Source organism: Poecilia reticulata, linkage group LG7, assembly GCF_000633615.1.
Source record: "Poecilia reticulata strain Guanapo linkage group LG7, Guppy_female_1.0+MT, whole genome shotgun sequence".
Lineage (NCBI taxonomy): Eukaryota > Metazoa > Chordata > Actinopteri > Cyprinodontiformes > Poeciliidae > Poecilia > Poecilia reticulata.
Genome location: NC_024337.1, coordinates 12,770,365 through 12,900,576, shown reverse-complemented (window position 1 = coordinate 12,900,576; position 130,212 = coordinate 12,770,365). Strand labels below are relative to the sequence as shown.

The 130,212-nt window shown below is 40.5% G+C and overlaps 3 protein-coding genes across 18 annotated transcripts; 2 read left to right on the top strand and 1 right to left on the bottom strand.

The window, feature by feature from the left end:
• The first annotated feature begins 29,960 nt into the window (after window positions 1-29,960).
• On the top strand, window positions 29,961-43,582 carry tcea2 (transcription elongation factor A (SII), 2). 5 transcript variants are annotated; one of them, XR_001776785.1, is made up of 11 exons: window positions 29,961-30,043; window positions 30,894-30,956; window positions 32,060-32,165; window positions 32,402-32,498; window positions 32,647-32,783; window positions 32,971-33,027; window positions 33,950-34,104; window positions 34,184-34,330; window positions 34,407-34,478; window positions 40,945-41,080; window positions 42,749-43,582. XR_001776785.1 is itself a non-coding variant. In XM_017305692.1 (11 exons), exons 1-10 carry the CDS (start codon window positions 29,975-29,977, stop codon window positions 41,020-41,022), a joined length of 981 nt encoding a protein of 326 aa, XP_017161181.1. In that variant the 5' UTR covers window positions 29,961-29,974; the 3' UTR covers window positions 41,023-41,055; window positions 43,192-43,582. The 5 variants fall into 5 exon arrangements, 4 of the variants coding, with proteins under 4 accessions (XP_017161181.1, XP_017161180.1, XP_008412893.1 ...); XM_017305692.1 differs by having other exon boundaries at window positions 40,945-41,055; window positions 43,192-43,582; XM_017305691.1 differs by having other exon boundaries at window positions 40,945-43,582.
• Window positions 43,583-60,629: 17,047 nt separating this feature from the next.
• On the top strand, window positions 60,630-62,366 carry LOC103467919 (tripartite motif-containing protein 16-like). The gene has a single exon (XM_008414673.2). The coding sequence runs from the start codon at window positions 60,654-60,656 to the stop codon at window positions 62,292-62,294; it is 1,641 nt and encodes a 546-aa protein (XP_008412895.1). The 5' UTR covers window positions 60,630-60,653; the 3' UTR covers window positions 62,295-62,366.
• A 12,619-nt stretch (window positions 62,367-74,985) lies between these two features.
• svila (supervillin a) lies at window positions 74,986-121,679 on the bottom strand. 12 transcript variants are annotated; one of them, XM_008414675.2, is made up of 42 exons: window positions 121,246-121,679; window positions 114,812-114,875; window positions 113,506-113,588; window positions 112,809-112,872; window positions 112,557-112,699; window positions 111,767-112,484; window positions 109,353-109,436; window positions 106,886-107,743; window positions 106,296-106,463; window positions 105,672-105,706; window positions 103,314-103,378; window positions 102,251-102,387; window positions 101,250-101,333; window positions 100,665-100,953; window positions 99,393-99,461; window positions 97,459-97,924; window positions 95,700-95,862; window positions 94,265-94,397; window positions 90,938-91,015; window positions 90,115-90,171; window positions 88,998-89,163; window positions 88,804-88,884; window positions 88,031-88,117; window positions 87,140-87,317; window positions 86,879-87,051; window positions 85,635-85,790; window positions 84,172-84,308; window positions 83,908-84,055; window positions 83,277-83,419; window positions 82,979-83,154; window positions 82,240-82,390; window positions 81,866-82,145; window positions 81,019-81,173; window positions 80,781-80,886; window positions 80,433-80,640; window positions 80,178-80,311; window positions 77,934-78,089; window positions 77,638-77,781; window positions 77,092-77,213; window positions 76,863-77,018; window positions 76,491-76,511; window positions 74,986-75,805 (listed from the first exon to the last, which is right to left on the bottom strand). In XM_008414675.2, exons 1-42 carry the CDS (start codon window positions 121,301-121,303, stop codon window positions 75,719-75,721), a joined length of 6,981 nt encoding a protein of 2,326 aa, XP_008412897.1. In that variant the 5' UTR covers window positions 121,304-121,679; the 3' UTR covers window positions 74,986-75,718. The 12 variants fall into 12 exon arrangements, with proteins under 12 accessions (XP_008412897.1, XP_008412896.1, XP_008412899.1 ...); XM_008414674.2 differs by having other exon boundaries at window positions 83,277-83,422; window positions 121,246-121,677; XM_008414677.2 differs by lacking the exon at window positions 90,115-90,171 and having other exon boundaries at window positions 83,277-83,422; window positions 121,246-121,676.
• Window positions 121,680-130,212: the final 8,533 nt, after the last annotated feature.

The window sequence follows — 130,212 nt, the reverse complement described above, 5'->3', positions numbered from 1 at the left end:
GAACATGGAGACTCCATGCAGAAAGACCGGGGCCGGGAATCGAACCCAGAACCTTCTTGCTGCAAGGCAACAGCTCTACCAACTGCGCCACTGTGTGAGCCATTAAATTTAAATAAAACATCCACAACATGTAAATAGAACATGTAGGTGAGCTGTTTATTTAGTGTGTTCATGTGTGTCAAATGCTCTTTTTTAAGTTTTTAGAAGAGTGTAAATAAGTTTGCATCTTCCAGACAAGGCCGTGTGCTGCTGATTGTTTCGTCTACATCATCGCCGCTTTTGGGGTTACAGCCAATCACTGGCAAGGAAAATAAATGTTGCTCCTGGATTGGCTCCTTTGCCATTTGCTTTCTGGTTTGTGAAGAAGCATCGTGGGGCATTTCAGTTTCCCAAGCTGCATTTTCATTCAAATATTGCAGTTATCTACTATAAAAAAATCTGTAAATATGCCATTTTTTTGCAAGTAATTTGGAGTCCATGAATAGTGTATGTGGGTATAGTGTATGTGCAACCACCCATACAGAACATGCTATCACAACACTGATGTCTACACCTCACATTATTTTACTTTTTCATTGTTAAAGGGGCAGTATTATGTATTTTCCAGCCACATGGTGTCATTTTGTAGCACAGAAAAGTAACTATGTTCYCTTTAGATGTGATAAAAATGCTACCTGAACCCTGAGAAGTAGCTCCTATAATGTGCAGTTACACCAGGTGTTTGCTAATTGCTGCTGGCTAGTCTGAAGGAGCCAGCAGATCAGAAACTGCAGCTTAGAGGAGGAACTAGGTCAATCCAGGAGTTTCACATTGATAAATGGTTGCCATGGAGATAAAAGGATCGTTCAGGATCATGAAGTTTACCATCAAGTCGAAGCTGCGCTGATCACAGTGTTGGCTAAACGCTAACTGACTGATTTCCTTTTCACTGAATGATCAAGCTAGCTGACACTTAACTAGGTCTTCTTTAAAATGAGATTTTTGATGAGCTGTTCTGATAAATAGTTTTGCAAATGTTCGTATTTTCTCTTTTAAAATACCAAAAAAAAAAAAAGACACTACTGGTTTGAAGCGCTGCAATTTATCATGTTTGGCCAATTATCTTTCACAAGCATAAAATGCAGTTTTCATATTGCGTTAATGTTTTACTGATTTGGTGTTTACTGATGTGTTTCTTCTCCCCGTTCTTCCCATAGCAACGTTTTAGATTGTCACAACAAAATCACAAAACAGCTCAAATCTGACATTTATGTCTGGTATTTTGGTAAATAAATGTCATCTTATGGCGACGTCTGCTTCTGGCTCCGTATCTGTGTAATTTATGAAGGCCTCCCCATCCACAGGCTGACTTCATGTCTGAGGCGGCGATTTAAAACACCCTAAAGAGAGGAAAGTCGAGAATTTTGTTGTTGCTTACAGTCTGTAATCAACGCTTCAGCTACGAACGCTTAAAACAAAGACATAAAATCTCCCAGATAGAAGCTTTTATGGTGAAAACTCTTGAGTTTGCATCCGGTTGCTCTCACAGCTGTCTGTCTGTCTGTCTGTCTGTCTGACTATACATAGCGCGTCGGTAGAGCTTATCATTTCTCATCCTGTAATTAATGCAGCGCAGCACCACAGAACAATATACGACCTTTCCCACCAAACACAACGCCTCTTTTCCTGAGCCCAGCTCTTGTTTTTGTGTCTCTTCTTTTCTGTCCTGTTGTCTTGTCTTTCTCATCATGGCCCCTGTCATTTTCAGCCTTTCTTTAACTCTCTCGGTCTCACGCTAGCATTCTCACAACACTGACGAAGAACTATGTGACTCTTTCATCTGTATGTCACTGGCCTGTTTGTTCTCAGAGTAAATCTTTGCTGGCTTTGCTATTAGCTTTATGTTCAGTTCTCAGGAACAGAAAGTAGAAAAAGAAACAGAAATACAGGAAGGTTTGGAGATAAAGGAATGACGCATTATGGAAAGTCATGTTTAAAAAAATCACATTAGTTACCTTTGGATGGGTAACAAATAAAAAAATTATTTATAAGTGTTAAAAATCTAATTGGATATTTTAGGTTAGTTATGCCCGATTAGATGGCAAGATTTTTAAATTATTGACCAATTTTTTTCAGAATTGAGACTCCACACACACACACCCACACACACACACGCACACACGCACGCACGCACACACACACGACGATAAAAAATCGCAGCTATATCAGGTTTGGTTTTAAAATGTTTTACCAAGTCTTTTTAGTCTTGCTTTTAGAGCAAATATCTTAGTTTGAAATAAGACACAACTAAATTAAAAGAAACTTTTCAGCAAAGATAATAGGAGCTTCAGCAAAAAACTGGCAGATTAATTTGCTTAAAGCATTTTTCCCACATTATAAGAGGAATAATCTGTCAGAGGAACAAATACTTTGCAATGTTGGAGCTTTTCTAAAAACAAATTTCTGAGTTTCTCCACTAGCAGACAATAAAACTTTTTTCTCTTCTTCTATAAAGCACAGGTCATATTTCTTAACAGTGGGACTTTACTGGGACTACTGGGATAGTTTGGCTTCACATGGAGTTGCAGCACTGCAGTAACCATTGGCTCAATCTTTGTTGTTTTGGTTAGTCTTTGATCAAACTGAACAATAATTTAATGTTTTAATTTTCTGGTTTCCATGTTGAAGCATTTTAGATTATTTTAGCCAAGCAGCCAATCATTTTCCGTGCAAGCAGGAACTTCTTTGGAGAAAAATTTACATCGGATCCCGATGAGTAATCCGCTGGTCTCCGGAGAAACGTCACAGTTTTAACAATTCCTGGTAGGAATTGTAGTTCCAGCTAAAACCAAGTCAGTTTGACCTTATATTTAGTCCCAAGTTGGGTGCTTTCTCGAGAATTTGCATGATCATTTTCCTTCATTTAATCCCAGGACAATGTGTGGAGACAGGAAGCCGAAGCAGAGATAAGAACACAGGAGAAAAATTCCCCCAGCGGATGCAGGAAGGATAGGTGCATACCAGAAAAACTGCAACATTCACCGTTTTCATCTGGTCTGCAACTTTTTCTTATCTCTCTCTCTCTTTCTGTGACTTCCTGTTAGTCCACCACAGCAGATATAATATTAAAAGTCTTCACAAATGCATTTCTCAGGGTGTGATGCAAGTCGTGATAGCGTGGAGAGGAGCGCCTCTCACTGCGGCTCACTCAGCGCAGCGATCCTGAGTTTGACTCCTGGCCTGATCCACCTGCTGCATGTCAGCCTCATCCCCCCTGTTTTACAAATATCTGCTAAATAAATGCTACAAGAGTCCTGGAGAATGTTTAGGTTAAAAACCTACATAATAGGAAGAGTACAACATAAATACAAATTAAGAAAATGACTGCACTCGTTGGTTGTCTGGCTTCATCGACCTTTAACAAAGCTGTGTGTGGAGCTGATGGAGTGTTTAGTTGAGCACCTAAAGCTACTGTCCACTCAGGTTTTTGTTTGAAACCTCAACAGACATGCAGTGAATTGCAAATCTAATCATCGGGTTTGAACGTTTCCACATTGGGTGCGTTCACACTGCAGCCTGAAGTGACCCAATTCAGATTTTTTTAACGTAATGTGACCTGTATCTGATCTTTTCATGGCAGTGTGAACAGCACAGGTCGGATTCTTTTTAGAATGTGACCCATATCCGATACGTATCCGATTCAAATGCGACCATAACGTTCAGGCCGCATTCATCCGAACTGAACGTCACTGATTCTCAACAAATGTCACTATTCTGTGTCCTGATACGGGAAGAAAAACAACAACCATTACGGACTATAATGAGGATTAAGTTGTTAATTTGCTGCTCCGGTTGGACAACAACTTCAAATATATAAGCTAAGCTCCACCGTTAGCCTCCATGTTTACTTCCGCAAACACTGAGCTCTTCTTCTTCTTCTTCTTCTTTTTATGGCGGTTGGCAGAACACTGAGAACGCTGACGCTATGGCGCCCTCTACTGCGCATGCGGGACATTTTCAGGTTGTTTGCCCGTTTACACTGCAGAACACATACAGGTCGCATTTACTGGAAGTATGAACGGCCCCGGCGAAAAAGTCGGAATTGGGCCACTTCAGGCTGCAGTGTGTGCTTCGTTACAACCACAAAGCTTATAGTTGTTGTGATTTGAAGTGATAGCCCAACACACAGAGTCGAGTGTAAGGAAAGCGATACATCTTCATTTTCTCTGTTTATTCTCTTTTACAAATAGTAATCTGGAAAGCACCAGGTGCCATGAACGCCTCAGAGGTTAGCTGGAGGAAATGAGTGAACATGATGAGGTCTAAAGAGCACAGCTAACAGGTCAGGGAGGAGATGTTTTCAAACCTTAAGACAAAGCTGTCTTAAGGTTTGAAATTTATTTTTTAATGACTATACATTATGACATTAAACTCAGATTTACTGTTTTAACCACTATAGTGGAGTCACCTTTTTCACTGGAACATTCTCTACTTTATTTCTTCTACTAATATAAATTGAAAATGTTGATTTTGTCCAACCAGAAAATTCCACGTACTAACTTCTCTTTTGTACAACCTGTAACAAATATGAAAGCCATTTTCGGATATTAAAATACATACATATATCTTCCAAAAGATAAAAAGAAGCAGTTTGAGGTTTGGCACAAATCATGTATGGCAAACAGTAAACGTGGAAAAATAAAAACGGGCAGATTATAATGCTCATGTTTTTTGTGTAATCAATTAAATTTACTTAAGTAGCATCAATTGACAACACACGTCGTCACAAGGCACTTTACGATAAAATAGTCATTTCAGTTCAATCACTGCATTAAGTTTACTATTCAAACTAACCTTGTTCATGTTCCTGAACACACCTTCCCTGCCTTGAAACATGGTGCTGGCAGTGTCATGCTGTGGGGATGCATTCTGCAGCAGAGACAGAGAAGCTGCTCAGGAATGATGGGAAGATGAGTGGAGTTAAATATCTGTCAATCCTGGAAGAAAACCTGTCAGAGGAGAGCAAATGATTTCCAGCAGGACAGAAACTAAAAAAGTAAAATCTGAAATTTCATAGAAATATGTGGCAGAAATTTAAATTTACTTGAGATTCTCACCATCCAATCTGACTGAGTTTGAATTACTAACAAAAATGTCATTCTCTAGTACGTAAAGACGAAAATAAAACCTTCCAGTTTCATTCGAAAATCATTTTCTATTTCATTTTCCTACGAGACACTTTTTAAATTTTGTTTTACAAACTCTCTCACTTCTTTTGGGCTCATTACCAACAACGTTCTTCCTTGTTCCTGTCACAAGATCTGGCAACACGCAACATTTCTCACAGCAGAAAGAAAATCGATAATAATTTGCAACACTTATTAGTACACGGCTTACTTTAAAACAGAAAAAAAAATCAGGGAAATGCATAAAACATAGTGAATGCAGAAGAAGAGTCGCTGCATGAACAGGAGTGAGTGTTTGAATTTCCCAACCGTTCACGAAGGCATCAGATTCTCAGCACAAAAACTAAAATATCTCCTCTGACAGCGCTCTGAAATTATGACCATAATTCTGGTGTTCTTGGCCCCAAATACCTACATACCATACATGCAAATTACAGACTCGCATCACATTATGAGCATTCCTGCATTGCTCTTCATTAAGAGCCGGGTTATCTTTGACACGGAGAAATAAAAATGATTTCCAGCGACTGACGGAGATGAAACAAACTAGACAGCAGGGATACGTGATTCCAACATGATGCGTCGCTCCAGTGTCTGAACGCATTCCTTCTGTCTGGCATGTGGCAGTTTTACCCACTTTTAATTTTCAGAATGTGTGCCTTTACTACATTTTCATAGGAGGCAGCGTTGCATTGTTGTAAATGGCAAAATTATGAAAAAAAAATGCACAAAAAATAAAGCAAATGTTTCTACTGGCTGTAATATTCATTTCAGGAAAAACTGCAAGAGCCTGAAATATTTCCCTGTTTTCTGAATGTGAAAAGTTTCAGCTTTAGAGCGCCTGGGGAAAGCTGCCAGGTCAGAGCAGAGACCAGGCAAAACAATGCAAATCAGGCCCAAAAAGAACAAAAAAGAAAAGAAAATCACCATATGAAATGTGTTCATGGTTGTAAAACATCTTTGAAATGTGAGTCTCAGCCTCAAAACTCAGAAATATAACAGAAGATAAAAAAAAAACTAAACCATATTCCAAACGTAACATGTTCATTTGTATTTAAATCTGTACTTTTACTAGGCCGTTCTAACACATGAACATGATTTGATTGAAGGCTGTAAAAGAGACTTATTAGGACTTGCATTTGAATGTATCGAGTTTTGACTGCATGGCCTTTTTCCCTGTGGAAGGTGAACCTCCACCAGCTTTTAAACGGTTTTCCTCCAGAGCAAAATATCAAAATAAATGTGGTTATCCAAAGCAAAATGTGAAAAAGTGGGTTAGTATAAAGTCTTCACTTGTTAAACTTTTGAGAAATGACAAAATAATGTGAGAAACTGTTCTGAAGTCTTCCAGCTTCTGGGGCCATGAGTGCTGCACTGCTGCAGGTCTCTGCTGTCACACAACCAGCGAGTTCATGCAATATTTCACGTATTCGCTCTTTGTTCCAGAAATGAACTGGGAGCCTGTTTAGTCTGAACATTCGAACATTTCCACTTATCGCACTTTCCCACTTTTCTCCTTTTTTATTCCCACTCACAAAAACCGCGTAAACTCCCCGCATTTTTGAACTCGCGTGTATTTCCGCCGGCGATCGAATATCTTCTTCTAAGATGTGTTTGGGAACAAAAGAGAGTTTGAGAGCAAGACTGCAGCGCAGACGAGAAAGCAGAGTGCCAGGGAGAGGGGGCCCGCAGTGGAGCTCTGGATTGTTTGGCACAACCAGAGGAGTTGGGTGGGAGGTGACTTTTTTTTTTTTTTTCTTTGTGTGGTGTGAGTGAAATCTATTTTTTTCCTTTGTGGTTCGTGTAAAGAGTGTGTTTTTTTATTCTTTTGTGGCAAGTGTGTGGGAACCGCTGAATGAGATGGAGTGATTCCTGAAGTCAATGCTATCAGCCTCCGACACACTTAAACACTGGAGGGGGTTCGGCGGGGCAGGGGGGGGACGATAAGGACTGGGATGGGTAAGCAGCTTGGAATTTGATCTTGATACCAAAGCGAGTCGGTACGAAGGCGACGCAATCGGACAAACGTCCAGTTTCAACACGATAAGAGCAAAATCTGACCTTAGTTCAGACCTTTCATTAGGAGGTTAGGTCTGTGCAACTAGTCCCTCTTTATATTCGACTCTCTGTCACACACTCTGACGCATATAAAGACCAGGAGAGACATGTTTCAAATTATTTCTGAGGTTTTGTTTCCTGTCATCACCCGATTAAGTTTGTGAAAGAACACTGTGATTTGATTTTGAGTCCACAAACAGTTTTTTCCCCGCTGCTTTTGGCAGCATGTTAAGCTCATAAATGAATGATGGGTTAATTATTGTTTGTGATGTAAAAAAAAAAAAAAAATCAAATGTTTCTTGAGATCTGAGGATGTTGAGGCTATTATATAAAGAACACCGAGTAAACTTTTGGTGATTGTGAGAAAGTTAAATGCTCCGCCCGCAGTATGTGTCTATTGAAGACATCTGCATGTGGTTGTCACTAAATCTTCTCTTTTTTACTTTTCTCGCCTTTGAGGCTTTTCAGACTCATAGTTTTCAGATTTCGACAGTGTGGTGAAGCTTGTGTTCTTACTGCTTATGGTTGTCTGGACCAATAGCCATCAAATAATCACTGAGATCAGCAGAAAGRYWAAAGTTTAGGAGCCAGAATCAAAATCTGGGAAAATAAAATGTTTCAGATTTGCTGTAACTTTACTGAAATCARTTCTGGTTCTAAACTAAATCAGTATWTTTGATTTACCTGAGTTGTGTGAATATTTTTCAAGCAAACATTTTCATTAACATGAAAAGTTAATGGTGAGATTCGTGGGACAATAATATGATGTAATTATTTAAATTATGGATTAAAATAATCACTTTCTATCAGCGTCGCATTATTTAACAATACCCTACGGTGGCCGACAGGTGCAAATGCGCAACAACAGAGAAAACATGCAAACAAAAAAAGAGACGCAAACAAATAAAACGCAGCAAACAAAAAGCAAATGAAATGCAGCAAACAAAAAGTGCTGAAAACGGAAGTACTCCAGGCCACTAGAGGGAGTCGAACAAAAACATCAGTGTCCAAATTTAGGGTCTGCATCCTTTAAAACGGGTGTTCAGAAAAGCAGCAATGGCGGCAAAATTATTTGTGCTGTGTTACACTTAAAATTACACAAAATGATTTTTTTTACAAAGTTTTTAGGCGAGAATGTAGATAGATCTGAAATATCTGCTCAGTTCAACAGTAAATCACTTAATTACAATATTGCTCCGACRTTTTCGGGGATCTGCTCCCGCTGCATTAACAGCCAGCTCCAGCTGTCAGCGTCTCTTTTTTTTGTTTGCATGTTTTCTCTGTTGCTGCGCATTTGCACCTGTCGGCCACCGTACAATAGTGACATATTTGATGTACAAAACTGAAGACCCAAATCATTTTGGCATCAGCGCTTTGAATTTTATCTGATGTAAAAAAAAAACAAAAAAACAACAACACAATGTATATTATGGATCAAAGTGAGTCATAATTCCTSCATGTTTTCCTTTTTAATCACTTCAATCATTAAAAAGATTACGTTTTTAGTTGCAGTTGAAATATTTTTTTCTTTGTGAATAATAATAATTTGGTCRTCTTAACTGACCAAAAACATAAAAAGCTTAGTGTGATTTTAATTTATATWTTTCACAACGTACCTAAACATTTTGTTTCCATGGTAACCTGCTAGTAAAGACGGTAGAATGCTAAATGCTAAGTCTGCTCCTTCAATATAGCAAAAACTCCAGACAAACAAAAATCACAGGAGGAACAAGAGTTTTGTTCTAGTTTAAGCAGCTGTAAGCAAAACRATGAAAGTATTTCTTAGTAATTTTCATCAMAAGCCTTAAAAATGTATGTACCAAATAAAATTAAGCACAACACGACACAAAGAAAAGGTGTGATGCTSCTTAGCAGCATATCTGCATCTGTAACAGGAATCTGCTGTTGAAGAGTTAAAATGGAAAATGCAGTTATGATACCAACCTACCTAAAAGAAAATCTAATAAAGTTTGGGTTCAGTTGTTACGATTATTAGTTGTTCAAACTAAAAAAAAAAAAAAGCAATCCTTCAAACACCAGTGATGCTTGTCAAATAAAATCAGACCATTTGCTACCTTTAAAAACTCAATATTTCTAAACAACCAATATTTCTAACATTAAAGCAATAAAAATGGAATATCATCAAAATTAAAATAAGTGAAACATATCCGCTACACAAGTTAAGATTTCCTGAACTATATCAATCAGAATTTGCTTTAATTCTGATGGATAAAACTTATTTTTTAACTCTAAAATTCAAACGTTAAAAGGAGTCATCACAGTCTTCAGCAAGCTGGACTTTATTGTCAATAATTCTCAAAACACAATCAGCWTACAAACCCGGCTTGTTCCAAGTGACATGGCATGTCAGAAAGGTTTTTCCTTCATTCCTTCAAGTCACCAGTAACACAGCAGCCATAATTATTATGCAGAAGTTAAATGCTTAGAGACAAAGAGTAGCTTTTTTGCTGCATATATCGGACCATTGTGTTTTTTTGTTACCTCGTATTTCATTTTCTGTCATTCATTTGAAGGTTTTCCTCTTTAAACAAAACAACAAAACAAACTGCTGCTGTGATCTTGTTAGTGGCGTTTCTTGAAGAAACTGCATTAAAGATCAAGTTCCAGTCAAATTGCTCTTGATTAATATAACATGAGGCGATTCCTTTAACCCTTGTGTTTAGAAATGGGGTCCAACCGACCACACACACGAAAACGTGTATCATTTGCCTCAGTCCTCGCACGCACAAGGGTTAAGCTCAGTTGTGTATTTTATTTTGTTTCAGATACTTTTTCAACGTAGTTCCAGTTTTTCTTGCCAGTTTTTACAGAATCTGACGCTCAGACCTGAAACATGAACAAGAACCCAGTCACACAGCAAAGCCGCTAATTTAAAACTTAATTACCATCCACTCTTCCTCCATCCACTCAGAGCCCAGAAAATGATTTAGTTGTAAAGTGACGATTATAATGTTCATTCTAGTCGCTTGAGGTTGACCAGCGTCATTAATTAAAGCACGGCTGAGCATCTGTGATGATGAAATGAGTAGCAGCGCTCCACGGGACGCCTTTGTCTGCCAGGGAATAAAACAACACCTCCATCGCTTGTAATTTAAAATCCAGCTGATGTTTGAAGTCTCATGTTTGTCGGCTATTGTCTGGTTACACAGAACCGTCATGGCCGCCCCTTTAAAGCAACACCAAGCGCTTTAAACTGGGAGTCACTCACAGTTAGCCTGATGTATTTTTGTGAACTCGTAGCAAAATGTTTTGGAGTCACTTTTCTTCCCAGGAGGAACATCCATCCATCATAAACCAAACAACCAAAATTTTATTTTATAATTATACAACGAGGTCTAGATAACATGTAGCCAAATATTTGGGAAACCGAATAGATTTTTATGCGACTTGGCCTTTCATCTACATGTAAAACTGTTTAATATTACTAAAAATGATTATAGATAAGTGGAATAAGAAACCAGAAATTTAGAGGTAAGTGCGTCACAGTCTGCGTCAGATAATGCGTTGCTGATGTCACATATTGTCTGAATTGTTTCTTTATTTTTACAAACTGCTCCAATACGTTAAGTTGCAACAGAGCTTGGATCATCAGCTCAGTATGGAGGCACAGCGCCGTTCATGTTGCTTTGATATGATTCCCAGTCGACATCGTTTTGTTTTATTAGCTTTACACAACATGATGGTTAAAAGTAGTTCATCCTCCATGTCTGTCCACACAAGTGAGCCTCCTGACGCCACGTTTCATTCCTAACAGGAAGTCATGGTCGTTTTGAAGGATTGTGATTGGCTGACATAGGTTTTAGCTTTGCCCTACACTGCCCCCTATGGGTTTGGCATGTTCAAATCAACGCTCTGTGGTGTATTTCAGGGGATTCCTGTGGATGAACACGTTTCTTAAACCGATCCCATGTGTATGACGTTTTTTAAATGATGTGGCAGAAATATTTGTTTTTATAAAGACTCAACTACGTGTGTAGGAAGTCTTAGAAAAAAAGGTTTCAATGCAGAGGGGAAGGACTGCCCCCTCTACATGCTTTGGATGCATTGCTGCTCCCACATTTAAAATACTTCCATGGCAGGTCAGCACCTTTTACAAAGGCCTTGTCGTTAACTACTCATTTGATTCAGGTGTGTTGGATGTGAACATGTCACAATTAATAAAGCTAAAAACTGGACAGTCCTGTAAAATGAAGCCACAAAAGAGATTCAACCTTCAGCTGGACAACAAACTTAAACATTCAGCTGGAGACACAACAGAAACATTTAGGACAAAGATTATGATTGTGCTAAATTGGTCTAGTCAAAGTGCAGGCTTAAATCCAATTGAGTATAGTATATTTTCAGACAGTCTGACACGAAATCCACATTAAAGTCTACATAAATACCTTAGACTTTGAAGGGCTGAAACGATCAATTGGATTGATTGTGATGAATCTGTTATTGAAATAATCATCAATTAATTTAGTAGATCGATCTCGGAGATCGTTATCTCATTAAAAAACACATAGATTCTGACCTAACACCCGAATGGATAAAAGTACCGTTGGGCGTTTGGTATAAAATATCAAAACAAGTAAAAATTAAAGGAAACGCTCGTATTTTGAGATGGCCTGCCTATGATAGATGATAGAGATTTTCTCCAGTCAAGAATGGATAGAAGATTTATGCAGTGGGCACAAAAGGGCATAACAAGTTACTGGAAGATTACAAATAATAACGAATTAAAAAGTTTTATTCAACTTCAAAATAACTACACCCTGGAAAAATCTGACTTTTATAGGTACCTCCAACTGAGACACCACTACAATAAGAGTATAAAGCTTTTGGAGGAGGAAGAGACGGGTATACTTAAAATCCTATTGGAAGACCCCCTGAAAAAACAATATCCAAACTATACTCGTGTCTACGAATGGGAAGGAAAGGTGATACAACATATATCAAGGTAAAATGGGAAAAAGATGCTAAAATAAAAATAACTGATGATGCTTGGTTAAATATATGCAATTCTGCGATTCACACATCAAGTTCAGGCCTATGGAAGGAATTTACCTGGAAATGTATGGTACGTTTTTTTTATTACACCGAACATTAAAAGTAAACATTGTAACAATACTGAAAGGGCAAAATGTTGGAGGAACTATGGGAAAGAGTCTGAGGGACATTTTCATATCTTCTGGGAATGTACAAAGATTACACCCTTTTGGTTGGAGGTGATAGGAGAAATCAATGCTAAAGTGGACCTGAATTTGCGATATGATGTTGCTGTGGTGTTCCTGGGTGATCTACCCCAGAAACTGGGGAAGTCGGATAGATATCTGCTCTTGGTACTGTTAGCAGGAGCAAGGAAAGCGAATACCCGCAGGTGGTTGGGCCCGGAACCGCCAACGAACTCGGAATGGAGGGAAATAGTCGGGGAAATCCACACAATGGAGAGACTGACTTTCTCATTAAGACTTGCTACTCACAAATACAACAAATATTGGAAAAAACTGAAACCTCTATAACGACCGACAACAATTGTTAATAGATGTAATTACTGCTTTTTGTTGATTACATGACTGCATCTGTCAAATTGAATGCTCTGTGTTTTCTGTTAAAGAGGGATCTGAATGTTCCAAGCATGTATGTGTATTAAAAAACCTTAAAAATGATAAAAATAAAGTTAAAAAAAATTAAAAATCATTACCTGGAGTAAACCAACTCTTTAAATGGTCAACTGCTGAAAGAATAACATTCCCAGGAGAGTAAATAAGCCAAAAGTTTATAACATATATATATAAATAAGATTTAAAAAAAGAAAAACTTTGTAAGCTTGTTCTGCTCATGTGGCTGTTTTAGCTTCAATTTATTCAAATTCTTTAAAATAATCTTTTATTATACCTCTTGTATATCTTTGCCTTACAATTATAAATCAGTTAATCCAAACAATAATCACCGGTTCTGCACTGATGTGAAATCAAGATCTGAGTTTTTTATTTGTTTAGCTCAAGATTCATCCTTTGCTACAAATGATCAAGCTTACATTAAAGGGATGCTGTTGTTGATTTTTAGGAAATAAAAATGTTTATTTTCTGTTTTAAAAAAAGAATTAAGTTATTTGTGTATAAAACTGTATAAAAAAAGCTTAATTCAAAAATCTGCAGAATGTGAATTTATTTGTATTTGATTGTCAGAAAAAGAAAACGATAGATTAATCTTTAGCTAAAAAATAATTGTTAGTTGCAGCCCAAAAAGTCTTAAATAACTTCAGAGGATTTTAAATTGTTACACAGCAGGTGGTACTGCTACCAAGGAAAAGAGTTTCATGGAGGACAACTGACACAATCCCTAAAAACATCACAAAAAACACAAAACGCTTCTAATCTCTCTCTGTCTCTGTGTTCAGTTTTGAAGTTGGAAATGGGTGAAGCTTGTTGGATCATATCAGTCAACCATCTTAGACAATGTTAGCAGAAAACTGTCAACTTTAAATTCTGTATACTTTCCATAAAAGCAGATCTGCATGTCGTCAACCATCCGTCCCACAAAGCAGTTGGCGAGGCCATTTGTTAAAACAACACAAACCCATTCACCCAGTAAAGCCGCTAATTTAAAACCTAAGTGCTGTTTTACCACTTTCCAGTGGCTGCAGCTGTTTTGAGTGCGGTTCGGGGGAGAGAAAGTGATTTAGAGGTGAAATGGGATAATGATGATGTTCATTCTAGTAATTTCTAACGCAAAAAACATCCTAATTTAAATCAGGCCAGACAATCTGTGATTAAAGCGTGGCAGATGAGGCCAGCAGGCTTGGGGCAAATATAATTATAGGTGCTATTGCTGGCAGGATTTTGACACTGGTATCTGGTTTTCTGCTGTTGACTGAGAACATGTGACAGAAACTTTAACACAAGCTGCAGACATTTCTTCTCCTGTAAATTCTGTCTTTGCATGCAGGCAACAACATCAACCAACGCAAAAGAAGAAAGTCACATGTTGGAGCTAGAATAATTTCTCCAAAATATTCCCAAAGGCTAACCAGCAGTGGAAAACAGGAAGGAAGGAAAAACATTCTCAGTAACATGGAAATCTGCTGACTTGCACTTCATGATAATTATTGGGCACTAGTGGTGGGAGATTGGTGATCGACCAGTACTTGCATATGAAGCCGATATCATCCCCTGATCTTATCTTGCTCAGTAAAAGTCTAAAAATCAGTCACTGTCCTCTCAGGTCACGTCTGCAGGTTTGAGGTTAACAATAGTCAAATCCACTGTTGCCAACTCAGCGACTTTCTTACTATATTTAACCCGATGCAGTCGCTGCCTGCTGGGGGGCGTACAAGCATGTGATGCATTTATAAGGCTTCTGTAACAACACGGATGCATCCCGAGTTTTCATTTCGACTCTGTTGGACAGCACGGACTTCAAACTTTATAAAAGTGGTGTTTTTATATTGGTTTTGTGGTTATTTGCTTCAAAATAAAGCCAGAAATAAGATCGATCATTTCCGCCTTATTTTGTGGGGTCTAAATGTACCACATTTCAAAACAACCAATGAAAATGTGTTGACGGTCTGTTGCTAGGTAGAACGGAGACACGCGGAAAGAGACGAGGGAGGAATTGGATACGGCAAGAGACTAGGGCGCAGCGATGCTGTGGCTTTTACTAGGAGTGTTTTGATGGGTTTTTTAGACTGTAAATGTGTTAGTTAGAGTTCGTGGTGTGTGCAGGGTTAGTAGCAGTTTTGCTAGCGATCGCTACATGGCTTCATAGCGAGCGCTGACGCACAGAGAAGAGAGACTGGGACGGCCATTTAGACCTCACCTCCAAAGGGTTAATGACAAAAAGGTTGGTATTGGGTCAGGTAAAAGATCGGTAATGAGGGATCAGCCAGAAGACAGCAATCAGTGCACTGCTTGCTGGACAGAGTGATGTTCAATGTTCCATCTTTATTTTATGTAGTTATAGACTAAGCAAGAACAACATGACAAAATATAACTTAAGGTTTTAAAAGGCATGTTTTGCTTTTGTCTTCTGATGAAAGTGGCTCAGATTTTGTCACATAACAGGCACAAACCTCAATGTATATTACTAAGATTTTATAGATTAGCACATTTTCACTATAGTTGCAGTGAAAATGTAATTAAAAACTAATCACCGGGACATCTTTGATCAATTTTTAAATTTTAACAGTTTTGATCTGAACTCTGTTGGAAAGTGATTCCGCCTGCTGGTCTGTAACTGGTTTCCTTCCAGGTGTTTAGCTCCTTTCCTCGTCCTGCCGCTGCTGAAGAAATGCATTCCTACAGTGAGATACTTATTACTTCAATATTTACATTTCTTTTCAGCATTTAGCAAGAAAAAATAAACATGGTTTCCTATCTTATGAAATAAAATATAGAAAAGTCCTTGGTAGTAAAGTGACAAAATGTCAAAAAGGTGAATCCCTGCAGTTTGCAGCTGTTTGTTTCTTGAAAAATGGCCGATAATTTCCAGTCCTACTGACTGATTCAAAATCGTCTGAACTGATCCGGCCCTCAGCAGAGTGAGGCATTATGGGTACTCAGCCAAAGCAGATACATTTCTATGGATGTCCAGGAACCAAAAAACCCAAAGATCGAGTTGGTCCAGTGAAGTTTAGTGTTACATTTTATGAGCTTAATAAAGGCCTTTAGACTCAAGAAGACGTTTCATTACACAAAGACAAAATGTGAGAAGCAGAAGAAGAGAGTCTGGAGAAAAGTGCTGGTGCTTTCTGCCATCAATATGTAAGAGCACAGCTGGCTTGAATTGATGTGAATGGGAGTTTTGTCAATTGCTTTTTAGCTTCAGATTACAGTTTCAAACAGTTTTTTTTTATGTAACTCACCAACAAAAATCAGACAAATGTGTGACCCAGAGCAGATTTGTTTTTGTTCTTTTAAAAACTCAGATCGTTTAAATGCAGCATAAATCTGCTCAGATGGAGAAAATGCTTTTTATCACAGGACGAATAAAAAAAAATACTTTATGTATTTACTCAGCCTGTCGTTGTTTCAGATTATCCTCTGTGGTGTTTTTCAGGTTATTAATGAAGCTGAATTGAGTCAACATAGCAAATATTAAAAAGAAGAACTAGAGTGAATGCTGAGAAACCACTGCGCTCGGTGCTTTAAGCTAAGTTGCACAAATCAACTTTACAAACACGCCTTCCTGCCAAGTCTTTCCCTTGAATGACCTTGGCCTATTTATAGCTTCACCTAATCACACAGCCCGGAATAAAAGACTGTTTTGGTTTTGTTCTGAGACTCTGGCTCAGCAGAAAGACAAGAACAAGTTCAGCTGAATAACTTAAGTGGGCTGGATCTCAAGCAAATCTCTGAGGTGGCGTTGAAAAGCGTGAGGAAATCGTTCCTTTCAACCTATAAACATTACTGACAGCCGTACGGCTGTGTTAAAGTCTGAAATCATCACCGTTTTTAAAAGCTTCCACTGAGCCATAGTTTCTTCTGATCTCTTAAAGTGGAGTTGATCAGCAATCTCTCCGAGCTGCTTGAAGGTTTCGCAAAGTTTTTCCTTCTTTTTTTAAAAACCATTTTAACATTTTTGTGGGGGGAAATTAGGAAATGGCTGGTTAAGGTGTATTTTCAGAGTAAAATGTTAGACCAGGACAACACCAGCAGAACGGCCAACTGGGAAAGAAAGGTGCTCTTTTCCTAAAACTCCATCCATCCATCCATCCATTTTCTTGCACCCTTGTCCCTCAGTGGGGTCAGGAGGTGCTGGTGCCTCTCCCCAGTTTCGGGCGAGAGGCGGGGTCACCCTGGACAGGTCGCCAGTCTGTCTCAGGGCAACATATATATATATATATATATATGCAGTTTCTGCTTCACATATATATCCCTACATGCGGGCTGCACAGTTGCACAGTTGGTAGAGCTGTTGCCTTGCAGCAAGAAGGTTCTGGGTTCGATTCCCGGCCCCGGTCTTTCTGCATGGAGTCTCCATGTTCTCCCTGTGCATGGTGGGTTTTCTCCAGGTACTCCGGTTTCCTCCCACAGTCCAAAAACATGACTGTCAGGTTAATTGGCCTCTCCAAATTGCCCCTAGGTGTGAGTGTGTGTGTGCATGATTATTTGTCCTGTGTGTCTCTGTGTTGCCCTGTGACAGACTGGCGACCTGTCCAGGTGACCCCGCCTCTGGCCCAGAACGCTGGAGAGGCACCAGCACCTCCCAACCCCATTAAGGGACAAGAGTGTTAGAAAAAATATGGATGGATATCCCTACATATTCATAGTGCTAAAAATATGGGATACTGTTTGTAAACTACATAAAATTATACATACATTTAAAAAATTAACAGTAATAATTTGACAGAAAAAAGGGGATCATTTTATCAAAGTCATATTTTCACCATGTTACTCATTTATTTGAAAATGTCACAATAAATATTGAATCTGTAAGCTAAATTTATATCTCCAAACAAACTATTTAGCGCTGCGCTAGCTAAATATTTAGCTACAACCTAAATAGCTAGTTAGAAAGCTAAATATTTGGTTTGCAAATTACATATTTTTCCTCCCAAACATTTTTAGTAAGTAATTAATTATTTAGCTTTAAGAAATGAATGAATAATGTTGGTGCCATCCAGACCTTTTCTCTTCTCAGATGTTTATGTGTAAAAAAAACCCAATAGTGTATAATTTTCCTTCAAATTGATAATTATGCCCTAGTTTGTGTTGGCCTGAATCCAACTTAAATAAGTTGGTGGCAGTAAGCTGATGGAGTGTGTAATTATTTTATTCCTGCTGGTTGAAAGCATGTCCTGTTTTAAAGGGTGAAGGGTTTTATGTTTCCCTTTTCTACAGCAACAAAGTTTGATTTGGGTTCATGAGACATGAATGACTTTATACGTCTTTTTCAATACATACGTTTTGAATTTTTCCTCAAATACCCAACTTCAGAAAAAATAAGTCATGTAAATGAGAAGATCTTTCTTTCAGCACTGGGTGGGGTCACTTCTGTGTGTGTGTGTTATAAAGAAAAGATGTAAAATGTTCCTCAAGTTGATTTAAAGTAAGGTAAAAATGTATAGACAACTAAATAAATAAACACGACATACTTAAAAGATTTGCGGATTATAATTAGTCGTTTCAGTGCTATCCAAGCCTGATGGTGGAATGAAACTCATTGCAGCTGCTATAAAAACTCTCTTTTTTTACTGGCTGCTCTCTCTCTTTGTAGTTTGACCACAGCTTCTTTGTTGTGGTTACATTTCAGAAAAACGCACAGACACCCGGAGCAACAAAAACATGAAATTTAAGAATGACTGAGGASTGAAGATGCTGTTGGCACCATAACAACCAGTGAGTCACAAAATATTATTTTGTTTTAATAGAACGCAGAAATAAAAACAAGCTGCTCATATTAGCATTCACCTCATTTCTTTTCTACTAATTGGCCTGAAACTGAATATTTAAGATCCTCTGWCTGCCATGCTGAAGGATCTGTTTAAAATTCACATATAAATGGTCAAACTTAACAATTTATCCATCAAAAAAGTAGATGATGAATAAAATGTTTAATAAATTCTTAATAAAGAAGTTAWCACTGCATTGATTCTTGCAATACAAGAAGAAAAGTTGATGTGTATTTTGTTTCAGAGGAATGAAAGATCAGACAATAATCAATGTTTGAATCTCCTATAAGCTACTAATTGAAAACGACATGGGAATATGCAGCAGCTGTTAGTTTAAGCTGAGACGAAAGTAACAGAGCAACTGATTCAAAACGGACAAAAAAGGAAAACAGAGCGAGAGAAAGAGATCTTAACTGAGATCAGATGGAGAAAAAGGTTTACATACAGCGTGGAGGTGATAGATGGAGAGATAGCAGAGAGGACAGGAGGGTGAAGGAGGGAGAGAKAGAGAGAAAGAGAGAGAGACAGAGCACTATGGGGAACAAATTCAAACTCAGCGACTCGAGTTGAGTCGGCCACAGAAGTTGGGAAAGTATTCTGTGGTCACTGCAACTATTCAGAAAATGTTAGATGGAGGGAGGGGATCACTGACTGCTCTCCCAGTGTGTGTGTGTGTGTGTGTGTGTGTGTGTGTGTGTGTGTGTGTGTGTGTGTGTGTGTGTGTGTGTGAGAAAGGATGAGATGCAGAGAAAGAAGTATCTATCCATGTCTTTTACTTGCAGCCAATTATTTCCGTTAGATAAAATATTACATGTGTAGCTGCAGCACTGATCTGTTAAGACGACAACTTTCATTAGAGCAGGAAAATCTGTGCAGGACATCGTAACGGGTGATACGGCCTTTGGGGCGGCTTTATTTCAAATTTCCATTTCTGTGGGAGGATGTGTGAATATACATGGGTTGTAAAACATTCTTTATTTGGGTTTGATTCATAGCTGGAGCTTTTCTTGACGTTAGCATGTTTCCTCCTGTGCACACAGRTTTTCTACAGATGCTGCAGTTTCTGCTTCACAGTTTGATACGTGGTGATTGTAAATGTGAATGAAAGGAATGGGCTTCATTTCTGTTAATACTGACAATAAGTATAACAATGGCACCTAAGCAGCACTGTTAAAGGCTTAAAAAATACACTATTTGCAGACGGGACACTTTTTAGATTTGTGACGTCATGTCACAAATTTTTCCWGTTTCTTATATAGAACAAAAAAATCCCCCCGAAACAATAGAGCTTGAAATATAAACAGCTGGTTTTTGTTACCAACTCAGAGATTTTTAAAAAGCCCAAAATGTGAGCAGGAATAAATGAAAGTTGATGCATYTCTCAGGTCCTGATAAATTGATTCTTTGGTCGTCCCTGTCTGATGCTGCTGGCTATTGATGCCGATTCATTTTTACACCTGACACTTTGACGTTCGACCGATTGGGTTCAGGAAGATTTCAAGAAAAAAAATTGATTCCTTTCAAATGTTCTGAATATTATGAGAACATGTTCATTTTGAGTCCTCGGAGGCGACACGTTCTAAACGTGTCCCTGCTGTGAAGCGTTTGATTCAAATCATCTTATTTCTCCATGAAAACAATGAAYGATTCACCTGCTGTGGCCTGAACACTCACAACGTCCTGCTGGTCCGAACGGACCTGAACTGTGTGTGATCAAACGCTTCGATCGATCGGGATTCCTGCAGAGGCCAATGGTCACCAGGGTTTGGACTTTTGCTGGAAATGGGAGCAAATTCTCATTTGATTGAAGCAACTTAGATTTTTCAGCAATGGAAAGACTGCAAAATATTGTATCACTCATTTATGATGAGTCTTTGTGCACTGAACCAGACATGAGCAGAGGTAGAACCAGCTGATCCCGATGACTGAACCGTGGTCACCGCTTTGCTCTAACGACATTTCTCACCTTTCTCATCGTCTCACAGTCCAAAAAAGAGCCGATGATGCGTTCTGTCTGCAGAGGGAGGAGAAAAACACACACAATCACTAAAAAGCAGACTGTTTGTGGATGTGCAGCGTGGAGGAGCCTGTGGATGTGTGTGGTCAATAACAATGCCCACACACACACACACACACACACACACACACACACCGAGCCATGCCACATTCACTGCATCCCACCATTGTCCTGCTGCACTTAACTGATCCAAAATGTAAACACATGTTGACACACGTGTTAAACGTGCTCTGCGCACTTAAACACATCAGCTGATAGGAATCTATATATTGTGTGTGCGCGAGTGTGTGTGTGTGAAATAGAGGGCAGTTTCTGGGAATTGTGCTGCTGCCACAGTGGGGAGATGCTGAGAGCAGCAGGAGGGTGGAGTGTGTGTGCTTGTGGGTGTGCTCATTGTTTTCTCTTGTTAAAGATCAGCGCTCTTTTTCAGCACTCAGAAGCACACACACACACACACACACACACACACACACACACACACGCACACACACACACACACACGTATACACCCAACCTGACCTATATCCAACTTTATGTTAACACAGCCACAGTAATGAGAGCAGGCGTGCTGACAGACGGACAAAGCGTGTCACTGTGTTAAGACTCTGATAGAAAATGGCAGAATTTCATTTACTTCACTAAACTTTCTTTGACCTGCAGATTGTTGTGACGCATGATCACATTTATCAGAGTTTCTGTATGCATCTGCATAAGCTGAAGTTCAGCATTAAAATTCGTTCTCCAGGTATATTTCCACCTGTCTGTTTGTTTCTATCTGGAAACAAATAGACATTGCAACAGTAAATACCATATTTGCTCTCCAGACCTCTGATCTGTAAATGTGAAAGAAGACATTACTTTTTATTAGGTGTTCTATGTGAAACTGTGTCAAACATCTTGTTGGAATAGGGAAAAATGCAGAAGATGGTTATAATAATCAGTGACAAAGTCTGCAGAGTAATAAATGCATTTGGTTTGGAAATCCCAGCACCACACTTACAAATGTGACTAAAAATCTGGGCCAACATCCTATCAATCATAAACATGGAAGCACTTATTTAGTTGATTCTGAAGCTGCATTTTGGATGCTTTCCTCCGTTAGGTCCATTTACACAAGACCAAGACGGCATCTCTGCAGACCCTGGAGGGTCTCTGCAGGGTGCCAGAGGGGTCTGTTGGGATGCATCATGAACCCGGTGCACTCTGTGCTGCATGTGATGGAAAGGGACGGCTCATGCAGAATCAAAACTTCAGCGCTGAGATCAGCGGGGTTCATTACGGTGGTTATAGCATAAAGGAGCCTGGAAGCAGGGTGTCCTATCCGGTTGGTTACCAGAAAACGCTACAGCTTCATTGCACCCGCTGACAGTGGACAATAAATTCATCAAAGAGCATTAGTTTATATCATTGGCTGCCTAAATGGGTACGAAATGTTCACCTAGCAACTGATGTATAATTGGGATATAGCATCCTGTGCAAACACAAACCCCCAAATCAAACGAGTGACCAGGAAAAACGCAGCGTTGCTTTCAAGATTAACAATTGTTTTCTCTTATCATAAATGTAAACCATAAACATGTGGACCACTCAGTTAGGTTGGATTGGGGAGCAAAATTGCAACATTTGATATATTTTCAGCTGCTGCGGTTCCCTTTCTCACTGCCGTCAAACCAATGAATCCTCTAAACAACCTGTTCCCCTCCGTGCCTGTGGGGGCGCTGCACCAAGAACTAATGGAGGAAATGACACAAAAACCTCTGAGGAAGACACTGAGCACAACTTCCTTCTTCACAAAATGTAAACAAACATGTAGTGGCATCAGATTCTAGCAGTTGTAGCATTTCTCTTTTGTCTTTTGTAAAAGACCATGAGCCATTTCTCCAGCTAGCACTAGGCTAGCACTTTGTTTTGGTTGTATTTACCCACAATGCCTTGTGCTGTAGTAAACTTCCTGTTTCTGGAGTGCTCTCCGGTTCGCTTCTTGTTCACATATCCTTAGTATTAAATGTTAAAAGGTAGGAAGTATTAAAGATGGATGACAGTTCAGTCCTCAGGCCCTCAACCTGCCAACATGTTTTAGAAAGACTCTGTAAGGTGAGTTTTCAATTTAGCTAGAACAACTTTAGCTAACAGCTAAAAGGCCTAAACAACTAAAGATCAACAACTGTAAAAATTAGTGACCATCCATCTTCTTTACACCTTTGTCCCTCAGTGGGGTCGGGAGGGTTGCTGGTTCCTCTCCAGCTAACTTTCCGGGCGAGAGGCAGGGTCACCCTGGACAGGTCGCCAGTCTGTCGCAGGGCAACACAGAGACACACAACCATGCATACACACACTCACACCTAGGGGCAATTTGGAAAGGCCAATTAACCTGACAGTCATGTTTTTGGACTGTGGGAGGAAACCGGAGTACCTGGAGAAAACCCACCATGCACAGGGAGAACATGGAGACTCCATGCAGAAAGACCGGGGCTGGGAATCGAACCCAGAACCTTCTTGCTGCAAGGCAACAGCTCTACCAACTGCACCACTGTGCAGCCCAAAATTAGTGACACTTGGTTTTATTTTTTGTGACTCAAAGAAAATCAAGACATCAACAAAGCTTTAATCCAAGTTTCCCATTTCAACAATTTGTCTTTGACTGCTCATTAACTCAGGTTTGTGTGGCATGCTTCAGAAAAACAAAACAAACCAAAGAAAGTAATGAGATGATGCACAGATGCTTCTAAACCCCCTCAAGACTCAATGAGAGGAAACTGGGGGACATGTGGGGGACACAAGGACAGGAAGACAAAGCAGGGAATGAAACGTTCCCGTTTTCACACCACTGAAAGAGCTGCTGCTATTCTTCTGTTTTTAATCCCTGAGGAGCAAAATCACACACACACACACACGCACACACACACACACACACACACACACACACACACACACACACACACACACACACACACACACACGCACACACACACACACACACACACACACCTTGGTGATAACACAAAACTTAGATGATGGTAAACAGGCAATTTCAAGGCTCTCATTTTAAATATGGTCTACAAAAATAAAAATAATATAAAACCTGTACGGCTGTTCCAAAGTCTGGCCCTGTATACAGAAAGTATCATTTCTGTAACGTAAGCTGCTTTTTCTGGCCCAAAGTTAAATTTTTGGTTTTGTGAGAACATTTTATTTGTCCAGGAAGATGAAACAAATTTACAAGATTACTCAAAACAACAATAAACATAAAATTAATGCCAGAGAAAAGGAAAATCTGTGTATTTATGAGAATGTGTGTGGACAGAGTATGAGTGAGAGGCAGGGGCGTGTGGAAGGGAAGTGTGTGGGAGTAGGGCTGCCAGTGCCTTCCCACACACACACACACACACACACGCACACACACACACACACACACACACACACATCCTAAAACGCTCATAAAACCCAGAAGCACTCAGTCGGAACTAACACACACCCACTGCCCAGCAGCAGACCATCGGACTCAGGCCTGCTGTGACCAGGCCAAGAGGAAATCTTACACACACACACACACACACACACACACACACACACACACACACACACACACACACACACACACACACACACACACCCTCAGGAAAACTCTGCTTTTATTCATTCTGAGAAATAATTTGAGAAATGAGGAAAACTGGATGTTGGATCTCTCAACAAAAACAATAGCAGAAATATTAGCAAAAAAAAACAAAACACACTTATGCAACAGATTGATTTTATGTAAGCAATAACCTGGAGTTATTTATATTTAAAATATTTATATTTTAATTAGAAATTCTTTCAAAAATGTAGTCCATGTAGTTACACTGGACCAAAACAAATCCTGCTGTGCAGGTGTCTTAGAGCAGCAGCGTTCACCTGCTGAGGCTCAGGAGTCTAAGATAAGATCCTGGATTTTGAGAATCTCAAATTATTTAAAAAATCCACAAACATCCTTTCATTTCTGCTGACAGCTCATCAAGGCTGGCCTTTTCTGAAGGAGATCTTTCATTATACGGATAAGATGCTGATTTGGAAGTGCTTATAAAGTCAAATAATATAAAGTGCTTTAGAGAAGTTATCAATATTTCCACATTATCAAGCAGATAATTATGATACAATTAATTACCCCCAGTTTTGCCCCTGCTTTATCTCCATCTCATGTCTGCAACCCATGCTGTGCAATTAACAGAATGCTAATCAAACGGGCAGATGTTGCTGCGCTAGCACTGCGCTAGCACTGCGCTAGCACTGCGCTAGCACTGCGCTAGCACTGCGCTAGCACTGCGCTAGCACTGCAACATCTGCCCGTTTGATTAGCATTCTGCTAATTAGGTGGATATACTCATTTCAGACGGACAATTTCTCAGCTTCTCCTGTAATGATGAGATGATTGTACAGCTGGGAAGTTAAGCTGCTGATTTTAATGTAGAAATACAGAAAAAAAACAATCATACATCCATTATAAACTCAAGTTTTTAAATGCTAACGGATACTGCTGCATGCTAACTTTAACAGGGCAGAAATCTCTTTGATCAGTTTGATAGGGTTACAGGCACCTCTGTATTATTTTCACATATTGAACCCAAACTAAAATATTTAATAATGAGACAATCTGTCATGCATATAAGTCCGGTGTCAGAGAGTTTTCATTCTTCAGATTTGTGTTTCCCCTTCTTTCATCTGTAAAAATACGCAGCTAATAAAGCTAAACTGTAGCACAATGATGCTATTGTCCACAGCCGCACAAAACAGTTTTGAAATATTGCTTTATTCACTGGGGCTTAACAGTTGGAAACACGTTTTCCTACCAAAGCAGAGATGGAGCTGGTTTGTTCAGATCATATTATGAAGCAAAAAAAGCCCTAGGTTAATTTTTTGTATGCCAACAATCTATCAAGATGCTTTTTTWAAAATTATTTTTGATTCTTTTAAGAGAAAAATAAAAAATGCTAGTTTTATATGCTCCTGGCAACTACTGTGTATAAAACTGATGCATTTATTTGTATTATTTTATGGATTTAATATTAAGGCAGAACACAATAAATGAATGTCAACTTAAAACCATTAATGTTCTCATATTTATTGCTGAGATTATCAAACAGCTGATGAATTGCAAATATTGAATTTCCATCTGGAAAACAAAAKAAACTTTGGTTAATTGTTCCAGATCCGTCCAACACCAGAATGTAAAACAGCTACACTCGTCTAAAAAGATAAAAAAAACACCCGGGTAAAAATGTAACATTGAAAACATACACTGGAAAAGAYGATCAGAATGAAAACATTACGTCACCAGCAGCTGCAAACCAAACATGAAATCCCCACAGAAACACAAATCATCCACAGTTTTTCACTTTTCAGATTTTCAGGCGGYTGCGACTGAGCATAGAAGCTCATATCTATAGACTCGAAATAAAAACCATKCGGCTCTAATAACATGCACTCTCACAGGTYAGTGAAACATCTGAAAAGGCAGGAAAAATAACACATGAAGCTGTACATCTATAACGCAGCATCAGCAGGAGTGAACACGGTGAAGATCAGCATCAAGAATCCTGCATGTGGAAGGCATGCAGGATTCTGCATGCCTATTAATAATGGTGGTTATTAATAAAAACATGAGGAGCGTACAGAAGAGTGTCTGTCTGGGAAAATGCCTCCATCTCCATCCATCATGTTTACAGAACTCTGCGTAGGCCATCGCTCATCAGAGAAGATTTTCAAGTTGGAAGAAAGTTCTAGGCATTATTAAAAACATTATTATGTCGTTATTGAAGCATTTTCTGCTGAATACAAACTGATCTTTGCAGATAGGACCGATGTATCTACCTACATTAGTCGCTTTGGTCTCCTGGTCTCCGTGTGGGAGATTCCTGGTACCCCAGATCCTGGTTGCAGTGGCGTTTGCGCTATGCATTGTGGGTAACTTCCGGAGAAGCATTTATTCTGTGAATGAGATCAATGCAGCCTCTCTTCTCTTGATGCATGGACTCATTCAGGTAACCTCTGACGCCAGGAAGTCCTTCTCTGCTTCAACTGATCCGCAGGGCCTCATCTGGAGCAGGAAGTGCCCACTTTCCTTCATCTCCAGCTTTTCATTTTGACCTTCACACGCCACCAGGAAGTGTCCTTTCTGCCCAAACCAGATCTGTAGAGCAACTGCAAGTTATGATGGGAGACAGGAAGAGCCCTCTCTGTTGGATGGATGGAGCCATTCTTATTTCCTTCAAAAATCCGGCCAACTATTGTGTTGAGGCGGTAATTCTTCCTCATTGTTGGTAAATGAGTCCGGCAGCCGCTGCATCCCTCGCTGAAATCCCAGCATCAGCCGAGCCGTTCTGCGGTGAAGTCACTGCGGCTGAGCTGAGGCCAGATGGTCTGCAGCGGCTTCAGCTGGATTTCCTACAACTTTTAGACGAGAATCGACCATCAGTGAGTAAAGATGTGTACAAAGACTATATYTGTGTCTCATTGGCGTTCATATTTTTCCTCTTAAAATATGTCTGCTTAGAAATAATGGAAAGGTATCGAGGCATCTTTTATTTCCCAACTTGTTTTCAGTCAGCAGAAAAAACATTCACCAAAAATAAACACAACAAATGCAATAAAATGATACTGCAYACTGTAAACCATTCATACGTTAATTACATAAGATTATTCTGAAAACCCCTCCGTACTTTCACTCTCTCTTCAATATTTCCAATAAAACTCTCACTTTACATTCTAATAAATTAATCACCATGACGGTCCTAAGAGTTTGTTGGATCAACTGAAGCTCAGTACGCTACCTTCAATAAAAACCATAGTACATGATTTATGCACCTGCTTTTAAAACTATTAACTTTTCACCTGTTTGTTGTACATTTGGTCAGTATGAATACAGTTTTACTTTTTAATGCTGAATCATATTCTATTGAAKAATATTTTAATGTCATTGAAAGTGAGAATTTGTTCCCAGTCAATTCACCTGGTTACATAAAGGTTCAATTTAAAAAAATAATAACTTAACTACTCAAGAAGAAAAATAAATCTATTTGTTCTGCACCTTTTTAAAGCAAATCTCTTTTTTATATCGATGCACCGATTGCAGTTTTCTGTCCGATCACTGATTTTTAAAAAGTTTGATCCAACGATTCCTGATGATGTCAGAAAAGTTGCTAAATATAGCAGCAATGACTGATGTTCCCACTGAAACACGGCTGTTTTGATAGGAATACAGTGAAAAATGAGTGAAATACAATCACAGAGGGAAAAAAGAGCAAATAATCGGCAGCAGAAAAGTGAAGAAAGGACGAGACAAGAAGGTACAAATTGGAGGATCAGATTCTGTGCTGCAAAGACATCAAGAATGAAAAAAAAATAAATAAAACGAGAGAGTTGACAGAAGATTTCAGGAAAACTGAGTAATAAAACAATGAAACTGGGTATGAAAGAAGTTTTCTGGAGCAAACAAACATTCGGGTGGAGTCTGACAGACGGTCAGTTGCTAATGTTACTGGACATCTTCAGCCTGAGGAGAGATCAGCTGCAATAATCAGCTGAAATCTGGATGAGGACAGAGGGAAAGTTACAAGCAGGCGGCGCTGTGCCTGGTTTAGATTAAATTAAATCTTTCATATTAACTAAATATGAAAGATTTCCATCCATTTCTGCTTCTCCCTGAAATCAGCATCTCTGCTATTTTACTTTGCTTTAACTTGTGTCCCATTTTAAGGTTTACTTTTAATCCATTAAACATGTCGAGATTCTGATTAGTTATTTAAACAAATGAATATGGATTTAACAAAGTAGTGAAGTAAAAACGAGAGCCAACCTTTCTATGGTCTCTATGACTTCTGTAAAAATAGGTTTTTGAAAAACTTCAATTGAACATAAAAATCTGTCGTGATGCTTTATTGTCCATTTAGTTAGAAACATTTTCTTGAAGCTCATTTTGTCAGTTATAGTTTAATTTCTTTTGAAACTGTTCAATCTGACATTTTGCGGAGACATAAGAGGAAAACGTATTAGAAAATAAAATAACTGAATACTGACATCTAGTGGAAGACGGGAGGAACACGCAAGTCCAAAAAACGGGCTTAGAAACAGCAGCATGCTCCAGATTTAATGGGATGTACTGATTTTTCAAGCAGAAATTTTTATATTTTTTCCTGTTTTAGACTTCACACAATAAATGTGTACATTTTTTTTTTTTTACTAAAATGAATGCTGTCATATTTGAAATTTAATGTTTGGAGTGAAAATTTAGAAAATAAACACAAGAGCATCTGCAGATTTAAAAATCTGTAGACTATAAAGTCATTTATCAAAGTATTTCTGCTTGATTGAAGCAAAATGTCACTTTATTTTATATGAGCAGTAAATTTACTGATTTCTTTAGGACAATCTGTGTAATCTAAAAGCTTCAAATTAAGTTTTTTCTCTTTTATGAAGCTCATATCTTCTTTTTCAAACATAGCTCAGTCTGCAGCGTCGGTTAAATTCCTCAGACGATCCCAGGACTTGGAGAGATAATCAGTTCTGTTCAGTATAGGCGACAACGCTCACCAATCAGAATCTGTTCCTTTGATTTGTGGCTGTGAGAACTGGCAGATACTCCTCATCCGGTACGGAGGGCAGAAGAAATGTTCTAAAAGATGGAGCACCTCTTTGTTGACACTTATTACAGGACAAGGAGGCAACAATGTTCAGCAGAGAGTCTCTACTGAGCTCCACACATTTTAGTTTTGGAAGAAAAGTTACAGCTGTGACAGAAAAACTGTTTACACGTTGAATATTCTGTAAACATCTCATAAAATAAGCCTAAAATGATTTACAATAACAACATTTGTGCATGTATTTATTACAGAAATATCACATTTCACCAAGATTTCACATTTTTTATGAATGGTATTTATTTTTGTCTGCATAGGACTTGAAAAAAAAGTTTTGAAACTATAGCTGCCAGATGAGTTTTTTTAGTTTTCATATGTTTTAATAAAAAGCCACATATGTTGAAATTTGTTTGCACAAAGAAACTTCCCAGTCACATAATGCTTTTTTGCGGAAACACCATTTTTATTTTACTCTTTTCATTGTGCCGATAGTCATCTTTAGAAAACTGGAGACGCTGAGTTTTGGTCTACCTGTACAAACTCCATTTCCCATCGTCCCTCGGTGTCACATCACAACAAACCAGAGAGAAAGAGAGACAGCAGCTGGGAGAGAAACCCGACAGGCTGCGTGGAAAGAAGGACAGAAAAAGAGAGAGGGAGGGATTTTTTCCCCTCTTCTTACATGGAGCAGAGCAGCTGAACTGACGAGGAAGAGTCCGCAGAAATGGCCAAAACGCAGGAGGTTGAGCGCATCGCCAAAAAGCTGGATAAAATGGTGCACAAGAAAAACACGGTAAGAGCACAAAGCAGTTGCTGCATCCGCGGAATGAGAGCAGCCATCAAGTGATGAGTCTACCTTCACCCGGAGAGGGACGGAAGATTCTGGAAACGGGGCCAGAGGCTCTTAACGCCGTTTATTCCTGGCCTGGCAGAGGAAATGTTAAAGTTTCTGATAAAACAAGCCGAGTTTTCTGCCTTTTTCAAAGTGGTTTGTTGGTTCTGAATCTCGGCAGCCATTGGTCAGAAAGTTGTCATTTAAATAAACACACGCACCTGGAATTAGTTACGTCATCACTTCAGTTGGTTTACGGTTTTATTTTTAATTACCCCGAATGAATGAATCAACTTGTGCGTGTGGTTATTGTRTAACTGCGTTGATAATATTGCTTAAAAAATTGTCATGATTGAAAAAAAAGCAACAAAACCACAAAGTACGTAATTAAAATGATCAAATTGCTTATTAATTGTTAAATTAACGTTCACTCCAYGTGTTAAAACATGCTTGGCCTGTAAAGTTGCTTCAAGCTAATGCTACCAGTTACATTACTGTTGCAGCTGCATTCAAACAGTGTCTCCATTCATTTGGCTCAGACACAGAAGAAAACAGAATCAGCTGCTAAACGAGTGCTAATATTTTACGTAATGTGCTCTTTTTAAAAACTACTGTAATATTTGATTGTTTTATTCACCAGCAAGAAAACCTCATGTGGGTAAATKAACCCGATATTGCTAAAACTACATAGAACAGTAGAAGTAGAAATAATAAAAAATTCTTTGGTATAAGCTGTGTTTGGATAGCAGCTGGTTATTAATCAGCTTGGTAAGTTGGTGAGATCTGAACCTGAAGCTTTCTTTCCTTGAAGGACGGCGCTCTTGATTTGCTGAGGGAACTGAAAAACATGAAGATGTCTCTGGAAACTCTGCAGGTCAGTCTGACCTTCATGTTTTCCTCCTCGTTCTGCGTCTTTCTGATGCATCACTAGCAGGCGCTGGCTGCAGGTTCCAGGAGGGCATTTCAGGATGTTTAGAGCTTCTTTGATCATCTTCCTGTCCGCTATCATGGTCAACAGACTAACCAGGGCAAGTTAGTAGTTTTTCGTAGCTACTGCCGTGTTTCCCCGAAAGTAAGACAGTGTCTTACTTTCTTTTTATCCCCAAAAGCCCCACTATGTCTTACTTTCGGGGTATGTCTTATATTGGAAAAACATTGGCGAATTGTTTGTTKTAACCATAAAATTAACATTTTTATGGTTACAAAATCACGGGTACAAGCGGCCGAAATGGGTTTCCTCCGCAGGGTGGCTGGGCTSTCCCTTAGAGATAGGGTGAGAAGCTCGGTCATCCAGGAGGGACTCAGAGTAGAGCCGCTGCTCCTCCACGTCGAGAGGAGCCAGTTGAGGCTCGGGCATCTGGTCAGGATGCCTCCTGGACGCCTCCCTGGTGAGGAGTTCTGGGCACGTCCCACCGGGAGGAGGGGAGACCCAGGACACGCTGGAGGGATTACGTCTCTCGGCTGGCCTGGGAACGCCTTGGGGTTCCTGGAGGAGCTGGAAGAAGTGGCTGGGGAGAGGGAAGTCTGGGCCTCCCTTCTGAAGSTGCTGCCCCCGCGACCCGACCTCGGATAAGCGGAAGAAAATGGATGGATGGTTACAAAAACAAAAACGGCGCGGTGACGTATGGAGAGGGGGACGGTGCGGACGTGGGCAGGAGGCGGCGCGCAGCTAGATGAGAGGGAGGCGGCAATACCCCCGTGTTTCCCCGAAAGTACATATGTCTTACTTTCGGGGTACGGCTTATATTAGCCGATTCCCCTGAAACCCCCGAAACGTCTTACAATCGGGGAAACACGGTAACTACTTAAAGACAATTKTTTTGCAGCACATAGCAATATGACCGATGATGACGTACCTGAAATTCTCGTGAAATAGCRTATATTCTCTGATGTCTTCTATTAAAAATGATTATGAAATGGTTATTTTGTTGGGTTTTTTTTGCTCATTTTTTGATTCTCTTGATCGTCTGAATTCAGTCAACCAGAGTCGGGATGTCGGTGAACGCGGTGAGGAAGCAGAGTTCAGATGAGGAAGTTCAGACTCTGGCCAAAACTCTCATCAAGTCCTGGAAGAAACTTCTGGGTGAGCGCCGCCTCTCTGAGGACTAGTCAGTGACTAACTAGTACACACATGAATGGTGATCCATGGTTGGTGTTCAATGCCTCATTTCTCAGACTCAATTTTTTTCTTTTCCTGATTCAAATAGTATAGCGAAAAGTTTTAGATTTGAATCTCCAAACTTCACTTGGAAAAAAAGTTGTTCTTTTGTGTGTGTGGGTGTGTGTGTGTGTGTGTGTGTGTGTGTTTTCTGTCTGCAGACGGTGAAGAAGGGAAGCCTGATGAGAAGAAGAAGAAGGAAGGCTCTCTTGTGAGGTCGTCGTCTACCTCCAAGGACTCTGGCTCCACTGAGAAGAGGTTCTGACYAGCATGTTGCTGCCTTTGGTTACAGTTATTCAGAGTTTCTGTCTGTGGTGATGAAACCAAATGAAAGATTTTATCTCATAGTTGTCTTGGTAGAGTCCTGAAAGTTGTCTCTGTTTCATCTCATCGTCTCATTTCATAGCAGTGAGAAGTCTGTGGAGACTCCGACCACGCCCACCGTCCCGCACCGGTTCACCTCTTTCCCCCCGACCCCCGTTACTACGGACAACGTGCGGACCAAGAGTCGAGAGCTGCTGGTGGCGGCTCTGCAGACTGGAGGTGAAAACATCTTTAATCTGTGTTAAACCTCGACTTTAATCTTTTGGTTACTTGCTACGCTGCTTAATTGTTTATCTGCTTTCTTCCYAAATTGGTTAATTGGTTTTACTTGGTCCCTCTCTAAAAATGTTTTTGTCAGTCCCTGATGAAATAATAATGATGACAAACCCCATGTTGTGTGTTTCAGATGACTTCAAGGCTGTTGGAGTTGACTGTGAACATCTGGCAGCACAAATTGAGGAACATATCCTTTATGTTTAATTCACATTATAGAACCAAAACTTTGAAGTTTTTCCCTTTTATTCAGTTATTTTCTAATTAAACACGAGCGTTTATATGAGCGCCACGCAGGATGGTGCAGTTCTGACTGAGCTGAACATTATAAATCTGACCCAAAATATAATAAAAGGTAGTTTTTTGTTATCAATCTGGACTTTGATTAGGCCACAGTAACATTTTGAATCTTTAGTTTTTTTACATTTACATATTTTTAGTTGAGATGGATCCAGTGCTGAACCAAGTGTGGTCCATCCTGTTTGGGAGAATAATTCAGTTCACAAGGAGCTGGTATGTCTGGAACGACCACCAGGGGGCAGAAGAGGAGCGCTCAGGAGTACAGAGGTTCCTGCTTTCCTGGAAAATCTTTTTATTAATCAAATCCTACATGTTGTGACTTTCTAATTGTGGAATAATGATATTTAACTCACTACCTGAGGCCTGTTGGGATGAGACTTGATGCTGAGAAGTTTCAGTTTCTTTCCTTATTGATATTCTATTGACACATTTAAACAGTCCAGATAGAAACTAAACAAAAATCCTTTGCCTTATAGAAGAGTTTTATTTTCTGCTGGTCAGTTAATCAGTGAGTCTGACTCTCAGAGTCTGGCTGCTGCTGACTCTTGTTATTTAAACCCTGAAACATTTCCGATTAATCTTATTGGTTCTCCCAGTAGTTGGTTCTCTGTTCCTGGTTTTATGCCAGTCATCGATTATATCTGGAGAGGATCAGCAGGGCTGACGCTTCCCTCCATTCAGGACTCGTACAGACATGGGCCAGGAAAAGCTAACATCTCAGCAGACCCCACACATTCTGGACACTGCAGACATTTAAACCATTCCTTCTCACCGTCGAAGTGTTTTAGTCCTTGACAGTTGGTCGTCCTCACGGATATTTCAGGAGTTCAAATCCACGGACATGAAGTACAAGACGCGGCTGCGGAGCCGCATCTCCAACCTGAAGGACCAGAAGAACCCGGAGCTGAGGCGCAACGTCCTGTGTGGGAGCATCGCACCTGAACGCATCGCCTCCATGACGGCGGAGGTGAGTCCSGCAGGCGCCGATGAGTTCAGTGTCGGCTGGTAACCGTGGGAGACGGCTGTTGTTGTGGGTGTGATTCCAGGAGATGGCGAGCGCAGAGCTGAAGCAGATCAGAGAGACTCTGACCAAAGAGTCCATCAGAGAACACCAGCTGTCCAAGGTCGGCGGAACCGAGACGGACATGTTCATCTGCAGCAAGTGTCACGGCAAGAACTGCACGTACACGCAGGTACGGAACCAGAGTCCGCCCTGGAGGAGCCCCAGGCTGCGCTGTGCTCTCATGCGTTGGTCCGGTTTGTTTCCAGGTCCAGACCCGCAGCGCCGACGAACCCATGACCACCTTCGTTCTGTGTAACGGCTGCGGCAACCGATGGAAGGTGAGGAGACGTTGGGTTTTCTCTTTCGCGTTGCGGGTYGCTCCAACATCCTCCGTCTGATGTTTTACCACAAGGTGGCAGCAGAGACTGAGCTCACGGTTCTTCCTCTTCACTCACCTTCATGTTTCTCTCTTTCATCTTTCTCTTCATGTCCTCTGTTCTTGTTTTTTTCCCAGACTTTTTCCATCGTTTCCCCCTCCGCCCCTCTTTCCTCCTCCTTCAGTTTCATCGACTCGCTCTTCTCCCTCCTGCTTGCGTCTCCGACCTCTTCACTTTCACCCTCCCCCTCAGTCTCTCCACCTTTCCCCTCCATATTAGTCCTTCCTTTCTTTTCCAGTCCTTCATCCCTCCCTTATTTAGCTGCTGGCTCTGGGTCGAGGTGAGCCGACTGATTTCACCAGTAGAAATGATCAAAAAGCAGATTTATAGGAATTGTGACAAATTGAAATCKACCTCCTACCAGTTGGATGTTAACGTTACAGTTGGACAGATGATCACGGTTTGTTTTTCTGCATCTCTTAAGAGGTTGAGACTGCAAAGTTTGAGTTTCACCTCTGAGTCTCAGAACTTCACAGAACTGGTTCATCTGAGTGAAAATGTTTGAATTAGTTCAGCGTGTTAAATCTGAGATGATCCCTCCTAACCTGCAGGTTATCATCGTTATTCTAGTTATTCCTGAATGTCCTTAGAGTTTMCTGCAAGAAAATCAACATTTTCTATTACAAAATAAAGCAAAAACATTAAGAAAATGTAATAACCACATTGACTTAGTGTGGTTATTAGAAAGATTTCTGTTTGGTGCCTGACATTTGCTACGTTACAACAAACTTCAGCACACGGTGAACCTCCAGTAAAATCTGCAAATACCTGAGACCAAATATAGTTAAAATAATATATAAATGTGTATAACCGTCTTAGCAGTTTCAAGAAAACTTTACATTTTCTTGGAAAAACTTCTTTAATTCGAGTTCCAAAAGTTTAAAAAAATTTGAGACTCAGAAATGTAGAAAAGTGCCTGAAATGGGAGCTGGTTGTGTTGGACCTGATGTCTTTAACTGCACCRACCTGTAGGTGGCGCTGCAAGCTGAACATTATCTACCTGTGACCCCAGCAGGCAAACTCTAATCACCGCGTTTTCTCTTTCTCTTCACAGTTCTGTTGAAGACGTGTGTGTGTGTGTGTGTGTGCGTGTGTGTGTGTGTGTGTATGCATGTGTGTATATAATTGAGTAACAAAACAAAGTCAGTAAATAATTAAATTTGAATTTGCAAAATATTTTTTATTTTGTAGTTTCTTTTTATAAATATAAGACTAACAGTTGTAATATACTAAGATGAAAATATGGAGAAGTTTCTGTTTGATTAGTTTTGTATGGAGCTTTAAGCACATTTACAGTGAGGCCTGGTGAAAGTGGTGATGATGATGATGATGATGATGATGATGATGATGATGATGATGATGATGCCTTTCTTTGCCTTGTTTTCCTGCCACGTATTTTTCGTCTCACACTTATATTAAAGTTGCTCTTGGATTAACATCCAGCCGCTGATCTATTTCCTTCATTTGTTCGTTTTTATTGAAGTGAACTGTTGGTCCATTTAACCGGTGGAATCCTCTTCCTGCTCCTTCCCATTTAGTCAGATGAATCGATTATTGAAATGATTGTCAACTATTTTATTGATCAAATAATTAACTGGAGTCAGACTCCAAAAAGGCCATGTGATAAAAGAACACAATGCAGAGCAATAATTAAGCCAAAACTGTACAAATGTATATACATTTTGCACTCAAGATAAAAAATACCTTGTTTGTAAATATGTTCAGAACTAAAGTGGCAGTTTTAGCCTCACCTGGTTCAATATATATATATATAAATCTCCTATTAAGCAACGTTTGCCTTAATTTTGGTTAATCCAAAATCTTCACAGGTTTTTTTTTTTAGCTTTGCTACAAACGATCAGGCTTTGACCAAAGTAATGCTGCTATTTCATTTTAGGACATAAAATGTTTTCTGACTTTTTAAAAAAATCTATTTTCATGCATTTCTAGTGTGAAATAAGCTCAACTCGTTAAATAATAAATCTTCAGAACATCCCGGGTTTTTTTTTTTTTTTTTGTCCAATTAAATGTCAGAATAATCAATTACTAAAATAATTGCAGCTCTAGTCAAAAGGGTAGGAAAATATATGCAATTCAGAGCAATACTAATATCGGATATTGATATTGGCCCAGATTTTTGTATCGTTRCATTTCTACTTCTTTTCCGACACGGAAACTTTTCAGACATGTTGAACCGAGGGAGCTGATGAGTGAGGAAGATAAAGATCKAATAAACTGCTTGAATTAAAAAACAAAAGGCTGCGAGGCTCCATGCAGGTGTCAGAATATTATCGGTCCTTCAGAGGACGATACCGACTGTAACTGTAAAAAAAAAAAAAAATATTCATGCGACAGTTGAAGTAAGTCACGTTTCCAGGAGAAAGCCCAGCGACGCCGGCCGTCCGTCCCTCTCGGTGACGGTGGCGAGCGTGTTGACAGAGGAGATGAGAAGTGGTGAGAAAGCCGAGCACAGAAAGCTGCTGCAGTGTTTGTTGTGGAAACGGCGCTCAGCTCTTCCCATACATGAGCATGGGAGCGAGGCGACGAGGCGCCTCCAGGCTCGGGGCTCTGATGCTCCGCTGGCCGCCGCCTGCCTGGATGGAAACGCGGTGGACGGCACAAACCAGCCCACAGAAACTGTTGGGCTGTTGAAGAGCGGCTCAAAATGAAGGTGACTTTTCCGACCACGTCAGCAGTCGAGTCGCAGCTGARTGATGCTAATCCTTGTTTCTGGTAATAACTGCTAATGCGTTTCCCCGCCCGCCTCTGCTGACCCTCCACTGGGTTCAGCAGGCACGGAAAACAAACGCTCTAAAACGTTTCCAGGCCTTCAACCCCAAACAGCCTCGGCTTCTACTTGGCTTATTACATTTATTTAGCATAAATGCTGCCTCATTACTACTGACTAAAGTTGGTAATGAGTTCTGGGGTGGAACATTTTATCAGGTATTGACTTGATCAAATCAAGCATTTTGTCAGTTCTCTCCCAAAATGAGGATCAAACTGGATTCCTTTCATTTAGCAAGGAAAACAGAAAAACCATTTTGAAGTTTTGAGTCGACGATCCTGTTCCTATAAATCAATCCGACCACTTTAGTCGTTTACTTGAAACAGTTCATGTTGAGTATTTTTAATATTTTTTTTACACGGTGTGTACGTTTGAGCTGAAGCTTTTGGTCCACATAAGAAAAAGTCCTGCTTTAGAGGCTGTAATAACAGGTTATTACCTGTTTATACAGTTAATCTTACTGTAAAGTGGCAGATGAATCTCAGTGAAGGTAGCTGTGATTTTTTTCTTTCTAAAAAGTGGAGCAGTTGAGAAAAAGCTTCACAGATTTGAAAGCGTAAAGCCTTGCATCCACTCATAATGAAACGACGGAACAGATCAGCCATTTGCATTAAAAAACCCACTAGAGGGCCAGCATTGCATCCATGTGTGTTTTTGACACCAACCGCTCTGGATTTCCTCCTCCGTAACTCGATGAACCTCATCTGTGACCGTCTGGATTCAGCTTTAAGCTCCAAATCAACTGACATCATTTCTTCTCCCGTCCAATCAGAATCCCATCGTCGTATAAAGTTTCCTCTTGTCCTTTTCATCCATCTTTCTGTCACGGATCACCAGCTGTCACTTTTTTTCCTCCATCCTCTCCACCCTGCTGCTCCCACACTTATCCGTTTGGATTCCGATTCTGTCCCATACCGATTTTTTGTGTCGCTAAATATAGTAACCTAGTYGGTAAATTCTCCAAAGTGAGTTGACTAAATAGTGCACGTCTGTTTCATGGCGGACCAAATGGGGAYGGTGGCAGGTTTTCAGACCTTTGTAGAGGCAGGAAAGATCATTTTGATGTCAGTATCAGCCGAGAGGTTGTAYTTAGTATTTTCCAGGAACATATTTTTGCAGCACAGTCAAGTACGGTTTRTTACCTTCAGTTATTAAAAGGTTCTACATTTCAAATATGACTTAAAATTGTGTGTCTGTCTCTTTAAGAAGCTCCTGCTCTTTCCTGCACGTCGTCACAGCTTTTTACAGCTATTCATTACTGCTTGTGCCTGAACTAGCTTTTAGGCACCCCAAATGGTTGCCATGGGAGATTAAAGGATTTATCAAACATGCATGAAAACATGAGGGAATCATATCATAACATGGTGTAAAAAAAGTCGGTTTTGCGTAACTCATAACCCTTTAAGCTCATCCTTGTCCAGGACCTCTGCTAATGAGCTCAGATGATSTGTTCAGTCTGCAGGAGCAGAAATGAAAGCTTTAGGTTTTATTCCTGAGTTAACGGCTGCAAAGTTTTGRCTTGCTTGTTGAAGAAAAACAAAATCTGCCTCAAGCATTTTGATGTCTTATCCAGCCACCTTGCTGCTACTCCATACATGCATGCATGATGTTTGGACGTTTGTGCATGTGTGACACACACTTGAGAAATCCCAAACAATAGCAGCTCAGGTTACAGTGAACTGTGGGAAAGAAAACAGGCACACAAGCCGCAAAATGACAGTTTGATGGGTTGTGTGAAAGTATGTGCTGGTTTCCTTCAGCAGCGCGGTGTTAGCAGTATAAACACCAACTCTGCTCAGTTCATGTTCACTTTCACTTCAAACACGACTCACTAAAGCGTCACCTCAGGAAATGGACTGCAGCGTTTCTTCTCTGCTGGAAATCTCAGAGACCAGTTTTAGATTTGCTTCTGGCCTAATTCGTCTTGTCAGAACTGGTAAAGTGAATTTAAGCTGGTTGCTTTCTGGAAAGCAGCCGTCGTTTATGCAGCCAACACAGGTTTAATAGGGTTGCTGGGAATTTTAGTGTCCGTTATTCTTTTCCAAAAAGGTTTTTGTTCATTGGAGGAAACAGGAGTACCAGGAGAGAGTGCTTACATGCACAGGGAGAGATGCAAACCCAGGACCTTCTTGCTGCAAAGCAACATTTTTACCAACAGCGCTACCATGGCAACAGCAAAATCACCGCAAATACCTGAAAAATAACCCATCCATCCATTTTCTTTACACCCTTGTCCCTCAGTGGGGTCAGGAGGTGCTGGTTCCTCTCCAGCTGATGTTCCGGGCGAGAGGCGGGGTCACCTGGACAGGTCGCCAGTCTGTCTCAGGGCAGCACAGAGACACACAGGACACACAACCACACACACATTCACACCTAGGGGCAATTTAGACAGGCCAATTAACCTGACAGTCATGTTTTTGGACTGTGGGAGGAAACCGGAGTACCTGGAGAAAACCCACCATGCACAGGGGGAACATGGAGACTCCATGCAGAAAGACCGGGGCTGGGAATTGAACCCAGAACCTTCTTGCTGCAAGGCAACAGCTCTACCAACTGCGCCACTGTGCAGCCCCTGATAATATAAATAATATCCACATTAAATCAACATGGCTTCCAAACATTTTGTCATGTGGGACAAAATTGTTGAGTCAAAAATACTCTGGGGCCAATAAGACAAAACTAAAGTCCAGCAAATAAAGTTGTCCAATTTTCTTTTTACATTTAAATTGATTTTGCATGTTTGCTTTGTTAAAATAATGGCTTCCTGTCTTCAAATTCTTTAAGGCTCAGTTAAACAAATGTATTCTCAGTTATAAGAACAGGATTTGAGTCACTTTCGATCAAACCGCTCTAAACAATAAAGCTGTAGAATCAAGTCTCGTCTGCTTGAATCGCAAACGTCATTTAAAAAAAACATTTCTGGACAGGTTTAGTGTGACGTCAGGCCGTTTCCACACTTATCCGTTTGGATCAGATGATGTTGCTTTGTTCAGTGGTGTTGAGCTTTAACTGCTGCATCACTTTTAACAAACATCTTTCCYTGAAAAAGCCTMAATAAAGACTGGGAWGGATCTGACTCCTCTGGCGTGWCCAGTAAAAACCACAACGTCGTCTTCGTTGGGGACCAGAGTATTTGATGTTTGTTCCATAAAATCAGATCGAAATGTTTCTGGTTTATTCAAAACACCAAACCCTGAACAAATGACTCCGCTACTCACTGGATGCTCAAGGGTTTCCGTTTATATATGTACAATTAAAATCACAGTTTTAACAAAATATAAAATAAATAACATTAACAATACTAAGGTAAATGCATTCTGAGAGACCATCCTAGTAAAAGACTCAGATAGCTATTTTTTTAATATTTAAATGGTCTGTCTGCCTCTACAGGCACCTACAAACGTTTGTTCTCCTCACACTACATTTCCCAAGAAGCACTGGGGTTATGCTTACCATCTCATACAATAGTTACCTTGTTTTCATCTCTGTATATTTTTTATCAGCTCTTTTCATGAAGGTTTATTTTTTGCACCTGGGATTTTTTTCTCCCACCCCTCTTCCTGAACTGACCAACCACAGATCAGCCCTGCGGCCTCCTGCAGCCAATCAGGAGCAGGCGTGCAAGTGGGCATCAGACAGTGGCGTGGTCGAAGGTGAGAGGTTACAGAGGTCAGCAGCAGCAGTGCCCAGGTAGGCCACCCTGGTGTGTGTGTGTGTGTGTGTGTGCATAAACATTTGAATTACTATGCTGACTGGGACTGTTCTGGCGTTTTGATTTTTGGGGGATTTTTAAAGTGCAAAACGTTGAATCATCCTTGTTTTTTTATTGGCTAATTAGATCTGCAGAGGGTTATTGATCACATCTGTGAGTTTTTCAGGCTGCACTAACGTTCTCGCGCAATAAACTGGCCGCTGTTATAGAAAACACACTGAAGATGTGGATTTCTGCAGCCATTTCTGCGTGTAACTGTTAGAAAATTAGCCYGAAACCTTCCCAGYCTGAACCAACTGGTGTGTGTCCCAGTAACGCCCGTTAGTGCTTCTTCCACACACACTCAGGATTCTACCGGAAGAACTTTTCTGCCATCTATTCTCAGCTGTGTCTAATTTTTTGACAAAATGCACTCATACTCATACTGGCATCTGCTTGACAGAATAAAACACATTTTTCTTTCATATAAATGCAGCTAAATTCAGGCAGGAAGATGTTATTCCTTGATTCCACCATATTGAATTTTGAGACCAGGTTTGGACCGAAATGAGACTTTTTWAAGTTTTCATAAGATTCTTTGTTCTCAGTGTTTGAGTTGTCACGGCAACACTAAATAAACAAATGATTTTTATACTGTTAACCTGCCATAATATCAGGCTGCAGACAGATTTAGCCTCTAAGCACTTTGTATTGACTTGTTGCTGAAAATGTGCTTTATATAAATAAAATCGTCARGTCAGAATCAAAAAATATAGAATTTCTAAAACAACTTAAAATCATAAATTATTTTCCTGCTCAACAAAAACCTCAACATACAGTAAATAAAAATTGAGCTTAAAAAAAAAAAAAAGGATTTTAATCTTGGATCAAATTTTGCCATATTACGCCAAATTTAATAAATTAGCTAAAAGCAGATTTTTGGGGAACCAAAGTCTGTTTTTCTGTAAATATTAGTACATAAATGTAATGTTTTTTCCAATAAAGTCAAAGAGAACGCAAAAAGCATGGTTGTAAAAAAGATGGATACTTTCTATTTCATCATATACTTTCCATCATTAGAAGATTTTAACTTTTTTCTAATCATTTTTGCTCTAATTCAAAACAAAAATCTCTCAACTGGCATCAACTACCTGCACAAGTTAGCAACCAAACTTATGTAATTTTTTTAGTTATTTTTAGGGGCCACACCAAATCAGCCCAGGGGCCACATGTGGCCTCGGGCCGCAGTTTGGACAACCTAGATGACTAGACAGACTGAAAAGCTCATATTGGTTAATGTGCAAAGTTAAGATTCAAAAAAGTAAAATACACCAAAAAAAAAGGTTATTTCAACACTAATCATGAATTAATCAATAAAGCTTAAAAATGGAGGCTTCAAACTAAACTCTGCTGATCCTGAAAACCGTTCAGGAAGTCGGTTTGGATCTTGTGAGGAATGTGAGTCAAACGGTCATCAGCTGGAAAACCTGAGTTAAGAGCCTGAGAGGGAAACAGGAAACGGTCAGAGCAGACATCTTCCTTCTCCTTTTTTAAAACTCTTCGGGCTTTTCTTCATCACTGCGATTTATTTAGTGAATTAACTTGTGATTTCTGAACAATCCCTGTGCGCAGAGTGACTCAAATATGATCAGTGTGTGCCTGTTGTCTGGACTCCAGTGTTTTATTGCGGTGATGTGTGTGTGTGTGTGTGTGTGTGTGTGTGTGTGTGTGTGTGTGTGTGTGTGTGTGTGTGTTGGGTGGAGATCAGTACAGTCTCAGAGGAATTCTCCTCCGCTTGCAAAAAAATAATATCATTCAGGTGAGGGACTCAGTAGGAGAAATAAAATAATAAAAAAAAAAAAAAATATATATATATATATATATAATAAAATTGTTTCATATAGTTTTCTCTTAAAAAATAGACTCGTCGTCTTTTTGTAAATCAGTAGTTGGAAGGAATGTCGTCCTTCCTTCATCCGTTTGTTTACGACAGGCGGGAAACGAGCGGTCCAGAAAACGTTGTGGGTTTTGTGTTTTGGTGGGAGATGGAGGGAGCACCCTGTTTTTCCAGTTGAACGGAGGAAAAACGACAGAAAGAACGGGGGAATGATTCAGCATCCGTCTTTTCCTTTCAGCTTTCCGTCCTTCGTCAGGAGGAGGCGACTGCAGGTCTGGGACGTCCTCCTCTGATTGGCTGGTTACGGTGGCTGGAGTGTGTGGGGAAGGCCGGGCGTCGAATCCACCAGAGGTCCATGGCACAGACGAACGGTTTTCCTCTTGAAATGCATCAGACTCTCACAAAGTAGTCAAGTACGTCTCCACATAACAGAAGATCCTAACTCATAAATACTTAAATATCCAGGAACGCGTCCTTCTCCGGCTGTTTACGGCTGAGAAAAAAAAAAAACAGAAAGAGGAAGAAACTAAATCTGCCTTCATGGATGGGCTTGACCTGTAAACACGAGCGAGGATCATTGAACTTGAATATTTCTGGCAATAAATGTTAACCGATTCTACTTTCCTTCACTTGGATGTGCAGAACATTTGTTTTACTCAAATTAATTTCAATTTTCAAAGCTAGAACATGACCTGAAGCTGATGGTGGAGAAGAGAAAGGAAAGGAGTCTTGGCAGTGATTCAAAGAATACGTGATTTGAACAGAGGAGGTGAAACGCTCCTGTCCGAGGAACACGAGGCAGCATGGAGGTGGAGGAGGAGCTCCAGGGGGAGGACTAGGACTCTGAGGAGGAGCGGGACCCGCCCAGAACCAGGGTCCTGTAGATATTGGAGGAGAGGAATCGTGGGTAGGAGTCCCTGTGCATCAGCGTGTAGATCTGCAGCTGGGCGTCTTCAAACGTGTGAGGCGTGGGGTCCTGCATCTTCCTGTTGATCACCTCTCGAACCCGGGCATCCAGGCTAACCTTCAGTTCAGAGCAAACAGGAGAAAAAGACGACAAAAGATGCCATTTAAGATCATATATATAAAAAAACCATCTGCTCCAAACAATTATTTACAGTAACGAGAAGATGACAAAAACATACGACTGTTTCATATTGCACTGACCATATCCACTAAATGTGTTTTGCCCACATGCTGACATGTTCTGTGTACAGCAGGCGACAATTTACTGTTAGCTAAAACCCACGATTACCTGAGACTGACTTTAAATTGTTTAACCCTTGTAGGCCCAGGTCTAAATGGCCATTCCGGCGCGCAGTCTTTCTCTTCTCAGTGCGTCAGAGCTCGTTACGAAGCCATGCAGCGATCGCTAGCAAAACTACTACTAACACTACACACACCACAAACTCTAAATAACATACTTACTGTATAAAAAACCTATCGAAACACTCTTAGTAAAATCCACAGCATCAATTCTCCCTAGTCGCTTGCCGTATCCAAATCCCCCCCGGCCCTCTCGTTTGTCCCCAGGTATCTCCGTTCTACCTAGCAACAGACCGTCAACACATTTTCATTGGTTGTGTCGAAATGTGGTACAGTTAGACCCCCACACAGTAAGGCGGAAATGATCGATCATATTCCTGGCTTTATTTTCAAGTAAATAACCACAAAACCAATATAAAAACACCACTTTTACAAAGTTTGAAGTCCGTACTGTCCACCAGAGGTGAAATGAACACTCGGTATGCCGTCTGTGTTATTACGAAGCCTTATAAACGTGTCACGTGTTTGCCCGCTCCACAGTGGGCTTCGTCCCGGTAGGGTTAAAATATCTGTTTTAATATACCAAACACCAAATATACCTTCACATGTTCAGTGGAAACCGTCTTAGCGCTGCCACTGAAGCTGATATCTACTGTCTTCATCTCAGCTTGTGGGCTACAGCCAATCAAAGGCAAGGAAAATTAATGGTGCTCCTGGATTGGCTGCTTAGCCGGAGCCAACCACTAGAAAGTCAAGCAGCATTGCGCTGAGCTTCAGCTTTCAAAGCTGCTGTTTAAAAAATATTTAAGATTTTTTAAACATTTGCAAATAAAAAAAAAATTTAAAATTTGATATTAGTGCCAATATTTTAGATACTGAATTGTGATTATGTGGGGATCCACTGTACCAAGAGACTGGAAGAGTCTAGAAATTGTTAAAGAAAACTGAAGACAGCTGTGTTGTTCTTACTCAACTGATGGTCAGATTTTAGACTTTTATTCCTGTTATTTTATTAAATTATCCAGAAACGCACAATAATAAAAACAGTGACTCAAAAACGCCTAGCTTTCTCCAATCCCCATTTCTTAAATGTGCAAAATAAGTTATAAAAAAATGATAAGGTTGTACAAAAAAGTATTTTCCCGCTTCGAGAATTTATTTATTTTTTCTACCTCATAGCAGAATCAAAAAGTCTCTTAAATTGCACCTGTCTGACAACATGAAGTAGGCTAAAACCTCATGTAAACCAACCAATCTGATGAATTTAAAGCAACTCAGGCTGGTTTAGAATAAATTATATAACATCTGCATTCAACACTACACTGGTTATTCCTGTCTGATATGAACTTTTCATTTTCTGAAGCATTTATGTTTGTAAATCTGGAAGTGGAGTTTTGATCCAGCAGCAGCTGGATAAAACCCTATAGGCTGACATTTTGTTCTCACTCAGATGTTTTATCATTAATCAGCTCTCATAGAGGCAGAAGTACAGTGAGAAACCCTGAAACACACACACACACACACACACACACACACACACACACACACACACACACACGCACACACACACACACACACACACATAGAGGAAGTGGTGACGGCTGCTTGGAGCCTCTCCAGGGCCATAGGTGCCATGTGGAGCCATATGGTGGTTCTGGATCAGCACCTCCACTCCCGGGTTCAGAGGTGGCTCCTTTCTCATTGACATCAGATTAGACGCATTAAGGCCCACATAACCAGACACAGCCAGACCCTCTGTCAGTTTACAGCCCGCTTTCATCACACACACCATTTATTAAACAATATGTCGCTGCAGCTGAATGGATTGCGTGTCGAAAAAGCTTTGAAAAGGCTTGAAAAGAACCTTTTCCTGCCGTCCAGGAAATTGGACTTGCCTGCTAAAAGAAAGGTAAAGTCTTCCAGAAGAAGGATGCGAAATAGGCTTAGAAGCTGAAACTAAGTGTGTGTGCGGCTGTTTACATAGAAGTGTGTGGCTGGCTTGCGTGTGGTGAGAGCTGGCAGAAAAGGCCCCGAGAGGTTTAGCATGCAGGATGGAAAGTACCCCTCACACACCTCCACATAACTCAACCATCTCGCCTGTTTTTCCGTGCGATCTTTGATGTGTCCGACCAGAAGCTTCCACCACTCCTGGCTCATCTTCCTCTTCAGGGAACCACCATGATGTGGATTCTGTCCCTCCACACAGAACCCAGACCCAGAGGAAGGAAATTTTATGTAACAGGTTTTATCCTGTCTGTTTGACGCGCGGCAGTTTTGACCTGGTTGAAATTTTACATCCGTTACAACTACATAAGGCAAGTCATCTGGTGTCTGTGACCAGACACATCTCTCTGTGACCAGAGAGATGTGTCTCTTCTGTGACCAATGCTGTCAGTTCAAGTCGTCAGCCATGTTTTGTTAGATGGGATGAAACTACACATCTGTAGACTCTACCTGTACTAAATGAAGGCAGGTTGATGACCTGTAGGAGGATGGATGCAGAAAGGAGAGAGAGAGAAAACATGATTGTATCACCATCAGAGACCTTGTGTTGTTCCTACATCCCAACTATGTTAATTCTGTTAACTGTTTCTGTTCATGGAGGTGGATTTAACCAAATCTGCTTTATTTACTTTGGATGTGAGAAGTGATTAAAACAGAGATGTTCCCTGAGACGTCTTGGTGGTTGTCCAGATTGGAGAAGGTTGATCAGAACCCTCAGGATAGGCTGGCCTTTCCCCAAGAGGCTCTCATCTCTCTGAATGGACTCTTATCTGCCACCGGTTGTTGATTATCACCCGTCCTGTGAGGAGGTGAGTGTGTGTGTGCGCGTGTGTGTGCATGTGTGTGTGTGTGTGTGTGTGTGTAGTAATTAAAGACAGAAGGTGCAAAAAACTCAACAACAGTGCACACTCTGTACTGGGTGTACTGTTGACCAGCAGTGACTGGTGAAGAAAAAACGTCCTTGTATCAAACTCCATCAAGAGTGAAGCTTGGTGTAGCTTCACTTGGTAGAGCTGCTCACTATTTGAAGCCTTCCCCAAAGCTGAAAATGACATCATAGCCATCGTGCCGCAGTAAAATGTGTGCTGCTGCGTCGTATCATATAACATCTCTTAACGTTTCGGCATCAGCTGGATGGACACAGAGTGAAGGTGACTCAACAATGTTATGAGGCTAATTCACCTCAGGAGGTCAGTAGATGTGAGTGTGAGCTGTAGACTAGACTTTGAAACAAGTGTGATGTAATGAAATGTAAGAAAACGGGTTAAGCAGCCGCAGCAGAGCAGCGTCTGGGTGTAAACACAGCAGATGGTCCTCCAGTGTCGGTCTAATGTGGAAAAACACACTGATTTACAGGATGTGATGCACATGATGACAGGTTTAGTATGGCAATGTTTCTTTGTATTTAAAGCAATGAATGGATTTGATAAGCCAGTATATAAACCCAATACAGGCTCTACGGACTATTGTTTGAAAGTAACTAGATGTAAAAATGTTATTTAAGCTGAAAACAGCGTGCATGTAGAACCCACTTACATACTGTAAAATATCAAAGCAAACTTTAAAACGCACCATCTAAAGTCAGATAACAGTGATCATTACAGGAAATCTGGTGAAATCAGAAGGACATGAGATATTCAGTGTTTGCTCTGTGTCATGGTATATCTTCGGACAGAACGGTCGACAAAATGCAAAATCCACAAAGCATCAACACATCAGCAATAAAAACCACAAGACAAACAAACACAAGCCACTCCAGAAGTTATGCTAAAATGGAAGATATGCTAAAACAAACGCCATGCTTAAACTGAAGTTATGCTAAAAGAGGATTTATTCTCAAATGCGAGTTTCACTAAAATGGAAGTTTTGCTAAAATGCAAAATGGTAAACTTCTGCTTCAGTGGGATTCCTGCTTTAGCCTAAACTTCATCTTAGCATATCTTCAGTTTTAGCATAGCTTTCAAAATAACTCATGTTGTGGTTTTGCCATTGTGTTGTGGCTCTTTGTTCTGTAACTTTTGTTGATCCCTCTGGGCCAATGCAAGTGTGTTTTCCTCGCTTTCTGTAAGACACGTTCTAATGACCCGGGAATTGTGTAGAAATTCAGGGAATTTCCTCATTGAGTTTGCATGTCTATAAAAAAAAAAGTCCACATCTTGCTGACTGGTTACCTGAATTGTGAGTTTCTGTGGTCGTCTGTTATGTATCTTCCTGTGACGGACAGGTGACGGTCCACCACAGCAGTATGTGGACGTCCACTGAAAGGACGTCCACATACTGCAGAGACCAACCTGTATTTACTTCTGTCACCTTCTTCTATGTAACTCACAGTTAAAAACAAAGAACTTCCATTTCAAGCTGTTTTCAGCCAATGAAACCATGTTTTGTTGTTTTGTTGAAGCTAAAATAATAAGCTATCTCTCCCAGCTCTCACCTAGCGCCCAACTTTCCTTCCTCAGTTGTTTAATCACTCGCTGGCTTTTGTTCCATCCTCCAGCAGAGATAAGTTATGCAGCAGCTGCTACACATGAAGTCCAGAGTCTGTATTCAAATAAAATAATAATAATAATAATAAAAAAAACAGGAAATGTGTGAAGGATGGCGCACACCTAGGCAGCCGTCTCTTAGAGTGTTTGCTTGAATAAGATCTGTGCTCGGCATAATGGCTTCTCGGGCTACCTGTGTGTGTGCTGATAAACACACGGCACACCGTCATCTCCAACCTGCTCACAGCGACCTCCATCTGTTGCCACTTTTGAAAAGAGCGTCTGAAAACAGATTTGTGTAATTTGGCATGTTCTTTCAAATGGAAATAATCCGCCTGTTTCTCTTTCTGGGGCTGGAGGGTGGGGTTGGGTGGGGGGTGCTCTCCTCCGCCGCAGCTTTCAAGGTTAGATTAACGGGACGTTTTTATCGCGCCGGGTTCAGTCCGGATGTTTGAAGCACACAGAAGGCCTCTGTGCGCTGCGCTCTCTGCCTGCTATCGGCTCGTGAGAAAGGAACCGTGACTGTAAAAAAGTTTTGCCCCGGAAAGAGAAGTGAATGGATGAAAGTACGATTGCAACGATGTGGAGAAAAATTCAAAGGACATAAAAGCGACTCAACCAATTTTGAAGTAGAGAAAGTGGCTGTCAGAAGTTAGCGGACACATTACTATGACCTTTGTGTCGCCATTAAATACCATTTCATAGCAGTATCGCCAGTGGCAATACAAATGTCTCTAATTTGAAATGCTCCTATTTTCAGTTTGCCCAACAGATTAGCTTAGCTGGAGATATCCTGCATGAAAGTTTTGGTTATGACGATTGTTTACTTCCTGTTTTTGATGTTGTCTTGAAGCACCAGTAACTAAAGAGACCGCCCCAAAGCAGGAAGTGGATCATAGCACAGGGCATTCTGGGTAAATGCCAACAAAACTAACATGCTAGTTTAGCGCTAGGAGGAGAAAATGGCTCATGGTCTTTTTCTAAAAGCAAAACAGAAATCCTGCTACGGCTAAAATCTGACACCACGCCATTTTTGTTTGCATTTCATGAAGAAAGTTCTGCTCGGTGTCTTCTTCAGTGGTTCAGTGGCACCACAGGAGAGGAGGGGAACAGGTTGCTGAATGTTTGACAAAAACATTCTGTGTACTGTATGTATGTATGTATGTATGTATGTATGTATGTATGTATGTATGTATGTATGTATGTATGTATGCATGTATGCGTGTGTGTGTGTGTGTGTGTGCACGTGCGTGCGTGCGTATATAATATACAGTATATATTATGAATATATTTATATAGAATATCACACAAAACAATCTTCACATAGTGCATAGAGGCAAATCTGTCATTTTTGCGCCTTATTTTGATCATCTTTTTGAACAAAAATGTAATTTCTTATAAGATTGTCAGACATATACATGTTCTACCCAGATTTCTGAAATTATTCATCGTAAATTTGTAATTGTAAATGTTCTGACTCGTGTATCATATAAATCATAAATGCTTTTGTTTTTCCTGACGTGTTCTTTTATCTAGCCGATTGGTCTACGCCTTACATCTGCTCCCGTAACCTCCACCACGCGCTGATGCCAAAACAAAACTCCAGCCTCCCAGATGACAGAAGTACACACCGTCACGCTATGCTTCAGAGTGGTTTGGCGGAGAACCCGGGCTCCAGCCTAACCCGGTCAGCCAGTCCTGAACACGCTGCTGGAGCAGGATGGGAAACAGCAACGCTTTTCTGTCTGAGCTCCAAGGTGAGGCCGAAGCCAAAGGTATGGTGATGAAAGGTATGCCCTTTTGTGAGGACTCCAGTTTTCTGTGTTTTCAGGTTTTTTCTCTGTAGGACTCTTTGCTCAGCCAAAGTATATAACCGGTGTCATCAGATGTGTTTTGTAGCTCTGGCTTGTGAAAAAGCAGAAGCTGTGAGTTCAAAAGGGAAATTCTGCTGACAGAGAAACAAGCTCCGGCTCTCCAAACCTCACATGTTTACATGTGCTCTCTTGGTTACAAGAAGTGATTAAAGGAAAAACTGATTGTGTGTGTGATTAGTTGAGACTGCAGCTGCATGTTATGCACCAAATTATAACAAACAGGAAAAAACTATTGTTTGATGCTGAAACTCCGTTTATGTTTAATGAGTCAGTGTTAGCATCCCTTTGATCAGACCGGCCGCTCATGGAAACGTTCCCTCAGATACACCATGACCTGCCAGTGTGTGACCGCGGTCTGACACACACCTGGGGAACCACTTTGCTTTCCTGAACTCCACCAGCAGCTAAATGCTGCGTGCCCAATTTCATCGCTATGGTTTCCTGTGAAGAAAAATATATATTTGTAATATTTTTTTCCCCGTACTGTGTATGCGGGATGATTTTGTTTTACGTTTAGCAAACTGTTTTAGCTCTTGCTTGATGGTAGCCATGCTTTAGTCTGTAAGCTAACAAAAAGCTGGATGATATTCAGGTTTAAGTTAATTATTTTTGGTCTATTTGCTTGATTTGCAATCATGTCAAAATTTTGCTTTGTGGAAAGTTTAAGTTTAAGCTAATTTGATGCTTTAAAGTAAAAAACATGGTTAGTTAATGTAGGTAATGCAAATTAAAGGGGCAGAATTATGTGTTTTAAAGGGACATGGTGGAATTTTATAGCATTATCAAGTAAACTATGTCACCTTCAGTTGTTGAAAAAACTGCTACGTAAATCAAATATGGCTTAAAACAAATTTGACTGCAATTTAACGCCTTGAAATTGGGCATCTGCCTCTTTAAGAAACTCCTGCCCTTTCTTGTCAATGTTCTCTGCTGTGTTTTCATCTGTCTGTGGTTAATCGTTTAACTCGTCTAAATGTAACAGAAAACCAAGGTCATGCTGCTACGGCCACTGCTTTTTTGATTCCTGAACTCTGATTTCAAACACTAATATTGTTGTTTCTAAATTATTTTCTTTGCATTATATGAGGTGTGAAAGCACTGCATCTTTTTTCGTTATTATTTTTGACCATTTCTCATTTTCTGCAAATAAGTACAACATTTTTGCTTGGAATTTCAGAGACATGTCAGTAGTTCATAGAATAAAAGAACAATGTTTATTTTACTCAAATATAAACCTATAAAGAGAAAAATCAGAGAAGCTGATCATTTTAAGTGCTCTGTTAATTTTTTTCCAGAGCTGTATATTCTTTTTTTCTATCCCTTCTTTTAGTTAACCTTTTAAATAAACCAGACATGTTCACTTATCCTCCCGACCCCACTAGAGACAAGGGTGTAAGAAAATGGATGGATGGATGTTCACTTATTCCCATCTCATATTTTAGCAAATAAGATTCTAGAATATTTATTTCTTGGATTCTTTGCAATTTCTCTCAGCGTTGTTTGGTATAGTTTTGAGGTAAATTTGCTGAAACGTCCACTTCTGGGAGGATAATTCTCATAAATGTATGAATAAACATGCATCTCTTCGCATTAATGGAATAGAAAATGTTTGGAAATGCCAATATAACTCCTCTGGGATTATTGGACGGCAACAGTTGCTTCTCCAAGGCGACGTCTTTCTTGCTAATCGTTGTGTATGAATACACCTGACTGATGTGATCCCTACTGGCTCCGTCAACCAGTTTTTGTCAAGTGGATTAAGAAAAACTACGAAACAATAAAACCCAAAAGCATTTCTCTAAGAAAAATACTCCATCCGTTTCTCAACTGACAATTTCCAAAGTCTTTTGCTGATTCTGGAGCCGCGTCTCGTCAGACGGCAGCTCGTCAGGTTGAGTGACGCGTTCAGGGAGGCTGAAACACGTGGGGAATGAAAACAAGCTGCGTTCACACGCCGTTTTCTTTCCCACACCGACACCTTGATGATTCTCACCTCCATTACTGCTCACCTTCTGTTCCCGGCAGGACTGCTGGATGTCAGCCTCCGTCTCCATCTAGTAAACATGCTCTCTCACCGCCGGGGCGACACGCTCTCCAAAAAGCCGTGCTGAGCCTGAGCAAATGCGCTCAGGCCGACAGACGAGCGCTCGCAGCAACCCACAGAAAGGACGACAAGTGTACACACATGTGACCCCCGCAGAGGAAGTGAGATTAGCTTTTTGCTGCTGCTGTAATTCAGTTATCCCTCTCAGCCCGAGGCCAGGCGGCGGGCAGCCAGCCGGCCGGGCGGGGAGTGGGATTCTGCTGCGTCCAGACTTTTGTCTGATTGGCGGCTTTGCTCATCCCTCCTGCACGCAGGTGACCGTCTTCTTCCCAGAGTCTGGCTCCTCTCCACGTTCTGCGCTCCCCTCCCCTCGGTTTCCACACAACCTCTCGACACCAAGGCTTCTCTCTTGCTGCTAATCTGCCATCTTAAATATGGCTGCCGTGACAGCTTGCTTTGTGACATGACTCTTGACTCAGGAATTTCACCGCGGCAGAAGGGTCTGGGATTGCACTGGCACCTACAGTAAATATAGCACAAACATTTACAAAAGTTCAAGCAGAAGGCCACTGGTGTAATATTTAATTTAGCGGCGAGACTCTGTTACAATATTAATTTAACTTATGGGTCTGTAATTGATCAGTCGTGTTTCAAAGGCGAAAACATTTTCAAATTAAAAAACGTTTTTTTTGCTAAGTTATTTCATAAATAGATACATGAGCACAATGACAAAGATATTTATTGTTTCTAATCTTTTATTTAGATAATTCAACCATCAGATTGTACAAAGTTATATTTTAACACCTTTCATCTTTCCAGTGTTTCAGGAAATCCTGATCATTCATGGATCTTCTTTAGAAATGTGGACTGTAAACACTGATGTTAGCGTTTTGGACATGTTTAGCACTGAGATGCTATTTTAGGCTTCAATAGCTTCGCTGATAGGCTAACTCCCTTTAGCAAACTTGAATATAGATTTTTTTTAATCAAAATTTATTAACACCTAGTGGGTCAAGAGAAACAGATTTATCATTCATTGTTTTTCAAACGTTATGTGTCAGATATACAGGCGTACCAGAAACACATGAACACAAAGGTTCCGGTCTGAGCCTGTGTTGCAATTTGAACTCAGTTTATTGACATGAATTAAAATTTTCTCATTTTAGACCCAGAGGCGTAACCAAAGAAACCAACATATTCTACAATGTTGAATATGAAGCTGTGGTTCTGTTAGACAAACCAAAACATCGTCTGCATAATGCTTCACCAACTCTGTGTTGCCTCACTATATCTTTTTTTTTTAGGCTCAAAACCAGGTCAATCATACAACATTAATGTGTTCATTTCAGAAAAATTAAACGAAGACAATAAAAATAAATTTAAGCTATAGCGGCTTTGGTTCAGTTTTACAGCTACTGTAACCACTGATCAGTTCCACACATCAGTTACAAAACTGATCCATATTTTTGACAGTTCAATCACAACCGTCTGACTTCAGGTCCTTACTGTAATGACGGTTCTTTTCATTTGCAGATTACCGATGGACCAGGATTATTTATAGCTATTCATTGGAGTTCAGGTTGAACATTAAATACACAGTTTTGTTCTAACATATTTGTCTTTAAGATCAGGATTTATGAACATAAATCATATTTACTGTTTTAGACCTGCAAGATGTACAGATCAAACATCCCAACATTTTCCTCTGGAGCAATATTTCCAAAGGAAATACTCTGTTTAACAATAATTCTTCAACAATAAACTTTGTTTCTGACAGCAAATGAGAGAGAAAAACACCAAAGAACATAAATCAAGTACACAGAAATCTGTATTTATCAACATGTCATCAAAGTATTTCATATCAAAAAATGGTCTTTCAAACTTTCAATATTACGATCTGTCAGAATGAAACATCTTAAGTTTTATTTATTTATTTTACCTAAATCTGCCAGCAGTTTAAATAATTATCAGTTTTTATTGCTAGAAAGAAAAGTTGAGCAGATATCATCCATCAACAAATCAGGACTCAGCAGCCTGGCGGGTGAGCGGCTTGGTGTCTGACTCTGAACTGCGATCACGCGCGCAGACCACGCATGCTCATGTAGTGAGTCACGCGCGCGGGCATCAACGGAGCCTCGCAGCGGGAGGCAGCCCCGCTGGCGCAGGTTTCGCCACTTTTTCCTCCCGGTTTTTGGAAAGAGGTCTCGTTCTCCAAGGTGTGTCTAAACAGAGATGACATGTTGGATGTGCTGCCATGAGCCGCGCTGCTACCGCGCCAGAAAAGCAGCTGCGCTTGTTTTATTTCCTTCTTTTTCTCTTTCCGTTTCTTCTCTTTCCCTGCGAAACGCAGCGCAGTGCCAGAGAAAACACAGTCATTGTTTGTTTTTAATGCTTGTTCCATTCCTCAGGTTTTTATCCCGACTTAAAAATACCGACGAGTCGGGGAGGAGGCTTGACAAGCGGAGTGACGCTCGTGTTAATTTGGGCCTCTGACGCCTGAGGACTTCTCTGTCATGTTGCATTAAACACTTCGTTTTTTGTTGTTTTTTCCCCCCGTTCACGCTGACATGTTTTTGTACAAACGTTTCCTTGTGACTTGATTCCTTCATTACGTGACGCCACGGCGTTTCACCGTGTTCGACGTATCATCTGATACGTCTGAACGGATATCTAATGAGACGCTGATGGACAACTCGGAGGGAGAATCATGTCAGAGAGGCAAAGAACGGAGGAGGAGGTGATCCGGATTGGACGGTTCCGATTCTGGAAACGTTCCGGATTCCTTTTCAACACTTTGACACTTTTCTTTTAAATAGGATGTCTCCAATTAGACTGATGTAGCAGCACACAGAAGATCCCCCTCCAGGTAGGTTATAAAACATGTAAAAATACACCGTTTTCTTTCATATGCAGCTGAAAAGGGAGTTATAAAGTGTAGTGGATCATAACTGTCATCCAATCACGTCACATTAGGTGTTTTTTTTGTGTGCGCTTATTTGAGGAAAGTGTTTACTTTTATATTTTTGAGAAACACAAATAAAAGTGAAGTAGCAATAAGCACAACACACGAGCAACTGAAGACTAAAATCATTGAAGTATTGAGAATAATCCACTATATTTGTTCTTGTTTTATTTTACCAGAAAATGCAACTTTTAAGATGATTAATTGCTCCTTTTCCTCTCGGAGCAGGAAAATGTTGCTTTGTAGCAGTTTTTAAGGATTTTAGCTGCTAATTTTGAACCTGACAGGATGTAAATATGGTCATCTTTGTAAAAGAGCTGCTTGATTATGGAAAAAAAAAGTGTATTTTGGTCAATGTTGAACTGTGATTATATTAACCTTTTTTTACTTTGTAGAAACATATTTATTGCACTTGGAGAACAGAGATTTACCTTGAACAGAATCCTTTCCTATTGATGTTTTTTCTTAAACTGACATTTATTAAAATGTAGGAAATTATTCAAAATATTCTAAGCAATAGAGAATATTCTGTATTGCTTATAGTGAATACAGTTTTTCATGTATTCATCTTGTAATACATGAAAAACTGATAATGTATTACAAGAGGTTATTTGGATTACACAAATTTGTTCACGTTTTAGTGCATTAATATACTAAAAATATAATGCATGTATTTAGATTTAGGTAACGTGATCCATAAACAAATTGATTTAAACTCCATTATAGGGGCAGTATTAACATAACATTTACTTTTTTGATCATTACATCATGTTAGAATGTTATTCCTTCATTAGAAACACACCTCTTGCCTTGATTCTTTCATGTTTGATTAGTCGTTTAATCTCTATGGCAACCATTAAGCTGTGGAAAATACCTGGTTGAAGGATGAAGCTCTTCCTCTGAGCTCACAAATCCCCTTAATCGCCCTCAACTCCTTCAGACTAGCCAGCAGCAGTTAGCAAACACCTGATGAAAGTGAACATCTGCTGAGCTCATTATAGGAGCTACTTCTTAGTGAAATCCCAGTAAAATGTTTTTGAAGGGTTAATAGGGGAGTCATGACTTCCTGAAGGCGGAGTTTCAGAAAGAGTAGGAGTTTTTAAAGAGACGGAGACCCACTTCCAAGGTCTCTTGGTCCTGACTTCAAGTTTGGACTTGAAGTCAAGTCGACTTCAAGTTTGTTAAAGTCAAGTTTAGCAAACTTGACTTTGTTAAATTACAAAGTCAAGTTTCTTTTAAGTTAGTTTAAGTTTAAGTTCTTTTAAGCATTTTATAAAAACTGAAGGTAACTTGGTTTGCTGTAAAATTATACTGTGTGGCTGTAAAACATAATACAGACGTGTTTCTGGTTGTTGCAGACAATGTTTTTTTCTCTCACAACTCAGATATTCCAATGTTTTTTCTAGCAAATTTGCAACTTTTCAAAATCAGAAATTTCCTTGTTTTTTCCTGAAAACATTTTCAGGAAAAAAACAGGAGTGAGTTGTTTTGGGTGGAAACTCAGTTCTCCTCTTTTTCAACATACAATGGCCCTCAACACGCCGTCGTACTGTTCAGTGTTTGCCCCCCACTCCCCACTGGGTGAGCAGTAGTCCCAGTCTGGCTCTGCCGCTGCCTGGTCCACCTTCCTGGACCAAGTCCAGCTCAAGAGACAAAAGTTCTTTGTGGGAGGACAGACATGTGACAAAGATATGAGACCAGAGTTCTCCAATGGATCCTTTACATAGAAAATACTGCCTCTGCTTTGATTTCAGAGAAATTCCTCGATCTGAAACTATAAACAAATCTTAATTTGAAGGATCCAGTGATGTGTTTGCCCTGCAGGACCTGCGCTGCTTTTAAACACCACTTCCTGTGTGTCAGGTCCAACGGCGCTCCGGCATCTCCTATCCTCTCCTCTCCACCTGATAAGCTGTTTAAAGCTGACAGAGCAGGATCCCGACTATCTGCTAAATGGAAACACGATGAAAGCGACCCACACTCAGCCGATTGCCTTGGCTTGCATGATTCCGTCTCCCTGGCTGAATTAGTGCTTACAAGGTGGCAATAAAACAACCGAGAGTCGTAACGCAGAGTTCAGGTTCTGAAGCGGTGCTGTGCTGTAAGGGATGGTGGTGGTGGTGGTGGTGGTGGCGGTGGGGGGTCATAGGTACTGCTGCAGATTCTGGTCCGGACCTGAGTGGGTATCGGGTTCGCTGCAGTGGCTCCAGGTCCCGTACCTGGTTCAGATTTACCGCCTCCCTGGAACAGAGCGAGGAACGTCACCTGCATCTGGTTTCCACTGACAAATCAAAGCCAGTTGTGGTGGGAGGGCAGCGCAGTTAACCAAAACAGGGCCGCTTAATCATTTTTACAGCCAGTAGGAGTTGCAGCTTTTAAATTTATGTTCCTGTGGTCTGTTAGTCATTGCTTTGGGTGGATCCCAGCAGCGGCAAAGAGGAGAGGAAGGTACAGATGCGGCTGGTGGAGGTGGAGCCAAACAGACAGGAAGTCTCTGAGGACAGCATGAGGTGGGGGGATGGAGGGAAAGGGAGGGTTGGGGGTCGTGGAGAGGATCAGGTTCAGGTTGGACTGCAGTGGGTGTTGCTGCACAAACGGAAAGACGAGACGCCGGTACGGCTGATGTCATTCTTACACTGAATTGTTACGGTAACGTGAAATAGAGGGAGTCGTTTCTCAGATCAAAACATAACATGATAAACAGTTATTGATGGGAAGATTTTATTTAGTTCCTTGCTTCCTTCCAGCCATGTTTCTCTGTAGAACTCCTTCAGCAGGACGAGCTGCAGCAACACTGATGAAAAGCTCCAGCTTTTCATCTGTTTGGTGCAGAACCAGAACAAAAAACAGAAGCAGAATTCAGCTTCCAAAAAACTGCAAAACAAGGAACACAGAGTTCCTTTAATATTAGACTAAAACTCCATCTGGTTACATAATAAATTAAACATTGACCATCATATTTGATATGTTTGATTTTTGGTGATGGCACTCATCAAAATGTAATGTTTGTTCAATTGCTGACTGTGTGGTGTTTTCTTTATAACTTTGTGATTTTCAGTTTTTATTATGTAAAGCATCTTGGACCGACTTGTTGCTGAAATGTGCTGAAATATGGAAGAGGGATTAGTTCAGTGTGTATGAATGCAGTCAATTCAGTTCAGAATCTGCCTGGCTAAAACTCCCATGGACTGATATTACAATACAGACAGACGACCCTCACTGATTCCAAACACACAAAGCTGGGTGGAGCCAACATCTGATGAAGATTTTAAGCTGATTGGCTGCTGCCTCTCTGCACTGACAGGTGGTTCTGTTTTCAGGAAGTGAAACTCACACAGTCACTGTGACTGAGAGCAGAATCAGCTGGACAGAGAAACTTTCTCCTGCTCCATCTGTCTGGATCTACTGAAGGATCCGGTGACCACTTCCTGTGGACACAGCTTCTGTATGAAGTTACTCAGTCAGTTGTTCTGAAATGAAAACTGGTTTAATGAAAACATTAAATTCCAATCCAATATATTTATGTTTGTGGTTGTAATGTGATAATCCAGAATGCTGCTGCTGGAGTTCTGACTAAAGCCAGAAAGATAGAGAACATGACCCCATGGGCTCCCTGTAGCTCAGAGAATAGACTTTTAAATACTGTTAGTTTATAAATCATTGAACGACCTAGCAATCTTCCAGACCTCTCAAGTCTTCCGTTTCTGTCTTCTGCATTCGCAAAACCAAAACCAGAACCAAACATGGAGAAGCAACATTCAGCTTCTATGCTTCACAAATCTGGAAAAAACTTCCAGAAAACTGCAAATCAGCCAAAACACTGAATTCATTTAAGTCTAGAATAAAAAAGACATTTGGTTACATAATAAATGAAACATTGACCAGCATATGAATATATATGATTTTGGTGATGGCACTTATCAAATTGTAATGTTTGTTCAAATGCTGACTGTATTGTGTTTTCTTTATCGCTTTGTTATAAAGTTATAAAGAAACGTTATAACTTACATGATACAAACCATTACATAATGTTTTTGTTATGTAAACCATCTTCAACTGACTTGTTGCTGAAATGTTCTCCACAAATTAACTTGATAAATTGAAATATGGAAGTTGTAAGTTCAATGGGTAAGAATACTTTTGACTGCTGAAACAGCATGGAACGAGCCCTTTGTGGCCGGAGGAACCTCCCTGAGGCATGTTGGAGCCAGTGTGTAGCTCATCTCATCGAGTCTTTTTGACCTGGTACTTATTAGGAGAGAGGGCCCCGGTTTTGTGTAGCGGGTGAGGTGGAGATGACACAGGTAGTGGATCAGAATGACGGCGATCTGCAGCTAAAGGAGGAAAATCGTGGGAATCCAGGACGCTACAGTGGTTTTTTTGAGGGAGTGGACCGATGGCGCTGTGACGTTTCCCAACAGATGCCTTGTGCCGGCGAGTCCTAGCCGTCACCCAACAATCCGAATGAAGTTGAACTACGGGGACTTTTGGGTCTTGCACAGGTCTAGTGTCAGCCAGCTGGCCAGTGGTTGCTGGTGTCTGAGTCTGGCCAATCACCACGATGTCCATGCAGTTCTCCATGTCATGTGTCCTACATAGCATTGATAGTTTACACTCTAGTTCAGTAATTTTCTGAAAAAAATTTGAAACAGCCCTGGCATCTTGCTGGAGAAATTTCAAGAGCCATTTGAAGAGACTTGATCACAGATGACAGCCAACTACACGTTGTGTTTCGTCTCAGCGAACTAGTTAACTTGGTTTCTGGAAAATTTTACTAAATCAGCTGCTCCTCTGGCAGATTTTTTTGACCTTTAGACATCAGAGCAGAGATTAGAATAGATTTCAGAGATCTGAGTTTTGGTAACTCAGTCAGTTGTTTTGAAATAAAAACTGTATTGATGATGATTAAACATTAAACTTATCATTTTAAGAGCCTTCCTCCTCTTCCTGGAATCAAAGTCCGATATTAATTCTTCCTGCTTCCAAACATAAAGTTGGGTGGAGCCAACATCTGCTGAAGATAAAAGCTGTTAACTCACACAGTCAATCTGACTGAAAGCAGAAATGAAGAAGAATCAGCTGGACAGAGAAACTTTCTCCTGTTCCATCTGTCTGGATCTACTGAAGGATCCGGTGACTACTTCCTGTGGACACAGCTACTGTGTGAAGTGTATTAAAACCCACTGGGATGCAGAGGATCAGAAGGGAATCCACAGCTGCCCTCAGTGCAGGGAGACATTCACACCCAGGCCTGTCCTAAAGAAGAACACCATGCTAGCAGCTTTAGTGGAGCAGATGAAGAAGACTGGACTCCAAGCTGCTGCTGCTGACCATTGCTATGCTGGACCTGAAGATGTGGCCTGTGATTTCTGCACTGGAAGAAAACTGAAAGCCTCTTACTGTGAGAAACACCTTCAGCCTCATTATGATGTGGCTCCTTTAAAGAAACACAAGCTGGTGGAGCCGACAAAGAACCTCCAGGAGAACATCTGCTCTAAGCATGATGAGGTGATGAAGATTTTCTGTCGTACAGATCAGAAGTGTATTTGTAGTCTGTCTTTAATATATGAACATAAAGGTCATGACTCAGTGTCAGCTGCAACAGAAAGGACTGAGAAGCAGAAAGAGCTGGAGGAGAGACGAGGAAACATACAGCAGAGAATCCAGGACAGAGAGAAAGATGTGAAGCTGCTTCAACAGGAGGTGGAGGCCATCAATCACTCTGCTGATAAAACAGTGGAGGACAGTGAGAAAATCTTCACCCAGCTGATTCGTCTCCTCCAGAAAAGAAGCTCTGATGTGAAGCAGCAGATCAGATCCCAGCAGGAAACTGAAGTGAGTCGAGTCAAAGATGTTCAGGAGAAGCTGGAGCAGGAGATCAGTGAGCTGAAGAGGAAAGACGCTGAGCTGGAGCAGCTCTCACACACAGAGGATCACAACCAGTTTCTCCTCAACTACCCCTCACTGCCAGCACTCAGGGAGTCGACACACTCATCCAGCATCAACATCCGTCCTCTGAGACACTTTGAGGACGTGACAGCAGCTGTGTCAGAGCTCAGAGACAAACTACAGGACGTCCTGAGAGACTCATGGACAAACATCTCACTGAAAATCACTGAGGTGGATGTTCTACTGTCAGAACCAGAACCAAAGAGCAGAGCTGGGTTCTTAAAGTATTCATGTGAAATCACACTGGATCCAAATACAGTAAACACAGAGCTGGGACTATCAGAGGGGAACAGGAAGGTGAAGGTGATGAATCAACATCAGTCTTATTCTAGTCATCCAGACAGATTCACTACTTGGCTTCAGGTTTTGAGTAGAGAGAGTATGACTGGACGATGTTACTGGGAGGTGGAGTGGAGCGGAGCACGGGTTTATATAGCCATTGCATACAAGAACATCAGCAGAGCAGGAATTGGCTATGAATGTGTGTTAGGACATAATGACAAATCTTGGGCTTTAGTGTGTCGACAAAACAGTTTAATTTTTTATCACAACAACATCTGGACCTCCATCTCAGGTCCAGGTTCCTCCAGAGTAGGAGTGTTCCTGGATCACACAGCAGGTCTTCTGTCCTTCTACAGAGTCTCTGAAACCATGACTCTCCTCCACAGAGTCCAGACCACATTCACTCAGCCGCTGCTGGCTGGAGTTTGGGTTGAGAACATTGGAGACTCTGCAGAGTTCTGTAAACTAAAATAGATTTCCTCTCTTCTCTCTGATTGTTGATCAGGTTCTTGGTTTCTGATGTCTCTGCTCTGCTGTTCTGTTCTTTATTTTTCTGCTTTAGATGCAGTTCTCCGTGTTCCAGGAGCCATAAAGGAAGTCACTGCTGATGTTTTTATTTTTAGATGACAGAAAAAATATTTCTAAACATGGAAATGTAAACTTCTCTGGAGGCTCATAGTTTTACTGTAACGTTTAATGTATTATCTAAGCATATTTATTAATTTATATTAATGTATTTGGATGTCCTGGTTTCTCTGTTGGTTATGTTTAAATCAGTTAATATTACAGTGAACTGAACTTTTGTTTTTTTCTGTATTTTGATCCAAGGCAGAAACAGAAACTAAAACTTAGAACTGATGCCGTTTTCTTCTCAATTCTTCAGATTTAGATCAGAATAAATGTTTCATGTTTTGACTCTTTGGATTCATTCAATAAAACATCTTGATTACTGAGAAATGTGGAAAGATTTTTTCTTGATTTTTACAATAAATTGTAAGTTTTGTCATCTAAATTTCAGAACCATTTCCTTCAGAGCGTCTCTTGTGATGCTTGGTTTCACTGCTTCCAGCACTGCAGCAGAGATTACAGAAAGAATAATTTATTACAGGAACCAAAAGGTTAACCTGTCAATACAAACAATGTTCAATCAGTGAATTTATCCATAGAAAATTTGGCTTGTGATTTTTGTTCTAATTTAGTTTTTTAATTCATATAATAACGTTAAAATTCAGTCTATATCAAAGTTCTCATACGGAATCAGATTCAGTGAATAAACTGAGTAAATATTTAACTCTTGATTGCAAATAAAGAGACAAAGGTTTCAGCTCCAGCTCTGCTTTTTACTCCAAGCAGTAAAACTTGTTAACCCTCCATCTTCTATCTGTTCTTAAACACAGCAGCTCCTCTCTGACCACAGGTCTCCTAGTTTCGTTCCCTTCAGGTCTGGAAACAGACACACACCTCTAACACACCAAATGTTGACAGAGACAACCGAAGCAGAAATAGTTGTAAGGATTTGATTAGGACAGACTCATCCTGCTTTCAAAGATTCTCACAGACTGCTGCAGCCGCCGTATGAACACTAATGACTCCTCTCAGGTTTAATGGAGAAACAAATGGAATCTTTCTTTTCCGTTTATTGTAACAATCAAGAAAAATGTTTCCATATTTCTCAGTAATCAAGATGTTTTATTGAATGAATCTAAAGAGTCAAAACATCAAACATTTATTCTGATCTAAATCTGAAGAATTAAGAAGAAAACAGCATCAGTTCCAAGTTGATATTAGCTTCAGATTCTTCTTTGGACTGAAATAAGGAAAACGGAAACAAGTTCAATGCACTTCGGAATCAACTGATTTAAACAAAACCAACAGACATCCACCTGCAGAGCAGTTGGTGGGGGTGGGTGTTGGCAGAGGGGGCTTGAGCCTCTACCGCTTTTACTCTTGATGTCCCAAGTGCTCTTTTTTTTTTTTTTTCCATAATTTTTTTTCTAGACAGGCACAAAAAGGAGGCCTGCTTGTTGCCCCTCAAATATAGTTAGAATATTTAGCTAAAAATAACAATTTGGCAAAATAAATGACTCTAGCTTCCCTTGGTCTAATATTGACTGAACTATTCTCAGTGCCTCTGCCTCCATCGTGAGGAGGAGGAGGGGGGGGGTCTGCAACCTCTAACTATCAGATTATGGACAAAGATACATATTTTCCCAACATACACTTGTTTGTGAATAAAAACATAGGTTTTATGTTGAAGGTAGAAAAATTGTTTATTTTCGTAATTGTCTTTGTAATGGCGGGAAAAAAAACCTCCTACCCTCTAAGCACAGAAATGGTTTGGTTGCCAGTGATGGCATAGTTACTTTGAAAAAGTAACTAATTGGATTACTGATTACTCCTTGAAAAAGTAACTTAGATTACCAATTACTTGATTTGGAAAACAACTAAATTACAATAAAAGTAACTTTTTAAATTACTTTCAGCAGCTGCTAACAACGCCCCACCAGCTGTGAACATTACATTGAGCTTTGCTAAGACTTAATAGCAGGTTATTTTATAATGGTAACATCAACAATGTGTCTCCACTTTGAGCTGGAGGGGAGATTGTAATGGTTACAACAGTACAAAAAAAACTTTTGTACTTTTTGCATGTTTATGTGCGTTCCTGTATTGTCTGGAAAACTATAAATAGGATTGTAGAATTGTCGATATAATTCAGAGGTAATATACAGGTCTTTCTCAAAGAATTAGCATATTGTGATAAAGTTCATTATTTTCCATAATGTAATGATAAAACTAAACTGTCATATTTTAGATTCATTGCACACCAACTGAAATATTTCAGGTCTTTTATTGTTTTAATACTGTTGATTTTAGCATACAGCTCATGAAAACCCAAAATCCCTGCCTTAAAAAATTAGCATATTTCATCCGCCCAATAAAAGAAAAGTGTTTTAATACCAAAAAAGTCAACCTTCAGTTATGCACTCAATACTTGGTCAGAAATCCTTTTGCAGCCTTCAATGCGACGTGGCATGGAGGCAACCAGCCTGTGGCTCTGCTGAGGTGTTATGGAGCCCAGGATGCTTTGATGGCCTTAAGCTCATCCAGAGTTTTGGGTCTTGCTTCTCTCAACTTTCTCTTCACAATATCCCACAGACTCTCTATGGGGTTCAGGTCAGGAGAGTTGGCAGGCCAACAGTAACACCATGGTCAGTAATACCAGTGGTTTTGGCACTCTGAGCAGGTGCCAGGTCGTGCTGAAAAATGAAATCTTCATCTCCATAAAGTTTATCAGCAGATGGAAGCATGAAGTGCTCCAAAACCTCCTGATAGCTGCTGCATTGACCTGCCCTTGATAAAACACAGTGGACCAACACCAGCAGCTGACATGGCTCCCCAGACCATCACTGACTGTGGGTACTTGACACTGGACTTCTGGCATTTTGGCATTTCCTTCTCTCCAGTCTTCCTCCAGACTCGGATACCTTGATTTCCGAATGACATGCAAAATTTGCTTTGATCTGAAAAAAGTACTTTGGACCACTGAGCAACAGCCCAGTGCTGCTTCTCTGTAGCCCAGGTCAGGCGCTTCTGCCGCCTTTTCTGGTTCAAAAGTGGCTTGACCTTTGACCTGGGGAATGCAGCACCTGTAGCCCATTTCCTGCACACGCCTGTGCACAGTGGCTCTGGATGTTTGTACTCCAGACTCAGTCCACTGCTTCCGCAGGTCCCCCATCGGTTCTTCTCCACAATCTTCCTCAGGGTCCGGTCACCGCTTCTCTTTGTGCAGCGTTTTCTGCCAAACCTTTTCCTTCCCACTAAAGTGCCTTGATACAGCTCTCTGGGAACAGCCTATTTGTTCAGAAATTTCTTTCTGTGTCTGACCCTCTTGCTTGAGGGTGTCAATGATGGCCTTCTGGACAGCAGTCAGGTCAGCAGTCTTACCCATGGTTGCGGTTTTGAGTAATGAACCAGGCTGTGAGTTTTTAAAAGCCTCAGGAATCTTTTGCAGGTGTTTAGAGTTACTTTGTTGATTCAGATGATGAGGTTAATCGGTCGTTCAGAGAACCTTTTCATGATATGCTCATTTTTTTAGGCAGGGATTTTGGGCTTTCATGAGCTGTATGCTAAAATCATCAGTATTAAAACAATAAAAGACCTGAAATATTTCAGTTGGTGTGCAATGAATCTAAAATATGACAGTTTAATTTTTATCATTACATTATGGAAAATAATTAACTTTATCACAATATGCTAATTTTTTGAGAAGGACCTTTATTAACTCGACGTGAACAAAGACACAGCAGGACGGATGATCTGGGAAATGATGGGCAGGGAGAGTCTGACTAAAACTAACTGGATGTCAGACAAATTCTGGGGTTTATGTCTGCTTATTTCCAAACCCAAAAAGCACAACCTGCGACTCATTAAATCTGCAAGCAACTTTAGAAAAAAACAAGCCAGAAACCACTTATAATAAACGGACTTCATGAGAGATACTCAAAATAGTTATTGTTTTTTACAGCAAAAAAAATGCCATCACCCGCTTCCCTTGTTACTTACTGATGATGTCAGTAATGAGTTACTACATCACTGTTGGTTGCAGAGAAAACTTCTGACTTTAATTTTATCAGACGGCAGTACAGGACTGAATGCCCGGTTGGCTACAGGCAGCCCGAGTCGGTCCCACTACTGTGGGTCAGAACCAGATATCTTGATGTAAATAAACGGTACAGACTGTCACCTCAAAGCCCCAGTACTACCTACCAACTGCTCTCTGCTTCACCTTAACCCAACGGTACCACCAGGCAGTTCGCACCACTGCTGACAGATCAGAAAAAATCCACCCCATAAATCCAGGGTAACCAAAATCCTGGATTTGGATAAGCTGAACAGCTTATTTCAGTTTGAAATAAACTGTTCAGCTTAAGAGAGGAAATCTATTTTAGTTTACAGAACTCTGCAGAGTCTCCAGTACCAACCCAAAGTCCAGCCAGCAGCGGCTGAGTGAATGTGGTCTGGACTCTGTGGAGGAGAGTCATGGTTTCAGAGACTCTGTAGAAGGACAGAAGACCTGCTGTGTGATCCAGGAACACTCCTACTCTGGAGGAACCTGGACCTGAGATGGAGGTCCAGATGTTGTGATAAAATTTAAAACTGTTTTGTCGACACTAACGCCCAAGATTTGTCATTATATCCAAATCCACTTTCATTCCCATCCCTTGCTCTGCAGGCAGTAAAAACATAATAACCCTCCATCTATTCTTAAACACAGCAGCTCCTTTCTGACCACAGATGTCCATGTTTGTAGGTCTACAAATGTATATATAATACAGAAATCAAAATTTTTTGAATATATGAAATAATCCCTAAATGTTTGTCATGGTAGGAGAGAGATACATTTTTTTACTCGGGTAATATTTTAAAAGGTTCAGTTTTTTTTTTCTTTTTTTACTGCTATGCACCTCTAAATTCATTAAAGCAGTATATCATCAAGAAAGTTAAAAAATAATGTCACCCTGATTTTTTTGTTCCTCTTGAAAAACTCTAAATATGCCAACAATAATTCTGATCTCCTTTAACCCTAAAACAAGCTACAGATATGAAACTCACACCAGAAAATGTTCTCGCATAACTCTATTTCTTTAAAACAGCAGGATATGTACCTTCTCTCTTTTCAACCAAACTATTGTCTTAATGATTTAAACCTCACACCAATAACACAGAGGACACACTGTTATGTAGAAAATATGACAATATTCTAATCCTTTCAGATAGCAGGACATGCATTTTGTGTTCTTTGTCTTTAGCCATCTTTTTTCTGCTACATGGTATTTATTTACTTGACAAAATGTGTCTTCTAAACCTGCTGTAAACATTAGTTCTGTATAACATCTTCCTTGAATGCAGGATGTGAAACATTTCTATTTGTTTCAATGTAAAAACCACCGAGTCTAGACTCTAGATTCTAGGCAGATATTAATTTGTGTCTCAGTTAACTCCGTTTTGCTGTAATGCATTCATTTGCTGCTGGTGTTCTGGGTGTATTCTGCCCCCCGTATGAACTGATGATGTAATGAAACCCATCCAGGCACAGATTACAGTTTGGACTTATTAGCACACTTTTTTTTCTGCTGCTTTGAGGAAACTTTCCTCTGAAGCTCAGATTTGCTAACCCGTTTCCGGTGCGTTAGCCACCCTGTCTGAAGCGGTGCAGGATCTGTGTGTTTAGATGCTCTGACCTCATTGGTTGAGAAAGTTTGGAGCGGCTTTAGAAGGCAGCTGTAGGTCAAAGCTGTTATCGGTCTGCAGACTCTGGTGATGCTCTCCTCTACTCTCCTCTGACTCGTTTCATTTAGCCAATCGCAGCTGAAGCTAAGTCCTTATTAGCCTCTTTTATTAAGCGCTAATTACCCTTTGACAGCAGCCAGCTGTTTGCATCCTGCACCTCCTGTCTGCTTAGTACGGATCCATGTGTGTGAGTGTATTTAGAAACGATGCCATTCGTCTCTGGAGGGTGACCTGCACCATAACATTGATGGAAACGTGCTGTTGGGTTCGGGTTTACGCTCGTCTCCCCGTCGCTCTGTTGGAGTGTGTGCGTGTGTGTGTTTTTGTTTTCCCAAATATTTTGAATCTGGAGAGTGACTCAAAGTGTTTGAGGATGACTCACTTTCTCCTCTTGGTTACGGCGCTTTGCGTTTGTATCTGTGCGAGCCTCAGATCATACACCTGACCTCTGACCCCAACCACCACGCGTTTCCATCAGCAGCACAAAAAACCTTTGGTTGGAAATTGTAAGGTCCCCTTTCGAAGAACCACTTTTGCTCAAAGTGCTCTGTCCGTGAGAGGATCTGCAGTTTGGAACTCACTTCCTGTTCATTTAAAGTCTGTAACCAGTTTTAGTACGTTCAAAAATCAAACATAACTCTGGTTATGTCAAAAACAGAACTGCACACATTTGTGATGTTTCACATTTTTCTGTTTGTCACAAACGGCAAAACGATCTGCAAAACGTATGAATGCAAACTTCAAAATGCACAAAAACAAACAAAAAAATACAGCAAACAAAAAAAAATTCCAAGTATAGAAAAACAAATGCTGTGTCCGCAGAAAATAGAAACTAGAGGCAAAATGCATCAAATAGCAAAAGCAGCAGCAAGCAGAAATCGCTGAAAACTCAGTCAAAACAGACCACTAGGGGGAGTCGACTACCAAATGATATGGGAGCAGCAGACCCTCAGTAGAGATGGGATGTCATAATTTAATGACCCAATAGTGTTGCTCCAGCAACAAGGACAAATGTAGCACTAAGAAAATTATCAATGAAAATCAATTCACGATATTAGTGGAGCTTAACGTCCAAAGGGTATGAATACTTTTATCAGGCACAGCAATTGAGACTTTTGTCTGATTTTAGCACATCTCACTCGTTTCCTTTCAGCATCTAAAACCATAAAGATGAGCAGGAGTCCTTGGCTGTCAGCAGTCGGTTAATGAAATGAGGGCCAAAAGAAGTTCAAAGTCAAACAGGACAAAAAAATAAAAAAACTAACACTTGGCGGATTACGTTTCCTCCTCCATAACTTTCTGTCTGAAAGTCAAAGTGTCTGCAAAGAAGGAAAGTTAATTCCATCATAAATCTGAAATATGATGCCTAAAACTTCTGGACGTGTCGTACTGTGGTGTGTGGTCAGATCATTAGTCCAGATGAGGAGCCTCAGGTGTTGACAGAGCCTCCTGTTGGACCGTCCGACTAGAAACTGGACAGGAAACAAGGGGACAGAGTCGACAGACAGACCTGAGGCAGGTGGCTGCGCCCTGTTTTTTTTTTTTTTTGTTTGCTGTATTTTTCTGTTGCATTTGTAAATCCATACTCGTTTTATGGGCTCCATCAGGACGGAGATCTAAATCTGGGTTAACAAGCACAGCTCACCGCTAAGAGCCCCGGGCAGCAGGAAAAGACGAAGGAAAGTCTCCCGTCGGAAATTTATTTCCTATAACTCATCTGAGGCCCCGAGAGTTTGAAGTGGCTGCTCTAGACTTTGGACAAGAAGAGAATTTTTTTTCAGCTCAGAGAAGGAACATATCTGCAGCGTGAGGCTGAGAGCAAATAGTAATCCGCACAGAAATAGTAACTCGGAACAAAAAAACGGGGGACACGCCGCGTTACGGGGAGCACGCGCTAAGCTTGGTTTGCTGCCTCATTGTTCGTTGGTGTCATTTCATGTAGAGAGGAAGAGGAAGAGACAGAGGAAGATGAGGAGTGGTGCTGGGCGGGCTCGTTGCCAGCAGGAAAAAAGAAAAGGCTGAGGCTCAACTATGTCACTTTGCGCTGAAGCCTGTGTTGAATGAACGCCGTCATCATAAACAAAACATGGCGGCGGGCTGAGCGTCTGCAGATGGTTAAGAGCATTAGGGAGATACCTGCCAAAGGGCCCGTTTCACCCCCCTCCTGATTCAGCTGTTGGAATTCAGCAGAGGAACCTGTGGCATATGGCCCGGCAAATATTGATGGATATTTTAATTACCCTCTGCATAATCTAATAATGCATGACAAACATTAGTGTTTCACCTTTACCGCAGCTCAGCTTTACAGGCCCAGGCCTCCAGTCACCTTCTAATGATAACTTATTTTATTACAGTCAAAGGTGCGACAACTCTGACCGACTTTCATGTCATGTTTTTTTAAGTACCGTGTGAAGCTCAGTCTTTATGTGGCGCCTTAATTAAAGTTTGTCAAAAATAAACCAATTTTGAGTTGTTTAGCCTGCCTTATGAAAAGCTGGGAGTTCATATTTTCATGTTATTCATTGATTTAGAAATAACACAATTTCAGACTTAAATAGTTAGCAAATTGTATATGTAGCTAAATCTTTAGTTTTTAGCTAAATATTTAGCTAACTAGCTAAGTGCTTAGCTAGTTAGTATTTGGTTATGTTTAGTTAACTAACCATTTAGCCAAAGTAACAAAGTGATTACAGTAACTAGAATGCACAATAAGACAGTGCTAGTTTCGGCTGGTAGTGAAATGTGTTGGTGAATTAATGACCACAGACCAGAAATTAAGTTTAAACTGCCGGCTCATTATTTGTTGAAAAAAAATGAAACATTTAAAAACAGTTGACATACATTTAACACAAAATTAAATGCAAAATAGTTTCCTCATTTCTTTCAGAATATTTTATTTAACACCCATTTTGAAATTTGAACCTAGTGTTGGGTATGCTATATTGGACATGCTTCATCCCAAACTTCATTGGTTGTGTCCATATTTTTTTAACATAGAACATAAGTGTGCAGCTTTAACTTTCCGTTTCAATTAAATAAAAATGTCTTACAAATAACATTCTTCACAGGAAGTACACTTTTTATCTCACTAAGTCCAGTTCTGTAAGATAACCGCGTCCCGAACGGCAGTCAGGTTTCAAAAAATGAAAAACTCTTCCAATAAAAATGGAAAAAAAGACTTAGACAGGTAGACTCTGGTCGTCGATTTATTTTCTTTTTCCTCTTTCACAGTACAACTGTTAGTTGTTTCTTTGTTTTCTTCTGCTTCTAGCGACAGAGAACATAACCTGGTTGGCTGGAGCTAGTCACAGGCTACACACCAATATGACCCTTCAGAATAAGAGATTTTACTCACGCTTAACCATTTTTAGACGTTTTTTAAACTAAATAAAATATAACGTGAAATACAACATTCCTAATGTTTGTAAAGAAAAATTATATTTTGAATGCTAAGACCTATTTAGTCTCTTATTTATTGCATATTTATCCATTTTATAGCTATTTTTATGAAAAGGCTTATATTTAGTGAGGGCTATGTTAACCAGTGTTACACCAAACTAGTTAAATGTTTAGCTAGTTTTAAACATTTAGCTAAATACTTCAGATTGTCACTATATAGTCACAATCTCATTGTACAATGCTTTAGTTTGTACAATGCTGTGTGGTACTGCTTTAGATTACTGTTGCATTAGGTGCTTCAAACGGCTCGTATGGTTAGTTTTCAGTCCCTAGTTTTAGGTTTTGTGAAGCCTTTACGAGTTGTCTTTGTTTTTCTTTAATGAGGCTTTGACTGTATCATCCATGAAAGCATTTAAGTTAATTAATGTAGACTTACTCGTATTTTTTACAATAACTGTATAGTGTGTCTTACCGTGTTTTGCTTTGTTTCTTTGTACTATAAAGAGATTGTATGCGTAAAAAGAAAAGCTTGTTGGAGGTCGGCAAAGAAACTGAGCTTAGAGTCAGACACACAAACGTGTTTCTCTACCCTTACAAGGTCTTTGCATCGAGTTGCATTCATTTCTACAGGCTAACCATAAAACCAACCACTGCCAGGACGTACCCAACATTAAACCTGACCTAAAAATGACACTTCTCATGGGAACCAGGGTTTGGGCCCCAAAACATGGTATGTATTAAGAAAATCAACCTTACAATGAAACAAATACAAGGCCACACACAAACCTAGCAGAGTGTACAAAACGTATAGTGTACTTCCCACCTTTGCCTTGGAGACGCAGAAGAGATTGGAGGAGGTGATGGTGGGTGGATTGATGCCATGTTGCCACATGAGTCTCCTCCAGCGGGCCAGTAGAGTTCAGAGGAGGCATGTGAAACAGAACAATTAGACTCCAACAACTTCTATATGCACAGAGTGAGCAGGCCGGGTGCTTAAAGAACTGAGAACAATGCAGCTTTGAGCCGACATGTTTGGTTGAGGCACAACTTCTTCCTCCTCTAGGTGGACAGGCTGGGTGTGTATATTGTTCTTCTATGATTGCATGAAATTCCCCTGTAATTGTGCTTGGTCTTCCAGATGGGCCAGGGGCCGATGCTGAGAACATCTGAGAGCATTCAGTGCAAGCTGTTGGAGTGCAGCCTGGAAACTTGGGCAGGGAAGTTTGAGGTCTTGGACAGCAGATTGGAGCTTTCACCTGTGAGTTCATGTAGGTATCAGAGCGTTTCACTGAATCCATGCAGCTGATGTCCTGAGCAATAAACGTCAACCACCAGCATTAATGCACACGCACTTTAACCGGCAGCGTGTTTCCACACTTCAGTCTCTGGGAACCTGCATGTGGATTGGATCCACATTCGCAGCTTGGCAGCGGTCTGGAATGCTGCGACTGAAGACTGCCCCCTGGGGGGTTACTCACTTCCAGGTTTGGTTGACCACTTGGTGGCGCTGCTTGCCATCTTTAAAATAAAAATCTGACAGTTACAGTCTATACTAAAAACTGGGTGAAATCGGACCCTACTCTGGGAGTTACACCAACTTCCTGTTTAGTGGTGAAGGTTTGATGAGAGGACTATGATACAAAATAAACAACTTATGTTCTGATAATCACATAGAGGTTTAATTAAGCTTTGAAAATATAAAAAAAATTGTCAGATACTTAATATTTCAGTTTAGGTACATCTAATAAGGCTCTTGACATCATTTTCACACCAGATGGACTCGTCACACCAGTCTCGTTTAACAGATTATCTTCCAGGATTATTCTGTATTTAGTTCCATCCATCTTTCCATCAACTCCGACTCAATTCCAAGGCCATGTTGAAGAAACATCTCCATAACATGATACAGCCACCACCATGTTTTACCTTAGAGACGATATGCTTAAGGCATATCAACTCATGTCTGTTTCAGCACACCTGGCTCCAATATTGGCTAATTAGCAGAACTCTACAGAGCTTTACTGCATGCTGGTGAAGCAGCTTCATTTCTTTAGAACATGGGACATATCTAAAAGTTGCAGGACGTTCCTTGAGGAACGTGGTTCGAGTCCACTTGTTTACAGTGACGTACAGTTTTGGTTATCCAGCAAACCATCTCCTTCCAGATGTTTGGAGCGTCCTCTGTATGAATTGTCACAAACTACAAACGAGACTCCATGCAATTGTTTTCATCCTGTTCCATGAAGACCAGATTAGTGTGAAGTGCACAATTGATTCTCCCCCTTGAGGTGTGGATTATTCCAATTTCTAAAGTTGCCACAGATCTTTCAGCTTTCTAATCATTCAGCTAAATCCTTTTGTATTCCATGAAATGCAGCGGCCTTTGTGAGGGGAGCAGCAGTCCTCAGAGGAGCTTACTTGTTGACAGTGAATTACCCAAGTAAGCTGGTGTAGTTATAATCATAACCACAAGGAGGAGACAAAGGCTCAGCAGTAATTGTCAGGCGTCAGCTGGCTCTGCTGAGCAGCCGTCGCCATGTTTCTGCTTTGTGCTGCTCACTGTACGAGGGCTGTGAGCAGTCAGAAGCACCGGAAACAGATCGATTTCAAAGTATGGAAACTCTAATTTGATATTGCTGTGATAAAGTGAAACAATCTACAGCTGGTTTAAAATGAGCAAGTGGAGGGGAAGACTGAGCCTGTAGACCCCGTCAGAGAAAACCATTGTTGGACTTTGCAAGATGAGCAACATGACTTCTTACTTCAAGTTTTGAAAGGTTGTTTCAATATTAATTCCACCGACTTGAAAGTTGTAGGCCGTTTATCAAAACAGATTTCAATTGAGTTGCCAAATTTAAATCTGGCATCTCACATCGATTCTGGACAGAATCAAAGGATGGAAGGAGATTTTGTCGCCTAAGATGAGGGTAAAGTTCTAGTCATCCATTCCAGGAGCTTTGAGTTCTCTTGAATCTTAAATCAAAGCAAGAATTGTGGGGCCACAGTTGTCTTTAAAAACATCGTCTTTTAAGACAACCGTCTCATCAGATATCTTCCCCATAACTGAGATTATTGTTATTTTCCTATATTAAAAACCCCATCCTTTTTTAAAATGATTTTTTAGCATTATGAAAAGCATAGGAGCATTATGATACAGCATGGGATTACAGTTTTATTCAGTTTGTCTACGTTAACGTCTCTGTCCATATCAAAGAAACCTAAATCAGTTGAATTTAATTATACCATTAATTATGGTTTAATCAGACCATAACATTCTGAAAAACTAAATTTGGAAAATTAGTCATTGACAATCAACAGAAAAATACTCAAACTATAATAGATCTATGAGTTTGTGGCTCAAAAACAATTAAAAAGTGCAATCAAACCCAAACAAAAAAAAAAACCTTTGGCCACACCACCACCTGACTGGGTGGAAGTACTTTATACTTAATAAGACACAACACAGACTGCATTGATATCAAACTTCATCTCTTTATTTCTCTATTGGATGGTTCTCATCACAAACAGTGTTGAAAACCCAGAACAGGATGTGTAGAAACTGTACAAGGAGCAAGGCACTATCCACTGAAGTCACAGTCAGGCTGCCTCCTGGAATCAAAGCTCATGTTCTGCGGGATAAAAACGCTGCGTTCAAAGCCGCTTCATCTGGTTAGTAGAAGGTCACCTTAACTTACACACAGATGACACAAAGATTTGCTGCAATAATGTACATTTTAGTTTTTATTTTGATATCTAAAGTTAATTTTTATTTTTTATAATTTCTCTGTGGTTTTAATATAAATATATTTTTGTAATGCACAAACATCCATATCTAGCAGAGTCTGAAGTGGAATGTGTCCAACAGGCTGACAGACCTGCCTCCACTCCAACAGATGGCTGTAAGGCTGCCAGTGGAAGGACCCAGGCTGCTTTCCATATGCTACATATGTACAATCATTAACAGTGTCATTATAAAGGAGCACTATTAACACAGAGATCCCAGCACCGCTCCCTCATCACACCCACCGGGGCACAGAGAGGATGGAGATCAGCGGCGTGAGAGGCTGACGCACCTTTCATCCGCATCGCCGCGGTTACGCTTCGGCTCGGGAGGAGCTGCTCCTGAGCGTCTGCTGCGTGTGCGTAGAAATGACGATGAAAAAATAAAAATTAAAAAAAATAAAAAGAAGGCTGAACGTCACCCTTCAGAAGAGTCCTTTGCATTTCTTCAGGTTGACCTGCTTCCACCCGGGCAGAGCGCCGTACTCCTCCCTGCTTATGTCCAGGGCTCTCTGTGGGAGAGACACCGGCGGTCAGGCACAACTCACAGGTCGAGTCCACAAAGTCATGCATCTGCGGGTCCAAACTCAAACGACCCTTTTTATTGTCCGGTAAATTAAAAAAGAGCAAATGGCTCCAAGATTCAGTCCAAATGCTGGTGAGCAGCATGCAAATGAAACGCACTGTTAGAGATGTTAGGAAGTAGAGGGGAAACAAGAGAACCTACTAATAAGACAAAAAAATATATGTTTTATAGTTATACTTTATTAATATACTTATTTATTCTTTGATCTGTTTCCCCCCCTCACTCTTTCCCACTTTCAAAACAATGAATATTAGAGAATAAAAAAATTCATTAATTTAACATTTTAAATTTTTTTTTATAAAGTATCTTGACCCACATATGTTAAGCAATCCCATGTTTGTTGTGACACCACTTGGTTATGTTCTGTGTTTTGTCTTTGTTCTAAATATGTCCATTTTAATGCTTCATTTTTATTGTTTATTATCTTCTCTAATAAGTTATTTGTCATTTTGTAGCTCAATGCCCATTATAGTCTGTAATGTTTGTTTTGTATGCACTCACTGATGGTTTAATAGTAATAATAATAAAAAATAACAAAACAGGATGTTAGGAAATAGAAATGCTAACATGGAGCCAGTCTGTTTTCCCATGCTAACACCAGCTGGACTCACCTTCCCATAAGCCCCTGCACCCTGGAGAAGTGGAATGAGTGAAACAAATGAGCTCAAAGAGGCATAAGGTGGACAGTATTTATTTCCAGACATTGTTTGGTGGTGAAAGACTTTTTTAAAATAACAGAATAAACTCATCTACATATCTTCTGGGACAATTTATCATCCAGTAAAATTTGCTCTTGTGACAGACCCAGAGACGACTTTGTTATTTACAGTATGGACTAAGATGTTTCAGTCTGGTGTCTAAAATCTGTCCGTTTTCAGTTTAACCAGCCCTTCTGTTGGTTTTGAAGTCATTAAAGATGAGTCAGGCTTTACATCTAATATCTGACAAACGAAACTATTTGGGAGCAGAATTCCGGTTCTCACCTCAAAGTCTTCATCAGTCAGGTAGACTTCCAGGTGCAGCGGGTCGACGCCCTCGGGCAGCGGCCGGGCCAGGACCTCTGCCAGCGGGTAGGTGGTCTTACACAGGCGGGCCAACACATCTTCCACCAGGATGATCTGGTTACACACCTCAGCCTCCTGAGAACAGGACACACGCGGTTCAGGAACAGGTGAAGCATGTCGCAGTGGAGGCCGTGGAGAAGCATCGCACCCTCTCTGTGATCTCGGACACGTCCTCCCGGTGCTCCCAGCAGGGGAACATGTTGGTGAAGGTGAGCGGCTCCAGACCGGCGTGGATCAGGTAGCCTTTCGGAGGTTTCTTCTCGTTCTTTCCTGAGGAAACAAAGGCCGTCTGTTTCAGAACGCTTCCTCACTCTAGCTGTGTTTTCATTGGCCATAAAATTGTGCAAAATGAATTTACAAAGATAAATTTGCTTGATGGAAATTTATTTGCTTAATCTGATGTTTGAGAAAACATTTTTGTGCTTGGATGAGGTGATTTTTCAGCTGCACTGAAATGCAATCCAACAACAGGATGATGCTACTGGTGGAAAAGACGAAGACGTCCACAGGAAGTGGTAGGAGGATGGTGTGGCATGTGTTTCAATGACTTACTGTTTAGAACTTGTGTGATTTTAATCGCATTTCTGATGTAATGGAAAAAACGCAATTGCAAAATTGTGTTTTTTCAACATTAGTGGAACACCGACAAGGTTTTGTGCACATGTGGAATGCAAACGCAGCTTCCTGTGAATACCTCTGCAGTACTGCAGCACCGTCTCCATGGCGCTCTTCCTGTCCGAGTCCCAGCGGATTCGGGCCGAGCCGGTGCTTTCGCTGTCCTGGGGCCACCAGCCCTGCCACAGGTACACCTCGTGGTGGTTGTCCACCAGGAACAGGGCTGAACGAGAGATGCATTTAGGGTCAGACGAGTCGAGGTTACTGGAGAGCTTTACTTTGAAAAGTTAGCTGCCAGCTAGCGGTCAGACGTAGACAGAAACCCTCGCCACAGATGAGAATCTTTGAGCAGCCAGAGCTCCGGGCTGCGTTTACCTGGCTGTGAGGCTCCATAGAGATCCTCCTGAAGGAACGGCATGGAGTTGACCTGCTCTGGGTCTCTGGCTGGGTACAGAAACTCCACGGCTGTAAACTCTCCAGAGCTGCTGCTCAGCTGGTACAGACGAGGTGTGAAGTTAAACCTGCCGGGATCTGAGCAGCAAAGGTTCAGAGTAAAGGGGAGGTATTTTGTTTAAACATAAAAATTTTTCACAGCACAATCAAGTAACCGTTACCTTCAGTGGTTACAAAAATGGCATATACATCAAGTATGACTCAAAAAAATGTGACTTTGTAATAACGCCTTGAAATTGAGGTTCTGTCTCTTAGAGAAACTCCTGCTGTTTCTGAAACTCCACCTTCAGGAAGTCATCACAACATGGCTCCTCTTAACTTCCACTATTAGGGTCCCACCACAGAATGACACGAAAAGCACCAGCAGGACAATCTATTTATTCATCAAGTTGGAAACTATGTGATTTGTGTTTTTCTTTATTGTCCATAAAAATCAACACATCACAAAATAAAACATATCTATCCTCATTTAGCACATGATTGCTGTTTTTCTTTTGATGGTTTAATACAGCTTTTGAAGCAGAGAGCACTATCATTTTTTGTCTAATAATCAAAAACTGTATATTGAAATCGTCTCATTGTGTGACATATGCAGGATCTCCTGACATCCTCAATATTTCTAGTTTTATTCGGTCCTAAATTTCACTCAAGGTGGCATTAAAAAGGTCAAAAGCTTGACTTGTGAAGTGTTGATGCTGCCACCATGTTTACATCGCTGCTTCAGGTTGTAGATTTCAGCAAAAGAAAATATGTCTGTCCTCCTTCGGCAAATGACTGATGATTTTCTTTGTTTTTCTGTGTTTTAAAGACTAAAAATACATTTTTAAAAAGTGGTGGCTCTTTCAAAATGATACTTTACTACAGTAGATTAGAAATGGTCCTTTTTCAAAACATTGTGTAACATTTGTGGCTTTAATTGGAGCCTTATTCAGCTGGAATGAGGGCCAAAGTGGCTCTTTAGATTGTAAAGTTTGTTGCCTCCTAAGTTAAACTGAAGCCTCATGAGTACAGAGACTTTTTACCACAGAACCAGGCTGAAAGCTGACCGACCAACATCAGTTTAATTTATAGGTTCTTTCTTAGTAACCAGAGCAGCAAAGAGGACCTAAACAGCTCAATAGCTCCACCTGCTGACCAACACGGTAGACGGCAACACCATGAGATGCTGCAGCTGGATTCAGGTCAGCCTTTGGTTGTTGGCTTCACTGTTTGTATTAAAATAAATCATGTAAATGTGGTGAACCTTACACTGGTACAAATGGGAAAAGATTAAGTTTTTCTGTATTCCTGGATTATGCCATAATTGTGCAGCCGCTGCAGCTGATGAAACTTAGTTTGAACCTTTGGTTATAAGCAGTAAACTGATCAGGTAAAGAACCATAACCACAGTGAAGCAGGGTTTTGGCAGCACCATGACCTGGGATACTTTTCTTGAGCTGGAACTTAATGTTTGAGAAAATTAGATGAAAACAACAACAACTCCAAACAGCCAAATCTGCCAAAAAAAAACCCCCAAAACTTCAGGTGTCTGTCTTGTTTCAAAGGCCCCACTTCCATCTTTAGCTTCCTTGCAAAGGAAAGCAAAGGTATATTTTTGGAAGGATTTAGTCCTGACCTAATCCTAATCGGATAAAATACTCAGGGCCTCCTAAACATGGTTGTGTGGACAAGACAGTCAGAGATAGGGCTGTAGTGATAAAATAATCTCACGATACGATACACGATATTCTGCTCACGATATATTGCGATATTCAGCAAATGATACAATTCAATACACTTTTGCGATTTTCTGAAAGATTTTAGAGGGACAGAGTGATTTTGGTGACATTTTGTAACTGTTAGAGTTGGATTGAATTAATTTAACTGAAAACTGATTAAAAGCACCAACTACACAATACCTGGCTCTGGTTGGACATGGACACAGACTTAAAGTCAACAGCTGGACAAAATGAATCAAAGACGTGGTGAGAAAACATGTTTCTTTTAATTGAAACAGTACAAACTGTAGCTTACATGCATTTGTAAAGTAAATAAAGTGCTCCAAGTAGAAATCTAGATAAAAAGCACATTATTAGGTTTATTCAACCTTAATGGCCTTTTAATGGTAATATCTCAAACACAGTTCCATTATGTGATTCTTTTCACCAGTCAGACCTGTTGACTCACCATGAAGCATGCAGTCGTAGGCCTTCCTGTCCCTTCTGCCCAGGGCTTCCCAGAACCCCGCCGGCTCCGCTTCTTCCTCACATTCCCATATTGTCACTCTGCTGCTGCTGTGCAGCCCCGTTTCCAGAGGACAACTGCACAAAAACACACACACAAAAAAATAAAAAAATAGCAGGCTGCACTACAGGACCTGTTCATATTTCAACAACAACTTCTCAGGAAAAATGTCCTCAGGAAAGCAGAATTTCCACTCACTGTTCTTTGAGTCTGTTGGCGGCGACGCGTGCCACCTCCTGAGTGTGGGTCTGGGATTTGCAGCCGTGCCACAAGTAAATGAGGGCCTGGCTGACACCCAGCAGAACCATGGAGACTCTGGAGCGCAGACTGCTGCAGTGGCAGGCCACCTCCAGCAGGTGACCTTCCACCTCCACCTCACCCCGCACGCAGTAAAGACGCCAGTCATCTGCGAAAAGGAGACAGTCACTGCTCTGAGACCAAATCGGTTAAATATTGACTACATGATAGAATATAAAAGAAAAAACGGAGCTTGTAATATTAGAAAAATTAAAATGTCTGGTGACAACATCATTAAACAAGCCTTACTTTGTGAATTCTCCTCCTCCTCTTCTCTTTTCCCTGAGTGGACAATCATTCCCCCTTTGAAACACTGGAGGAAACATGGCGGCTCCTTCCCCTGCAGGACCTGAACCTGGAGGAAAATCAAGGTGAACATTAGCGTGAAGCTAAAATGACCATGTCCACACAACGTTTCACTGTGAGCACACAGTGAAACGTTGTGTGGACATGGTCATTTTAGCTTCACACCAGAAGAGACACTGACCTGCGCTCCCCGCTCTTCGTCCAGCTCCACCGTCATGAGCGCCGACGTTCCCTTCTCGTTGACGGTGGAGTTGCGGCCCTGCCAGAAGAAGTAGCAGCACTTCTCCTTCCCAGCTCCGGCGGTCTTCTGCTGCTCTGGATTCTGTCTCTTCCCAACTGATGAAGTGTAGGAAACAGTTTAATCTGAGATCTTACATTTAGAGCACGAGTTCAGATTTAAAGGGGCAGTGTTATGTGTTCTCCAGGTTCATAGAGACATTTTACAGCACAGTCAAGTAACTGTTACCTTCAGTTGCTATAAAAATGCTACATATATGAAATGACTTAAATTTAACTTTGTAATTTAAAACCTTGAAATTGGGCCTCTGTCTCTAAGAAACTCCAGTTCTTTCTGAAACTCCACATTCAGGAAGTCGTCACAACATGGCTCCTCTATTAACCCTTTAACAACATCTTTACCGGGGTTGCACTAAGAAGTAGCTCATATGAGCTCAGCAGATATACAGTTCCATCAGGTGTTTGCCAATTGCTGCTGGCTAGTCTGAAGGAGCTCAGTAGAAGAGCCACAAGGAAAGGCTGCTCTGTGAGGCGGAAGCTTGGAAACTGCAGCTCAGAGGAAGAGCTTTGTCCTCGAAGCTGCGTCTAGCTTCAAATAAACATTTTGCACAGCTGAATGGTTGCCATGGGAGATTAAAGGATTTCTGGAACATGGATAAAAGAACCAAGGCAGCACTCCAGGTATTTTTAATGAGGAAAAATCATCATAACATAATGTAAAGCTAAAAAAAGCCAATTTTACAAAACACCGCCCCTTTAAATAGTTTCTAATTCATGATGGCAGCACTGACCTGCAGTGCTAACCATGTATTTCCACTTGACCACATAGGTGTCGCCGTCGTGGAACTGGCCGATGCTCTGGCGGGGCAAGCGGCTGTAGTCAAACTCCAGGATGTGCCACACCTCCACTGCCAGAGTGCTGATCTCGTAGCTCCGCCACTCCTCGGCCTCCACCAGGCCGTAGCCCCGCCCCACGTTGAACCCGTCCAAAACAGTGCAGACCGCCGCTTGATGGAGGGGAAGCATCAAGGACGCGTTGAAAGCATGAGGGAGATCTGAAGCAGGCTGTTCCTGGGAAAGACGCAGGAAAAGGTGAGAAGACAGAGTTCATATGCAGACTTGCTGATGACGAACAGGAGAACATCAAATGCTCTGAACGCGATACCTTGTGGTCCGCAATGTCATCGTTTGTTGTGGTGGGACTGGGAGTCTTCCTGGAGTCGCTCCAGTCCTGAAACTTCTCCTTGAACAGCGTGGTCTCATTGTGTTGAGTCAGGCGGCCAAACACTGCCCAGTCGGGTCGGCCCTGGCCTTTTCTACATACGTAGGTAATGACAAGGCCCAGATTTTAGTCATTAATATTAAGCTTTTTAAAACTTCTGACATGTTTTTTTACATCACATCCACAAACTTTAATGTGTCTTATTGGACATTTGGATCCAAAAACAAGAAGTAGAGCATATAGATGTGGAATCAGACCCCGTCTTATCTGTGTGTCATTACATCCGTCCAACCAATTACAGAATCAAATCTTCACCCTCTTTGAACATCTAGAGTCACTTTTGCTCATTCTTTTCAAATTAGCTTCAGCTCATTCATATTGGATCGTCTGATTCTCAGTTGGATTTAGTTTGACCTGAATTCATTTAAAGCATTCTACTTTCTGCTCTGTAGGCGGGAGCTCAGCTGAACTCCTCAAATGGTTGCCATAGGATCATCAAGGATCTGTCAAACATGCATTAATGGATCAAAGCAATACTTCATGTATGCGTTTAACGACAGAACAACATGATATCGTGATATAAAGCTCTAAAAAGTCAATTTTGCACACCACCTTGAAACAGTGAATGTTATACAGGGAAATGGTGTATAGATTTGAAAATCTTAAAAGTGTGTTTCCGTACTTTGGGATGAGTGGGTTACACTCTCCTGGGTCCAGTGGGTTTATGTCACAGTTTGTGTAGTCGAAGGTGCCGTTCCAGAGATGCTTGGCCAGCTGGAAAGCAACCTTCCTCTGCGCCAGAGTCACTTCCTTCCCATGCCAGATATACATCTCACTACCAAAGTCAAACACCAAAACCTGCCCAATAATCAGAAGAACAGACAGGATGAGGTCTGGATTGTGACACAAACTGTAGGACCTCACTTGAGACCCAGTCTGAATTAATACTATATTTGTTCTGATTCTAAAGGTAATCTAACCTCTTTGTGGTTGAGGAGTGTACAGCGCGGCATCCTGGCCCAGAAGTCGTCGTCTGGGACGAGCTTGTCACCCATCAGGCGGTAGATGCAGTTTGTCTCCACGATGGCGGCTTCATACAGCTCGTCTTCATCTGGAGTTCCTGCTGCTGCAAGAACAAACAGAGGGATTCAGCTGGTGTTCTTCTGGACAAACTATGTTATGTTTGGTTAATGATTGACATGTGTACATGCTGCACAGAAAAATAGATGTGGAATCAGGCCGACAACTTCTGCAGCTTGTAGCTTGGCTTGCAGAGCGGTAAAGACAGGCAGTGGTTACAGAGTAAACCTCAGTCTCCCTGTATATGCTGATCATGTTATGTTGGCTTTGTGTTTCCAGTCATTTCACCAAAGAGTTCTCTTTAGCTCGTCTTTGCTATCATTGCAAAAACATCTATAATAAATAAACAAACAATGCTTATCCTGGTAGGGGCGCAAATAAAGCCTGGCAGTCCACCAGGTTTATAATTCAGTTGTTTTGCTTATTCACCATGTTCCTCTGCCCAGAACTGTGCAGAAAATTTAGTCGACACTGACGGAGTGGAGAACCGTGGCTTTGAACTGGAATTTGACAGTTCAACCCAAAACTCACACTGATAACTCGACTGTCCTCCGAGACACTTCCAGAACTCCTGGACTGCATGGCTGTGTGCGCCAGCGCCTTCGTCCATCATCTGGACGTAGTCCGCTCGGCAGCCCAGGTCTCTCTTGCTCTGGATGAAGTTGGCCAACTCTGACGCCTTTCAGGAAAAACAAAACGCAAAGACGATTGATATTGCCTCAATGGAGAAAAAAAAACCAGCAATCAAACCTCAACAGACTGATCTCTATGCCGCTCCACGCTCCGGTTCCGTACCTTGCTTTTCTCGATGACATTGGCGAACTCTCCGATCCAGACGAAGCAGTGGTGTGGGGTGATGAGCAAGAAGCAGTCTCCGCTGTTCAGAGAGGAAGCTCTGGGCTCCACCAGCCGGACCTGGACATGCCGTCGGCCTGGTTTCACACAAGCACACACATACACGCACACGCACACACACAGACACACAGACAGACAGGTGGATTATCAGTGGCTACTCTGCTCATCGCCGCCTGGATTATCACACGAGAGCCATCAGACCAAAATTGTGCCCGCAGTGATGAAGCCGACATGGTAAATATATCTGTCTAATGATCATCTAAAGCGCTAAAACCTTGGGGACGTCCAGCTAATGGAAGTCAGCAGAGGCTGTGGTCTAAATTTGAGGCTGTGAATCCTTCCACTGTCCAGCTGGGACAGATAACCTAACAAAGCAGAGCCCCTGCTGCACTGGATTTGCTTTGGATTATGGACGGTGGGGGTTCGGAGGAGCAGATCAGCCCAGGATGGCGTGAGGTGACCTGGGGAGAATGATTTAGAGTCACAGCTGTTGCCAACATACGTGTGAGGGAGATAAAAGAAACGCCAAAATAGAGCGAGTCCCGTCTCTCCTTTTAGATGTCATCAGCAGAGGACAGCCAGGAGGCAGCATCCTTCAGGCTCTGACTGAATCAGTGGGCATTTATTTTTCTGTCCTCTTACACAAGTAAATTTAACTGCTGCCGTTGAGTTCAAATCAGCAAGTCTTAAGACTTCAAAGTTTTCAATGTGACTGACTTGTGAAATTATATCCAAAAGATTCGTTAGCATTTCGGTTTCAGAGATATTCTTAAAGCTTCTATAAAAAATGCTTCCATATTTGTTAAAACCGTCACTGTTGTGACAGTATAAAATATCAAGCTAATCCACCTCCTCCCTGTGCTGCTAATGCCATCTGAAGAGATGAACAACACCCAGAGTGTTATCAATCAATCACATGAACGCGCTGCTAAATATGCTGCTGGCAGAGAAACAAGTCAGTTACAGGAAAACATCATCTGATGTCATCTGTGGCTATGCTAGCTAGCCTTAGCATTCATAACAGGCTCTGCTGTTTGAAAGAAGCTGCATCGCAGAGGAGGGGTGAGCAGCACACAAATGGGTATGATGGACAGCGCTAAGACCCTCCTCCTATCTATCTAAAAACAACCTCATTGGTTGTTTTTAGATAGATGGATGTTGACCAATGAGATGAAGAAATGGAAGGATGGATTTCTAAGGAGGGATACAACTTAGTTGGTTAAGAAATACAATCCTAAAACGTTTTTGTCTTGTTATCCACTTGTTTTATTTGCTGTGCTTTTCCAGACTTGCTGAGATCAAATGCCTTGTTTTCACTTCTCCAGATTCTATAACAAACTTGAGATTTACATCAAGCAGATGTCGTCAGCGAAGGTTTGTTTGTAAATTCAGAGCTGACTGACCTTTGACCTGAAGCAGCATGAGCTTCTTGTAGGGCACGGCGCTGTTGTTGGACGTCTGCTCAGAGACGCTGACGCTGCGCAGGCTGACGCTGCTGAAGTTCTCCTTGCTCGCCAAACCAGCCAGAGCCACTTCAGAAAACCCAGAGTTCTTGTTCACTGCACAGAGCACAAGGAGCAGAGATGAGTACAGAACTAATGCTGAATACCAATTATTCTTCAATCTTTTTTTTTTTTGCTTTATAAGACGGTGCATTATCCTGCAGAACGACGCCACAGCTATCAGTGAACAGAGTTTATATGGAAGGGTGTCGATCTATATGTGGCAAAGTAGAACAAAGAAGCAGCTTTAATGTCATTCACTTCATTTGTCAGTGATTATGTTAAGTCCAATTAATGTACAGTCATATTCATTAATTCAGAATATAAACTTGGATGAGACCATCACGTTAACAGTACATTTTGAAAGAAAAAAAAAAAAAGAAAAACATGTTTTAAACATTTTTCTCAACTCCACATTTTTGTAATCTTATTGGTCTGATGCAGTATGTAATCTTAAATTCATGCTTTTATTCGCTGAAAGTAGAAATTATAACAGAAAAAAAGGCTTAAAAACATAAATTTATGTATAAGTAATCTGTGTTTCTCTTAGTGAACAGAGTTACTGAAATAAACTGACTCTTCAATTATATTTAATTTATTAAATAATTGTATGTTTGAGTTCAGCAATTCTCCTCTAACAGATTAAAGAAAATCCCAAAACAAATTCTCAAATTGCGCAATTATTGTTTTTAAAATTTGATGAAGGTGTGTGTTGAGTGTGTGTCATTCCACCATAAAACAAAAACAGTTCAAATGAATCATTAATAGGTCAAAATGAATGTAAAGCAAACATTGCATGTTCACTCATGTTTTTTTATTCATACACATGTCAAACATGCAGTAGTGGACATATGAGAACAGAAACCAGTGGAGGATTGTATAGTAAAACAAGACAACTGGAGCTGATTTCATCTACAGAAATATTGCAGATTATGCAACACAGAGGTAACATGAGGAGAAAACCTCCAACATAATTTAAGTTGTTTTGCAATTCCTGTTTGCCTGTCAAACAGGAATTGGTAGGCAAACTAGGCAGATGCTAGTTTATGCTAATACACTACAGGAAAATAAACTAAACATGCACACTAGATGTTTTTTCCTTTCAAACAAAAGAGCTTTAGATACGTAAATCCCTCCTTACTCACTCTTCTCCACCTTCATCCTCTTGCTCTCCAGCAGGCCGATGTTGAGTCTCTGCTCTGTGTACTCATGTCTGATGTCCTCTCTGGCTGCCAGCTTCTTCAGCGGGTTCCTCGACGACTGAACGTTGCGGTTTGGCCGCATCGCCCTCTTGTGCTGCACCATCGCCGAAGTCAATCTGGAAAGAAAAAGATGAAAGGTCAAAGTAAGGTCAAAGCATTTCGTTTTTTTTTTTAAAGCTCGGTCTCCTGACAGCTGAAGCTTACTTTGGCACCTCGGGGTCAAAAATGGCATCGAAGTCGTCATCTATCTCCACCCTGTTGTTGCTGCCAGGAAGTTCGTCCATGTGGCGGTAGAACTTGGAAAAAGCTTCGTCTTCCAGGGTCATTACTTCCTTCACTTTCTTCTCAGTCACAGAGATGGTCGCCTCTGGCAGTCCAGGCACTGAGGAGAGACAACACACCCACATGTTTCCACTTGTGTGGCTCTAAATACCACCAGAGATCCACTGATCGGACATCAATATCTGCATTGGTCCAGATATCCAAAATTCTAGATCTGGTATCTGATCAGATCTGTGCCCGATCCATAAGAGCAAATCTGTTCAGTCTAATTCTATCCTTTGTCCTTACATTATATTTAGAATTCCTAATTGCACTTTCTGAACCATTTGAAAGAAGGATTACTGCCATTTTTTTACACGTTTGACCAAAATAGACATTGTTTTTGTCAGTTTCAGTTTCTTCATCGTTTACTTTACATCGACTGTTCTACACTTACTTGAACAAATTAAAGTTGTTCTTACATGTTTGACCAGCTTGTGAAGGTATTGGTAGATTTAAATGTGTTGTGCAGAGTCATCAAATAAATGCATAATTCAGAACATTTATGCCTGTGTTTCAAAAAGAAATGTTTTCAGTCACTGCAGCTTTATGTTTCTGGATTGGAATCGGCCGATACTAAATCTCAGATATATGTATCAGAAGTGAAAAAACTGGATCAATACTTCCTAAATATCACATCAGCAAAATTTGACTTATTTAAAAAAAAAAAACTGTACAGCTCCTAACCATCAACACTCTTGACATCCAAGTGTATTTTTTTTCTCCATGCTTCTTACTAACAGTTTGTTAACCTGAGTTTAGAATAGGACGCACCTTTACTGTTGATCTTTCCAAGGAACGACTCGAGCTTCTCTAGCTTTACGTCCAATTCCAGGTTCAGATCTGGCACAGCCTTAATAGCTACACACACACACACACACACACAAATGTCACACATTTCTTACAAAATGCAGCAGTCTGTACATGTAGACTTCAGACAATCACCAAGCACGATGGACAGTATGTTGATCTGAGTGTTTGAAATGTTTCCTGCAGGTGAGTATGAGGCGTTCTGTACTTTAGGGTCATGCACATTCATTGAGGTGAAAACCATCCAACAGGCTGGTTTCTATCCGGCTTCCAGAGCCAATAGAAACCTCATGGTTGTGTTGGTGACATTTCTAGTTTGAATAATGGTGGAAAATAGAAAAAAGGGGAATAAACCTGGGAATTCCTCCATGTCTTTTGAAAAAGAACAAAACAATCACTTAACACCGGCATAAAAAACAATTTCAATCAGACATCCAGCAAGAAATTGGCTGTAAATCTGATGTTTTTCCAGAAAGTAAAAAGGCTCCATACTGAGCACTAGCTGACGTGAAAGTCTTGTTGCTACCGTTATTTATTTCTATTATTTATTTAATGAAGAATTAATGGAAACACTGCAATTGCAAAATTGTGTTTTTCCAACATTAGTGGAACGTAGACAAAGTTTTGTGCTCATTTGTAATGGAAACACAGCTGGTGTTGCATAACGGGTAATCAGAGGCTTGAGGTGAAGAGCAAAAACTGCAATAAGTGTTTGTTACAATAAAAGTCAGACTGACCTTCCTGCGGTTTGGAGACAGCAAGACTGTTCTTTGATTTGGAGTGGAGGGGAGAGTGGAGAGCAGAGGGAGAGGCCAGCCCTAAGGAGCACACAAGATTAAATCATCTGCATTGTTATTTGACAAACTGTAAAAAAAAAAAAAAAAAAAAAAAAAAAAAAAGATCCACAGAGCTGTTTAGCTTGCCCTCTGACCTTTCTTCACCATCCGTGCAGCCACAGTGAACTGGGTGGAGTCGTTGGCAGCTCCGTGACCTTTGGTCTTCCAGGCCTCGTCCCGAGTCTCAATCAGCTGCTTCCTCTCCTGGATGGACATGCGAGTCTCCAGGCTCTGGCTCTCCATCTCAGCCTCCGCTGTTCTCTGAGGAAAACACAGGAGAATCAGATGACCTCAGCAGAACAGATACATGAAGGTCAAACTAAGGAACCCATACCGGCTGCATGCAGCGAACTGTAAAAAAAACTCCATTAATGCTGCCATTGGTATATCAAATTTAACCCAATAAACAGGAACCAAAGTTGTGTCTTATTTAGCAGATCATTGTTTCCAACAAAGTCGATGGGACTAAAACTGGAATTTGCCGTATTTAACTAATTAGGTGAAACAAAAAACATGCATAACACACTAATGTTCATAATCACGTGCAACAGTATTAAACCCTCTCATTGTACTTGTTCTCAGAGGAAAGAAATACACACTGATTAGAACTCCTGGCAAAGATGAGTAGAAAAAAAATATTTTATTGTAGTAGAATAATCTCACCTCGATTTGGAAGGAACAGTTCATGGGAAAGTTATAAGGGTGGTCGATCATTTTTAAATACTTTCTCTCCCTCTTTTTTTAAATTCGATTTATTCAAATATGTGACACTAAAACAAATTTTGTTTTTTGGGATTTTCCTTCATAAAAAGTTACCAGAATAGAAAACAGTCGTATATAATCACATTCAAAAATCTTACAATGAATTTAGTGCATCAAAGGAGATATAAAGTAGATAAATGTCAACTAATTTTGGTTTAAAAAAATGGTCTGAATTCAGCTGCCGATAATAAAATTATTAAATACACAAATGAAACAAACTGCTGTGGCTCAACAGAATATCAGTTTTACAAGCTGTTGAACACCTGGTGATGAACCTGGTTTCAGTTTCTGGCCTCACTTACTGTAGGCTAAGTAAAAAGTAAAACAGCATCACTGAATCTCTCCCATTGGTCAACTAATGGACACATTGTGTGTTTGCACAATTTTATTGTAAAGTGAGAAAACATAACAGTTGCACAAACTCCACATCTTTATTTCTGACTGGGTCACCTTCCTTCTCCATGGGTGTCTGTCATCCACCTGCAAGGGTCTGGGAGATCTGGTGGTCTTCAATCACATGGATGGATGGATGAATGGATGGATGGGAAAGGATGAAATTAACAGATGAGGATGGAAATATGGGACGAAATACCTAAAAGCTGCATAAGAAGCGCAAGCTGCAGGAGCTGTGATGCTGAATTCACAATGGTGAGCGTTGGAGTCACCAATAGATGGGATAAAACGGCAGCAGGACCATATGACCATTGTGTGCTTTAGCAAAACACTGCAAACACTAAACCTTACCACGTCATTTTTACTGCAGATATCTTAGCACACTTGAAATAAGAAACTAACTTACCAGTAGTTTTTCAGGAAGATGTGAGAGCTTAGTTTAAGTCAACAATCCCTTAATATTGATGAAAATGTTCTAAATTATGCAAGAGGACATTTTCCCCATGTTACAAGTGAGATAATCTGCCAATGAAACGCGTATTTTTATCAATATTAAGGAATTATTTATGTAAAACAAGCTTCTGCATGGTGCTGAAAAATGACTTGTAGTTAGTTCTGTCTCATTTCAAGTGCACCAAAAATATTTCCATTAAAATACTTGGTAATATTTTGTGATTTTACTGTGAAAATACTTTGTCTATGACAGCAGTTGGTGTGAAAGCAGAACCATAATCGGTGGGAATCTGATTATTTTCTCCGTAAGATGTTCGTGAATTGGTACAGGCATGTGTGAACAGCTTACACTGGCGTGACCAGGTATGTGGGCAAGCAGGCAGACCAACAAGCAAACAAGACTAAAAGACCTGCTGGAATTTCCTACCTGGCTGGCCGTGTCGTCAAGGGAGGTATGGAAAGGAGGATCAGGAGGAGGAGAGGAAGCAGCAGGAAGGACAGCCTCCTGCAGCAGGCGCAGAAAGAGGAAATACATGCTACAGCAGGAAAATATAGCTGATAAGTGCAGCTCTGTATCCTGATTGGGGTCATGTTAGCCAGGAAATCAAGTCTGATAAAGGCCACAACCAAGAATTTGTTTTTAAAAGTAGCTTTTCTTATTTCTAGACTTTGACATTTACACATATACACTTCCATCTGGAATAAAACAGATACTAATATGCATTAGAGAGGCTTTTTAAAAATGATTGGGATTGGAGCTCTGACTAAAACAACAAAGCTCAGTGCCCATTGTTGGACCACTGCTGGATTCTGTCAGCAGCTCCCCTCAACTAGAGGTACTGAAGTTGATTTGTGGAGCCAATTTAAATGAGAGCAGCTGTTAAATTTTATAATCCTCAAAGCAAAGTGTAAAGTTAATGAAGCAGGAAAACAGCCTTGGCCCCAACTTCTATCTGATAAACCAAAAGTGAATTGAAATACATTACAAGTCGGTTTACAGTCCTGTGAAAACGCCAAGTAAACCATGCTAACATTAGCCTAGCACTTCAGCAAACTGCTGAGTGTGAAAACGTCAATGGAAGCAGACTTTATTACAGACCAGGTTTTTGTGTCAATTCATACATCCATTACAAACAAACAAATCTATGCTGGTTTTAGACAATGCAATGCTAGGTCACTGTAGGCTAACCTAGCTAACACCATGATGGAGCAGAAACAGGAAAGAGAGCAGAGTCCTAAATGGTGAGTAAATAAAGTAGTTTCCACTTAAAGATACGAGTGTTTTATACTTTTAATTACTTTACTATTACCATTATTTACTGTTACTTTAAATACATTCCATTTTAATGTAAGAGATGAGGAATTAGTAATGGTCTAATCATAAATTACATCATTATTGGCAACAAAAAAAGAAATCCCATGCATATTTATGTAAACCAAACTTTTAAAGATGTATGAGGCATGTTCCAGTTTTCCCAACAATTTTTGATATAACATTTTTATCCTCACATGTTATATTTTTAATAATTGACCAAAAATTAAGTCAGTTTAAGTGACTTAATTTGTTTCTTAAGTGGGGCTAATTCAAATTACGTAGCTAAAAACAATCGCTAAAATAATGAGCTTATAACATTGTTTATGTTCTTGATTTGTGACCCCTGCAATCAGACACACGTCTTATTTGAAAATTAATGTTAAACATTAGGTTTAATGTTAAACATTAATGTTTAACATTAAACCTAATGTTTAACATTAAACCTAATGTTTAATGTTTAACATTAAACCTAATGTTTAATGTTTAACATTAAACCTAATGTTTAATGTTTAACATTAAACATTAGGTTTAATGTTTAACCTAATGTTAAACATTAAAGTCATTGATAGGACAGTGTGCGTGCGTGCGTGTGTGTAACAAACCCCAAGTTCACCAGACAGTGCTACCATGAACCCAAAATGAGGAGAAAATTGTAAACATTAAGGAAAGAGGCCAACCCAGAATCAAACGGTACTACCACCAGATAAACACTCTGCAGGCTGAATTTCTGCAGCACCAAGTTGTGTTTTAATCAACAGGTAAAAAAAATAAATATAAATAAGTTTTGTGAATTTTAATCACTGTTCTGATGAGAACAGAGTTGATGAACCTCACCCTAGAATGCTTTGGCAACAAAGTTCTTACCCACTGGCCTTACCAGAAACAGATTGGACACAGAAACGTCCTCAGTCATAATCAGAAAATCATCGTCCTACAGACAGGCAGCCGAAGAAAAGGGACATTTTCTGAAAGCTCATGTTGTGTCATGCACTTCATAGGTAGATCAAAATCCCTTTAAGTCTTGCTCGACTGCTCATTTTCTGTCAATCTCATCTCTATTTTTGTTCTTTGTTCCAACACAGGAAACGTCAAGAACATCCACTGGTCTGGATAAATAGGAGGATAGAAAACAAGACCGACTGTACTTCCTGTTAGCCTTCCTTTAACCTCCATCTATTCACTCATCTGTCCCCAATTTAAAAATTAGGCCACTTGTTAAATTTGAGAAATGTTTTCCCCAGAGTGTCTGACATCACACATACAGGAATCAAAACCTGACCTTAAATAAGCTATAAAAAAAATAATAATTCAGCCTGTGCCGGGTGGAGCTGGCTAAGCTCTGATAAGCAGCTGGAAACAACAGCAGTTGCTCCAAAGAAGCCACAGAGAATATGTCTAAACAGAGAGGTACATGTGCTGCGCCCGTCCTAAAACCTCCCTTCAAAAACACACCAATGGTGGAGAAACAGAAAAACAGGAAGCATGCAGGGACAGAAATCTGCTTTTATTTTTTTAAAAGGTGAAAGACATGCAGACAGGAGCGAGACAGTGACAGATTACAGGCAACATGCAGTTCAGAGGGCAGAAAAGAGAAAGTTAGGCAAGAGAGAATACAAACGCTACATGTGTCAGGACAGTTGGATATTAGCATCACACGACAGGTAGTCCAATCATTTTCACAGTAACATTTGAGGCTTAAAGCATACTTTTTATTGGTAGCTTTACATGTTTACTATGCTGGTGTCAAACCTAGGAAGAGGAATTACTTTCCTTTCATAATTTGGCTCCAAGTTTTTGGGGTACTTGGCAGTTCTGGGCTGAGAATTACATGCCAATAATACTTTACATTTGCCCATTTAAAAAAAGTTCAGTTATTTCAGCAAGTGCTGTTAGAAAGTTTAAGGAATTGTTCATGCTCAAATGAGAACTTCATATTCAATTTGTTTTCATTTCAGTTTTGACACCAATAGGCTTCCATACTTATCGAATGGCAACTTGTCATAACATCCTCTAGATACTAGATCATTTGTTCTCCTGAATGGAAATCAGTGATTAGATTTTGATACAACAACAAAACATTTACCAGCTGTATAAGACAGATAAGAGGAAACACAGACATGGACAATACACAACCTCTCTGTTTAGAGATATTCAAAATATTACCACATGACTTTGCCAGTTTAATTTCCATGACTCGTTATTTAATGGCCAGTGATATTTCTTTGAATGTAAAATTCTCAACAAGTCTGCGACAAACGCTCAAGAATCTCTTTAAATCTTTGTTAATGACCAGTTGGTGTGGCGTTCACCAACTCTAAATGTCACTGCTGCAGTAACAGTGCATCAACAGAACACAGTTTCTCCAACATTAAATCAGATGACCCATATGATGTCTCAGTGTGGCCCTCTGAAGCGCTAACTCAGCAGTGAGGCGGTTACCTTCTTCCCGAAGCTCTGCTCCGCCTCCCAGAGCTGAGCTTGCTGCTCGCCCTCGGCAACCGTCGCTACATCCTGTTTCTTATTGATCCTGTTCCTCCAGTCTTTCTCGCCGCTCTTCTTTAACAAGGCGACTCTGAGGGGCCGGCGCAGAGGCACAGGGTGAAAGAACGAGAGGCACTGTTAATCTGAATTAACGCCCCACACACACACACTATGTACTGCAGTATGATAGTTGGGGTAAAAAGATAGACTTTTATTTAAAATATGCCACTTTAGCTCACTGCAGCCTGGTAAGCTTTGAAAGCAGCTCTTGGCTCATTTTTAAACCGATTATTCATTAGAGACAAAGACAGTTTCTACTCATTTCAATCAGTTAAATTTAGGACATTTAGGATTATTATATTAATTATGTTTACAATTTGAAAACAACCTACTAATCCAAAACGTTTAATTCAACTTTAACATTGGAAACTGAACTACTGACTTTAGCATAGTGACTCCTGTACTATTACTAGTTGTGTCATTTGGTGAAAAATTCTAGCAAAGTTAATTGCACTATTTGCAATTAAATTAGCACTTAATCAAAAACCATATAACAAAAACATAATTTTCAATTCAAAACTGACTTTATTCTGCTAAATTATTAAACAGACGTGAGCTTAAATATATTTACCGTTTTTAATCTACTTTTCAAGGTGACATGTTCATTGCATGTTATATTCTGTATGTTAACTTCTTGTGTAAGTACCATGAAACCATGGTGATGTCTTCTAAGGTCATCATACTGTAAGGACAATATACTGACCAATGCCTAGCACATCGCAAACAAACCTAAATATCTTCACCAGGAGGACACTGCATAATTAACTTGTGTAAAAAAAAAAAAAAGTGAATGACAGAAGTTGCATTATTATGGACTTAATTGAAATAGGAGGAGTTTTAACTTGGAGTACAGAGAAGGCAGCATGCCCCTCACAACAAGCGCTCTGTTCCAGACAGAGAGGACACATCCTGTTCTGTCCCCAGACGTCCAAATCAATGCCAACAACAGGAAGTGAGCAGACCTGACTCTGTCATCACTAACTGACTGCTTTGGAAGTGTGGGTGAGCCAAGCAGGTCCTGAAGTGGTCAGAGTGGGTGGAATGTGTAACAGGCAGAAAACACACAGATGTTAACATGTTGTTCTGTTATGTCACCAATCAATTTAGAGCTTGACGGTTTATCTTTGCCCATCCTCTAACCAGCAGGCCGAGCCTCAATGTGATGCAACTAGACTTGCATAAACATGCGCTGCTCCTGTGTTCAAGTTAATAATTGTATGGACAGCAAAAACATATTCTTAATATGAGAAACTAACAAAAAGTAACATTTTGGTCCACAACAATTGACAGAATAAAAGGCGTTTCTCCACTCTGACCTCCGTGCTGCTCTTACCTCTCTCTGATGGACATGTGTCGGCTAATCGTTACATCGGTCATCTCTTCCTCCTGATCAAGCTGGACCGGGCCGACAGACTGGCCCCCTGCTGGGCCCTGAGTCTCGGCTATGGCCGATCCGAATGAGTCTCTGGATGTTACTGCGGTGGAGTCTGGGAGCTCTGTGACAGCAGACGCACAAGGGCACACACAGAGGAAGCAGGATCAATAATTTGAAAGCACAGCAATGTTAAAAATCACACCATGAAAACGGGCAACATAAAAAGAAGCAGCGTTTGAAGGAGCAGAGACACCGCTCACTGGATTCCATGTCTCTGCCACAGCTGTAATCAAACGTCCCACGCTGTAGAAACCCTGAGATTTTCTTCTCTAAGTACAACCTGAGCAGCTCTAACAGACAGGCTGCTTCACTATCTTCTGTTTTTGTAACCTGACTGGCTGCATCAAGCCACACTATTTTAGATCTTATTTACATTTTATATAAATCTGGGATTCCATGCTCTAAGATTCAGGTCACAAACGCTGTAGTACCTTAACTCCACCAGAAGGTTTCCTCCTTCTCAGTTACTTTGAAGTTTAAGGGAAACAGAGTCGAGCCTATTGCATCGTAGTTGTGGTTCCCAACACTGAAAAAATATCCAGTCAAACTTATTATACACCACAAATGTTCAAAAATCTCCATTTTGTTTTGTGGAGTAACAAACATTCATGTGGTGTTTAAATGTGACCTGAAGGTGCCAACTGTAGAAAATGTTCATTTAGGAGAACGTCCATGTTTATGTAAAACAGTACCTTAAAAATAACTGCACAAAAGAAAGCTACATCAGAATGATGAATAGAGCTGGTTATGAACATTTTAACATGCCATTTCAATTACAACAGAAAGAATTGTGTTGAATATAAGCATTTTCTGTAGATGTTTAAAAAAATGAATGAAAAACATTCTCAAACTACATTTTGAGGTTTCTGAACTTACATAAATAAAAACTGAACAAGTAGGATGATTACTTCCCACATTAAAACAAACAAGCCACAAAACCAATTTTGGTAACAAGTTTGATAGTCCTATGTTGTGTCTTTTTGTGTAAATACAGTTACATTTTACTGTTAAAATTTGATTGGCTCTCAACCATTAAGTCAGAATGTCTGGTCTTATGGTCAATGGTCTTATGTTCACTTAAAAATAATTTTTTGCTGTCTTAGAGAACATAAAACTAATACAAAAAAAAAAGAAAGACAACCAAGCTAACACCAACTCAGAATGGTGTTTAAAACCCCAGTCTCACCAGGATACCAGTGTCCTCATGGAGGAGTTGACTTATATATAAGCATTTTGAGGGTGGAAGTTAAGGGGTTAAACAACCTAGAACAGCCTGTTGGAATCATAATTTGACTGATATTTTAATGATTTGCTGGAAAACTGCTAACTTCTTACAAATGTTGCAAACTTACTTTCTTAAAAAAATAACAGCATCTTCATCCATTCAACAGGTATATCTTCCCCCTACATTCACAACCTTACTGCAGCCAAGTTTAAGTTTCATGAACTGTTTCAAATAAGTGTAATTCCAAGGACAATTCTTAGCAAAACCTTTTGTTTGTCCTCTGTAAAAAGTAACTAGTTTAGAAAATTTCTTGCAAAACGTAACAGTTCAGGTAGGGGATCCATCCTATAGTTTTCTTAGTCCAACTTTAAAAAAGTCAGAGGGCAAGTCACAGTAAGTATGAGGAGAAACTAAAGTGCGAGTTGTTCTTACCTCCACTGATGGCTCTGATCCTGTGGCTGTCTGCGCGTCGTCCTTCCTCTCTTGGATGCCGCCTCTGCTCTTCTCTGTCCTGGGACTTGTGAATCTCTGAGTTGTCCCCGCCTCTGGGACGCCAGCACTGCTCCTCCTCCTCCTCTTGTTCTTCTTCCTCCCACCATCTCTCCCTCCCAGTGTGCGGCTGGGGCAGAGCCACCTGCCTGACCGCCGTCTCAGGAGAGGGCAGCCTCCTCTTCCCCACCTTCAGGTCCGTCATGTCGTTCCCCCGGTCAGTGAGTCGCTCCATGTCCATGCGGAGGTCCGAGGCGTCCGGCAACCTCGCGGTTGGGTTGGGCTCGACACGGACGGCGGCGCTCGCTATGTGGATGTCTCCGGCATGGTCAGAGGAGACGGTGGCTCCGGGTCTGGGTGCGGAGGAGGACGAAGTGGCTCGGTACAGAGCTGCTGCGCCGTTCTGAAGCTGTCAAAGCAGGTGGAGTGGAAAGAGATGAAAGAAAGCACACCAAGACGTGGGTCAGTTTTGCTAAAATAGCTGAAAAGCGAGCTTGAGCAAAGTGCACACTCAGGCGGCTGAGGAGAATCGCGCTGACTAATCACAGCCGGACTGACTCACTGCACTTCCTGAGCTGAGCATCAAAGGGCAGCCTGTCCTGCACATCACGAGCCATCTCCCTCCACACAATGCATTTAGCTTCAGCGCAACACCACACTTCACTAATGCATTCAAAAATCATACTACAAACCCAACAGCCAGTAAGAGACAAAGGCAAACATCCATAGAGACCAACAGAAGTCTGGTTTTTTTTTCTCTCTTTCTGCAAGTTTAGACTCTGATGTCAAGGGTGTTGACTTGTGTCCTCTCCTCTACTCCCATTTCCTTTAAACCTTTTCTCCATCTTTCTCCCTTACATTAGAAATGTATGGGACATTTCCAATGTCCATTACTTTACATGTACAGTTGAAACCAGATATTTACATACACTGAAAAAAAAATATTTTTCTCACTTCAGTTAAATTGGACCAAACTGTAATTTTATTCAACTTCACTAGAATTACCAAAAATAATTTCCATTTTGGAGAGGACATTTTTCTCAACTTTCCTTGAATTCAAAAGTTAAAATACATTTGGTCGGTATCAGTTAACTGTCTTAAACCATCACTGGGGTCAAACCTTTTGGGTTTCCTTATACAAACTTCTGATAGTTTAGCTATCAGAAGTTAACTGGAGGAACACATGAAACACTTTGTTGTTTAACAACTTTCCTGGCATTTAGCAAATAGAAATAATTTTGATAATTCTAATTAAGCTAGAGCAAGAAAACTTTGATTTGACTTCTGACAGTGAGAAAAAAATTGTTGAATATTTGTGACTCGGATGTATGTAAATATTTAGTTTCAACCGTATATATAAACCTTTATTAGAAATTTCTTTGGATTTATTTAAAATGCAACACAAAAAATAAAGAAGAAAGGTTGGGGAAAATATTTAAAACGAAAGGAGATGGGAGTAGAGGAGAGAACACAAGTTAAAACTCTAGAAGTCTGCTTCAAAACCTGAAGAAAGAGAAAACAGAACCAAGAAACCATAACTCTGAGAAATCCGTATATTTTTTCTAATTCATTTCCTTTTTCTCCCTGAATTTGCTTCTCGATCCTCTCTCCCCCACAAAGGTTCCTTTTAACTCCCTTCCCAGTGATGAGCTACATTTGGCAGGAACATCCATGCAGATAACCAGCAATGCTTTACCGTATTACAGGCAATGATGAGCACAGAGTGGGTATTTTATCAGAAGCGGGTCAATGCGGCGCACATTCCCGATGCAATCACAGCAACGCGGACGGGCGAAACGGTGCAACGCAGGTCATTTCTGACTAGAGAACGTGTCGTCCTCTGATGCAATCACAGCGACTGTTCAGGGGAATCTTACTTGGAGTTGTTCAACTGGACTGTCACACAGCTCCTGTTCATCGTCTATGATGTCTGAATCTGAGAGCTCCTATAGCAGAAACAGCCACATGCTACAACACCGCTTTTAAAACTCAATATTGATAAAAAGTAATGCACAAACAGGGTTTTTTTGGCATCTTTTTGCCATCTCTTGCCAATTGTACAACAATTGACCAATTTGTAATCTACTTCTTTTGAGAAAAATCTGCATCTTACTCCACATTTATTATTTATTTGACCTTTGTTTATGAGGCTGTTCCACCGAGATCAAACTTCAAAGATCTCATTGACAAGAGAATTGTTATGATAACACAAGAAAACAATTGGAAAAATGTAATTAAATTCTCAATCCTAGTAATTAAATTGAATAAGCCAATAAAACATTGCCTAAAAATAAGAGGAGTTTCCCAAGATTTGTCTTAAAGGAAATTTGAATTGTCCAAAAAGTGATCAAAGTACCTTGTATTATTTTTCCAGAAAGTAGGTAAAAAAAAGTATTTTGAATGAATTCATTTTTCTGCATTTGAGCAGAGTCAAATACAGATTTGACTCTGCTCAAATGTGTAATAGCAGTGCCAGAGCTAAAAATGGATTTGAAAGTCAGCAGATCACTAATTTAAAAGTTGACTGTTCTTAGCATCAAGTCTCTTGAGAATACACCAAGATTAAGCAGTTTTACAATGTTAACCATGCTAAGAGCTAACATAAGATGCTAACTGGTTTAAAATGTCAATTCTGTAAATCATTGTTTTGAAATAGTAAAACCTTGTTTTACAGCAACTGCTCTCACACACTCAGAGCAACACGTCCAAAATTTATATCTCCTAGGCTGCTTCTGCACCTCATAAAACTTTGGCTCAGTTAGCGGCTGCATATCAGCCACCAGAAGTGGCCTGCAGCCCTACGCTCTTTCATATGTAATGCAATTTCAAAATCTTCTGTAAATCCTAAAGTAGTTAGAAATCCTCACTTTTGAAGGTACTTTGAAAATCTCACCCAAAGTTTAAAGAGCAGACAAAGCAAAGGAAATGTCTGAAACCTTCATCCTTTCCATAATTGCACAAATTAATGCTAAAAGTTTTTTAGATTTGCCTCTTTTAAAACCTCTTGGCAATTATAAATAATGTCTTCCAATAACGCATGAATACATATTTTTAAATTTTGTGTCAACTTTAAACATTTTTCAACTCAAATGATACACCTACATTTTGGTGTATAAAATCAAACAGAGTGACTAGAGAGACCTCCCCACCTGCTCCATATCTCCCATGGTGATGGGCTGCGTCTGGTAGCGAGCGTTGGCTCGGCGCTGGCGGCTGTCTCCTCGGGTTCGGGTGACTCTGCTCACCGGCTGAGCGAGTCGGTTGAACAGCGCCATCTTCTCCGCCAGGCTGAGGGTGCAGACGTCCGGTTCCTCGGGGTGTTGACCCGCCGTCTCGACTCTTCCTTCCATCCCAGATCCCTGCTTTGAGCCTCGGGCCTCCTGAGAGGCATGCGCTTGGTGCCGGGCTGTGGAGCTCTGCTGTAGGGATGCCTGCAGGCTGAGGGGAGGACAATGTGAAGATGAGCAGGTAAGCAGCATGTTGCATTGTTACAGGTCTGTTCAAACGCAAATCAAGTTTACATGTTTGTTGCACAAGCACAGTGAGTTTTATACGCCAGACAAAGTATAATTTATAATGTAATCATGCAATTTCCCCTCATAACACAGGAGGGCATCAAAGCTTAAATATGGAGGGCAACCTGATGTGGTGAGCCAGTCACAGTCAGAGACATTTAAGGATGACTCAGTCTCTCATGCTCGTGCACACACACGCACACACACACGTTTGTGTACCTGTAAGAGGGGAGGGCATTGCTGCCAACTAGGGTGTAGCTATCAGCACACACTAGAGAAGACGGGTCAGTCTGAGAGGGGGCACTAGGTCAGGGGCAGCACACACACACGCACAGAGGTGGTAGAGAAAATACAAAGATGACAAGTATTTAAAAATGATATAACTACGGTGACTTCCAAGTGTAAAAAAGTTCAACATTCTACATTTTTTTCACATTATAAAACACAAATTTTTAATATATTTCTTTGGAATTTCATGGGAAAGCCAACACAGATTAGAACATAGTTAAAGTTAAATTAAAGGTATTATGTGCATCTAACTCTCTTGCTGGTAATTATTTCTTTTTTAATTAAAAACAAAAAAAAAATTTGGCCCATCTGTATTTTCAGCTATAATTTGGACACGACTGATTAAGGTTAAAACATAATCATGTGTTGCAATGGTCTAGTCAAAGTCCAGATCCAAGTTGTTTAGAGAATCTGGGAAGAACCAAGAATTAGTTTTCATAGATCTTCTCTTTCAAATCTGACTAAACTTTGGATATTTTGCAGATATTTTAGTGTCTAGATGTGGAAAGCTTGTAGAGACGCAACTTAAAAGCTGAACACCGAGGTATTTTCCTTTCACTTCACGTTTAGGAACGACTGTTGGCCTATCACATAAAATGTCAATAAATCATAATAGCTTGTGCTTATAAAGGGGAAAAGTTTCGATGGGTGTGAATACTAAATGTCATCTGAAAATAATGAAAGCCAAAGGAAAATAAAATCTTGAACATGGATGTTAATTAGCTTGAATGACAAACTGTTACAGTAAGTTGGTTTCAGTTGAACTCAAACATGATTTATGAATGGCATAGAGCCAGCCTGCAGTCTGAGAGCATGGCAGTTTGTCCTCAGACTGATGTTGATGGACTCTGGTTCCAGCTTTTGATCGGCTGGATTTAGTTTAACGAGATTCGTTCTGTGTGAGGCATTTCAGCATCAGACTCAGAACTCACGTAGCAGCTATGACTACTTCCTCTGTGGTGACCGGCTGAGTCCTCGATCGATCCTGTGTCCGCCTCAGTCTTCTGTCCACTGCTGCATTCCTGGAGCGCGGTTTGGGAATTCCTCCATCAATGCTCTTCTCCAGTTCCTGGAAAAGAAAAAACCCAGGAGATCATCATAAATAAATGCAATAAGCTGTGTAGGATCATCTCAAATGTTGAAGACAATGTTGAGGAGGGAAGAAATCTATTCTATTATATCAGCAAGATTAGAAGTCAGAGTAAGAATTTATTATTTAATTAGCTAGCACATTGACCCATAACAACCACCAACTTTAATGTGTTTTATTTGGATTTTATGAGACAGATAAACACAAAGTAGAATCTATAATGTGAAGTGGCAGAAAACTCAGTTTTCATTTATTTTACTTAAACATATGACTAATATGGGGCCCAAATAAGTTATATTTAGCCTGGAGACACACTGTTCCAATAGTAATATTTGTATTATCCCAATATTGAAAAAAAATTTGAGATCGGGTATTGGTGACAATGTGCCAGATCCATAAAAGTGGATCTATTCAGCCTCATTCTACGCTCTGAGCAACATTATGCTTTATTATTATGTTTGGAATTTTCTGTATCGTATTGGTATAGACTGATACCAAAACTCATATCTGCATAGGAAGTAAAAAAATAAAAAAAGGAGATTGGTGCATCTTTAGTTTAAACCAAGGAAAGGTTCTAAAACAATGTCCACAACTTTGGACATGTAACAGAGAATTGCTTAATCCAAAAAAAAACAAAAAAAAAACGGAAAGAGTATGCAGACCAACCAAACCGTACTTTTAAATTAAGAATACAAAAAAATGCATACTTGTTTTTCCACTTATTTATGCTCTACTGTGTCTCAGTCTATCCCATACATGGAAACAGTCAAGACCCAACATCAGATGGAGCTGATATTTGTGTCTTTTATTAATAGCACATGTCTGCGAGTTCTGCATTTGAAACCAGGATGTAATTTAAAGTAACCAGCAGGCCAAAGGGCACTAAGGAAGGAGCTGCAACTCACCCTGAAGAGAGAGCGCTTCGCTGCCACGCTCAGTTTGGCTCGATCATCCAGCTTTTCTTCATCAGCTACACAAAACAGTGAAGCACAAAAAATAAAGGTTGGAAAATCTGTTTTTACTGGATAGGAAATATAAAACTATTCATTTGGTTCAGCAAAACTAGATTTGTTGCCTCTAAAATACTTCCTGATATCCCACTTCTGTGATGAGCTATAAAATGTTAAGAACTTCACGAGTCCTTTGACATTGGTCACATTAATGTCCTGAGCAGATTCATTCAGGCATGCTAATGAAGCAATGAGAAAGCTATGGTGCATGCAGTGTTTGGCCTTTATACATGAGAGCACTGTAAATCAATATCAATACAAGTAGTGGGTGTTTAAAACATGGTGGTGCATGGAAGCAGGTGAAAATATCACTTTCATTTGCCACAGCATATTGAATAGTGAGGCTGAATTTGCTGTTGCACTTCATTTGAGATCAGAGTTACAGTTTTCAAATCACCGACACGTTTTCTTTAAAAATCGTAAAGTTCTTTGTTTTTGTTTCACAAAAACAACTGTTGATGAAAGCAGCATGAAAATCAAATGCCTGAGCTGCAGTTAAAACACTTTCAGGACACTTATCTTCGTGTTTGTTCAGCCCAGATGTTGAGAAAAAAACACTGTGCTGGGATCAATTATCCAAGGTAAAAATCATGGGGCAAGAAATGTTTATTAATTCCATGAGTTGGATAAAGCCTAGCAGATGTCGGCTTGAACTATTTCTCTTGTGTATATGTCGATTTATGAAGCTCAGGCCTGAAGCTTGTTATATGGAATGTGCAAAATATAATCAAACTAGCGTTACTACAGGATAATCTTCACCTTTATTAAAGGTATAAGTCTCCATAAAAAGATGTCATTTTATAGCTGGCAGCAAAGATAAACCATTAAACATTAAGGGCCGAGGAGAAAAGACTCGAGATCTGCAGGTGTGTGTGTCATTACTGCTGCATACATTCACACACACACACACACGCACGCGCGCGCACGCACACACACACACGCACACACACGTTGTGCAAGACACATGACATCACCAAACAACTATTTCCTTTGATTGACTCAGCTGCACATAATTCTTGTCAGTACAAAAGTGTCCTGGCTGAACGTGTGTTTATGAGAACCAGATGAGTTGCTTTTGCCCTGAGAGTAGTTGCCGTTATGCTACTGTGAGCACCGTTAATGACTCTGAAACTCGACTCTAAAGTGCTTCCCCTCCTTTTATGAAATAAAAATCTGTGTGCAAACTAAAATAGCCCCAACTGCCTTAAAATATGTGAAATAATAGCAGAAGAAATGCCACTCAACAACAGACTTATAGAATATATGCAGCATCTTGCTGGAAACACTGAAGAACCTCAACTCCAGTCTGCTCCGTCCCTCGTCACTGGCTGCGTTTACATTACAAATGTGTGCAAAACTTTGACAATATTCTGCGAATTACGAAAAAACCCACAATTTTGCAACTGCAGTGTTTCCATTACATAAGAAATGCGATCAAAATCACATCATCCAACTACTTTGTCATTGTCTTCATCTTTTCCGCTAGAAGTAACTTTCTGTTGTTGACCCAGTGATGACTTGTGATGCGAAAAAGCAGTTTTGCGATGCAGCCGAAAAAACCCCACCTCATCCAAGCAAAAAAAAAAATGTATGGAGACCGTAGCAGGTGGTGAGATGCAAATCGATAATTTCATTGTCAATCCTTGAGACGTAAACCTTTTTGCTAGAACCAAACCAGACATTGACCAGCTACATAGAGACTTGACAATGGGGTATGAGCTCTAGAAGAGCACTAAATCAGGAACTTTGCTTTTTGATAAAACTCCAAGTTCACAGAATGAAACAGGACCCGTTTAATGGAAAACAAGACCCAAAGCCATCTATCCATCTCCAGTCCAATCCTGCAGTCAAACAAACAAGAGTCCAACTCTTATGCTTGAGAGAAAGACTAAACCTAACTCTAACATGGACAGAGCAGGACACATGACCACAGCTTTAGAGATACCAATTAATCTTATTCAGTAGCTTAAATTTGATTTAATTTTAATCAAAACATGTTCTGTTGTCAGAAGATATTGCATAAGGGAAGATTGTTGGTGGCGTACCACCTTTTCCATTTCATCTGTCAACCATCGACTGTTGTGTGAACTACAGTCAAATGAAAACTTTTCATAAGTGAAAGATCACTCATGAATACACAAAGTCCTTGGAAAGCACATATTAGAAAACACTGAAAATCTATCAACTTAGCTTGTTCTGATACTTAAGATCTACTCAGAAATCTCTCTTGAATCAAACAGAAACATGACTTACCTTCTATGGAGGCAAAGTCTGAGCTCACACAGGACCTTCAAAAGTGTAAAGATAAAAAGAAAATCAGTAAAAGCTTCTTATTGAGTTGCAACAAAATAAGAGTTGATTGTGAAAGAAGACGCAAAGAAAGTTAGTTGCTTCTGGTTTGCAGGAAAGAAATGAATAGAATAAGGCAACAGCAAAGCAGACTGAGCAGGAGCATTAGACAGCCTTAAGGAAGTCCGTGCTTTTCTGTGATCTTTGGCTCATTTCTCACAATGGTCAATTCATGCTTCTGAGCTGTGGTCACACGTCAAGACCGCTGCCAAAATCCAATTAGAGGAACCTTTGGTCATTAAACTTCCTTGTTTCCCAATGTTGGAGAGGCGAAATTAACGAGCGTGTTTATGGTCGATTATCAAGGTACTCCTATTGGTCAGACGGAAACCAAAACAAAGATAAGAATCTCATTAAGGATTAAAATATTAAATAATTGACGATGCAGTGCAAATGAGAAAATCAGAAGTGCTCACCAGATCAGGATTAAAAACATTTCTAATGATCTTAATTTGATTAACATGCAGTCATGAACATTTATTTAGTCTCCTCCCTCTAAGTCATGCATTCTCCAGTGTAAAGAAATACCTATGAGTTTCCTGCCGTTCAGCAGAAGTGACAGACTGAGTCCTAAACCTTTCTGAGGTCTTTCGACTCTCCCCAGGACAGATATAGAGCAGAGGCTGGTGCCTCCTTTCCCTAGCACCTCTCCAGGGGGCCTGGTAGGCCCTGTGTTCACTCGGATCCTCAATATCACTGAAGAGAGTGCAAAGGGAGAGGGGTCAACAGATAAAGAGCCCAAACGAGAACAAAGTGATATGGTGGCACAAATGTGTCTCTTTAGACACACCTCCATTTCAAGTCCAGCACAGAAGCAATGCCATGCAGAAAAGTTAGCAGTGAAAGCATACATAAGCACTGGGCCGATGTAGAACCAGGCACAGTTGGGATAAAGGACGTAGTCATTCCACACGAAACCTAGTGTTAGCTTAGTTAGCCGATTAGCGTATGGACTTGAGAGTTTAGCAACTCTGTAAGCTCTAAATATGCTTTCATGTCAACTTCAGACATATTTTAGTAGCTTATTAGTGTTACTGGCCAGCTGATGTTAGTTAAGAAGCTTCCGCAGCAGCCAGGCAGTAAGCAGCAATGATGTAACATTCAGCTTTTCCACCTACACCTCGTTCCTGCGCCTGCTTGGAGGCGTGGTGGTGCTCTCCATGTACGAGTTCCTGAGTTTGGCCACAGACACCCGACGGTCCTGTTGACTCTCTCTGGTCCCAACACTGTCACACTCCTGGACTTCTCTGAAGTCTTGTGGCTGAGTGTTCCTTTGACTTGAACCAACATCTGACACCAAGTGGTTGACAGCAGTCCTGGAGGTGGGGATGCTTTGGATTACATGGGGATGGATGTGGGTTGCTGTCGGTACTTTGTGAACATAAATGACATTTTCTTGCCCTCGAGGTCTCCATTCTGTTGCGTGCAGAGAGGCGCTGTGCTCAGGTTTCTCTGCTCTGGTAGTTACTCCAGATCTTGGATGCTCCTCTAGAGCAGCATCCCGAGCCTGGCTGAGGCTGTACATCCCCATTTCCTCTTCACTTCTTCCTCTTTGTGGGTCCTCCATACTTCTCTCCCTACGACGGATCTCTGAAGGCAAGACGGCTTTCCTGCTCCTCAAGAGACCTTCCGTTTTCACCCCTTCCGCTTCCTCAGTCTCATCAAGTTCAGTCCATTTTTCTTGGTCCTGCTCAGCTCCAATTGTCGGACCAGAGGTCATAGACAGGTAACTTGGGTAACCACCAAGATCCTCTCCTCCTTTGTGACTAGATCTGCTGAAATGACCTTGAGGGTCGTGATAGGCCTGAAAGTAGGTCTGCTGGGGGCCTGCTGGCTCTCCGTGGTATCGGCTTGGAGCAGAAGTCTGGGGTCGGTGCTGAAGCTGTCTGTGGTATCCAGAGATGTCAGTGAACTTTTCTGGCTCTGGATTTCTCTGGTGCCCGTCCTCTCTGGCAAGCCTCTCCCTAACTTTGATTCTTCAGGGAAACAAAGAGCTAGTTACCATTTGGGAAACGGTGTAAAAATGGAAGCAGATACAAACTCATAATGGAAAAACATTGTTAAGTCAGCCTGGCTGAAAATCCAAAACCTGCATTGCCAGGTCAGGCTCATCAATACATACATTGTTATCATCCCCATTCCATTATTGTGCATCTCTTATAAAGCAAGTAACCAACATACTAGAACGTCATTAATAAGTACTTTGTTTCCTCCTGTATCGAGCAGTGGGTAAATGGCTTGAAAATAGGGACACACCAATACAATCAGCACAGATTTTCTTAATTTTGGGAGGTTGGCTCTTGGCAGATTTCAGCATCAGTTAATGTCCACCTTTGCTTTGCTGTGAGAGGACTGACTGACCCACAAACTAGGTGGTCAGTTGAGTAAATTGTCACCTCACTGCTGCCAACTTGTGGGCTAACTTTGATGCCATTTTCAATGACTTTTCAGACAAAAAAAAAAAAACACAAAATTTAGTAAAATCTGTGTTGGCCAATATTAGAATCCGCAGGTCTTTTTAAAGATCTGTGATTGGCCAGGAAACTGCAATCGGTGCACACTTAAAAACAGTGTTGAGGCTCAGCAAGGTGGACAATACAGAATCTATTGCAGTCAGAAAATGCTGACGATGGATGTAAATCATTTTTAATATATGAATACGAAAGTATCCTGCAAAAGTATTCTGAGCCTTTGCCATTTTAAATTTTTTTCACAGTACAAACAGCTGGAGAGATTTACTGGAATTCTACATGATGGATTTCAACCTTTCTATTGCAGCTCTAATTGTACGTTTAGTGCTTTGCTGTAGGAAGGTGAACCAATGGTCAATTCTCCAGTAACTTAAAGCCTCCAAGAGGCTTTCTTCCATTCCTCACCACATGATGTTGCCACCACTATTTAAAAGCTTTCAATGTGTTAAACTTTGCCAACTTTATTCCTAACGTGTCTCCTCTACAAATTAAGTGACTTTTGAAAACAAGATAAGAGTTTTATTTTTTACGTAGGTGGGGAAACCATGCAGTCATTTCCTCCCACTTCCTAATTACCACTATGCATTTCTTTGTGTTGGTCTTTCACAATAAAATATAGTAAAGCTTGAGTTTATGAAGTGATTAGAATGTAAAGACGTGCCTTGAAAAAAATACTTTTGCAAGGCACTGTATACAGTAGGATGCACACACACACACACACACTGTACAATCAATACATGTAAGAGCAGAGGGTAAGTAACAATTGAAATCTGTCAGTTATATTTTGTGTAAATATTAACCAGACACAGGCAACTGAAGCGTGAAGAAGATGGAGTTATGGTCCGATGGGCTTATGATAGTGAAGATGATGATGTCAGGTGACTTAATTTCTCTTCCATTTAGTTAAACTAAATGGAAGAGAAACTAAATGGAAACATTTAGTTTCCATTTAGTGAAACTAAATGGAGCCCACACTGTGCAAGTGGTATGACGGTCCTGGGTCCCTGGAAGACCAGCAGGTTAAAAGCAGCTGCTCATGAAGGTTGGTGGGTCTAGGGTTTAGCCCGACTCAATGAGGGGGAGGGGGACACACAACCAGCCTGTGTGTGTGTACCTTGAAGGCCAGTTGATGAGGGAGTGGGTATCACCCTCGGCATCAGTCTGGAGGAACCAATCAGAGCTAAGGGTCGCTCCTGCACTGCTCCGTAGAAAACCCAGTGGGAAACACGAGTGAGTGACCAGGTATGTGGGGGAACAGTCTGCAGCGGTCTACACACCACCACATTACACACATTGAGCTTGACCACAGTAGGAATGAACCTGGTCACCAGAAGAATAATAAAAAAAAACAAAAAAAACCTCTGCCTGGTTACAGAATTCACAGTTTCTGTGGTTTTAGAAGAGACCTTAACTACAATGAAATCCCCCAATCTCTTATGTAAGGAGCTGTGGTCAACATGTTCACAATCTTTTCACGTAAATGATAATTTTCTACAGACAGAAGGATCGTTTTCCTTCTCGTGATTAAACAAAGTCACGAACAATAACGTCACACACAGCTGAAGATAAATGGACTTCAGTTGGAGGAACTTGGGACTAAGACCAGAAAGACTAATTCAGATCAGATGAATATCCGATCCCGTTTAGAATCAATAGCATGTGAGGAATTATTGTATAGTCACATATTTATGTCTGTGTATAAAGACATAAATATGAGCTTCCATTAGACATATCTTTGTCACTCCAGGGGAGAAATGGTTTGTGGTCTTTTGCCAAAGGCAAAAGAGAAATCCTACAACCGTTCTATTTGTGTTTATATTTTGTGAAGAAGGAACTTGTACTAAAAGTTGTTTTTAAGAGGTCTCTGTGTCATTTCCTTCAGTGGATTTTGCTGTGGAGCCCAACAGGCATGGCTGTGAACAGGTTAGTCTAAGGGTTTGGTTGGTTGGACACAACGCAGTGTGAAAGAGAACCACAGCAACTGGAATTGTAATAAATGTTGCCAGACTAACGGGTGGGAAAACACCCTTAATTATGTGTTTTACAGCCACATGGCATCATTTGATAACATAGTCAAGTAACTGTTACCTTGATCTGTAATAAAAAATGCTACATATATTAAATGAAATTTGACTTTATAATTTAACATCTTAAAATTGGGCCTTGTCTCTTTGAAAAACTCTTGCTCTTTCTGAAACGCCGCCTTCAGAAAGTCATCATAACGTCGCTCCTACCCCACCCTAACCCTTTTAATGTTTTTCACCAACGTTTCACTGAAAAGTAGTATTTTACATAATCCTACCTCTGTCCAAACTGAAAAGCTACTTTCAAAAGGTCAAAATGGACTTTTGAGGTTCAGGTTCAAATCAAACATATCCTGAAATGTTTCTCCCCCCATTAGCCCCACGGATCCTGAGAGAAGAGGTTTTCTTCTTTGTTTCTGTATCTTTATGCTGGGCTGGTTTTGATCAAACCCAGCTGTGGGTCAGAGGTGTGACCATGGAGTCGCGCTGAGCCAGCCTGTAACAAACACCCACCCCTGCTCCATAGGAACTAGCTTCCCAGCCAAGTTTTGAAATCTGAGAGGGACACTGAGGACAGAGTGAGAGGGTGAAGCGGACATGAGCGCAGACGGATGAGCACCGACAGCCCAGTCGTGTGAAGAATAGAGCAATGCATCTTCATAGGTTTGTTCGTAGCTGTGCATAGCAGGGTTATGGGCTGGTCAATGTTTGGGTTGGGTCAGGGAGCTCTTACAACACATCAGGAACATTTAGAGGTGCTCACAAATTCCTTCAACACTTAAGTCTGCACGTAAGTCCAAACTGGTTGAATTCTAAGATTTTTGTGGAAGCAGAACAATTATCTTCGAGTGCTAAGGAGATATTCCCTGGCTGACACGAAAACTTTGAGAATGCGAGTCAGTTCTAAACACAAACAGAATCCAAGGCAAAAGTTCATTCTGGTTCCTCAAGCACCTTGGACCATTTGGCTGACACTGTGAAAAATGACCTTGCCCCAACTCACTTAGCATGCCATGAAATAATTAAAGACAACTTAAGAATTTATGCCAGTAAAGTTGACATTTGTGCCGTTCCAAAAGCAGAGATCAACTTTCAGAGCAACAGATGAATGCAAAACCAAAGGCTGGCATCATCCCAACAGCCATGGAAATCACTCTTGTGAAACAAACAACTCAGCCAGGAGTGGCTCATTTGGGAATTTAAAGAACAAATAAAACCGTATAAAATACGGTTTTAAGTGAAATAAAACTGTAATATGTAAATGCATTGCATACAGTATGTAGGTATAGGTAGAGTATAGATAGAGTTGACATAAACACACAAAAAAAGTTGGGACATGTAGTCACAGCAAGTAAAACCATTTACGAATGCTACAACAGTGCTCTGACTTGAACCCTGTGTAGTCGGGGACAAAGGAGAAGAAATTCCTTGCCGTTATCTACTAAAGAAGCCTATCCTACTGAAACATACAAGGAGTCTCCTGAAGGACATCAAGAGTACTCACCCCTGCCTGCTGAGGATACTGTGTGCCTGCTGCTCGATGAACATATCACCAGGAGATGAAGCATGTTTGGGAGAGGAAAGTGACGAATGCCTGCTAATCTTTGGTGAACTGGGAGGCAGCGATGCCACAGGGTCTTTAGCAGGCACCCTGGCAGAGAACGATGACGTTACGTCCATGTACGAAGAAGTGGACTCGGGTGGAGCGGCTCGGCGCTGGTTCTCCAGGTTCATCAGTCGCTCCCGCTCGGAGAACGAGTCCACACTGGTGCGAGCCACGTCGTAGACCGGGTCAGGGTGTCTCTGGGGTGTTGCATAGCTGCCTGCCTTCGGGCTACTGACCACAACACCGCTGTAGACGCTCAGGGAGGCATCCCTGCCTTCATCCCTTAAAGGTTCTCCTCTTTTGCGCCTCTCTGAGCCGTCGGATTCTTTCCGGGTGCGGGTGTAGCGTGATGCATAATCCAGGTCGAGGTCCTGATCCAAGGAGATGCCGTAGCGTTCAGCCAGTTGCCTGCGGCGCTCTGCCTTGTAGCGGGCAATGCGTGCAGCTTTGGATTCCTGCTCTGGGGCAGCAGTGGTAGGTAGTGAACTGTGAACTGGCTCAGTGTGCATGGAGGACAGAGTGTCGGGCCTGAATTGACCTCTGGACTCTCGATCGGGAAACTTCACAGGCAGGTCTGGGTTCTCATAGCCTTCCATGCCGTACCGCTGGACTGTCACTTCACAGAAAACAGCACATAATGAGTACATTAAAACTCTTATAGTTAGTAATTCATCTGAATAATACTCACCAGCATGGGACTCGCAGAGGTCGGACGCCCTGGTGTAACGTGGCGTGTCTTCTTCCAGAAGCCGATTGGCCACCAAGTTGGGCAGCAGGGACTGATGAACTTCCCCATCAATGCCCTCCAGTCTTCGAGCGATGCGCTCCTTTCTTCATAGTAATGGGAAGGAAAGAACCGTCAACATCAAGACACGTCGTCACTCAACATACTGTTTTTAAAGACTCTTGTAGCCTGGATGTGGTAACTTTATGACCTTACCTGTTCATTTCCCAGTCACTTGTACTTGTGGTAATGCCTTCAAAACGTTTCCTTAACTCGGACACTTAAAAGAAGAGAGCATTAATTTTAGGAAATGAGAATCTTAAATGAAGTTGCTTTTGAATACTGAAACATTTACAGTGCTGTGAAAAAAAGAGAATCGTTTCTGCTTTGTCATCAGAATTATGTTTCAAAAGATCAAAGATCACCTGAGTAAATACAAAAAAACAGTTTTAAATCCCAACTATTTGGAGACAAAAAAAAGAAGTTATAAGCAACCCAATCTGACCCCAAAATGTAATTGCCCCCCTGACCTAATAATATGAGATATTGTTTTCAAAGCTAAAATACAAGACATGCTCTTTTAGTAGTTGGATATAACAAAGTTTTTTGACATGAGATCTTGAAGTCTACACGTTTCAGATATTATATGACTTGGACATAAAGGTGAGTACTTTAAAACTGAGATATTGTATTATTGTTCAAGACACTTATTGAAATTTAACAAAGGCTCTTAAGTGGCTGAGTTGTTGACAAGATTGATGAAAAGATTTCTCATCAGCCGAGACAACAACACTTGCACAAACGATTAAGAAAAAGCCTCCACTTTGAAAGTGAATGGCATCGTTTTCAGTTACACAATTTCATGTGCAGCTACAGCCCTATCCTCCTCCAATGAAGATCCAACGTTCTTTACCTTTGGGGAGACTGGCGGGGAGACTAACATCTACGTCCTTGGGCGGATCGTCTTTTTCCTCGTAGGAAAATTCCTTCGGGAAGCTGAGGAGAAAAATATGAACTCTTACTGAAATAGGAGTGGGCCATTTTTTCCACCCCGTCGGTGGGGCTGTGAAGGCCAGGAAGTCAAGTCAATTTTAGTTGTACACCCTGATCATTACACCTTCAACCTCGCACTGACACAAGGGACCATTTTTTGACACTTAAACACAAATCAAGTCAATTAAGAATATTAGACAAAACCACAATAATGCAGCAGAGTTATAACAGGCTTGGTAGGACGTGTCCAGAGATTAGGGGAAAAAAAGAAAAGATCTTGTGGTTTTATCCATTCTACCACGAATGGTTGTGAACAATGAATATACTAGATAATTTTATATGGAACCAGCATTTGTTTTCATATTGAAATATCTCAACATGTGATTCTGAAATTCTGCCTATATCTACGCTATGGTTCACGATGTTCAGGATTGGGTTGGTGTCTCCAAAGGGGCTCCATACAGCTCCAGGAGGCACTCCACAAAGCTTGGCTGCATGAATTAACATCACAGTGTATTATGTTTATTACAAAAATAAAGTTGCTTAATGGAAACATGGAACTTTCAAAAGAAACTCATGTTTTGATCATTTTTGCTGCTGGGTTAAGGTGGTTTTTCGGCTAGTTTATTTTGCAAAGCTGCAATAGAAACACTTTTCATAACACATGAATCATGTCAAGCTAATGTTACTACTGACGGAAAAGACATGGAAGACAGGAAGTAGTAGGACAATGGTATGGCATACTTTTTTAATTACTTCACACGTGAACAAACTTATTCATGTATGATTTTAACTGCGTTTTTTTATTTGATGGAAACACTGCAATTGCAAAATTGCGTTTTTTTTCCTAAATCAGCGAATCATCAACTAAGTTTTACAACCAGTTGTAATAGAAGCAGTTAATGATGGCCCTCTAAACCGGCACCAAATCATTTAGAACCACTGAGCAAACATGAGAACATTTATGTAACTTAATGTTTTGAATATATTTACAACCTTTCATCTAAAGAAGCTCATGCACAGCTGGCCACTAGCAAAACTAGAATTTACCAAAGCGACTGTTCAAGTTTAGGAGAATATTGCAACACTTAAGTAAATAAATCCAGAGAGCTGTCGGCACGTCTGTTTAGCTTTCTATTGGTTTACACAAGAACTATTGTGTCTTTAAAAAAAAAAAGAAAAAAAGAAATTCAACAAACTTCTATAAAACTTGTTGCCTCTCTTACCTCAGCGCTCTCTTCTGTAGGACCCTAGGATTACTGGCTTTAACGGGGGTCTCACTCCCGAGTCCTATGGGCAGATGAAACGATTAGACATGACTCCGTTTTCATTTATTAGTTCCAGTCTGAATAGCAGAACCTTTCAGTCAAAGGTCTTCATGGGCTGAAACACGCCGACTGGAAATCTTAACCTGAACCAATGAGTCGGTGTGTAGCTTCTTGGCAAACAAGTCTCATTAGCTAATGAAAAAGTTGTCCCGTTAGTTTTCCACCATGCATGTGCACACAAATCATTGATGTATGTACACATCACACTGACAGTGCAACTACAAATTCTAATGTATTTTATTGGACTTTTACATTGTAGGATTTGATTTAAAAATGAGCCCAAAGTGGATTATTAAATTATGCAACATTTGGGAGGGAAATGACTGATTTTCACCATCTCCCCAACCCCCACCCCTCCAAATGCTATCCTCTGTCAACCCCTCAGTCTAATTACATCTACAGGTTTCTTGGTATATGCCTCTTATCCGTTTTGCCCTGAAATATTTGCAGAACAGCTCAGTCATATTGGATGAAAAGCATTTGAGCATTAATTTAAGTTTTTAACTGAATTTATTTTTGCCACTTTTCCATTGTAAACCAGTCACTGAATGCCCAACGAGCATCCTGTCAACAGATTCTTCCATCTGCGTTTTTGATATTTGAAGTTCCGGCAGAGATACCATGAACCTTTTGACTGATCAATGATCTGCCTGTCTGGATCGTCACTTCAGGTGGTCGGCCATGCCATAGGTTTTTATTTGGAAAATGAAAACAAAAACCTCCTACTTCCCACTTTGATTAGAATACGTGTTGGACCATCATAAGAGTTCCAAAAAAATATTTGTGGGTGGAAAAGTTGTAGAATTTTAAATATTTTTGAGGCCCTTAGATCAACTCTCTCCCTTTGATCAATCCCAAGTGGCCCGTATGACCGTTTCCCTGACTAAAGTGACTCATAACGTTGCATTGCAGTGCAGCTCGAAAGGTTATAAAGTTGCTTAACACCAAAACATCTTTTGAGCGGTACTGCCTTTGCCCTCCTCTCCAGATCAGCAAGTCTTTGTTACAGACACTCAGGTTGGTGCTTTAAGCCCAGCTTACTAAAGCAAAACAACATTTGGGGAAAAATAAGAAGAGTAATTTAGAGAGGGTCTTGTGTCAGGATGTATTGGGGTGTAGCCGAGTATTGTTTCAGCTGGGAGGAATACTGCTTAGGAAAACAAAACTCGCTCCCTGTGGATCCTGAATGATAATCCCGGTTATCTGAGCTGGCTTTTTTTTTTGTTTGTTTTGGTTTCTTTGTTGACAAGATTAGGTTGAAAAAATTCCAATGGATGTTTCAAATACTTGGATAAGTCCTACACACCCAGTTTCTTCATTAAGTGCAGTCACTAAAACGTCTGTGTTGCTTGGTGAATGTTAAAGTCAAAGTATGCAACATGCAGATGTAGCAAGCAGCCAATTGTCATAAATGCTAGCTTTCGATATTTATTTTTTTTAGTTTTATTTAAACTCTAACCAGGTGAGTTCTTAAGAACAAATAATAATAATAATAATAATACATTTTATTTGTAGGCGCCTTTCTGGACAAGGTAAGAAAAAACAAAAACACAAACAAGATTTATAAGACGGTACAAAGATAATTAAAGGTTGTATGCTAGTTCAAACAAATGGGTTTTGAGTTTGGACTTAAAATATTGCAAAGACTCGATGTTCCRGAGATCAGGTGGGAGTGAGTTCCAGAGTTTGGGAGCAGAGCGGCTGAATGCTCTGCTCCCCATAGTGACAAGACGAGCAGGGGGGACGGTGAGATGGACAGAAGAAGAGGATCTGAGGGAACGGGTGGGTGTGACAATGTGAAGGAGGTCCGAGAGATATGAAGGTGTGAGGTTGTGAACTACTTTAAAAGTTAGAAGAAGTATTTTATAGTTCTTCTGTAAATGTAAATTCTTATTCACAATAAAAATCTGGCAGGGAGGGAAGGTAATGTACACAGGTAGGTGTGTAATTAAACTATGTCTTAAAGGCCTAAAAAAGTCAGAAAATTGCGGGGGGAAAAAAGCAAGACAAAAACTGAATTCAACAACCAGTGTGGGTCTTCATACGACATCAGGTAAATCAGGATGAAGGTCATTTATTGACCCCCGGTGTAGGGTCAGATGAAGTTCTTTGGTTTATAGCAGCTTCTCTGCTGCCTGGTCCGACTTTGGCCTGAATTTGTAGGGACATAAACACCTTTAAAGATCAGCAGCCATCAGGTTTCACAAGTCTCTGACTTGCAGCTTATTTTTATGCCTCACAATGAACTTAAACATCCCAGAGGAAGTTGACTCACCAATACTACACCGTCGTAAAGGTAGTAACATTCCCATAATTGCCATGAACTGTAAGATGAACTAAGGAACTGCAGATTAAGGTGATTAAGGTTACATCCACACATAAGCTCTTGATTTTTATTCTGATTTTTTGCTGAATCTTTTGTTTCGTTTCATGCCACTGGTTGTCAGAGCAATCAGACTCCTTTGTGAACAGTTTACGACCTAAAGAATGTAGATTTCACTTGGCAGCGAGAGAGAGAGTTGGATATAAGACGATCAGACTGCAGGTGCTTTTTAAACCATCTGATTTAGCACCACATATGGAAACGGCACAGATTTGAGTTTTTTTTCAGGGGGTGAAAAGATTGAAGTGGGGGGGGTTCAGACTGGAGGATGGAACCAAAAATGTAGTTGTATTTCAACCACTGAGTGCAGCTAAAGGACAACCTCAAACACGCACTGCAACTCATTTACATTGATTAATTAAATGCCATGAGTTTAAAGCCACACCTCTTTACTCTCCAATCCCACCTGCATGCTCTGAAAGCTCATATGACCTCAAGCGATCTCAACTTGTATGATGGAGAAGGACGAATTTAACAGATGTGTAAACAATAAGTTACAGAAAGTTGTACATCTGTTGTGGAACTATGAGCTGAACTAAAACAGACAGTTCTAAAGAATCTCTAATTGTTGTTTCAGTCCAGGTTGGATCAGAACCACGTGATAAAACCAACTTCACTAACAAATATCACAAAGAGCTTGTACCACAAGATTTTACTGCTCCAATAATTTAAAATGTGAAATGTCAACACATGGTTCCGCCACGGTTAAAAGTTGACGAGTGTTGTAACCATAGAACCACCAGGTTCTGAGCAAGAGTCCGAGTTCTTGAAAGAATTACAGTGAGCCGAACCGGAAACGTGCCGCTAAGTCAACTGGCATTCATGCCAAAGTGCAAAGCCTTGTCCTGAAAACAGCCACAAACTTTACAGTTGCTCACCTACTCTAACGGACCGGAGAGTAGAGTTCTGAATAAACCATCCACACAAAGTATGAAAGCTTTCATGGAGGCAAAAAAAAAAAAAAAAAAATCTAAGATTGAATGCAGTGCCATCAAATGTTAGCTTTAACAAAGATATGAACAAGCCTGTGTGTCAATGTTTAAAATTAGCGTAACCACATGGCTCACTCTTGATGGAAAACAGAGGACTACTTTGACATGATTTTACCTCAAAGCCTTAAACCACGCCTGAATACACCCCTGACCCCCATCCAGCCTCAGTTCTCAAACTAATGCTTCTAACCGTGGACCACCTGCTGTGGATTCCCCTCCAGATAAGCACAGAGCAGGCAGAACAACATTCAGCTCCCACTCAGAAAATATTACAGAGAATGGGGGGAATGAGAGGCATTCAGATACAGGAACGGAGCAGTGTTTGGTGAGATGTCCAACATAACCGAACATACACCAGAAGTGGCAGCTGACAGAATCTATTATTCCACGGATTTGACAAGTGACAAACTAAACATTTTTCACTCGCATCAGTTTGAGCTTTAATGCAGAAGGTAGCGGGTCATCTTAGGGCTAAGCCTCGCCTGCTACTCCGAGACTCCCAAGTCAACATAACCCCAGATTAATCCTCAACACTAAAATCCTTAAATGCTGCTGTTGATCAGGTCAATGAATAACACTAAAAGTAACTAAAAGTTAGGGCCAAGGGACTGACAGAGGAAATGCTTCTCAAAGAATGTTTTCAACTGTTTCTGGATAGAGGAGCAGCAGATAAACACACAGTGAGATGCATCGACAGCAGGAGACCTACCAAACATGTCTCAGCAACATGGATCTACTTTAACAACATTTTGTCAATTTCAGTCTACAGTGCCATGGTTTGAGATATATATATATATATATATATATTAGAGAGAGAGAGAGACCAAAATTTTACAAAAAGAACCTTCCAGACGACAAGCAGCACATGAAAAATCTCAGCCCACAGCACATCAAAGATACTCTTATGCATCCATTATGTAATATTTGGTCATATTTGTAACATTTGACCAAAATATTAACATTAGCTGGTCAAACTCCTGTTTGTCTATAGTAGTGTTTCCATCCAAATGTCCTGGGAATTATGAGCAAACTTTTAAGATGTTGCAGAAAAGACGAAGCATGTCAATTAGACATGCTTCCATCATCTACTGGTTTGAAGCGAATCAACACGGCTACGCAAAATAAGAAAGGTCGCAAACTAGCATGGACCACACATCTTTGAAAAATTGATCGAGTTCTAACCTCCCAGATTGAGGTTTGGAATTAGACATTTTTAGCCTGCTTCTGGTAAGGCACAGGGCCAAATGTTTTCTACGTTGGAATTTATTCGGCAAATGTGTTTCAGTCTTCCCTTCAGTGCATCAGTGCTTTCATTAAAAAGCCAATAACCACCTAAAGTGAGTACTTTTTTTTTTGCAAAGCTGAGAATGTCATTTTGATTTTTAAGTGTACGTTAAAAAAAATAAAAAATAAAAAAATAACATTGATGGAAAGACGTTTTATGACTGCTGGGATGCGGAAAATGCTGACCGAGAAATCCACTGCAATTCCTCGAATACCCTGGAATTTTTTAAATATGTGAATATGATCTAATGAGTATGGGATTTATTTCTTCTCAAAATAAGTTTTCCCAACTTTTATAATGATGCTTACGATATAGAACACTGATGAAAACAGACTAATGGAGGCGAAGGCCTCTGACAGGAGATAGCTGTATGGTGGAAAGCATAAGTAAAACCTTACAATCAATAAGAGTAACCATCATCAACTGCAAAACTCAAAAAATATGTTAGAACTAACAAGTCATATCAAAATAGGAATGCGAGGAGCTAGCATTAGCCGCAGACTTTAGCAAGCACTCCCCTATGCAAAGATCTTCAAAAAAGATTTGAGTGTTTATGAAAAATTCGCAGCTATACCATTTTGAATCAGATATTCCTATATGAATAAACCACAAAGGTGTGTGTCCTAGGTGATGTTAGCACATTATAGCAACTTTTTGAAAAGCACTTTGGAGCAAAAACCCTTGAGTGGACAAAATATGTCATTCATAAGTCATTGATGAAGAGTCATTGGTGACTCAGAAGAGCATACAGTCACTGATGGAAACCACATTTAGCTACTTTATTTTACTAAAAATGTTTTCATGGCTTACGTATACATCGTCAGGCATAACTTTACAAATCCTTCGAAGTTTCTGTTGTACCGAAACATACCGATGTACCTTCCACAACATTTATTAATAATAGAATATTTGAAAGTTTTCCTTTGAATTTTTATATCACGATTTATCAGTGCACCCCTAATCACATAATCTGCTTGGACCAAAGGAGGCTGACAAACACAAAGTGTTAGAAATACAAGAAAGCTGTTCTGTGCATCAGAATTCAGGTCAGCAGTTTACCTTTTCAGAAACCTATAAAGATGAAAGCATCATATTTCTAATATAAAAGAGATTTTTGGAATGAATGGATTTCCTAGGTAAACTCTGCCAACAGCTTTTAAAGTGAAGCTCTCCATTAGAAAATGTGCACTTGCTGCTGCCAATGAATTTTGGGACAGAAAGGCAAGTTGTTTAAACTCTGCTGTGATAAGCCATCTTGTTACTGAAAGATAGTTCATTCACAGAAAAACAACGAGACATTTAAAATATGGCATACAGAATATTGATAAGAATCAATATGTGGTCCGTTCCAATACAAGTGGACAGTAGTTGATGCATACATGCATAACGGTGGCTCTGAACTTTTTTGGTCTAGTTTTCTCTCCCTCCACCGAGTAAAAAAAAAAAAGAGACCCCTGCAGTACTCTGAGTGTCTTTACGTTGCTGCGTAGTGTCCTTGGAAGCTGCAGCTGCAGTGCGAGGCCGGCTGACTGGACAGAGGGAGAGAAGGGAGCCTGCAGTTTGTTGCCTGCCAACTTCCACAAGCTCAGATTCCCAACCCACAACCAGAGTAACCTGTCCCCCATACCCCGAGTCGGTCCTCTAAATCTAAGCTCCAAGTCACTGCTCTTACCTTGGCTGCAAAACTTCACATGAGTCAGGTAATTCGAGATCCAGGGATTCCGGTACATTTTGGCAACAAAAGTCCAGGGACACAAAGAAGTGAAAGAGAAGGAACAGAAAAGAAGGGAGAGGAGCAGAGAGGTGATGCAGCTACAAAAGTACTTTGTCAGTGTTCAGGACAGGCGGTGAGGGAGAAGGAGGGTGGAAGTCAGGTAGTGAGGGAGAGAGGAAGGGAGGGGAGAGGAGAGAGAAAGAGGGACAGAGGGGGGAGATTACGTCCGAGCCGCAGTCCTGGCTCAGGCAGAGGTGGTCCTGGTAGACAAACAGAGGGGGCTCTGCCTCTTCTCAGACCCGCTCCCGTTTTCCCGATTCCCCTCCCACCGAGCAGCACCCTCTACGACAACGAGCTGCAGAACAGAAAGCTGCTCAGCAAAGGGTAAGCTCATTAGGCAGGGCAAGAAAATTAGAATCCTCTCTTCTACTAAAAGCGGGAAGCGTTGTCTTTGTGCACGCTTAAGAGTGAGCCTCACAGGGACAGACAGGAGAGAAAAAAAAGGGGAAAAAAACTGAAAGGGACAGTTTAGAGCGTCTTTTGGGAGAGCTGCCTTCCTTTGGCTCGCACATGCAAGCAGGATGCCAAAGAAACTAGTGCAGAGCGTAGGAAAAGACTAGCATCTGCAGGACGAGAGTGGGAACGGAGAGACACGAAAGGAGAACGCTAAAATGACCCTCTCAGTCAAATGAGACATTCCAGTCGTCTCTCAGCAGGGACCGAATGAAAGGAGCAGCATGCAGATGGGAGGAGATGGTGGGAAGGGCAAAGGGTAGGTAAGGAAGGAACAGCAAAACAAAGTCGGGGAGAGAACGCCGTGATGAGAGTAGCAGAACATGAGCTGCACTGGGTCCTCAAGAGTAACGATGTCACGCAAACTGTTCTTCAAGAAATCAAAGAATAAAATGTTACCACTATGAAGCAACAAGCAAATTTTAGCCCAAAAATGTATATTTGGGCTTCTTCGCCCATTCTTGGAGAAATAAAGAAAAATCCTCAGCTTGCCTTTACATCTACATGAGAGGCAGAATGATTCATGTGTCTTAGACACTGTGGGGAAGCCGACAGTCTCTCAGATGCTGCTGGCAAAACCAATGCAAGGTGCACTCACCAACACACAGTAGGCGACATGGACCGACTTTTCACTATATTTTCCCAGTACTATTCTGATAACACTAAGGGAAACCGATGTCTCTGGCTGACAGATGGAATATGGTCATGAGTTATGACCATATTCCATTTAACTGTTTACATTTGTTGCTGCCATGATTTTTTAATGATTTATCGTGTGGACAAGGTTATTTATTTTCTTTATTTTATGGAAACTCTGCCTATATTCTGCTAATGCTCAAAAACACAATTTCGCAATAGCAAAAATTTGTAATGGAAATACAGCTTGTGTGTCACAGCAATTACATCTGCACAAACACACAGCTGCACAAATGAAAGACATTTGTAATACGCTTCTTCAGGACTCCAGTGGGATGAAGTGGGATGAAGTGCGACTCCGTACCGTTCGATAACTGGAATCAACTGGAATGTATTGAAATGTGTTTTTGTAGAGTGGATTGAGACATTTGTTGTGAATTAGAACTGTAGCAATAAACTGAATTTAATCACTCAAATTTATTGGTATTTATTGATGCTTTCATTGAAAACAGAAAAAAGTTAAACCATGAACTTTGACAAAAAGGACAGTTTTGGAGAACTTTAAAATGCATCGATTGGAATTTATTGTGACAACGATAATTCAAAATACTTACCAAGGTAGGAAATCTACCATGATAAACAGTAGGATGAATGCCCACCCCTAAAACACAGACAACAGAACTCAAATCTAGTGGATGAACTGGAACTTGTCTAACCAATGAAAGCCAAAGATGAAATGAAAAACATGAAAACAACATGAAAAGAGTCTGGCTCCTCGTTTATGATTACATGCACTGAAGTCCTTAGTTGTAAATGCGAGTCATGGTCTTGTGTTGCCTCAAAAGCACAGACACACGTCAGGCTCATCACATCGTTACATTTTTAGAGTCGCATAAATTAGTGTAATGGTGCAGCCAGGTGTGTAGAGACGGAGTACAAATCAGACTGACTGAACAGGCTGTGTAAACCTTTGAGTTGGCAGGTCCGATTCCTTCCCACAGATGAGCTCATGTGGCTCAGACCATGGAAAGACAGACACATCACCTGCCTGCCAAGTCCCACTGAGATGCAGATGGGAAGTCACTATAAAACAATCAGCTTGTTATACTTTGATCAGCAGATTTGATGTGCGATACGGGAATTTGTGACATCTAGTGGAGAGAAGGTAGATTGCAGCCAACTAAAAAGATATTCTTTTAAGCTGTGAGAAGCTCACAATTATGGCAAGCATCGTCAACAAATTTAGTTCATTGCCATGGTTTAAAAGAAAATTCCACAGACAGAACACCGAGTGCAACACCAAGTAACTGTTTAGGGCTCATTTCAATACAAGACAATGTAGTTCAGTTTTTGTCCAAAATGGACAGTAATCAATCTAATTATAGATGAACACATGGATGAGTTTCTCTAGATCTCCTGTAACATTATTTAATCGTAGAAATGTTCTTCAGGTGACAGAAAGCTGACTTTGTAACCGTCTTTATGCATTTCTGAAGGTTGATGTCCGGGTCCATCATTTTGGACCTGATTGCTTGTTTCTAGCTGTGATAACTGAAGCTGTGTGCATACCTCAGATTGTTCCTCTTTGGGTTCAAAGACAATAACTTAAATTTTGTTTCTGTTCAGCTGGAGAAAGTTACGGCACATACACACATTGATCTGTTCATGATGGGTTCAGAGTTGCATGGTGACATCGTAATGTAGAGATGTGTATCATCTGCATAGTGACAGCAACTACTCTTATTTCTTAAGAGCATGTAAATATTGAATAGGACAGGTCAGAGGATTGAACCTTGAGGTACCCCACATGTGATTTCTGTCCATTCTCATGAGACCACCTTTTGACAAAGAAGTCAACAGGGACGTTCTTTGTACTCAATTGACTCAATTGATTTGTATCTTACATAGAGAGTCCTACCCAGTCATAACAGCCAACCAACTGACATTGATTCATCAATCACCCAGAGCATGAAAACAGCCAAATATCCCTTGATCAGACCTGACTGGTTATGAGAGTTGATTTCTGATGTAATCCATAAATGTTGTAAAGTGTAAATGCTTCATTTTGTGTTTGATTCTAAGCAAATGCCTGAACCAGAATAAGTCGATGTCAAATGTTTACATTTAGCTATTAAAGTAAATCAATGTTTAAATATATTGGCTTCAATGTTTTATGCCAATTATCAGAAAGAAAATCAAACCCCAAAACCTCAAAGAGAAACCAGAAATTAAGATCAGACTGTGAAAGTCTGCTTAGTGCATCTTTAATTAGATTTATTTTAACAGCATTTACAATTGAGACGTTTCAATTCACCCCCGTGTCCCTACAATCTTTAAAAACTTGAGGTTACTATGGTTGTACAATGTTAGGCAAACATGTAATAATGACATTTGTAAATAGTGCAATGGAAATCCACATTTTCCTCTGTACTGCCACTACTGCAACCTTTAACATCCGAGTTGAACATTAAAATATACAGCAGAGACACTCCAACACAGACCATTATTACACCAAGATGCAAGTCCCAGTTTCTAAAGCTTAGAATTTACTAATGCAAGAAACATTGCCATAAAGATATTGATACTGAAAGATGAACAAACGCTCAATGACGCAGTTTGCAAGGGCATTACATCATGGGAAACAGTCTCAGTGAGTGTTACTCAGACTAGTACACTGATGCATTCTAATACACCAAGCATCTGGTTGTCTGATACATAATGTTTGTCTGTGTGACTCCTATGCTTCAGAGATGACATCAGTCCTAGAAATCACAGGCAGTTCCTACCCCGTTATTAGCAGTGTAGAGTCTGCCAAGTAAGAGCAAAACAGAGCAAGAGTGTCAACACTGCATTAGTTCTCCAAAGACCAGCTTAGTACATCACCACATACACAAGCTAAAACGGTACAACAGTTCAATAGTTCATTGATCCTATATGCAGTTCTGTCCTCACCATTGGTTGATAATGGTCCAGGAAAAAACATATAAGGAATGTGATTGTAAGTTGAGATTCAGATGAAGGAATTACTTAACCACTGCAGAGAAAAACACAAAACAAGCTAACACACCTGTGACTATGATTTTATAAACAACCATTTTATTAGACTAGTTCTTTCTTGGTTCATGGTAAATAAAATTGCATTTGATCTTTTAAACCAGTTACACATAATACATAATTCATAAAATCCACGCAAGCAATGTCCATAAGATTTAGGATTGCTGATGCAAATGCTAGCATACTGGTTATAAACAAGCCAAGATGGAATGAAAGCACTGAGGCCAAAACTGGGTCCAAGTTTAATGAGAGGGGGAGCTGAAGACATTCCTGCTATCACGCCATAAAATTCAACTCTCATATGGGACAGTATGAAACCATCATTTTATGAGTTCATAGGGAAATACAAATGACTGTAGAACAACAGCAGGCCTAAATATAACTAAAGCTTAATGTTGTTAGGAGCCGAGTGTCAATGAGATGTCAGCTGTGCATTCAGCATGACTACTGTGAGGTGTTTGTTCAAATGCTTTGCTCAACATTCAGACCAACATAGAAACCATAAGAGACATAATGCCGTGGTAATAAAAGTTGACCTGCTACAGTATGAATTTGAGATACACCCACCAGATCGACTGTCACACTATTCAGTGTGGAAGTTATTGAGTGAAGGCTCGTCAGGTATTTTAAGTATCAGTGAGGCAAGTCAGAGGAAGAAAAATTGTTAATGTTCTAGAAATATTTTTTGTACTTTCTAGGGAGTTCATTAAAGTTACTATAACAAAGAGACATCAGCAGACAATCATCGTTTTATTTTACTTACTTGTTTATACTTTGCAAAGAGAAGTATGAACTGGCTAAAATTGGTAGTGACAGCTCTCATCTTTGCACAATCTGACTGACCAGACATCAGCAACAAAATCACTATTAAAATTTCATTTTAGAGACAGAGTCAAGTACTGCCAACAGATTAAGTGCCGCTTGGTATGAAAATGTGCTTTCAATATAGATAAAAAGAAAAAACTCTGTACTGGTGAACTATAATATCAGTAGTTGACAGGTAGCTTATGTTCTTTAAACATTGTGACCACGTTAGTAATAGACAAATGTGATACATGAAAGTTATTAAAAATACCACAATGGCAAACTTTTTGTGTCCATTACAATTTAAGATTTCTGATCTGATTTTTGAACACCATTTCGTATACTTTACCTTACACTGGTTTTTCCTGTCTGTCCAATATTTTATTATTATAGAGAATCGCTGATGCATCTGTGACAGTCGCTGCATAAAAACTCTCAAGGGTACCATCTCTTAAAGAGCTTAAACTTCAGGAGCTAGATTTATTACCAAAGACACAGAAAAACTTAATGTAAAATGTGCTTGTGCTTTAACAAAGACCAACCCTTCAGTTACATAAGAGTCCAGGACAATACTTCTCAGGCCAAAAAGCTTTCACTCAGCTTCTCTGCTCCACCTTGTCTCTTAAACACATATTATTCTGCCGACATTCATCACAGCCTCAAGTATTTGAAAGTCTACAGCAAAAACACCAATAAACCGTTCATTTTCACACAGAAAACACCAATCCCCCGACAATGCTTTCTCAAAATTAGACACAGACAAAAGGTTTTAAGTGGCCTTGAAGTGAAATGCTTGATGAGCTCTGTTGTGATTTGACTTGATACCCACCAGGGCTTATATTTGGCACTTGGCCTCAGCTACTGTAATGCTCTCTCTTTTCTAAGGATCAACACTGAGGTCATGATGACAGTCAGCTGTCTGGACACTTTTGAAACCGCGGTAATGATTGATAGGCACCCGTGTGTGTTAATACAGCACCATCTGTTCCTCGATGATGTGACCTGAGAAGAATCCAATGCACCTGAAGTTCGAGAACACTCATTTGTCTGATTCAAGCAGAGCCCTGGGGAACCATCTATAGCGAGGTCTGCACACACCTCGGCTCTTGAATAAGCATATGTGCACCTTAGAGAAATGAACAGCACATATGGTTAGGGGAGAGGAGCAACGGCACTGGAATCCTTCCATAGATTTTACACTTCTGAGGATAAAGAGGTTTCCTCCAGAGCCAATACAATGAGGATGCACTTAATATAGCTTGAGTATTTGGCAGGACACTACCATTTCAAAAGCTTGGAACATTATGAACAATATGCTCTGTAGAATGAGTCTCCTACATCATATAACTGTCATCAATGGATCAGGTACCTGTGTGGATTTTATTAGTGACTTGGAGTCCATTTGCAACCTTTGTTTCTATTCACCCCCTGCGTGTCAACTCTAGACCTATAAACTTAGTGCTGGAAAGAAAACCTGAAATGCTTGATCTGCTGAAGTCAAGACACGTCCAGGCAGAACTCCAGTAGAGTGAAATCATTTCCAAAAAGTCACCTCGCATATGTTTTCAACACCAATGAGAAAATTTTGCTTCCATGCGTTTATGTAAACAGGAATGCTTTAGCTTCTTCCAGATTGCATTAAAGATCCAGTTAAAGTTGGTCTAATATAACTTATTAAATGTCAAAATTTTATGATGAATAAAGGACTGTCACAATTTGTAAGCCTGGTTGCATTTGGATTACTTTTTTTTTTTTTTTTACACAGCTCTCCTAGAGTCCAGCATGAACATAGCTCTGAGAATTTTCTACCAGTTTTTTCTTGGTTAAAAACCAATTAACAGTTTTGAGTCTAGTTCCAGTAATTGCTTTTACAGTGTCTCCTGAAGCAAATGAAGTAAGCCACAGTTCCCAAAAGTTGCAACAACTTGAGAACTTTAGTCTATTAACTAAAGGGCTTTGCTTTGCTAAAATTTACAACATTAAAATATGTTATAAACACTGAAATACTGTAGCAAAAAGGTAAATATGTTTTTATACTCATGTAGCTTATGTGCAAACCAGAACCACCACAAAAAAGCTTCAGCAACATTATGAGGTTTTTTCACTCAGGCTGTATTTGCCTTTGGTGCCTCGCCCTTAGGTAAAATTTAAACATATTCTGCCCTTTGACACATTTACCCATTTTCACCCCATTAAAATAAGCTAGCACACATGAAGTTCAGGTAAATGATTATCCTCACAACATAACCGTAGCATTTATCTGTTACATAAAACCTCCAGTAATAGTGGTTCTGGATCACAGCCAATCAAATCATGACATGGCGAGCTGAGAAAATTGACAAACACTGAAGATGTGTAAGAGTGAAGTCATTCAACATCTCCGCTGCGCTTCACCTCCTCCTACAGAGCCGGAAATCAGATCAGACCTCAGCCAATTAAGTTACTGGGAACTGGGGCTCGAGTATATTTAGAGCTGATTGTAAAAATAACCCCGGCACTCAGAGCTTTGTGATTACATGGTGTATACAGGAGTGGGCCACAATGCCTGGCAAAATGACAGGTAAATACAAATAATGCATCATGCAAATGAATTTACATTGAATGCAACCATTATAGGCCTAACATAATTTTGAGTTTTCATTTAAGTGTGCTAGAGCTTTTTATTTAAAGAGATACTTCAGACATTTTTAAAGGAGGTTCTGTGAAGTTATCAGTACTGGTTCCATTACCTGCAGTATACAGAGGTCATATCAGAGTTGGTAGAAAAGAGGAGAAATCCTCAGTAGTGGAAAGCTCACCCAACATATGGAAACCTTAGTTTTAGCAATTTTCTGACAACTCCACCTGAAAACGATCATATGCATGACACCAGCAGGTAACACCTGCCCACACATTCACAAGAGTAACCATAACCATTACGATTATTCCTTTTTCTCTAACTTTTCAATTGTGTCGGCTGTGTCTGCCAACCATCTACTGTTTAAACCCCAGAGAAGACCAAGCCAGCCCTTTAAAGCTCAACTTAAAAAAAAAGTGAAGGGCTGTTTGAAGTCATTTTCCAAGAATCATAAAGTAGACAATTTACACGGATGGAAAAAACGAGTAAAAATATTTGTGGTGTGCGCTGCCCTGTTAGGCAGCGTTCTATTTCTGTCAGCCTTTCCTGACAGAGCGAGAGCAGGTGCAACACAATTAACAGCTGTACTTTCCACACCCAGTCAATCACACTTGGCGGAGCTCAGCGCACCTCACCATTCAAATCTCACTTTTTTGCTCTTTAAATATTTTAAGGTGAGAAGTTCTGATTTGAAATTCCCAAACTGTACAAACAAAACCAGGAACTGAGAAGTGCTTAAAAATTTATCTCAGTGGAAGTTGAAATGACACAGCAGGGCACATTTTTTAAAAATGTAATCCAAAACTCAATATTTTACAAGGACATCCTAATAAATATGTCAAATCGCCATTTAAGCTGCCAAAAATGTAGATGGAGCAACAGACTTACTCTTCAGTCATTAATTCAAGTTTACATACCTTAATAAAATGTCCGTCTCAATTGTTCCTGATGGACAAAGTTTTTCCAGGTTTGTTTTATCTTCCACTGAAAGGTCAGAGCTCCAGAGGCTTGTGAGACAGGACTACAGGGACAAAAAGATGGACTAACAAATCCAACCCTGCTGTCACCCCCCACCCACTTTCTATCTACAACACCCCATTGGGGGGCGCAAGTGTTATGACGAGATCTGAGGCGGTTATGAGCCGGAGGGGCCGGGGTGGAGGGTGGTAGGGCAGGTGATAAATTTAGAGCGGTGCTTTCCCACTCCATCAGCGGCAGGCAAGATCAATCAAGTCACCAAAGTTACAGGCAGGAGGTCAATTAAAGTAGGAAATCATTGCTTTTAAAGGCTGTGGGGAAAA

Bases quoted from the DNA above. Each gene is read 5' to 3' on its own strand.
- tcea2 (XM_017305692.1), top strand. From the start codon at position 29,975: ATGGCCAAAACGCAGGAGGTTGAGCGCATCGCCAAAAAGCTGGATAAA. The intron at 34,331-34,406 runs GTACGGAACCAG...GTTTGTTTCCAG, and splicing joins AGAACTGCACGTACACGCAG to GTCCAGACCCGCAGCGCCGA. The intron at 34,479-40,944 runs GTGAGGAGACGT...GACCAACCACAG, and splicing joins GCTGCGGCAACCGATGGAAG to ATCAGCCCTGCGGCCTCCTG.
- LOC103467919 (XM_008414673.2), top strand. From the start codon at position 60,654: ATGAAGAAGAATCAGCTGGACAGAGAAACTTTCTCCTGTTCCATCTGT.
- svila (XM_008414674.2), bottom strand. From the start codon at position 121,303: ATGTACCGGAATCCCTGGATCTCGAATTACCTGACTCATGTGAAGTTT. The intron at 84,056-84,171 runs GTACGGAACCGG...TTTTCCTGAAAG, and splicing joins ATGTCATCGAGAAAAGCAAG to GCGTCAGAGTTGGCCAACTT. The intron at 83,423-83,907 runs GTGAGTTTTGGG...TTGTTCTTGCAG, and splicing joins AGGACAGTCGAGTTATCAGT to CAGCAGGAACTCCAGATGAA.